At 38.8% G+C, this 114,359-nt stretch overlaps 2 protein-coding genes across 7 annotated transcripts; both read left to right on the plus strand.

Moving 5' to 3' along the window:
- Positions 1 to 11,037: 11,037 nt before the first annotated feature.
- Positions 11,038 to 30,942, plus strand: TTLL1 (TTL family tubulin polyglutamylase complex subunit L1). The gene is made up of 10 exons (XM_050915893.1): positions 11,038 to 11,085; positions 15,878 to 16,010; positions 17,819 to 18,027; positions 19,831 to 20,011; positions 21,135 to 21,269; positions 21,438 to 21,546; positions 24,828 to 24,971; positions 26,747 to 26,833; positions 28,002 to 28,165; positions 29,703 to 30,942. The coding sequence occupies exons 2-10, from the start codon at positions 15,898 to 15,900 to the stop codon at positions 29,830 to 29,832; spliced, it is 1,272 nt and encodes a 423-aa protein (XP_050771850.1). The 5' UTR covers positions 11,038 to 11,085; positions 15,878 to 15,897; the 3' UTR covers positions 29,833 to 30,942.
- Positions 30,943 to 39,952: 9,010 nt separating this feature from the next.
- Positions 39,953 to 104,783, plus strand: PACSIN2 (protein kinase C and casein kinase substrate in neurons 2). Of its 6 annotated transcripts, none has more exons than XM_050915841.1 (12): positions 39,953 to 40,045; positions 45,481 to 45,558; positions 74,706 to 74,816; positions 88,097 to 88,253; positions 89,006 to 89,241; positions 89,923 to 90,078; positions 91,184 to 91,359; positions 94,162 to 94,282; positions 96,442 to 96,566; positions 97,251 to 97,367; positions 98,337 to 98,533; positions 102,951 to 104,783. In XM_050915841.1, exons 3-12 carry the CDS (start codon positions 74,757 to 74,759, stop codon positions 103,061 to 103,063), a joined length of 1,458 nt encoding a protein of 485 aa, XP_050771798.1. In that variant the 5' UTR covers positions 39,953 to 40,045; positions 45,481 to 45,558; positions 74,706 to 74,756; the 3' UTR covers positions 103,064 to 104,783. The 6 variants fall into 6 exon arrangements, with proteins under 6 accessions (XP_050771798.1, XP_050771828.1, XP_050771791.1 ...); XM_050915871.1 differs by lacking the exon at positions 45,481 to 45,558 and adding an exon at positions 95,300 to 95,305; XM_050915834.1 differs by lacking the exon at positions 45,481 to 45,558.
- The last annotated feature ends 9,576 nt before the right edge of the window (positions 104,784 to 114,359 follow it).

The following is a 114,359-nucleotide window of genomic DNA, read 5'->3' on the forward strand; positions in this document are numbered from 1 at the left end:
GTAGTTTAGCAGTGACAAAGAAGAGCTGAATTTTATTGCGACCACTATGAGGGAGTTGTGTGACCTGACTCTGTTTCTGAGGGGAAATACCACAGTCCTTTCTTCCAAAGGGGCACCTATGGATTTGTACGTAAGAGCGGCAGAATCTGAACATATGTTACAGGTGAGTTAAAAGGCTTAATCTTTTTAAAAGAGAGAGAGAGCGAGCCGTTTCAGGTGCTATATTTGCTTCAAGAGATGCCCTGTCCTGTTTTAAACACTTCCTTTACGTGTTGCTGTATGTCTCTCTCCCCAGTCCAAACAAAAATCATGAAAAAAAGGGTACTGTCCATAGAGGGACTTTGGGCATTCCAGCACCATACCTGATTTCCAGATACACAGTCACCCCAAGGACTCTGTAGCTCTGAATCGGGTGCCAAGGCTCCATATGTACCCTACAGTGAAGCTGTATCACTTTAAATAAATCCATATTCACTGGAGCAGGTACTTGAACAGACCCTTCCATCTCCCAGGGAGACACCTAGACCAGTGGGTTACTGGGTGTAGTGGTGGTCAACAGCCGATCACGTTCCCACAAGTGCATCCCTGTCCATTTTTTGTGCAAGGTCCGATGTGACACATACGCTATTGCAGTATGGACGGGATGACCCAGGGCAGCTCCTGGTTTCAGAACTCCACCAGAGCTCAGGCAGGAGCTCCAAGGGGTCCTGAAGATCCACGAATGAGAAACTGGGAATGGCTGAGCAAGGTATGGAGGATCCCAGGGATGCTGAAGTACTCGCTTGGACATCCAAAGTGTCAGTTCTCTGGATGCAGTTAGTCTCAGTGGACTGCACAGAGAAACAGTCAAAGCACACAGTGTTGGACTTCTCAAGGTTAAACAACCCAACGGTATGCTCACCCGTACAAAGTAAACATCTAGGTATGTAGTGGTGTATTCCTGTAGCCTGTGGGTACCACAGGGAGATTCAAACAAATGGCAACGTGTTAATCGTGTTTCTTCACAGCTTATAAGGTCGTTAAAGGTTTCTAGTAAAACAAGTACTATAGTGGATAAAATGTATTAAAACCCAGCATAAAAAGTCAGCTGTCTATTGCACATGTATACTAACTATTCTTAGCCTTTACAACCGTGCATTGTGAAAAAAATCTAAAAAAAGGTATTTTCTTTTTCTCTCGGGGTTTTTTTTTTCCATTTCTAGACTAGATGCTAGTTTCACATTTACGGGGCCACACAATGGGAATGTCTATATCTGTGAGAGATGAAAACTGTGTTCTGAAAAAGACCTATAATAAGTCAACGCACTACAGAACTCAGACATGTAAACAAACCATACAATACCACAACAAAAGCCCAAAGCGCAACATATGCTACCTCACACCTGTTATGATAATACCTTCCTCCCACAGGCTAAAAAAGAAACTGTTGTAGCTGTTGGGTCATGCTCTCCACAACTCAGCTGCAGCCTGGTATGCTGGCTTTGCCCACCAATTTGTCTCAATGCAAGGGCAATCCAACAAAGAGGGGATTTATAATGTATTTTACGGGACGGACAGTGTCGAGGCAAAGGCAGTCTGGTAGGCCTGCTGTCTTGAAGATGTACGAGGTGGATCTAATTTCGTTTCAAAGCAAAGCTTAGCAATTGCCTTCTTGGCAAGGAGGGAACAAATTGAGGCCATTTACTTTTTTTTTCTGTCTTTTTTTTAAATCTAGGTATGCAGGTACATATAGACATGCAGATGAAAGCTAAATTAATATGGACCTGTTTCATTCCTCAAGTTTGGGTCCGTACAGAGCTGGGCAAGAGGAGCGTATATCACACTCGACAGGCCCTCCTGGTTCTCCAAAGCAGGATGTGTTGACCTTCCACCACCCATCTCACGCTTTCCTTCCTTCTCTCATTTATACAGAAAAGGCAAAATGATTTTGGCTTACAGAAACCAAGAGGTCGTATGTGTGCGTGTGTAATGGCTTGTCATTTAGAGAGCAGTGACCACAACCAAGTCCTCACAATGCCTCTGAGGAAGCGGCAGCAGGATCCCATGCCAACAACATCATTTCCAAACTAGCAACCGGATCAAAAAGCTCATGCTTCTCTGTAAGGCTTTGACTGAGCAAGCTAAAAGCTTAGTTTCAATGGTGAAATGCCTTCAGCAGAATAAATAATGTATTTCAAGTTAAATACATACTTAATGTTTTGCTGAATAGAGGCCTAGATCCAAATTTTAAAAACCAGCCCTCTAAATGCCTAATTATATGATGGAAATTATGGCTTTTTATGAACACTATTATGACTGAATAATGAAGCATCTTCGGTAGAAGGAGTATGTTGACGCTGTCTTTACTTTGCATAGTCAGTTTTTTCTATTTGTGGTTTTTTTACCTAGCAAAAGGGAACAGAAAATCTTCTTGAAAAAGGAATGTGTTGGTAAACCAAGTATGCCGGCAGGTGAGTTGGGGAATTAGATTTGCTGTGATAATATTTTTTAAGAAGACAGGCACAATGATACTTCAGTATAATGCACTGAATGCATTAATTATAGTTTATGTATTATCTTTATGTATTTTATGACTTTCCTATAGTGTAATTTATGTGCACTTTATGTCTTACACATACAATCTTATGTATTTTATGCAGACATGACATGGTAAAGCTATTAATAATTCCAATATGCGATTTAGGATGTTTTAAAGCTGGTTATGAAAGTAGAAAACTACTACCGATAGTCTAAGTCCAATGTTCGGGCTCAAAATTCCCAGCACCTACCTACATAAATATGGATTGCGGGATAGGACCCTTATCCTTTACCCCCGAGGTATCAAAGCATATCTCAAACTGTTTCAGATTCTACCAGCTGCCCATGCAAACTAAATTTAAATAAAAAACAAATAGAGGCTTGGTTGTTTGCATATAGATCTCCAATCCATAGCCAACTCTTTCAAAACATGACATCATCCTCGCTGTTGCAAATACAAATCTCTGTGCCATTTTACAAGGACAAGTCTTTGATAAGATGACTGAAGATTAAGAACTAGTTAAGGTTTCAGAGAAACAGGAATATTGGACACCCAGGGTGCCATAGTGAGGAAGAATACACTCTTTAAAATCCCAGGCAGTTTTTTGTTTTGTTTTCTTTAAGTTCTGGGCTCTCCTATGACCCCTGTCAGATTAGGAGCGATTGCCCTCGGCTGTTGACCCTCCTCCCTTGCAAGTCAGAAGCCGTAAGCCGTGGGCAGCACACAGGCGGTGGGAACCGCAGCCGAGGCTACAGGATATCTCTGCCCCTTCCCTCGTAGAGACACCTGGGTTTCCACAGGCCTGCCTCCTGCACCACCACAGCTCATGGCAAAGCATTGCAAGGTAGCCATGAGCAACCTCAGCTTCTCTTAGAAAGATGAGAGGTTAATTCATCGTTAGTCATTTTTGAATAATGCAGGTTAGTTAACCCAGGTTGCTGGATTAACTCTTAAATCGGTATCAGGTCAAGGAACAAAGATAAATTAATTCTTTGTCTCATACTGTGTTCCCAGTCAGCTTAACATCAATGACCTTGGTAACTGTTTATGCATAAACACTTCTTAATATTGCTTCAAACAGCTATTAAAGGCACGCTTCTGTAAATCTAAAAAATACATGCTCTACTTCTTACATTTTATTTATGTTTTTATGCTCAGTAAGTCAGTATGAGAACATGCCTTCATTGGGAATTTAACACAGGCTGTCTTACCTCAAAACAGGATAGGTATGAAGCGTTTTATTATATTTAAAAATAAAAATGTATTCCTTAAGCAAGTCCTGTGACCTTGGTAGTGAAAGAAATGCATACAGCAGACTTTAAATGGAGGAAACCTTTTGAAGTAAAGAGCTCGCACAGGTATTTTCTATTTCAGTCTCTGCTGAAAATGTTTAAGGAGCCCCAACTGAAATTCTGAGTCAAGACTTCGAGAATCTCTCAAGATTTTTATGCATCATCAGCATTTGCATGTTGTCTGTTAGAACACTCAGAGAGCACCAGTCCTTACTGTGACATTTAATATATGACTGTAGAGAACAAGAGGTTTCCACCTTAAAAAGTATATAGCACAGTTATGTCCGTATTAAAAAGCCATGATTTGATAAGCCTACAAAGTATCATTTTCCTTGAAGAGTCTACCGATTCCTTCAGTGCTCACAAGCCTATTTCAACGGCCTCTAAATACTCAGAGAAATGAGGGGGGGCTGGTTTTATTAAAAGGAAAACATTAAATTCCCAAGAAGTGTTATAGGAAGAACTAGAACATTGAAGAGAAAAATATATTGATACCAAACTGAAACTAACCATTTCTATTTTTAAAAAAACTAACATTTTTTCTGCCACACTCAGATTTTTGTTTTGTGACAGCAGCACGTCTCTCAGGGATGTCGCCTTTGTTCTACTTGTTCACAAAGAGTTAAGGTTTAGATTAAGTCAGAAAGCTTCTGCTCTAACATTTACATATCCTTTTCAAAACATCTTCTGCCCTTTGCACTTCTCAGTCTCACAAAAAGGTCAAGATTCTTTTATAATAAATAAGAATTTGTTTAAAATTGTTACTTGAATTGCATGGCCAAGTTGTAGGAGGTAAGTATGACAATGTATATAGGTCAGTAATCCATGAATGAACCATAAAGCTATGGAAAATGTTTCTTTGTTCATATTTATTCTAAAATTTTGTATCTTAGATTTTTTTGGTTTTGAAGGCTCCTAAAATAAGTGATGCAGATAGAAAAGTTGTTATTGGTAGTCAGAAAAGTTTGTGCAATGCTCATAATTATTAATACAGTTACATAATAAAATTGGAATACTTCAATCTAACATTAACATCTGTTCAATCAAATTGAAAAAAAAAAAAAGCAATATACTTAAGAGACTTTGTTCTACCATCCCATCAACTTGAAGGGTGAAGTACCTGCAACAAGCCTGCTGGCATCCTCAGCAAGCAGATTACGGAATTCATGCCTTGATATTAAATTCAGGATTAAAGGATGCTGATCACCAAGGTCATAATCTATAAAAATACTTAGGCAGATGCTTAGCTTCAACGGACCAAATAATACTGTTAATTTAAACATGATCGTTCATATTCTTAAAAAGCTGGCACATTTGGGATAGCTATGGGCTGCCGTTTTCCCTCACCTGGTCCCCCTTAGTACTGCGCAGCATGGCACATGCGCTGTCATGTATTGCCACCTCGCACCTGCATCCTGTCCTGTTTAACAGGGACACTTTATTGGACTTGTAGTCAGAAAACTCAGCATCTTCTGTGACCTTTGGTGGTCTTCTCCTTCAGGTGCCTCCGAGATCCCACTTACTGCTGCCAGATTGGGAAGATGAGAGAAACTGTTGATTTGCAGGTACAGTGTAACTGTAAGTCTAAGAACTCAAATTTAACTCTCTATTTATGCTGTCTTTCTTGTTCTGCACATCAGTATAAAGAATTAAAATGCCATGCTGTTCTCAGTTTTACTTAGGCTTCCTGTATTGGTAAAATGCTGATAGCAACAGTGTTACAAACACTGCAATAAAATGACCACGACTTAAAATCTAGTTCAACTACAATATTTGAAGTTGTATTTTTACATAATAAAATTACCAAGTTGCCATTGGTAAGGTATACTCCACACATCTTGCAGACAGTGTAACCAACAATAAAAATAGGATGTCTTATTAAATAGATCGAATGTATAAAACCGACTGTGAAAAGCAAACAAAGAAGGTTTTATGCACAGGAGTCATCTTGCCCTGATACAGCACTGTATTTCTTCAAATGCAATGTGTCCTTCACTCATTTTCCTTTTGTAGATTTGTAGCCCTCACTCATATAAAATTTTGATTTCAGTATTTGGCTTCCTAGTTTAATTTCAGATCCATACTGCATTAGGAGGGGTTTTACTCCTGGAGAACTGCAGGATCACACTCACAGTTAGTATCCTACTCCCATCAGCTCTTGCTTTGGCTAGCAGGCTGTTAACCTGCAGAAGCCGAGTACATTCAATTTTTCTTAGTACTCTCTAAATGGTCTTATGGTCAATGGCCTATTGATATAAAAATCCTTAAAAAGAACTACCACAGACACCTACCAACCAGGTGAAGCAGGTAATTTTCTTAAATTTCTCCTTTCAGAGGGACAAGGTCTCAACAGCGGTGATGTTTTGACATCAGAAGAGATCAAATACCTTGAACAAACATTCATTTTCTTCTTTATTATACTCGGTCCTAACGCCCATTCAACTGACATGCATTAAATGGCAAAAAAAAAAAAAAAAAAAAAAAAAATCACATACCCACAATACGTTAAGTCAAAATAACTTTGTCCATGTACCTGTGAGAAAAAATTATAATGGAGACCATTCTATCTTCTTGTTATACATACCTCTTTCTGCTATGGCCTAGAGAAGCAGACGCAGGCTAATACTCACTTTGCAATTTAAACACCTAGAAACGTGCTTAATCACAGAACTCACCACACTCCTGTAATCACTCCTTGTGAAATGACTTAAATGTTACTGAGTATTTACTGCCATACAGATTTCTTTATCCTTCTCTGCTGTCGCACATCATTCCTGTTATCAGTAGCACTGTTCTAAGCGTACACAGATATAGAAAACGAGTTCTTCAGGAACACTTAAAAATGTTTATCAGTGGCACATTTTGCTATACATCTTAGACTTATTTTGAGGGCTTATTTCCTGCTTTGCTAAGAGTGAAAGTACACGTACTCCGCTCCTCATTTGCTTAGATGATAGCAGTGGAGTACAAAGCACAGAGGTCCCCGCAGCATCATTTGGAAGGGCACACACGTCCCTCCCGGAGGCTGAGCAGCCGCGACAGGTCGCTCCTTGCCGACGCGCAACTCAGCGCCGCGGCGCCTCCCGCCCCGGGCCTCGGCCGTGCCCACCGCCCGCGGGCACGGCGCTGCCTACAACCGGTGGCTCCGGCCGCTCCCTCCGCTCCCGCTGCTCACCCCCGCCCGGCGTCTTTTTTAAACGGCATCGATCCTCCCTCCCGACCCCAAAGATGCTGCGGCGCCAGATCCGGCGGAGGTGCACGGGAGCGGGCTGCCTGTGGAAACGTGCCGGGACCCACCCCCCGGCGCCGGGATATCCCCCCCGGGGCCGAGCGCGCAGGTGAGGCGGCGGGTCCCGGGACTGCCGGTCTCCCGCAACCCTCCGCACCGCCCCGGGGCCGCGGTCTGGGTCTGCCCGGGAGAGCCCGGCCGGTTTCCCCTCCGCTCCTCCCCGCCCGCCTCAAGGAAAGGCGCCACCGCGCCGCCCCTCTCCCGCCGGGACCCCGCCGCTCACCTCGGCTCGGCTCCGCTCGGCGCCCCGCGCTGGAAGCCACCGCCGCCCTGCGGGCACACAGGCAGGCGTCAGGAGAGGGGGGGGTCCCCGCGCCCCCCGCCCCGCCCCGCCCCGGCCCCACCGCGGCACCGCGCCGGCCACTCACCGCGGCGTCACTCGCAGACTGCCCCTATTGTCCGCCCGCTGCCCCGCCCCGCTCCGCGCCCCGCACCGCCCCGCCGGGGAGACCCACCGCCCCCGCTGGGTCGGGCCCGGTGGCCCGGGCGGCCGCTGCCGGCGGGAGGAGAAGCGCCTCCGGGGGGGAGGCGGGGCCGGGCCGCCCCCCCGGGGCCGGACTGGCGCCGCTGTCCGCGCCGAGGCCGGGCTGGCCCCCAGGGTGGGACACCAGCCCACGGTGTCCACCCCGCGGTGGGACACCAGCCACCATGGTGGGATGGCCACTGCCATGGTGATGGGAGGTGACGGGACTCTGGCCACCACGGCAGGAGCTTTGCGCTCGCACCGGCAGAGATGCCAAGTGGCACAACCAGGCCCTGCGGTCCCCTTTTGCCAAAGGACCCCTTTTCCAAGTGGCTTCGCTTGTCTCTAAGTGGGCCCATGTGTTTTTTTCAGTACCCTGAGCATGCTGGAGCCCACACTGGTCATGGGCTTCAGCGTGGTTTTGGTTTTGGTGGCAGAGATCAGTGCTGCTCAAGAATCCCTTTGGGCTTCAATATGTATTTCGTAATTTAAAGATAGTCTTTAAAATGTTGGAAATGTTGTAGTATAGTTCGCTTTTGAACAGGGAGGAGCAGGTTTTCCTCTTAGTGTGTTCAGCTCAGCAGAAGCAACTGAGGTACGCATGCATCCCTGACTGTCCTGAGGGTACCTGAGGAAGAAGGGTGTGGGGCAGAAAGCAGGAGAAGCCCTGGCAGTACAGCCAGGGCAGAGCTACTGAGGGGTTAAAGAGAGAGAATCTACTGAAACCCTACTGACCTCTTGCCGAAAAGGTTTAGTGAGGTCATGGGACTTCCAGTGTTTTTCTCTTGTGCTGTTGATAACAGTGTGGTGACTGATTCAGTCAGTATCACCCATCACTAGAGAGCACAGTTTACTGCAGAACAGCTTTGAAGAACCAAAACCCCCTGTTGCCCCACACTTTATTGTCATGTCAAACAGGAGACTTTACCGGGTAATGCTTGAGAGTGGACTTTGCCCTCTATTTATAGTATGATTTCATCTCTGTGTGAGTGAAGGTAAACACCGGGAGAAGCAGAACAGTGGCATAGATACAGCACTCCACCTGAAACTGGGATGTCCGTAGACTTTCCTGGCTAAGTTTTTAAATGTAGAAAAGCATTTGTGTGTGTGCGTAGATACACTTACGCAAACCACTACTTTTTGCGCTACGCGTAATAATCCTCCTTGTAACATGGATGTTTTTCTGTCATCTTCCGAGCTCCGTACAGGAGGTTTACTCATCTGTGAAATGAACATGACAATGCTTATCTTGCAACTCATGCCAAGGACCGTGTTGTGAGGATGGTGTTTACATTTACACATGCAATAGGCTAGATGAAAATTGCCTCGAAAGTACAATATAATAAACGGGAAATTAGCCTCAGTAATATCACTTCTTGCCAAGACTTTGTCCTATTTGCTAGTTCTTATACTTCAATTTTCGTATTTACTTTGCTTCAAATCAATAATAGTTCCCCTCCCGAAACCAGGCTTAATTTTGCATATACAGGTAATCTTGCTTAATTCAGTGAGTTGACTCAAGCTTAAAATAAAATATGCAAATGTCATCGTAGGAGTGATTTCTGTCGCAAAGATAGCACGCCGATGCTGCTACAGCATTTCCTGATACAATAATAGTAAGCATTATTGAGTTGCTCTCAAATTCTCCCTGACTTCCCTTGTTGGAACAATAATGTTACAAAGTGGAGATGCATTAATATTAAAAACTAGAGCATCTATTATTAGCTGTGATGTAATATAATTTTCAGAGAGACAGCAAAACAACAGCTTTTTACACCATGGAACTATAGCTTTGATTAAGGACTGCTGAATTAAGCTAAAAGACTCTTACATAAAAAAACCCAAACAACTGTTTCTGTCCTTAATGAATTATTTAATACATTTAAAAAGTAGTACTTTTTCAGCTTTCCCCTGAGGTATGATGGATGCAGGGACAAAAAAGGATTGATAGCAAGGAGAAAATTCAGCTTCACTTTTCTTACTGCCAGCTGTCACAGCAGACGTACCTTCTTGGTTGAAAGAAGGCTGTGAAGGCTGCTCCACGCTCCCTTCTGCTGCCAAAGGTATTGTGGTGCCAGGAAATTTCCACTGCATGTGACCGAAGGAAGATACACTGCATTTTGTGGCTGCTTTCATAGTTAAACTAGGGAATATTTAATGGCTCCAGTTATATTAATTATTAAAGTTAACTGTTTCTTTGTAGTTGCATCCTTGAAACTGAGCCTATTACCATAGGATGATATGGTAAATCATAGAGCATATTTATTATATTCAGATTATTTGGGTAATTAAGGCTCTTAGGGAATATAGATTCATATCAGAGTTACTTGCTGTACGCCAACACACTGCGAACTGCTTATTTCAGCTACTGTCTTGATGGATCCATTTTTTAGTAAGTAATTTGTCTTATAGAATGAATAATTTATGTCACCTTTATTTTTTTCTGAGAGACTCTTGATATCTCTGGAGCTCATTATGTAATACCTTATTGGTTTGTATTGAGCCTATCACAAAATGTCAGTAACCTTCATGTATGTCAAGTGTCTTAATCTCTCATTTTGGAAGGAATTTTGCATGCATGTATCAGGCTTCTCTACACAGGCATTAATGCCATAACTTCTTAGGTACTATTTCTCTCACCCAGTTTTCACTGCCAGTTATAGTTGTTGGTCATTTTCGGGAAAATTCGCACACTTCCTCAGAACAGTATCATCAACACAAAAAGATATTCCTACAGCCATATGGTGATGAACCTCTTAGCACCTGATGTGCTCCAACAGGTACTTGAGCTTTGGCATCTGAGTGACTAGGGATTTTTTAGGTATTCTGGGAACATCTAGGCATGTTTTATCATGCTATGACCTTCCACAAACCTCCGTTTACTCATGATCAGATGTTTGTCAGGGACTTTTTTTCTGACAATGGGACAGGCCCAGGCCGCAGCAGCTTAAGATCAAAATGGCCCCAGGCACAGTGGGTAATGGCGAGAGGGTCGGGCAGGTTTCAGGGCCCTCCTGTCAGGCTCAAACCATGCGGAGGCTGACGGAAAAGGGCAGGCGCCGCCGGAGCCTGGCATAGGCCCCAAAGGGAACGCCCCTTCCCTTCAGGGCCTGCGCCGGGCCCCGGCCTCGCCAGGCACCCTCCGCACCCCTCCTCCCTCGCAGCGCGGCTACCGAGAGTTTGGGCTGACGTGGTTCTCACTCCGGAGCAGCGAAAGGCACCGCAGGTCTCCCCGTTACGGAGACAAGATGGCCGCCGGCCGCGCCGGGCTGCGCAGCCCCTCGCGTTCGCGGGGCGGGGCCGCTGTGCGTCACCCTGGCAACTGAGCTCCTCCCTGCCACCGCCTCCGCTCCGGAAGTCCCGCCCGCGGCGCGTCGCGGTTGCTAGGGAGCGGCGCCGGAAGGGGCGGGGAGGGGGGGGGCTGGCCGCGGCCGCGCAGCGGAGCCGCCGGCGGGGCGATGGGAGCAGCCGGCGGGGACGGCTGGGCGTGAGGGGGAGCCGCGGCCGCCTCTCCCGTCGGCAGGTGAGCGCGGGGGCGCGGGTTGCGTCGTCCCACACACACACACGGTGCGGGCTGCAACCACCCGCCGTCGGGGGAGGCGGTTGGCCTCCCTTCCCCCCGGGACTGTCGCGACAGCTGAAGATCCCTGTGGGATCGCGACCCATCCTGGGAGATGGAGGGGGGAGGTAATCGTCTCGCCCAGGTTCCCCTGCGGGCCCACTCTCGGAGGGTGCCTGGGAGAGACGGGGGCAAAGCCAGCCGGAGTCAGCCTCTTCGTGCGGCTGTCGCGACATGGCGCGTCGCGCCGCGGGTGAGGCGTTGGTGGAGGCCCGAGCCCGGCTGCCTCCGCTGCGGTCCCCTGCGGGAGGGAACGCGTGGCGTGCACGCGTCTGGTTCTGGGGCGTTTGGTGGTCTCCTGCTCCCCCGGGCTCGCCGTTTCCGACAGCTCAGCGACGCGGCTGTTTCGGTCTTCGGCTCCTTTTTTATCCCTGAGATTTTGGGAGTCGCTGTGGCAGGCCCTCCCGGTCTCCTCTGATGGCACAACCACATCAGCCGAACTGGATTTTCCAGTAATAAACTTAATAATGAACCACAGTTATGTTTTCAACTGTTAGAAGCAACTAGAGCTTGCTAGATCAGGTGCCGCAGGCACCGGCACCGCTTGCTTACACTTATTTTGCAGTGTGAAAAGATGGTCTGCGGTCAGCATGAGTAGCTTCCGTAGTGGCAGTTATGATGACGTCCGGGATGCGTTTGGATCTCACCGTCACCTCATGAATTTGTGCCAGGGCAAGAGGCCCTTGCCTTGGATTAGGCTGCTGCTAGGCTTCTTTACATTTACTTGCTGCCCCAGGGACCAGCCTGGGCAGTAAAGGCAGTGCTTTGGCAAGGTGTCAGGCCTGCTGTGCCTGTATTCTATACTTCTTGTCCCCTGAGTAGGAGGTCTGGTGCTCTGCAAAGGATTTGACTTACTGTACCGTTACCCTACTATATGCGGGCTAGGGCTGTGTTATACAGCTCTTTGACGTTTACGGAAGATAAGGATCTCAGTTGACCAGAAGTTTGCATGCTTGCAACCATGAATGCATGGTTCTCTCATGCAATCTCATCAGGTTATCTAGAATACCTAATTGCGGATTAGAGGATTCCTGTAGAAAATTATATTGTATTAAAATTATATTATTGAAAATAAAGGTTTTGGTACAACTTAGTATAAGTTATTTTTTATGCCCCCTTGTTTGTGGGTTTCAGTAATCAAATCAGAAGATTTTATTTACAGGCCAGTTAAACATCATCTGACATGATCACACTGTCCACATAAACCAAGGACTAATTTTCAGTCTGCTGTTGTATTGCTATGCTTTCAATCCTCCTGTAGCGGGATGGATCTATAAGACCTAAAGTTCCCAAAACAGGAAAAGAATGACACTCTTGTCATTTTTCTCTTTATTTGTGGTGTAAGTTATCTTCAATTTTTAGCTTTGGTTTCGTTTTAACTCACATTCCTGTGGTGAGTCTTCTGTTGAATTTTCTCTGGCTTCTGAAATCAACCAGTGCAGACTCTGGGAGTCAGATAGTATAACTAGTCATGGAGCAGTCCCACCTGCTACCAAAAAATCCACTTGCTGGATCAGTACGCACAATCTTTCAGGGTTCCTTGCCATAGGACGTGTAGCATGTGTTGAAAACTCTTCATAAAGAATCCTATAGAAAGGATACTGTGACAGCTGTTGCATCCCAGGGTAGAAATGAGGTTGCAGCATTAGAAATGTTGGCAAAGTAGCCCTGCTTGTGGCAGCGCACCCGGTCTCTTAATCTTTGCCAGGCGGCAGCTACGTGCTTCTGTAAAGACAGAGGCGCAGACAGCTACATTTATCTGATACAGCGTTTCTGGAGGAACAAGCCCTGAGGGTAGTTGTAGCTTATGTACTAAGGATGCTGGAGTAAGACACACTTGGGAAGTAGGGAGCAAGATGAGGGAGTCAAGTGACAGAGAAACCTCATGGGGTAGCTTGGAGATGCGGAGGATGCGTTTTAAGGCCTTTTGAAAATTTTACGTGGTGTGTGGTTAATGCTGTCGTAGCATTTAACACATTTCCTTTTGAAGGGACAATTCTATTCCAAGCTGACTAATCCCTGAACTTTTAAAACCACAACAAGATGGTGTGTGGTACTAGTGAGTCACTGATTGTGAATCATACATACTTCAGTACAAATAAATGGATCCCTTTGTGTCATTTATTTTTGTTTTGGTAGTATCTGGAAGGCCCAGAGAAAGATCATGACCTTGTAGAACTAGGTGTTGTATAAGCATACACAAAAAGACAGACCCTGAGCCTTCATATACTCTTTTCATCTGTCTATTTAAGCTTGATTTCAACTTGTTTTACCAATGTGAATAAAAAATAAGTGTGTCTAAAATTCTTTAAAATCAAAGTCTAATAGTAAACATTTCTGCCTTGTGGAATTTGGCAATTTAAATAGTCTAGGAAGGAAAAGGTGGGAGCACTATATAATGGGCTATGCCTCCCAGGAAGAGAGAAACCGTAGGGGTGTTAGCTTGCTGGCAAGTTTACATCTCCATATCTAGTCCTGAAAACTGAACACCCCTTGAATTCCAGTCCAATATCTTAGTTGCAAAAATTGTATTAACTACATTCATTACTTACTTGCGTTAATTACAGTACTACATTAGTAAAGGTGATTTGAAGTTTTAAGTTACTTTTCAATGGAAAATTATATGTAGAGGGAGCGATAGATGATGTTACGTGCGTGTGTAACTCCGCTCTCTCCCACTCCCTTGTGTGGCAGTTTTTATTCTTGGGAGAGGCATGTGCCAAATAATCTGCTTTGGGCTCAAAGAGATTTTCTTCTGAATTAGTACTTCTGTGCAGTTGATTTCTGTGAAACATAACTATGAAAATTCACTAGGCTGCAATTGTAAAACTGATTTGTGGAATGAACTGCGGAAAGACTAAACAGCAACGTTGAAACTGCTTATGAGAGCTGTCTACCCTTGACTTTGTCAGTCATTATCATTTGCTCACGAATATATGTTAGCTTGCTTAATAGTTGTGTACTAATCAGGCCTAGATCCTGGGAGGCTGGGCTTCATCACTTACTTAGAGATGGGGTAAATATGTTGTTCGTTGTATAAAGTTTAGTGTTCTGTGCACATCCACTGGACTGTAGGCTTTTGGCTCTAGACTATGTATGCACAAAGGATGACATGCTTCAATTCATGTTTCTTTGCCCCCATCCTCATTGGTATTACATTAATGCACGATATGAGACACTGTGTGAAGGCGATCTCGCCTAACAGCCCTTGTAAAGGGGAGTGCAAGTGGGTGAGTGCCTGCTGCTGTCAGAAAGCTTCAGCCTGCACTTCAGAGAGGCAGCAATTGTGGGTGCTGCGCTTGTCATCACTCCTTCTTCAGTGCATTTGTTGTGCGTTCCCACCTTGCTAGACTTGGCTGTCTTTCTCAAACAAAAAGGGCAAGGATGTAACATGATTATACCAGAGGATTGACAAAAGTAACTTGAGCCCCCCCAGAACAAGACAGACATCAATAAACTGGACTGATTTGAGCGGAGGGTTACCAAGATGGTCACAGGGCTGAAGCACTTGTCTGGTGAGGAGAAGCTGGGGCAACTGTGTTTCTTCAGCCTGGAGAAGAGGTGGCTCTGGGGTCACCTAATAGCAGCCTGCCTGTACCTATGAGGTTATCAAAAAGACAGATCCAGGCTCTTTAGCGTGGTGAAGGGTGGGAAGATGAGAGACAACAGACATAAGCTGAAAGAAGAGAGGTTCAGAATATATGGAAAAATATATGGAAAAAAAACTTTTCCCCATGAGGCCAGTCAAGCAGTGAGACAGGATACCCAGAGAAGCTGTGCTATCTTCATCTTCAGAGGTTTTCAAAATGTGGCTGGATAAAGCTCTGAGCAACCTGGTCTGACCTCATAGCTAATCCTGCATTGAGCAGGAGGCTGGACAAGAGACCTCCTGAGGTCCCTTCCAGCCGGAATGATCGCATGATCCTGACAGAAAAGGCTGGTCTGGACAAGTGAGAGATCTAATGTAGAAAGTGACACCTAGGTGTCATGAATTGAAATGCAGCTTATAAGCACTGTTCTAACCACCTTAGGTTTGGGGAAATCCTGCTGTCAAGGGTTTAATGATATCAGCTTATCCATTTCCCCCCAGCTAGAGCAGAAGGCAAAATCATGGCTGCATGAAATACAGAGAAGACAACACAAAGTTGGTAACATTACTTTGGTTCCCTTCCTTGCGGTATAGTAAATCGTGATTCTTGATAGAGCATGTAAGGGATTTCTCTTGGAATCGTTCTCTTTTCTTCTACAGTCACTAAGTGATCCATATGAACTCTCCTACTTCAAAACAAAGCAAAAAAGTATATGTGTGTAAGTCTTGGTTAGAAATAATAAAATGCCTGTGTTCTACGCTTGGTTCTGTAAACATTACCCAGTAAGTGTACGATAGTGATTTCTGTCATTACTGTATTTGAGGGGAGACATGAGCTGTGTGCCCATTCATAAAAGGTGGATTGGCTGGGCAGTGTGAAAGGTCCTTGTAACTAGTGTCCTTGTTTGCAGTTGTCCAGTTGACAAATGCAGGGTTTCAGTCTGAACCTAAGATGTTATTTTCCTTGATTTTTAAATTAATTTACTACTTCTGTCTTACTTATGTTAAAGTGCTTTCTAGATGCCACTTTTCTTCCGCTTTGACTTTCCTGGTTTGTATTCTCCCCTGTTTTCAACTTGACATCTTTAAACTCTTCTTTACTAACAGGTTGATTCTGCTTTAGGATAATGGCAGGAAAAGTAAAGTGGGTAACTGACATAGAAAAATCTGTTCTAATAAACAATTTTGAAAAAAGAGGCTGGATTCAGGTGGCAGAAAATGAAGACTGGAATTTTTATTGGTAAGTACATTAAAAATACCAATTTCTAAATTTGTGAAGCATTTTAATAGCTTATGTTAATACCGTTAATAATAGAACAAAATGCATGTTGAAAAATGAAAGATGCAGAAATTATTATTGAATTACTGCAGTGCTCCTGAGAGTGTAACATTGTTTTGTTGCTTCTGTAATTTCTTCGGCTATTGCTGATCTTCTGTTCAGATTTGCATTGGTAGATTCCTGTATCTATGCAGGCCTGCTAAAGTCATTGGTGTTCCTCAGGGTAGAAGGTCCCATCTGCATGGATCCATTACCATGCTACTGATCTCATGTATCTTTGCAGTTTGCCAAAGGTTTTGTCAGGGAGTGGAAAGTCAGTGACCTAGCAAGATATCGATCACTTCTGGGAATACCAGTTGTAAAAAGACCAGGGGAAAGGCTGTGCTCAGTGTTTTTTATTTTGAAGTGTGATACCTGATTTTATTTGATTTTTTTTGAATGTAGTAAGCAGAATTTTTCCTTTACTGTTGGAAGGGATTTGTGGCCTGAGGGGAATCTTTGAAGGTATCTTTTCCCAAAATTTTCTGACAACACAACATAAGCGAAATAATCCAAGAGTACACGGTTCCAATATATGATAAAATATTCTTTTATCAATGTAACGGAGGCTTGCCCTGTTACCAGAGTCCAGGCTCCTGTAATAAAGGCCTTGAGAACTGTACTTGCCTTTTCCTTCATGATAATGATTTATATGCAGACTAATTATTCAATATTTCAATACTGAGAGTGAATGTGAAATTAAATCAAGATAATGGTGAAAGGAGGAGAGTAAATAATCTAGCTTCTTATTTGGCATTTGTCTAATATAAGACTGTGAAATGCTGTCCTAGAATGCAGTAATCTATTAATTGGAAGAAACAATACTCTTTAAGCAAACCAAACAATTTATATTGTCCCTTTCAAATACGACAGAATGGCGGTTTGTGCTGCCAAATGTACCCTTTGTGAACCACTTATTTGAATGGGTAGGAATCTAGTAATCTGCTCATGCTTTTGGAATGCAGTTGGGGGGGAGTGGGGGAACAGGGCACTCATGGAAACTGTTGTGTGACTGGTTGTTTTGTTTTGGGTTGGGTTTTATTTTCTTCCTGAAATGATAACGCAGCAGATTGATGGCATTCAGGAAATATTCTTAAATTTCCAATGTGAGACATCTAATACAGAAAATTCTTTGTATCTATGACCCTGCTCTTATCTTCTGTGAAAAATTAAGTAGATAACTAATTTGATGACTTGTCACTGCAGCCCTCTGATCTGGCATTTATGGGTGGTTTTAGCAAGATCTCTGAATCACTGTTTTCAGTTCATATGCTTGATTCCTTTACAATCCGAATAGCAAGGTAGTCAGTAGGAGGTTGTTTTTGTGGCTTTTTTTGAGAGGAAAGCTGAGTTTCCAGAGAGTGAAGTAACAGATTTAGAAAGATGCTTCTATAGCATTAGGATGCGCATCAGTCATTTTTAGGCCCTGCTGGGGGTTGACCAAACTATCAACAAGCCAGTATCCAGTAGGGCCAAGTTGTCATCTTCCTTTCCTCACTTTCTGTGCCAATTTCTGTAGTAGTAGAGGGATCGATAAAACCGGCAGGATTTCTTTGGTTTTGCTAATAGAAGTTCAGGATATGTTGGATTGTCACTGCAGCAAAAAATTATACTATAAAGAGAAATGAGAGAGAGAAAAGATGAAGTGAATGTAACAAAAAAATTTCGACTTTGTCCTCCTGAATTGTGTTTCTTGGGAGAAATCATTTGGTATCTGTCTTTGCTTTCAGGATGAGCGTACAAACAATCAGAAATGTTTTCAGTGTGGAAACTGGTTACCGCCTCTCTGATGACCAAATTGTCAATCATTTCCCAAACCACTATGAACTGACCAGAAAAGATTTGATGGTAAAGAATATCAAGCGATATAGGAAAGAACTTGAGAAAGAAGGAAGTCCTCTTGCAGAAAAGGATGAAAATGGGAAATATATTTATTTGGGTATGTGGTTCTCATTATCGGCTTTTATCTTTTTTCCTACGTAGTCAATAACCTGGAATTGAGCTGGCTTTTCTGTGCATAAAGCACTGAACCTCTGAAGTGTTAGAACATTAAAGTGACTATCTTGAAATGCTCTGTCCCTGTCAATTAAGTAAAGTGCACTTTATCCTAAAATAGTTTGCTGCATTCTGCAAACCTAACCGCCTTCTCTCTCTGTCTTCTCCTCCTTTTCCCTCCCCTCAAATCTGCCATTAGAGCATAACGAAACACAAGAATAGGGAAAGTGATAAAAACAGTAGTAGTGAATATTTCATATGAAATACTATCTTTTCAAAGCTTTTCACAAACCTTGTTTTGAAGGATAATGGCTAATATTTTACAAATTGAGAGGAACAGAGGGGATGCTACTCATTCAGGATCTGTGTTGAAATTAGAGACAAAGCAGGAATAAAAGATTGAACATTTCTGTTTCCCTGTCATATTACCACAGCACTAAGGCCCAATTCCTCCACTGTGTACCTGCTAGTATTCAGCAGTATTCAAGGAGGAGCACAAATCCAGTTTATGTGCACAGAAGTTGTATTTAGACTTAGTTTTGTAAGTAGTAAGGTCCTTAAAGACTGAACTTAACAGTGCAGCATTAGCTGAAGCAACATTGGATGAAATGATAATGAAATTCCTATTTTTAAATGTAAGGGTACAGAAATAGTTTTGTAACTAGGCTTTTTGTGGTTGGGGGGTCTGAGGGAGGGGTTGTTTGGTTGGGGTTTTGTTGTTTTTGTTTTGTTTTGTTTTTTTAAGTTATTTTGAAGAGGGAAAATTGTGGAATTAAGGTACTTTGCAATAAGATTAGTGGTGAAACCAAAGGGCTCTGGAACTTCATGTGAGACAGGGTTGGAGTTTCTTTAATTCAAAAGTAAAAAAACATTATCTGAAAATCTTATACTGGAGCAAAAACTAAAATAAACTTTTGCAGAAAGGCTCTGGACAGAACTGAACGAACAAACTCTTCAGAGGAGAAATTTGGGGGAAGTTGGAGAACAAGTAGTGACTGCTAGAAAATAAAATTAAAACCAAAACAAAACCCGAAAAAAACAAAACCAAGCCAGCAGTAGATCAGGAATGAGGAGATTAAAGTTGTTTTGGAGGTCAGAAAGCATTGGAGTGAAACAGAGATGGGGATATGTTGAGTTGATTTACATCTTGGGAAAGTGAAATGAAAGCGCTGTTCATCTGTGTAAGAAAGAAGCAGTTCTGTATGGATGGAAGTGAAGATAATCTAATAGCAAAAAGCGAGAAATGCTTTTCTTTAGATTTCAGTAAGCATGGTAATACTGATTGTGGGAGCAAATAAGAATGACTAATGAGAGTTACATGGAAATAAATATTACCACATCCAAAGGGGAAGCAACATCAACATTCACATTTTTGCATGCACAGAGGATGATAAGGTGTTTAGCAGAATGGTAAAAGCTGACATAGGAAACTGAGAAAGTTTGATGAAGTTAAGTTGGAATGGTATATAATACTCTAATTTCACAGCATATAAACAGAAGAAGAAAATTGATTCATGTGAATTAAAATTATTAATCTGAAGTTAGCAGCATGCAATATTTTGCAATTGTTTGTTTAAGTAAAAACTAGAATTTAAATGAGATAAAAAGCAACATGAGTCTTAATGAAGGTGGATCATGCCAGACTGGAAGACTGAAAAGACAGCAGTTTTTTTTAGTCTGTATGTGTCAATAGCCTTATCAGATGTAGTGTCCTTAATTGTGCACCTTTTTTTTCCCCTTAACTCAGATTTTGTTCCTGTTACTTTTATGCTTCCTGCCGATTATAATCTCTTTGTTGAAGAATTCAGAAAAAATCCCTCCAGCACTTGGATTATGAAACCTTGTGGCAAAGCTCAAGGAAAAGGAATATTTCTAATCAATAAACTCTCCCAAATTAAAAAATGGTCTCGAGATAGCAAAACATCTTCGTAAGTTCTTAAAACCCAAACCCTTTATTGTACTTTCTGTAATCAGGTGAACCACATCAACGTGCTAATTGTCTGATGCATGGGAAAAGTATTCCATTATTATTGCTTTGTCATTATATAGTTAGTTTTGTATTTAATCTCAGTTTTTATCTGACTTCCTCCTTCAAGCAGGTTTTAATACGATTTGTTTTGGTATGAGGAGGTACAAAGAACTGTTCAATTAACTATTCTTTATGAAAATGCTTTCAGTGTTGTTGGGGAAAAAATTGCACAAAAATAAATTGTTCTGCTTCATAGTATTAAATAACAGGAAGCAACGAAAGATCTTTCCCTAAGCAATTTCAAGAATTATTTTATTTACTATATCTATTAAATCACTTTTTAAATTAGTACAAAGGAAGAATGCATTTATATTAAATAAATACATTATCCATTTGGAGCACAAAATAATACACCTCATGTTGGTGATCTACTTCCAAATGGATGAAACAGGTTAGCAGTCTATGTTTTTCTCTGACTAGTAAAAGTTTTGATCACACAACTAATGTTAATTTTTTTCCTGTTATAAAGTGACTGGCTGAATATCACTTGAGTCTCCCCCCCCCCCCCCCCCCCCCCCCCCCCCCCCGCCCCTTCCTGTTTGACTTGGAATCTGAAGAATGTCACAATCTGAAAATTATCTTAGCTTTTCACAATTGTTTGCAATTACACACCAAGCATAAATACAAATATTCTAGGAGTATAAGATCTTAACTAATGAAGGTAATGTAATATGTACTCTTTGCTTGTCTGAACCATGCCAAGCTCTAAATACTCTCCAAGGAAAAGACTGGCTTGTAGAGCTGCATTCTGAATGGCTCGATCAGCTACCCTGTTATCTTCAAAACTGAGTTTAAATGGTTAATTGATCTTGGTCATCTGTTTAGTATTTTTAACTTTTTTTGGTATATAATGCCTGATGCCAAGTGTGTATTATTAACCACTACAACTTTATACATTGTCTGGCAAAAGATGCAAGATTTCAGTCAATCCAAAATTTACAGACTGCTTCTAAAGAAGAAGACGACTTATCAGATTATATCGTTGCAATGTCACATTCTGAAACGTGATTTGTGTTTTTCAGGTTTGTATCTCAGTCTTCCAAAGAAGCCTATGTGATTTCTCTCTATATCAACAATCCATTACTTATTGGTGGAAAGAAATTTGATCTTCGTCTGTATGTTTTAGTATCTACGTATCGTCCACTGAGATGTTACATGTAAGATTGTATGTATTTGTATTTTGTTTTGAGAGAATGTTTAATGTAGTCAAAATAATGTTGCGCTTGTTGCACAAAGAAGTTTAATGTGTACATAGTATCCTAGGATGCTCTTTTCCTTATTTCTTATTGGGGTGTAACACATTTTAATGACTTTTTGCATTTAAGGTATAAACTCGGATTTTGCCGGTTTTGCACAGTAAAATATACACCAAGTACAAGTGAATTGGATAACATGTTTGTACACCTTACAAATGTTGCCATTCAGAAACATGGGGTAAGTGTACTGAGTTCTTAGGTGCTCTTTTGTAGCAAGACTGATTTTCTTAAATTGTCCCAAAAACTTGGAATAGAAAGGTTTTATTTGTCATATTCTTCATCATCTTGCAATTAAAATAGTTCAACTGAACGTAGAAATAAATAAATTTTAGAAGACTGCAGATCAAAAGTATGTAAGGTAATGAGTTGCAGCTCTGTAATAGACGGTCATATCTTCAGTATTGACTTGCAGTAGTTTAAAACAGGGGTTTTCTTCAAGTCTCCTATCATTTAAATGCTAATATGCTCACTTAGCAATTGATTCTGTGAGCAATGGAATTAATGAAGCCTGGTTCCTGTGGATTTGTATTTTATAATAGCACTTCAATATCGCCTTCCTGATCTCTCCTTCCCTCTCTCTCTCTCCCATGCAGTTAATTCAGCTTTCCTATTTCCAGCACTTACTCATCACAGTACTTTCCAGCTTCTTCCTATGTTCCCCCCCCCCCCGCTGCCCCCACCTTCCTTCTCTGGGTAAGAAAGGGAATGTGCAGTTGTGAGCTTGGAGATAAATGTTTGCTGCCTGGCCAGCTGGTGGCTTCCTCTTGAACGGACAAAGATGGAGTTCTGCCTGCAGAACAGTTCTGTCCTGTAATTTGCCATTGGCATTCATAAAACATGTGGAAAGCTGATAGCTTTGACAGCACTTCCCTATGTCAAAATAGGCTGAAATTCACCAGTGGGAGGAAAGGCTAGTGGGTCAGGGGTGACATGAACAGATGGGCATACGCTATCACTGCACAAGCCTTGTTTCTTCAGGGAATCCACTTGATGATGATGACTGTCCCTTTTGCGTTTTTAGCGGATGTCTGTGATTTATAAACCATGCCTCTGTTACAGTAATTAAAACTCTATTGTCGCACTTCCTAATTTCATAGGTTTTATTTTAAGAGTATGGAAAATAAACGTGTATGTACATACACGCATGCATACACTCGTATATATATCCATATATATATTCACATACGCTCACACACAAGATACATTATATGTATCTTAAATTGCGACCTTGCTAAATGTGCCTTGTCTATTATTGTTCTGTAAGATGTGCAGCATACCAGAACTGTTTTTATCTGGATATTCCTGTAACAACAATGTAAATTATAATGTCACTTATGGTGGTAGTTATAAGCCAGGGTGTCAAAATGTGGCATTTTTCAGTACTACAAGCATTTTCTTGCTCAGGTGCTGATTTGTGAAGTGCTTCAAACACATTATGGTTTGACAGGGCACACTGAGAATTAGTTGTGGTGAAAGCAGATCCCATACAACTTAGAGCATAAATCATGGTGCTGTTGCCAGCAGCAGTGGAGAGGCATGTGATATGTTGCCTGTCCCGTTATTGTGCACCCTTTCATCTTCTCTACCAGTTAAAGAATAGCCTTCAAGATTTCTCCTAAATAAAAGTAGAAATGAAAGTAGTGGTGAGGTCACTTTGAGAGAGGAAAGGCCAACAGAAATGGGTATAGAAGTAGCAGCTTAAAAATGTGGAGTCATTACTAGAGTATTTGAAAAACTTTTTTAAAATTCTGAACCACTAATATCTGTTGAGTTTTGCAGAAAGAAGTGAGAGAAGTTTAATGTAAAGCCACTCTATCCATCCTATCTGTCCTGTTTTAAATGTGTCTGTAACTTTGGAGGCTCTTAGGCTGTACAGTTTTAGAAGAAGAACCTAATTTGAATTGTCAAGTAATTTATCAGAATTATGATGAGGTCTGGAAAAACTCTTTAAGTGCTAGCTGTTATCTCTACTCTAAGCCCTACATGAACCGTAGAGTTCCAGTGTGTTCGTACCCTACAAACTCAGGGGAAAACATCCCTAATTTGAAAAGTGTACAAGTCAATATCAGGGAGAGGGAAAGAGTAAAATGAAGGAAGGAGGGTAAGTCAGTATACCCATTGTAATGTTTGTGCTGGAAAACACAGTTCTAAGTCATTGTTCACTGCATGTGTAATACAAACAAAACAACAGTAATTCTTCTACTTAATTATTTTCAGTTAGTGATCTTCTATGTAGCCTGCAATATTCTACTTTGTTTTAATATTTTTAATTAAACAGCTGTGATTGTGTAAAGCTCTACCCAGTTGAAATCTATTTTGATTTGAGTGCTTGTTCTGAAATGCAAAGAGAGTTGAAACTTTGATCTCTGTTCCCTTGCTGGAATCTGGTCTCAAGACATTTTTTCCATGCAGCAAGTCCTGAGAACCATGTTTCAGATCTTTATTTGTACAGTCCAATTTTCCAGATTTACTAAGGGGGGAGCTGTAGAAAAAGCCTAAAAATAGAGGCTTCTCTGACCTCGTCTTAGAGGACGACAGATTTCGTTCCTCTCAGAACTTTTTTCTGCTCTATGCATTCTGTGTTTTATAATTTAGCAGGCATACAATCATGCATTCTTAGAAATGCTCTGAGGAGAACCTTTATAAAGGGACAAAGCATTTGTCCTGAGTGTTATTCAAGGGCTGAACGTGTGTCTTTCCATCAGTAAGAATACCCTCAGTTTGCTCTTGTCTTTCCGTTTAAAGAGAATATAGTGCAGAGACTTGATAGCCTCTGAAAAGGCAGATGTAAGGTAACCTCCTTTTTCCCCATTCTGTTTCAGTAGCACTTAGTGTTTTTTCTATATCAAAGTACTGAATTACTTGAAAAATTAACCTTTAAAAATAATTCAGGTGTCATTTCACTGTCTTCTTGAATGTAACTGTTGTCAGTAGCACCATTAAGAAGATACCGTGTTTGCCTTTTGGGAAACAGACAAGTCGCATTTTAAATGAATAAACACAGACAAGCACTTTCAAGTGCTGCATTTTAAAACAGCTAACTTCAGTGAAATTTAGCTATTGCTCACTTAATTATTTCTCCTTTATCCCCAGAGGAGGAAAAAGTTCAATTCTTTCCTTTCACATTTTAAAACTTATATTTCCAAATCATAATTTATGTTTTACTATAAAACTGTCAACGTACCAGTGGTTTTTTTCTTCTAAGAAAGATTTATTACTTGATTTGCAATGTGTGATATAAACATATACATGTATAATAAAAACAGTAGTTTATGTAGAGGGCAGTTCAAAGTAAAGGTGAAGTCTTCATAAAGCTGTAAAATAGAGTAAAACCAATTGGCTGAGTTTGTTTTTAGAGCAATACTTGTATGTAAGTATAAGTGGGCTTTTTGTGTGAAGGAAACAAAACTGCTGAACAACTGCAAAATCTTAGACTCAATTAACTCCTTAACTCTTCAGGATGATTACAATCATATCCATGGAGGCAAGTGGACAGTGAGTAACTTACGCCTGTATCTGGAGAGCACCCGTGGAAAGGAAGTCACAAACAAATTATTTGATGAAATTCACTGGATAATTGTGCAGTCACTGAAGGCTGTTGCGGTGAGTACTGTTCCTGGAATGCTGCCAGCAATAGCATTACGGCTGCAGGCTTATCATAACTGTGAAAGTGAGTTTGCCATCAAAACCCCTAAAATCTATTTCCTGCTATTTGAGTGATGGTGCTGATGCTGATTTCTGCAACTCTGTTATCTCGTGATTTCTCTGAGCTGAGTGAACTTGAATCTTGGGTGGGTGGGTGAGCTATCTGTGCATATTGACGAAGTGAATGAATCTCTTTCCTTGAGGGCTCTGTGAACTATTTAATATGACTTGATACTGCCCTTGTGAATAGTATGAAGGTCTGCCAAGGCGCGTGACGTCATTTCAGCAATAACAAATGTGTCAAAGAAAAAATAGCTCTGGAGGACAATTTATCAAAGAAAACGTAAGGCTATTAGTTCAGCAGAGTTACATAACTTAGTTTCACCTCTTTTATACACGAGTCACATAGTTATCACGAACTCTTATTTAAAAAAAAAAAAGTAGCAACCAATCCTTTGCTTGAGTGACGTTCTAGTGTTTGGGTAATATCCCATGATTACATTAGAGAGCAAGTATTGCTCTGTGGGTCAGCTGGGGTAACTGAAGAGCTCACTGGTGCCAAGGACTGTCCTGTTCCCAAGTGCCTGGTCCTGTCATCTCTTTTGGGTTGGTCCTGGCACCATCGTGATCTGAATCAGCTCACTCACCCAACTGACAATTACTATCTTGCTTTATTGATGGGTTAGTATTCTGCCAGTGTAATAAGCTGAATCACCTCACTGAAGGACCAGATGAACACCAGAATCAGCACGAGAAAGAGGGACACAAGGTCGTGAAGCTAGGATCAGTGGGAGGTGGGGAAGCATGGCTCAACTCAGCCTCTGCTGTGCAATCATATTTGAAACCAGATGTGAGAAGAGAAGGGATTTAATCCAAATGTTAGCAGAACCTTAGAAGAGAAAAGGTGTCGAGAATTACTGAGCATGAAATGTTTTGGTCCTCTGTCTTTCTGACAATGGCAAATGTAATAAGAGATGCTTGTTCCTCCTTCCCCCTTTCACTCCCCGAAGAACTGAAAAGCTTTCATTATTAGTCTAGGGGAAAACATCTCACTAACCTGTTACAAAGGTTTCTTTAAAAGATCTGATGAGATTTGCATAGAAGAAAAGTCTTACCGTGCATCCTGCAAATGTTTAGCAGATGCTGGAAAACTACTGATTCTCTAGAGGATGTGCATCTAAGCACAACTTGGTCCTTGGTCTCTCTTGGCTTTCAGGATCATAGTTGACTTGAGCTAATTATAATTTTAAAATGTATCTTGTAATTGTTTGACCTCAAATTTGTGCATAGTTACAGCAGCATAATAAAAGAAGTGTCTTTGAATAAGTCTCCTTTTTCTGAAGTTTAAAGAATTCACAATTATGTGAAGCTGTGTTATGTAAATTTTAAAACTTCTGATTTCTCCTGATGCATGCAGGCTTTTGTTATTACTTTTGCAAAATATGAAAACACTTATTTTCACGCTGGAAACTTAATGGAAAATTAATGTAACTTAGTCCTTGGTATTAATGCAATCATTAATATTGAAATATTTACTTACAGCTTGGAAAAAAGAGGCAATCCTGAACTTACTAGTTAGCAAACTTATATTAGAGTTACAATACTGAAAACTGTTGTAGGAGATTCATAATATAATCGTATGTGATTTCTAGCAAACAAAGTGTGTAATTGGGTTACTTACTGAATTGTTGATTTTAATACATATTGTTGTCTTTTTTTTTTTTTTTTTTTAGCCTGTAATGAATAATGATAAACACTGCTTTGAGTGTTATGGATATGACATTATAATTGATGACAAACTTAAACCATGGCTAATTGAGGTAAAGTTACATAAAATACAGGAAAAAAACTTCCTTCTCATTTCACAGAATAAAACTAAGTAGATTTCAATGTAGTCTTTTCTCTTTTGAAACAATATCTTTTGTTCCTCAGGTAAGTGGATTAACAAAAATGTTGGAAAGTAGAATAGGGCATGTGATGACCAAGCTAGCATGTGCTTTTGTTTCCCGTTTGTTTGGTGTTTCTATTTGTTTGTAGCTTTCTGTTTTGTCTTTTAAATCCAGTGCATCCATACAATTGGACATCAGAGGTAGTCTGAATATTACCAGCCCTATTAGATACTGTATCAGTAGCTGGAAAATTGGCATTGGCTCGATAGAGCATAACATCAAACTTAAGTTGTATATGCTGTCATGGCCTTAATGTTGCAGATTGAGAGGAAAGAAAAGGGGCACACAAAGGATAATTGGGATGTTTGGAAGGCTTTTTTTCCCCCACATGAATTTCTCTTTAGTGTATTAACTTTGGATCTGTATGTTCAACATATATTTTATCCAGCCCTCTTCTTTCTCAGTCTAATTGAAAGCGAAAGATCAAAGGTAAATGGACTTTATTTAAAAAAAAAAATTAAAAATCTGTTTATTGTTCTGATACCACTTCTTCATAATAAATGTGGAACACAGAGATACGTTAAATGAAGCCCAGTTTTAATTAAAACAAGATGCAATGTAGTGCTTTGAATTGAGAGCATGTATGTGTTTCTCCAGCTCACAATTTAACAGGGGAGAACTCAGATTAAGAACATAAATAAAAGCTGTTTACCTAGAAGAAACCCACACATTCCTGTATAGAACAGCTGTTGGAGTGAACCAGGCAAATTGTAAGCATTAAAGTTTATGGGTTTTGTATCCATGTAGGCTTAGAAAATTAAACAAAAATCTATGTCTTGTCTGATTAACCCTGGTGAATCTAGTCTCAACAAAAAGTTTCAGGCTGACACTGCAGACGCTTAGTGGTGTGGTGCTTTTGTTTTTAAGTAAAAAGAAAAATGCCCAGTGGGGGATTCCTTCCAGTGTCTGAGGAACTGAAAGATGTGTTTTGAGATGTTGAGTCTTAATTTCCCAAATAGTACATGTAGTCATCACACATGCTGTTTGGAGAACTATATACCACTCAAAAAATTGATGCTGACATTTTTTTCTTTTGTAGGTTAATGCTTCCCCTTCTCTTACTTCCAGTACTGCTAACGATCGCATCTTGAAATATAATCTTATTAATGACACACTTAACATTGCTGTGCCTAATGGGGAAATTCCAGACTGTAAATGGAATAAATCTCCACCAAAAGAGGTTCTTGGCAATTATGAAGTCTTGTAAGTTTTATCAATGTTTTATATAAATGCAAATGTTTTTCAGTCACCTCACTTTTCTAATGTGTAACATAGACCACAGAGATAAGGTGAACTCCATTGTGATGTGAAAAATGGGCACAAAGTACCACTTCATTTTTTTGGAGCTGCAATAGCAACGTTGGAGGTGGGAGTGCATTAAAGCAGAGTTGCCTCACTTCAGTTCCAGAGGGAATGTTACTTGTTTGATAAGCCCCTGCCTGCACCTTCTGAGCTTCCAGCAGCTAGGTTTGAGGGATAGAGGCAAAGAGAGTGTTTGTCTTCTACGTGTAGAACTTTAATTGTATTGACTCTAATATATAGATGGTAGTTAAATAGATATAAAAGTTATTTGATACAAATTTTCTCTCAGTTCATAGAAATGATGCCCCTTGACTCGTGTAATTCATGGATGTGATAATAATGAGTTGTCAGACATTTTTAAAATTCCACGATCTGTAATACAAAGAGAGAAATGAAGGAGACAGATCTTTATATTGGAGTGTCTGAAGGATTTATCTAGGATTGATTGGTCTTATGCAGAGGAACACTGATTTAGATACCATATTGGTGATACAGTTTCTTGTATTTTTTGAGAAAATGTTCAGATAGGTTCTCTAGCACTGGTGGTACAATTGTTCAGTATGTCAGGAATGCGGTTATGTACCTAGTTGATCCACTAGTTCATACTGATCTTAAATACTCTTTCTATATGCTAGTAAAGACAGTTCAGTATAAGTGTTGGCTGCATTATGATATAAGTTTTAATAATGTTATATACATGGTAGCTGTGAATACCTATACGATAGTGTAACTAAGTATATATAATGACTGTTCTACAAAATATTGTAGTATTATCTTTTGATAATTATAATTATGCATCTATAGCCAATTTCTGCTTGGAATTTGCGTAGCAGCTGAGACGTAAGTATATACTGAGGTTATCTGAGGCCATAATGGGCTTAGATATTTAAAGAACTACTTGTCACTGTGGTTAAGTGTTACAAAATACATGTCATCAAATGCATTTAATTTAAGCACACTGTTGTTTGTTCACCTCATTCTTTCCCTACTCGCTCTCTGATGCAACAGTGGAGTTTTTTAACACTGCAGCTAACAATCCTCTGTTTGAAGCAATAGCTTAAGACTTTATTAAACTGCCAGCAGTCTGATGTTCCTGCTTAACCACAGACCTACGTAGTGAGGAAAAATACAGAAGTACGTGGGAAATTTCACAAGCATAAAATTTCACAAACTTGGGAGTTTAACCAAAGCTGCCAGATTATTTGTTTCTTTCAAAAAGTAGCTGAAGATATTTCAGTTGATCTGTCTTGTATCATGTGGTAGTATATTTCCTTGAGTAATAGCTGCATATCAAACTATGCATGTGTAAACCTGTGTGTAGAACAGCTTGTATTAAATTTCAGTGCTAGATATTAAGCCAAATAGAATATAGAGGACCCACTCTTGTTTGTGTAGTGAATAGCAGGACAAGGCATTGAACGGGTTATCTTATTTGCAGATACGACGAAGAGATGGCGCAAAGTGATGGGCCTGATCGTGACTTGCGAAGTCGTTCTGGGCAATCCACTGGAGTAAAAGGAAATCGTGCAAGAGATTCAGGAAAGCCTGTACTAACCACCTGGAAGTGATAACTGAAAAAACAGCTGCAGTCTTGGTAGGAAGACATCATGAACAAAAATGCAGTTTTTGAACAGATTCCTCTGTTTTGCTACATTGCATGTGGGAAATATTAAAAGAGGACAATACAGCCTTTGAAAAGAAGTGAAATGAACACTCTAAAACCAGGAACTGTACTAGACATACACTGACTTGATGATTATTACAATAATATATATATTATGTATGTATATATAATTTTACATATATATACTTTGTATAAACTAATATTCTCTCAGTAATGATTAAGAACTTTCTTTATAAAGATGACAACTCAAAATATGCATTCTGAAAGAAACCCCTTGCTGTTCTGGATATAATTTATCTCCTATAGTAGCCTATCCCTACCTCCCTATAATAAATGAGCTGTCAATTCTGTAAAAGGGTGGTAGTGGTGAGTGTTAATATTGTCACAATGATGGTTCAGATTCTTGCTAGTAAAAGAAGAGCAACTAGAGAAAAAATAGCAATACATGGACTTGAGTCTATTGTCAGTTAATGTAGCTAATGATTTATAACCAGTATTAAGAAATTGAAAAGCAACTCTTTATACGATGAGGGTTTTTGTTGTGTTTTTTTTAATTTCCTTTAAGTGTTTTGAGCTGCTAACTCTTTAAAGGTAGAAAGTTTCATGGACTGAGGGAGTGTTTCAAATGGTATACTGAAGCATTGTTTCACAAGGCATTAACTTTTTATTTCAAGATAATGCATGTCCATGGAAAAACAAACAGAACAACTACATACTGTAATAAATCTCATTGCTTGAAGCCAATGATAAATCCTTATTTGCACCAGAATCTCTTCTTGTATTTATGCATGTATATAAGTACAATATCTGTATATTTTTGTATATTTTATGTGCACTGTAACAAAAATACTATTGCGCATGGTAAGCTATTTCTGGTAGCTCTGATAACAAAAGTTGTGATGATTAGCTACCAAAATGTATAGAGCAAAAGTTAAAAATAGGTATTTCAGTCTTCTAACAGCATAGCATATAAATAATCTAGTTGGGTCTGTGATTGGCTGTTGCTTCCACTTGCATTTTCACCAGTTATTGGGTGGTTATTTATAAACATCAATGTGCAGTTCTGGTTGTCTTTATTCTCCTTCCCCTCCTCCCCCCCCCCTTTTTTTTTGATGGTGGAGTATTGTGGAGAGAAAGACGAAGGAGGCTGAAAGTTGCAAATGTCCATGTAACCATAATACACTCTAATCTGGATGCCACTAGTGCAGTGATACTCAATCTGTCTGCCACAGCAGGCTACATGCTTTGCCCTCCTATGTGGCAGGCCACTAAAGTGCATGCAAAGTAAACTTAACCTCTCCCAAAAGTTTTGAGTTTCTTGAACACATAAAACAGACCACCTGCACCACAGAAAATGTCAGTCCTTTTCCTGCTTTTGAAGGTCCTCCTAGAAGAGGGCAGCTGCTCACAAACTGCAGTCTTTGGGACAGTTGGTGCTGATGACTCTCAGTTGGAACACAATCCGGCAAGAGCAGTTTGGGCTGGGAAGGGAGGGCAGGTGTGGGCTGGGCTGACCAATACCCTTACACATGATCTGGGATTCATCATTGCAATAAAAAATGAAATATGTAGACTGAATGAGTCACTCCAAGTGTAATCCTCATCTTGATTAATCTTGTATATCCCATTAAAATAAAGACCAAAATCCAACTGATTCTCAAGTCATCAGACTTGAATCTTCTCACTGGCCTCTACAAAAGCATATTCAACTTGGCTCTCGAGATAAGGCTAAGAAAAGATGATTACTGCAGGATAGTAAAGCTCATCTAAATGCCAGGTCTGATAGTTTTTGGGGTTGGGGTTTTGTGTTTGGTTTGGTTTTGGTTTTTTTTTTAGTTCCTAAGTGTGAGTCTTGCTTGTATATTTGAACTTTGACAGGTAAGCTACTCCTAAGTAGATGTGTGGTCAGATATTAAGTGTTATTTTAATGATGTGATATTTAGTGGGCAGATGTTTCTGGCTTTACCCCCAACATGCAGTTGGGGGTAAAGTAGGAAGTAGTGACAGCCTTAGGAACTATAAGACTGTAGTAAATAGTACTTTGTAGTATGGTTATATTCCTTACAGACAGGCAACACAACAAGGATACTCTGATAGAAGGAAAATGGAGCTTTCTCTCACTTTCTTTTCCACTGCTTGTAATTTATTTCTTTAGTAGCTTGGACAAAAGATGATGTTGTAGTCTTGTTTTATCGTAACAGTAGCAGTAGCAAGGATGGCTACAATAGAATGATTACTCCTTCCCTTTATCTTCTTCCCTGTAGCCTACACTGGTGGAACTTTATAGGGAAGAGGCATGTTGAGAAATGCAGATTCTGGTAAAAAAGTCAACTTCCCACTGTTAGTTTTTGAGTATGTAGAAGTCATAACATACTAACTGAGCTGCAGTGACTTTCAGTCTCCCTTTTGGGAAGGCTTAATGTGAAAGCAAAACCAGGTCTGGGTTATTAGGATTTACTGCTGTAGAAGGCTTTGGAGACTTAATCCAGGGGATACTTTTTAGCTGTAATTTCACAATGAACCAAAACTGATGGTAGCATCTAAATAATCTTGTTCTTCCAAACTTGTTTGTAGGTAGTACTCTGTGTTGGCAATGGTGTCTTTACAGCTAGGCAGCAAGTTGAATCAGGGCCTCCAGAACACAGACATTGACAAGACAGAATAGGAATGGCACTACCTATAATATTACTAATACTGAATATTCTTATTTAATTGTTTGGGGGTTTTTTAATGGCTTGGAAAGGGTCAACTCATTTGAGCTTGCACTCTTATTACTCAGTATAATAATGCATCTCTTCCACTCCTGACTTCTGAAAAATTGTCATCCTGTTAAATCAGTGGAAGTCTTACTATTGCTTTCAAAGAATAAGGATTTCTGTCCCAGTGTGTAGCAGATATATTTCATTCACATATAGTATTTGCAGACCAGTAGTTTTTTTGTAGCAGAGCTATCAATTTGGAACAAGCAAATCCTTCTCTCTGGCCACTGTAGTATTGGGAAAGCATATTTCAAACACTTTACTTGAGGATGCAATACCTCTGTAAAATATCTAGTAAATTATCATTGCTACCTCAAAATCAAAACATTAAAGTATTACTAATTGGGGAAAAAAAAAGAAAAAAAGCTCCAATAGGAATCTTTGACGATGTAGTACTTAATCTCAGAACTAGAATTTAGATTTCAAATGTTGATGTCACATTTTACAGTTATATCTCCAACCAATGTATTGCTAGTAATTTATCCTGCTGACCCAAACATGAAGTCAGTAGTGCAATGTTCTTCTTTAAAGAGTAAGAAGTCAAAGAGACTGCAGATACAGTGACCCTCTCTTCCTGATCTCATTCCACTTTCTTTTTAAAAACAATAGACTAGTGATTAGATACATCAGACTGCTTTCTCCTCATTTCCTTTTCCAACAGGCTTTTTGCAGAGGTTGAAGTTTGAAGGCCTAACTATATTTTCACTTCTAATCCATGAAAAACCTATGTATGCAAAGGGAGTTTTAAGGAACAAAACTGAAATAACATTAAATTCTAGATGACTAAGATTGGCTTTCTGATTATCAGTAACAAACAAACCCCCAAAAAACTGTAAGCAAGCAGGAAATCTTCCTTTTCTATGAAGAACTTGAGGCCTCATGTACGTAAGTAAAATGTTCTTGAGAAACTCAAAATTAGGAACCTCCATTGCTACATAATATCTATTTTTTCCACTTAAGACCTGTTGAAAAATACAATGGTTCTCTGAAGGAACTTGGATAAGGAAAGGGTCATGTTCTGTGTTAGCTGGAATGAGAGTTTGCTCTGTGCATGAAGCAGCTTGTCTGCAGACTCAGAAACAGGAGGATGACAAGGAAACAAAAGCAGTCATAGCTAATAGTTCTGGGGGAGGAGGAGGAGGAGGGTAAAATGTGGATATCACCCTCTGAGATGCTTGTTTGTACATGGCCTTGAAAGGTAAAGGTGAAAATCTGGTAAGGAGGAAGAGAAACTGGAAATGAAAACTTTAATTGCCTACTCGGGGATAAAATCTTAAACTTTTCACTCCTGCGTCCTTAACTAAATCTATTGCTGTAGTAGGACAGAACTAATGGTACAAAGTAGTGTACAAACTGATAACAGCCTGGGGCATGCTGTGCTATCAGCTGGAACTGAGGTGATTAGGGAGATGTGTACGCCACTTGGGGCACGTGTCTACTATAGGAGTTAAGGGGAATTGACTAAAGGTGTGATGCTAACATGTATAATAAAAGATATTAAACCTCGCGTGGATGCTCTCATAGAAAGGTAAGGTAGCTCTTTTTGCCAGAGCCTAATTCTCCAAAAGATTAAAGACCGTTTTACCTCTGACTGAGAGGGCTTAAGTGGGCTTAAATCTGAGTGACTGCAAGCAGACAAGCTCTTAGTTCTGAGTAACTAACCATGGCCCTAGGCCAGTCATCCTCCAAATGTATCTAACTGTAGGATAAAGAAACTGTTTTCGCTTTCAGTGCAGCAAAATAAATCAGAAATAACAGTTCTCAAAAGTTCTGACTTTGGCTAGTGTAAAAACTTGCCAGGCAGAGCTAAAATAAATGTGCATCTCAGTCCTAAAATACTGTTCTTCATATGCTCAAGCGATCACTGGCATAATGACAGTATTGTATGAAGAATTAAATAGACAAGCTCTAAACAGCTACGGGAATTGTTATAATTACATCAGCGTAGAAGGAACTTATTGCTAGAGTTGAATAGGGGGGCTTGCTTCCTGGGCACTAACCTTTCTCCCTATTAATTCTTTGACATGGAAGGAATTAATAAGATTCCCACAGAATAGCTTCTTTATATGGCTTTAGGAACTTAATTAGAATAAAAGAAACAGTACTATCTCTAAAGCTACTTTGTTGCTGTTGGCTTTACAATAGAACTTCTGCCTCAAATGTCCCCGTCTCCTGATTCACTTCCTGCTGTAAACTTAGCAAAACAATAGACATTTCACAGAAGATATACAGTCCTGCATTTCAGCAGCAGAACATGTCAGGCAGAGCTCGTTTATCTGTAGTAAAGGAAGGGCTTTACTCTGTCATTATAAACTAGTGCTGTTTCTGAAGTAGTTACTGTTCAGTTTACTTATGTGGAAAAAACAGAAGGCAACTTACGTTTCGTGCCTGCTTTATTAAAATAGCTCACTCAAGCCTTCAGGTCAGTGGGAAGGACTCCGTGCCATCTGGTGCGTAGGTATCAAAATATAACACTGGTGTCCATAGCTAGGTATGCTAACCTGTAGGGTTCCTTAGCAAAAACAAACAAAAACTTTATTCCTGTATTCTCTGCAGAAAATAAATTAAATGTGTATAGCTGGGAAAAGCTGACTTTAGCCACAATTTTGTTAAAAATTGGATTATTAAGAGGAAATAGGAACATAAATTAGTGTCTTGGAAAAACGGATTGTTTTTACTGAATAGTAGGAAGTTGGTTGTGCTAGACTGTATTTTTTTTTTCACTTTTTTTAAGTTGCCATCAAAGCTTAGGCAAGCTTAAAGAAACTCTGCATACTTGAAGCAGTCCATAGCCAGAACTTTCGCAAATGTTATGATGACATAGAGATATCTTTACCATTGACAGAGAGTCTTCTATGCCTTAATTATTCTCAAATTTTGTACCTATTAAAAGCATATCATTCACATCTGAGATAATCATAGACACTTGTTGTGAAATAGAAAAGTTTGGGTAGTATGAAACACTAATTAAAAACATTAATGTGAAAAACAAGGAGATAATAAAGAATATTTCAGACAAGAACATGTCTTATATGTGAAAAGTTCTTTACAGGGAAAGCTGGGCAGTGAAACAGTGGAATTGATTGATTTGAGTGGAATTAAATTTAATATTCTGAAATTCTGTGTCATTGGTTGGCATATATAATCACTAAGGGCATTACATTTGCAATCAAAATATGGTTCAGGATTTAAATTTAGATTTAAAGTGTAAATAAATAAATATATATAACATCTGGGCTTTCTTAGTTAGAGAGAAACATTCCGAAGAGAATGCTGAAATGTTATTGCAAGAGTCAAGAAACACCAATAAAATTTGCACTGAGTCAAGCCAAGAGACAGAATTTCTTTACTAAGCACTTAAGCACTAATGTGCTTAAAAGAACACATGGAATTTGTGAGGACAGCAGAAGACACAAGAAACATATTTAAAAATAGATTGTGTTAAAAGTAAAAATAACCGTGGGATACTTATCTAAAATGAGAGGAATTTTTTTCCCCCCCCCGAAACTTCCTGTCCTGTTCCTAACAGTCTAAATCAAATGCTCACCAGCAGCGCTGCATAGACTGTTATCCTTTCTTCTAAGAAAAAAGATTGAGATAATCTCTCCCAGGATGTCACATTCTGAATATAACTGAAAATGTTGAGAGAACAACTGAACTTTAATATTTAGGAAAAAAATACCAAAATACTAAAATCAAAATTATTAATGTGTTAAAGTATGATTCACTATATCAGTAAATTATTTATGGCATCATAATAGTGTCATCACGCTGGGAGGTTGCATGACTGATGATTAGACCACTAATCTCTTTTAATTCACTACAAGAAAAACTTAGTGTTTGAATATGCATAAAGATAATTTACATTTTATAAATGGAAAAAAATAGTACTTTATTAACCACTGAGGTATATTTCCCCAAGCAGTTTTTCAAGTACATGTATGTATTTATTCAGTGCATGTGGCCTCAAGCCTGTATATATTCATACATACATTAAACCATGTTGCTGTAAGTAATGAAGTCAAATTACTGCACCAGCATGTGTATTAACCCCAATGCAGACAAATTCTGCTTTCGTGTATAGAGGTCATTCACAGGAAGATCAATAGTGTTGATCCAAAAAGTAGACTAAGATGACTCTAATAATGTTGCTTCCGAATTTTTTCAAATGGTACACTTGGAAAAGGGGAAAAACTTTACAATTAAAAATGTATTTTTAAAATTCTGATAGCTGTTATTGTCTTATTGGCTTCCAAAGGTGTCTAAGCATTTTTCGTCTAAATGTAACAAGCATACGAACATCTTGCAACCAGAAGAGAATATTCAGCCGCTTGAAAATACTATTCCCTAAAGTGGTGCCTCAAGAAACTTCCAAATATTAAATTAAAATGTTCATATAAATTGTCTTTTGGTGAACTTTCTTTTTTCCAATTAATAGTCCTGCCTTTACCTTTTTATCTTTAAAATTATAATTTCATAGCATTTGTAAAGATGTTTCATAGCATTTATAAAGATGTTAATAGATTTATAAAGATGCTTAAGTGAAAAGTTGGAAAACACAACTGTTATTTCTCAAGTTGTATTAAAATCTGAATCCAGTTGTTAGTACAAAAATGTTGTGTAAATTACTCATTTCTGATCACCCTCCATTCCCTTGGAAGGCAGAAACAGTTCAAGTTCCATATGAAGAGGACTCCCAAAACAATGGCACTGCCTTTGCACTATGACATGAGGGCTAAATTTACAGTACCTATATGCAAATATATATATTTTTAAAAATATATAGTTAATATATATGTAAATACAGTAAATATGTATATATAGTAAAATATATACAATGTATATATACATATTATAATGTAACATATATAATAATAAGATGTATATATTTTATATATATAAAATGTATAAGCAATACAGAGGCCTAGCAAAGTCCATGCATGGGAACAGTTGATTTGAAGAACAAGGCCCTATTTCCCTCCTTGTTAAGAGACTGATAGTTTTTGCAACCAGACTCAGGGCCTGAATATACATCTCTTGCTCCGTTTACAGTCATTGCCCCCATACTGGCCTAATATAAGAAAGTGAGCCCTGCTTTTCACAGGTGGTAGCATATATGTGATTGGCACTGTTTTTGTGCACAGTGAAGTGATTTTTGGGGCACAAGGTGGTATTCAATCAATTCTGTGTGGAATAGTTGGGGTTTTTTTGTGTCAGTCCACCACCAGCTACAGGTTGAACTTCTGTCCTCTACTGAAATGGAATTCCCTTTCATCACAATATGAACTTGGTTCTACCAGGGAGCACTATGATTTACAGCGAATTCCTGTTCTGTTTCTTCAATCTTTGAACAAGTTTGAGCATTATTTGACCATACAAAGACATGAATGACTGTTTTGATGTTGAGGTTGAAGAAAGTCTAAGTGTTCTGGCAGGGAGGATTTCCAGCTTTGACAATGCTCTAGGCAAAACGGAAGCTTGATTCGTGTCCATACAGAAAGAGCTGTATTTACGATTATATGTATCATTTGTAATCTCCTGTAAAGAGAGCTGGTTTATGCAAAGCTTGATCTCATATTTAATGAGACAGACTGTGTGGAAAACTAAAGCACATCTGTGGTCAGAAGTGAGAGAAGAAACAATAAATTTCAAGGTTCCTCCTCTCAAATGTGAACTTTTACCTTTCAACTTTCAACACAGGAGAGAGAAGAAAAGGAGATTAGGGAATGGAGAAATCATGTTAAATCTTAGAAAGCTTACCAACCTGACCAAATTTCACAGTAACGTTTATCGCAATTAATTCAAATCAATTTTTTAAGGACATTTCTTCAGAAGGTAAGATTTATCCCAGTGCTATGGTCTCACAGTCCTACTGAGCTAATCTAAATTCCCAGTGAACTTAAAACTCCTTAAGTTAATGAGTCACGCACTTAGTGAAAGAGTACAGGAAGACTTGGCGTCTATGCTGATTATATGCAGACTTGCATAAGAAACATGGCCAAGAGGAAAGTAATCTTAGGACTGTTTTGCAGCCCTACCCAATGATCCAGAGCTCTCGCTGTCCTCAAACCAGGCTGTCCCCTGGGACAATGCTGGAGGCAGATCAGTGATGAGAAGGGCAGATGGGAGGGAAATGCTGAAATTGGTGGAGGAGAAGGCAAAGGCTGAAGGGACGAAATAAGGTTACCGTGATGGCTGCTGCTTGGAACTTGAAATAATCCTCTGTCTAAAACAAATAAGTCTGAAAGATAGGCAAGGGCTGGAATAACAGTTCCGCCTGTGATATTATTCAAGTATCGCGTACCTTCGCGCACAGAGGTTTAACCAAATCAGCAATGTTATTTTAAAGGTGCCTCTGTCCTTGAGCCACCTCTCTCTCAAATGCAGCTGACAGACAAGCCCGCGAAGTCCTGCGCTGTCTCCCCCAGCAAGACGCGGCTTCAGCTGACAGACAGGAGCCAGAGGAGAAGTGTAATAAATGCAGCACCATCGTTGCCGCATTGTGGTGTTAGAGGGCACTGCGTTACACGGCGGGACTGCCGCGGGATCAGAAGGGAAATTAAAGCCTTCAACACTTTCGGGCGTGAAAAAGTCCCTCTCACTTTTCGGGATCTATCGGCTCGGTCAAATTCCGCTTCGGGAAATAAAATCTTCTGCTCGTTCACGCACCCCCGCAGTGGAAGCGGGACATAGACGCAATGTTTTTATTCACGTCGCGCCCTGCCACGTTCCGCAGCGTTAGTGTCAGCGGTTTCCGACCACGTATATACCTATCTATCCGTACACAGCGGCTGCCCTCTCGGCAAGCCGGTCGGGGCGGGCAGGCTGCCCGGCAGGCGCAGGGTAGCAGCCGCTGGCCCCGCCGGGCGCAGAGGCGTACCCCGCCGCGCCGCAGCGGCGAGAACCCCCTCCTGAGGCGCCCCCCGAGCCGGGGGCTCGGCCCGCAGGACCGGCGCGGGGACGGGCCGCGGGCCACCCCGAGGCGCACTCGGCAGTAACGGCCTCCGACAGCCGTTGGAGACCTCGCGCCGGCCCGAAGCACGGACGCACACCGCCACCGCCCTCGCCGCCCGCCAGCTACCTTTGCCCCCGCCGCCCCTGCCAGCCATCGACTAGGAAGCGGCGTTAATTGGCAGTCGCGGAGAGCCAATGGGCAGCGGCGGGGCGGGAGCCTGCCCTTCACCCTCGCCCAATCGGGAGGCGCCTGGGCGTCCGCCAATCGGAGGGGCAGGGGAGGCGGGCGGACGCAGGCGGGCGCGGGGGGCGGCAGTCGGTGCGGTGGGGAGCGGAGCGGTGAGGTTTGTCTCGCGTTCCTCCGCGCTCTCTCGCCGTCTCGTCAGCCCCCTCCCTCCTTCGCCGCCGGCGGGCACAGGAGACGGGCAGTTCCCGGCATTTCAGGTGAGGGCGGTGCCGTCGTCTTGGGCCCTGCCCTCAGGGAGAGGCTTGAGGCGGAGGCCGGAGTTTAGATCCCCGTCGGAGCCTTTTGGGGGGTGGGGTGCGAAATGGCGGGCGGCGGGGTCCCACCGGCGGGCGCGGGGAGGGCGGTTGGTTCAGCCGTCGCGCCTGGGCCGGCGGCAGCGGCCGGCGCTGCCCGTGCCCCGTGGCAGGGTCAGGCCGCGTGGGGCGGGGCGGGGCGGGTGGCGTGCCGTGAAGGCCCCGTTGGGTGCCGGCGGGGGCTCGGTGCCCCTGCGGTGAGGCGGGGGGGGGGGGGTGGGGGGGGTTGCGGACGGCGGACGGGAGTGACAGTGCCGAGGCGCGACGGCGGCGCGGAGGAGCAGCGAGCGCGCGGGGAGCGTGCGCTTCGGGGAGGGAACGGGGGGGGCAGGGGGGGTGCAGGCCCGCGAGCCCCGCGGTGGTGTCGGGGCTTCCTCTCCGGCGGGCGCGGGGAAGGTGAAGCTCTCCTTGCACGGCGCTTGGCGGGGAAGGGCAGGGCTGGGGCTTGCGAGGGATGACGACACTGGCTGTGGGGAGGCTCGGTTCCTGTAGGAGGGAAGAGCAGCTGGCTGGTCGGGGAAGTTTAGTGACCCACTCGGTGGTGGTGACGGCTTTGGGTTTGGGAGGGGAGGAAAAGAGAGCGAGGAGAGAGACCTAAAATTGAGCCATTGGGTTTTTCCTCCCGGCTTTGAAATCCTGGCGTCCTGGATGATGGCAGGTAACGATGCTGATTTGGTGGGAGGAGGTGTTTCAATGGGGGAGAGTGAGGTTTTAAACGGCTCACAGCCTCCTGAGTACCGGTAATGACCCACCTAAGTCAGGCTTCTTGGTCTTGCCGTTGCCTTCTTCTTTCTTGACTTTCCCTTTTTTGGCTGGTGGAAAGAATCTCCTCATCTCTCAGAGCGAAACGTCTGTGTGAGAGACAGAAGTCTCTTTATGTGCATTGAGGCTACCTGGTTAGAGAAAGACTGGGTATCTACAGTGTCTGCCTGGCTTGCTGTATTCATCTTTCCCAGCTGCTTGGCTGGGAAAAGTCTGGTTGGAGTGACTCAGAAGCTGATAAACTCAGTCTTCTGAGGCTTCATCCTTTTGCCCTAGTAGTAAAGGAAGCCAGAAGGGTGCGAGTGACATGCTGTCCTTTGTAAACTGAATGTTTGAAAACTAAATGTAATGTTGCAGTTTTAAATTTCCAGTTTTCTTGGTAGCCATTCTGGATTAAAACCATAGATTAGTTAGGATAATTTAAAACAAGTACACACCACTGCTCACATTTCCTGTACCTATTTCAGTAAGTTTGATCATTTGTACTTGACCCAGACTGGGGTAGAAGATGAGCCTTTGCATGTGCTGGATGCTTTTGTTTTCTTCTGTTGCATGCCACGATCTCATAACAGACTGCTTGAAAGGTTCCCATAAGGCTGTTTTTTCTTGCTACAGGGGGAGTTTTTTCCCTTTTGCTACTTTGGATTTAATTCCAGAATTTGTTCAGCCCTTCTCTAAAGACAAAACCTTTCCACTACTTTGAAAAGGTAAAAACATTAACAGTGCATTATTATAATAGTAATAGTGAAGACTGCATTATGTAAGCAACTGAGTTTTCATTCTGGTTTTAGTGCAGCAAAAAGATCATTCTCGTATGTCTGTGATGAGACCAATAGAAAAACATTGCTTCATTGCTTTCTTGGGAGGGGGGGGCGGGGCGGAGCAGAGCGGAGAAGACTTGTATTTCTCCTTAAAGGTGAGAGGTAACTAGAACAGTTTGCCAACTGTATTTCAGATGGGCAAAACTTCTTAATTGTGTTTTTAACTATTAAGATTATTAGCACCAAGGGCTAATGTACTTGCTCTTTCATACCTGCACCTGCTTGAAATTGTATTTTGTCAAACTTGCAATTTGCCTTCAAAGATAGTAGAGTTATATTCTGCCAGTTATGACTGAATGAGCTTAAATAGTAGCATGTATTAGTGCATGGGGCATGTCTAATTAGGACAATGCAGCATCATTTTAGAGATCTCTGATCATACTATACCACAGCTTAGGTATGGTAAGCAGGAGAGGAGTGCAGGTGCTACCTCGTCCTCTGTAGTGTTAACCTTGGCATGGCTGTTCAGTGTTCAAGTGCTCCAAACTCCCCTTGGTGTGCATAGTTTACAGTTCTAGAGTCAGTTTCTTTGGCTCAGGGTCTATGTGTTGTGCAGTGCCATACTAGAATAAACATTAAAAACTGCCCTGGGGGTTAAACTGCATACCACACATCAAGCAACAATATCTGTTAAAATGAAGATACATAGCACAGTTGTAGTTAGTGATGAAATAGTTTATTAATGGTTGATAGGCAAAATTGTTTGGAATTTTTTTTTTACTGAATGTTTTTTTCTCTCATCTTGAAGAGGGTGTGCCGCAAGTGGATGCAGTAGTTAATATCGAGCTGACAAATTAGATGGCATTTATGATTGCTGGGCTTGATGTTAGCCGTATGCATCTTTGTGGATGGTCTTAAGTGCTTTTTAACTTTTTTTTTTTAACTCTCATAAGTTTACGAGAGAGTTTCTATATTCCACAAGTCATCTCTGTAACAAAACATTCATTTTACTTTGTAGTGTGTATATTTAATTGTATTTTTCTAATTTTTCTTTTTTATTCCTTTAGTGCTTGAAATACCATTATAGTAATGTCGCTTTCTGACTGTGCAGTGATATTCTGGGCAACATTTTGATCTATGAATGTTTGTAAGTAATACTTTCAGAAAATACCTAGATGATATATTTTTCTAATGGGTAGATGTCTGCTTTCTTTTGTTGTATCAGGGCACTTGAACATTGGTCTGAAAATCAGTATTGTGAACCTGTTATTTTTACCAGGTGACATGTTTGGATGATTTAGTGTTAGGCATGAGAAGTTTTGTGCTCATGGTCTGTTTATACAGCATATGGGTACCTTTTCCTTCTCTAGAGCTGAGCGAGCTACTTGATGTTGCCATAAGATGTCCTTATGGCAATTCTGTGCTTCCCTGATTGTGGTTAAAATGAGCCAAAAGGTTACTGTGACTTGAATTTGTAGCCTGTAAATGCAGGACAAGAGACTTCTGTGCTTGTCACAGGAATGGCAAAGGATAAAATGCTTAGCGGTGCTGCTAGTCAAGAATTGCCCGTGCTTGTGTCAATCTGTGGGAGTAAAAAATTAGCTAAAAGGTAACTTTCTGCTTCTGAGATGGTGCATGGTTTTCTCAATATGGGAGTAGCAGGTCCTGGAAAAAGTTGCATCTTCTCATACAATAAGCCAGGAGAACGGTAGATGCAGATTGAAGTTTTTTTTAATAGACTTGTTTAAACATGCATGTAAACTAATACACTGGAGTAGTGTTTTGTTCATTCTTGGGATCTCTGCTTTTTAAAAGAAATTCTAAGATTTAATGACTTACTCGTTGCCTGAGACCTGGAATGAAGTCTCTAATGCTTAAATTGAACACTAATCTGTGAGATGAACAACTTTTCTGTAACATAGGAATTAATTCAAATTCTGTCTTAATCCAGAAAACTTCACGAAGTGGCATTGTTCCTTTCAACTAAACCTAGTTACTGATTTTTGGCTTGACTTAATATAATGATGAATTGTTCTCAGGACATGAAAAGGAAGAAAGCAGGAAGTAACAGTGATGTAACTGTACTGAGATGAACCGAGCTAAGTATTCTGAGTCTGTGGTTGAATAGAATGGTGTACTTAATATGAATGTTACCTGGCTAGTTGACTCACTGGGGTTGGGAAGAATAACCTGAAGTCGACAGTAAAAAGGCTGTTGTATTCCAAGGTTGGTTCCCAGTCTACAGTCATAGTCGAATTTGTCACGAGGCTTGAATGTCATTCCTTTATGTGCTATCCTGCAAGGTACCTTCCTTGGGGGAAGGGAACAGTCAAAATTTCTCTAATGGTGTTGGTCTAGAATCTGCATTGATGTGTGCTCCTTGGAGTGTGAGTGATTCTGCTTGAGCCACTGTGAACTGGTGTGCATTGGTAGACGCCGGTGAATCTTGGTGGACAGGATATGTCAATATTTGAGAGAGTAACCAGTCCTAATTAGTAAATAGGGATAGAGCTAGCATGGATATTGTAACACTGGACAGTAATGAGCTCTGAAGCAAAAAGAAAATGTCTCTAAGGCTTTAAGTGATGTTCAACTTTTGTTTGTTTGGTTCAACTTTTTAGAATATGCAAATATTTTAAAACTGTTCTGGCTTACACAACATGTTGTAAATATTTTTACAGTGTTGGAAACCAGTATCTTGCAGTGTTTGGTTTTGGGCCAATGCATGTTACTAACCCTTTTTGCTTCTGTAGGACTCTGCTTTAAGTTAAGAATTTCAAGGCATCTACAGACCAAAAATTTTAAACAAGCTTCTTTGCCTTTTATCATATGCTCTAGACCAGTGAATAACAAACCAGACTACAATATAACAGCAAATATGGTCAGAATAAGAGCAGTCTGTCAAATCATGTTATTAAATATTTGTTTCAAACAGTTTTACTGAAACCAAAAAGGCTGGGTTTTATGTAATCTTTTGACATAAACTTATAGATGTGACATAGTAGATGCCCTGAGAATGGGTACCACGCAGGTTTTAAGTGACACTGTGAACTTGGAGTTCACAAGTATGTGTTTTAAATATCTTCTCATGCCTGTTGTGATTTATGTGTCACAGAATCATGATGTACTTGCAAACTCTTAGCTTTTGATTATAAAGTAGTGGGTTGTTTACTAATATTAAAATTGGATGACTGTGGTGTTCCTGTAATCTTCATTGTGAAGTGTCATTTTGCAGAAGTGTGATATTCTTTCTGTCTTGTTGTTATTATTATTGTGTACATGAGTAGCACAAATAGGACTCATAAATCTGATTTTTATGTATGAGAATGTTAATCTCCCCCACATATTGGGCTGATGCATGGCCAGCTGGTGATTGTAACAACAAAAAGTGTGTATTGACTGAGCTCTGAAGGGACTAGCAGAGTTCCCATATCTAGCATCTCAAACTCTGCTTTCTGAACATAGCCAAGGGTTCTGGGTTCCAAAAACACCTTGCACAGAACTTCTTACTTAGCATTGTAATGGTAGGTGAATATTGAAATAAGAATTTTATTTGTTCTCAATAGCAGATGCACAGCCATACTTCACTATTCTTTTAAGCTTATGTGTTTGGGTTTTTTTTTTCATTTCTGACTTAACAGGTCAAATAAAGGGTGCGGGGTGAATATGCTTAATGTGTCCTTAAACGGGGTAATGTGAAGTACTGATTTCAATAAATAATCTGCCACGAGTCACAGGACAGACGGGACATCTTTTTAGTTTGACTTATGCCTCTGATTCTCTCCCTTAATAGAGGCTTTCTTGGCAAATTGACAGATACCTGGATCACTGCTGAGTGGAACAACGCTGCTTTCTTGTCAGGAAAAATGATAAATCTACAGCAAACAGGTCTAGGTATGTTAAAGCAACTCTTTATGTTTAATGGAACCACATGTATACATCAACTTGTAGGCATGCTTACTTCCACAGTCCTTGAATAACATTTTTAAAAGCATTTTTTTCCAAAGTCCTCGGGTTCTCTCTGTCCCTTAATAGTTACAGAAAAAAGCTTCAAAACTTTTTTTGTTTTGTCATTTACCTGAAATAATGTAACCAATCTAAGTAATCTAATATCTGGGCAACATACAATTGTGCTTAACTTGAAGGAGCCATTGAACAGCTTGGTTAAGCTCTAGGGTGAACTTAACTGAATGGAATTATTCCCAAGTTCTTGCTGAGTTGAGGTGATGGTTCCATTCCAAAGTGTGAGCACTCTGTTTTACGTGTGAGAACTGAAATTGGATAACTGTTTCCTTTAAACAACTTTTCTTTAATCTTTGTGTGTTAGGAGAGAACTTCATGTAAAGAATGCTGTCAGTCCTGTATCATTCAAATACAGTGAGAAATAAATTGAGTGGTTAGCTGGTCCTCTTTTGGGCAATTAAATTTCTTAGAAACTCTTATGCCCACAGCTGGAACTGTTGCCATCTCATTGATTATTTGTATTGGTCTACTATTATGGTAGGCCACTAGTGTTTCCACTGGTTTACACCAAGTTGAATATATTTTACTGCCATTCTGCTTTCTACTAGTGGGTTTTTTTGGCCCAGAGAACTTCTAGGGCTGCGAGTCATTCTTGCTTTGAGTTGAGGTTTTTGTCTTTTTTGAAAGCTGGGTCAATTGAAAGTAGGAACAACCAGCACATATAGATAAAGTATGATCAACCAATAACCTGTGATTCATAGTGCCACTTCCTAAAGCAAACTTTCATGCTGTCTTAGTGAACTGAGTCCTAAATGGAAAGAGAAGTGAAACAAGTTGTATAATGTGACTGTATCATTGATGGCCTATGCTGGGTTGATCTTGGCTGGATGCCAGGTGCCCACCAAGTCACTCTATCACCCCCCCCCCCTCAAGTGGACAGAGGAGAGAAAATATAACAAAAGGCTCGTGGGTTGAGATAAGGATAGGGAGGGATCACTCACCAATTACCATCATGGGCAAAACAGACTCGACTTGGGGAAATTAATTTATTTCCAATCAAATCAGAGTAGGTTAATGAGAAATAAACCCAAATCTTAAACCACCTTCCTCCGGCCCCTTCCTTCTTCCTGGGATCAACTTCACTCCCGATTTTTCTCTACCTCCTCCCCCTGAGCAGTGCAGGGGGATGGGCAATGGGGGTTGCAGTCAGTTATCACATGATATCTCTGCTGCTCCTTCCTCCTCAGGGGGAGGACTCCTCACACTCTTCCCCTGCTCCAGCATGGGGTCCCTCCCACAGGAGACAGTCCTGCACGAACTTCTCTAATGTGAGTCCTTCCCGCGGGCTGCAGTTCTTCACAAACTGCTCCAGTGTGGGTCCCTTCCATGGGGTGCAGTCCTTCAGGAACAGACTGCTCCAGCATGGGTCCCCCGCGGGGTCACAAGCCCTGCCAGCAAACCTGCTCCAGTGTGCGCTCCTCCCTCCACGGGTCCACAGGTCCTGCCAGGAGCCTGCTCCAGCACAGGCTTCCCACGGGGTCACAGCCTCCTTCAGGCATCCACCTGCTCTGAAGTGGGGTCCTCCATGGGCTGCAGGTGGATATCTGCTCCACCATGAACCTCCATGGGCTGCAGGGGGACAGCCTGCCTCACCATGGTCTTCACCAGGGGCTGCAGGGGAATCTCTGCTCCGGCGCCTGGAGCACCTCCTCCCCCTCCTTCTTCACTGACCTTGGTGTCTGCAGGGTTGTTTCTCTCACATATTCTGGCTCCTCTCTCCCAACTGCTGTTGTGCAGCAGTTTTTTTTCCCCCTTCTTAAATATGTTATCACAGAGGCACTACCACCACTGCTGATGGGCTCAGCCTTGGCCAGCAGTGGGTCCATCTTGGAGCTGGCTGGCATTGGCTCTGTCAGACAGGGGAAGCGTCTAGCAGCTTCTCACAGAAGCCACCCCTGTAGCCCCCCCGCTACCAAAACCTGGCCACACAAGCCCAATACAGGGCCTAACAATGAATTTGATAGCAGTTGTATTATGCCACAAGTTATGCCTTTTCATTTAATACATGCAATGATTTGATGCAGATTTTTTTTTAAGGTGTTGTAATGAGATGTACCCTACTCATGGTGTCTGCAGGATAGGTAAACTTATTTGCAAATTTAGAATTAACTTCCTATTCTTCTGTTTCTTGCTTATCATCTTTTCTTGCAATTTTGGCTATATCCTCAGGAGCATGTTTTGGAGATGGCTCTAATGAATAGGCACTTTTTAATCTGTGGATCATGCATTGACATTCTATAGACATCTAAAGAGATGATCTTTTGTATAAACAGATTTTAATTGCTGCTGCTCTTAAAATGTTAAAGTAGTTTGATTATCCAGTTGCTAACAGTACACAGTACAAATGCAAAAGAATGATTAATAGATTTTAATGCAGGAAGGAACCATTTGTAATCATCTGGTCTTATCTGAAAAAGACAAGCCATAGGACTTCTGTGAATGAATCCCTGTTGCAATTTGATGTAGCCACAAAGAAAACTTCCCATTTAGAAAGAATGGATGTAGAGTCCACCACAGCCCTGTTAGTTGCCCAGTTGGCTGATTAGTCCTGCTGTCTGAAACAGGGTAGTCTCTCTGATGTGTAGTGAGATAATATATCCTTCTAGCTGCCTACCTGACAGCACTTTGTTTATATCCTACAATTCATTGAGCACATTTAACTGAGGATTCCTCTCCATTTCAGAATTCTTCAACCTTGATGCTTAGGCCATCTTTATGAGATAGGAAAATTAAACTTTGTCTTGGTACAGCCCAATGTGAATTCCAAATTAGCATCCTTAGCTTGTGCTCATTTTGGCAAACAATCCAAATAGGTTTATCAGCACTGTATTCTCTGTTATTTACTATTTCCCTAGGCTGTTTCTTAAATCGGCTGTGCAGTAGATCAGTCATGATTCCTGATCTTTTTTTGAGGTTACTGATAATAATGGTAAATACTTAGTGGTAGCTTGGTGGACACATCCTGCTTCATAATATTTCTTGACTCTGTATTTTGAGAGCTTAAAATAAATGTAATATCAGACTGAGCTTGTATCATTCTGTATCTTAATCAGATTACCTTGTGGTAGCAAGTTGAATGCTGTGTTGAAACTTAATGTCCTCGGCATAGTCATTATCACTCAGGATGGTGACCTCACAAAAAGACGATGCTGTTAAGAAGGTGGTTGTATTGATTTTTCTTTTTACCTATGTAATAATAATTATTGACTTGTTATGCTCAAGTGGAATCTTATTTGTTCCATTTTGATTGACTTGTCTTTACTAAACTATGTCCCTTTTAAAATGCTTATGTGACAATAGTTTTTCATTAGTCTTCTGGAACTTCCCCATTATTCAGAACTTTTTAGAAGTTCATGACTTACAGCCTCCCAAATAATACTTTAAAATTCTTGAACAAAAGCTAATTTGGACATGCTTGTTTGGACTCCTAAGCCCTTTTGATTTCTAATTTTAGAGCTAATAATCATATCACTCAGAGATGATTATTTGTTGGCATTTATAGATCCTCTGACTGTTACTACATTAAAATGTTGATACCTTATGAATGATAGCATTGTTGCTAAAGTTGTTCTACAGTAAAGGAGCTTTAAGTATATTTGATGTCTACCGCTACAACTACCTCTGTTCTTTCTGCTGTCTTTCATCATTCCTAGCTTTTGTTACATGTTACCATGAACTTCCCGTCTTTTCCACTTCATGTATAGCTCTTCCTGTAGCTACTTTGTTTTCTTCTTCTAATGTGGCTTTGGGGACAGCTATTAAAAAAATCTTGTGTGATTCCCTATGATTCTTCTGTGATAAAGTAATATTATTTTATCAGATTGCCAAATCTGAGTCTTCTCAGTTGAAGGTGGAAATGGTCTGAGTCAACTCAGGACTGGTGTGCAGGTAGTCACTTCTAGTTCTGTCATCCATTCTCTTTTGAGGTACAGTATACATGGAGTTCCTTTGTGTTGGATGCAACGTGCTCTTTGAGTTAGGACATTGTTACCTATAACATATGTTAAATTCCATGCCGATTTTAGAATTGGGAAAGTGAAACATGGAACATATGTCAGTGGGACCATAGGGCCCCATGGTAATGCGGCATTCTCCTTCACACAGCAGCTCGCTGCAGAAGGAGCTGACTCTGCTGTGTTGTTTAGTGTGCTTTAGTGGTCTCTGGTAGATACCGGTTAGTGCCCATGTGGTGCATGAGCTATTGGAAGACATTCCAGAATGTCTGTGGAGTGTTAGTGTTCTTTAAAGTTGTTAATAATTCAAACGAGTAATGAATATTATTGCAGAAGTGTCACCACTCCTTTCTTGACCACTTAATCCTCTTTACCTACATTATAACCACTTACAAACTGTTCAGTGATGTGACTTGTACAGTGAGGTTTCAGTGCTATTAAATGGGCTTGATTTATGTTCCCAAATGCAAAAATCTAATCTCTTGTGTGCCTACCACTTACACGTAAACAATGAAAATATCTTTTTGTCTGTCTTTCAGTGTATCAGACTTTCTGAGGAGTATCTTTTGTGTTGTATGTGTACTTGCTTATTCCTTTTGTTAGCATAACATCTTGTAACTCATTAAACTAGCTCAGAAGCTTGTTGCCACTTCTACTCACAGTGATAAGGCAAGTAACTTCAAAACCAGTGACAGTCTGTGTTGCTACTAAAACGGGAAATCAGGTTCTTTCCCTGGTGCCCAGCTATTTGTTCTCAGTATGTGCTCTGTTGGCTCTATTTATGTGGCTGTGCTGTGACCGGAGTTGGTTCCCTGGTCCAGCAAGAAACTTTATTTTTGGCAGAGTAATTTTCAGCTGGATAAAGCTTAGCACCTGGCTTCCTGAATAGAATCGATGGCATAGGAATGAGTCATGAGGAGTGACTGGAGACGTGGGAGAAAACTGGATCAGTCTTTGTCAGCGGAACAAATTTATACCATAATAAAGTGATCAGGCTAGGTATTGAGATGAGCAGTACAGTGAATAATTTTTATGAAGTTGAGCTGTAAAGTGAATGTTGGATGTAAACAAGTCTTTGTATAGTGCTTTTATAATCCCTTGTATGCCAAAGATGGTCAGTAAAGTAAGGAAAATGGAGTGTATATGAATGCAACAGTGTTGCTCATCCTAGCAGCTGAAGCTGTGCTACATGAGCTGCTGAAATACAACTAAGAAAGATTTAAGACTTATTGCCTAGAGACTGTACCCTTAAACTCTTTATAGTTAAGGCAATTGAAGATGTGCTTAAACTTATGTTTCTTGATTTTTACCAATTTTAAATGCATGGCTGAATACATAATAAGTATCAAATGATCTTGAATTCATAAATTTAAAGGTAAACTTGCTGGTTTTTTCTTGAATTTTGCTTAAAATATTTTAGTATGGAAGGACCAGAAGACAGAATTGAAATACTTTTCAAAGTTGAACAAGTTCCAAGTAGAAAGGAGCTGAAAGTCTTTGCCTTTTGACTTCTAGAATACTCACTTGTAAGTAACTTAGATGTTTCTAATGTGTAATGCTGATATATATTCTTATGTAATGAAATACTGTATTTATAAAAAAAAGTGAATGCTAAATAATTTTTTGAAACTCCTGGCTGAAGATTTAAATTAATCTGTTAACACTTTATTGTTAAACTAGGTTTTCAAGAACTAGCTCTGAATTCCAACTCAATATTTAATTTCCAAAATTGAGGCAATCTTGTGGAAAGAATCAAGTGGGTTTTTTTAGAATGTTAGTCTTTTTTTTTTTTTTTTTTTTTAAACAGGGAAAAATCTAGGTATACACAAAAACCATGCCAGCTCTCTTATTTCCTAGACTGGAAAAACTGCTTCCCTACCTTATTGTAACCTGTCTGGGTTTTTTGTTTTTTCTTTTTTTTCCTCCCACAAAAATAATTGAATAGAGTTGGATCCTCCTGTTACTTTTGTTCTATGACACTGCTCAGTCTGCTTTCTTGACTATTCTCAGCAAAGCACTGTTCCACCTGATGTTTTTTTTGAAGAAGGTGCACAGATTGGCTAGCAGAGAACATCTTTCCAAGAAAGCAAACTGAGCAGTATTGCAGAACACTTTGTCCTTTTCTTTGTTTAATTGTTCTCTGCACTGGGAAAAGTGACAGTTCATTCACTGGATATCATGAATGGCTTGTCTGTTCATTGAGGTAGGACCAAATCCATTATTTATATTCCTAAACACAAAATTGAGGAGATTAAAGGACAATCCATATAATTTTAAAGGATCTATAGGTGAACCTTAAAATTGATTTGAAATGAGAGTTGATCTTAAAATTGGTTTGAATTTGGCTAAGAAATCCTTTTTCTGAAGTAGCATATAAGTAGCTTTGGCTTGTAGTATCCCTGTGGCAGAGAACAATATGTGGTTCTGGTCTGTATCTAATTACTGTATTTTTAGCACTTGGTTTAGATCAAGCTATTACATAGTTCCTCGTAGAATGTACATCCTGTGAGTTGTATGGGTATCATGAATAAAATCTGTGCTGTGCAATTTTAATCATTGTCAAGTCAATAACAAGCAGTTCAGTAACTGATACATGCAAATAGATAAAACAAAGATCATACATTAATTCTGGATTTTGGGTTATGCAAGACAATCTATAGCTTCTTTGCTTTAGACTTTGATCAGTCTAATAAAATATGATGCAGTCTCACTTTCTCCAAAGATCCAGTTAGCTGGGTTTTTTTACTAGCCCTGTAGAGAAACTAAAACTGCAGTTGGAGATCTTTGATATTTCTGCCCTTTTTCCCTCCTCCCCTTTCTTGCAAAAGAGGCTAGATAGGAAGCACTTTTGCTTCTACATGTTATTAGGTATTGCAGAAACACTTTCCTTTGTCTAATTAAGGACAAACTGTGCTAAATTTAGCATGTAATGCCTACCAATGTATTGCTGAACAAAATTACTAGTTTTATAGTAATTTTAGCAGTTTTTATGCTCTTTCCAAGAGATCTTACTGCATAGCAAGGAAATATGGCAAGAGTTGAACAGGTTTTGATGTTTTCAAGTACATGTAAAGGTATTTTCATTGCACACATTTTATGTATTTTTTGCGTTTGCAGTGTTTATTTCACATTTTATACATATGGGTAAAATACTACATTTTTTGAATGAATGCTGTCCCAGTATCACATCTTTTGAGATTGAGTTGTGAATGACGTTAGTAGTTCAGCTGTGAAGTTTATAAAGTTTCTATGAGATTTTTAATTTTCAGGGATGTGTAAAGTATCTAATTTGGCTAGCATACTCACTGGAATGCAATTTATTAGGTAGGAAAAATACTGTGAAAAGCTATTGTACAAATTGGCTCTTTAAAGCTGAAGATTTTATAAACATGCTTCTCTAAAAATGTGTTTTGAATTTGTCATGGAAAAATGTATCACATGAATCAATTTTTATTGCAGTGAACAGTTAAGAGAACAAAGTTATGTAATCTCATTTCAGAAAAGCTTTTATAAAAATCTTCTGAAACACTCTTTATAATGCAATAGCAATTGACTTGGGCAGTGTTTAGCCCTGCAAATGAGGAGAAATAAGCAATGTAAAACAGCTATTGTTAAATTGTTTTGTCACTGTTGTGATGGCTCTCCCAGTTTGGGGTTTTTTTTTGTTGGTGGTGTGTTGTTGTTTTTTTTTTTGTTGGGTTTTTTGTTTTGGTTTTGTTTGGGTTTTTTTTTTGTTAGTATTAGACAACTGATATGGGGCTGCTGATGGTTTGGGGGTGTGTCTGTGAATGAGGTTGTGGTTGACTCTTCACCCTCCTCCCCCCATAATATAAGTAGTATTAAGGCTGTATCCATTATTTACCAATAGCCTAAGATTTCTGAACAGGGAGCACTGCCTCATACCGGTTGAGGGTTAGTTGCTGCCTGTCCTATTCATTTATATAATAAGAGGATACATGTGTCTGAATTTGTTTTAAAATAATTACGGTCCTCTAGGAATCTCTGTGTTGTTCTTCAGAGCATGGGTCTGTCTTCCAGAATGAATTAAATTTGAGCTACTTTCTCTAGTTATGCAGTTGTGTTGGCTCATGAGAATTATTGGAATGTGCAAAGAATAGCATGTTGCACCAAGGCATTTACATCAGAGTCAGCGTGCATGTTTAAATTTGGAGTACTGTGAAAAATCTCAATCTGGCTGTAGTATCTGCCCTAAAAGAGGAAGGAATGCAAGTCATGTCTTCTGTGTATTTCACCATCGCCCAGTTTCAACTGCTTAACTGCTTTATGTAGCTGTGAATACTAAAAGGGATCTAACTACATAAGCTTAAAAAGACATTTTTAAATCTTGTTTCCCAGTTGGCTAACTTTCTTTGTGAATGTTTTTCTGTTTTAAGGAAAAAAACCAAAATCATCATCTTGGGTGAAAGACAAGTGCAAGTAGGGATTTGGCATATATATGTCAAATGCATAAAATGAAAATGGAACAACTTAGTTTTGTTTAAAGCTAGCCTACTGAAACTTAAATATTGAAGCAAGCGAGAAGTTACCTACTTGAAAATCCACTTAATTTGTTATTGTATTTCTTCTGATTTTGTCTAGAATTTAAAACTTGATATAGAATTACTGGTTATCTGTGTTAAGCTGAATGAATTCAGATGGTAACTTGCATCCAGATCCTGAAATTGTTGAATAAATTCTTGGGCTATTACTATTGAAATACCCTAACTAGAGGACTGTAAAAGATAAGTTTAGAGACTTTCAGAATTTGGATAAGCTTTCAGTGCCTTTATCTTACAGGCAAAAGTGCTGGATTCGTACTTGACCTTGAGCCAGAAGTTTTTCGCATAGCTAAAAGAACCCTTTCTACAGCATTGTATTCTGATTACTTTGTGTCAGTGACATTAGTATGACTTTTTTCCTTCTTTCTACCTGTCCTACTTATATTGGTGCTAGCTTCTATTGACTCTTACCTTTCACAGACACTAGAAAACAGACAGTGGTGTTGCATGTTGATTTCTGTCTGTCAGTTGGAACCATGTGGAGTTAGTAAAAGTAATTTCAATGTTAATTTTGCTAGGACTTAGTCAAAGCTATGTCATCACTAAATCTGTTCAAATGGCCTTCTTTGCTGCATTGTTTTTAGGTTGAAAAGGCTATCTTTAGAAACTTCTTTATTTGATGAATTCTGTAGGGATATAGTTCATATATTCTCATACAAGCAACGAGGGAGAAGTTAGAAAAACCCTTAGGACTCTTCTGGTATCACATAACACTTCTTATGTTGCAATTCTGAATTGTTCCAGTTAGTACCAGGCATTGTTATTCGGAGCCTCAGAATGAAGACCAACAGAAGATTTGTGTGTCAACTACTGTAGCTTCTTTTACAAAAAGCTCTCAAAGCTGAACTACAGGTGGATACTATATTCTAACAAAATGTTGGCTAGACTTAGACTGGTTTGGTGTCATTAGAATTCTTCAATTTGTGTAAACATAACAATAAACACATAAACATTTCTGAAAGAATAGTTGCCTTCCTTTGAAAGGAGTTTTAGGTGCCAGTGGTAGAAATGCAAGACTGAAATATTTTGATTTAGAGCTTTATCTTTTTTGGGGAATGTAGTTGAGCATTGATCGTTACTGACTCTCTCCACAATCTTGTGACTTGTGTTGAGAATTGTAATATTGGATTGCCTATGCTCTCAGAGCAGCATTAAGCACAAGATCAGATAATTGAATGTTTAATAATTGTGTGAGGGTAATATGAGATACAATGCAAATACTGGGGGGGAGGGGGGCTATAAAGAGAACAAACCTCATGCCAATGGATGTTACAATAGAAGTATATTGATATGATAAGAAACAGTTATACCAGAATGTAACAAGCCCAGGACAAAGACTACTTTGTTTAGTACGTGTGTAACAAATTAATGTTCTTTCAATCTGTTAGTTACTTGTGTATTTGCAATTTACGTTATGCAAAATGGACTGTAATGGAAAACCTATATCATTACATGAATTAGATATAGCCTAAATTTTCTGTGTTGTACCAGAAAAATGTTATGTTACCATGAAATTTTTCTCCAGGTATTAGAATTTGTAGTTAAAGGATTAGTTAATGGCTTTGGCTGCAAGATTCAACTGTGTAGCCTTCTATTTAGCATAAGAAAAAAAGAAAAATGGACTACAATTGGACTCAATGTGTGTGTGCAGGAGGTAAACAAACAAATGAAATGTAACTGGCTGTGAGAATGGTGCTTTTATGATTGTGATCTAGTTCTCATCTTTTGGAAGTTGAATGATTGAAGATGTCTTGTGAATTGATAGATACCAATTGGAGAGTCTCCATCACTGGAGGTTTTCAAGATGCGACTGGACAGGGTGCTAGATAATCTCATCTAGGCTCCCTTTCCCACAAAAGGTTGGACTAGATGATCTTTCGAAGTCCCTTCCAACCTGGGCTGTTCTGTGATTCTGTGATCATTATAAATTGACAAATACTCAGCCAAGGTATTTCTTATGGGATCTGACTACTGTAGCAAAGTGTGGCTATTGAACACTCTTTGAAGACCTACTTGACATATTGAGTAGTCCAGCCTCATCAACTCCAAGGACTTGGTCTTGTTTTCAGAATCCCTGTGACCTTCACTATAATCCTCATTTTTTGCCAATCTAATAAATTATTGCATTGACTTCCCATAAAATCTAGCATTAAAAATGTGAATAGATCTTACCTTTATTTTCTGGGAAGCTGAAAGGAAAGGGATTTCTTTCCTGTTGAAAACAAAGTCTGGTAGACTGTCCTCTGTCATAGTTAACTAGTTCATTAATTGTCTGAGTCAAATGGAGCAAAGTGTTTCCAATGCTGAAGTGTTACCAGTCCGTGAAGGGATCAATAAACATTAGCCTTCTTTGTTTTCAAATTGGCATTTTGGGTTAGAATTACAGCTACAGGCTTTTTAAGATAGTGTGGCAAATGTAAACTAAGTAATAAAGCTGTTTCTCTTCCTATGAAACATACTCAATATTCATTTTCTTTGTAGCAGTTATGAGGCGAAAAGGTAGGCAATTTGTTTGAAGGTGTTAGAGTTGGACATAATTTCATTTTCAGTTTCATAAATTGCAAGGTACAGAATAAATACACCTAAGGAATGTCTAAGGACATCAACTTAAGGTTATTAATCTCTTGAATATATAGCACATTCTTTACTAACGCTGTTTTTTTGATGTGGTAAAATACAATTATGTTTTAAGTATCATACCTGTTTTTCTTTTTTTTGGGTGGCTCTGCATCAAATATACAGATATTTTGCCTCAGTGAAGCAAAAAAGTAAGCAGCTTGCTTTTTCTAATGCTGTTTATATCAGATGATTACATTAAGGCTTTAAGGCTTCAGAACCAGAAGTGGAAAATGCCTGTACCGAAGTTTCACAGGTGTTCTCAGCCGAAATGTTCTTGACTTGACCTGTGACATTAAAAAGTATGATTATGAAAAAGATCATTATATGTTACGTGTAAATATTATAAATAATATATTTTGTATATCAGTTTTTGTCACACTTTCTTTGTTGTCTTTATTTGTCTAAGCTTTTTTTGCAGTATTTTAAAATCTTATATACCTCTTTTATTCTTCCCACTACCATATGGTAAAGATAGTTAAATGCAAAGTTTATTATTCATTGAGTAAGCATATGGCTTGGTTTTCTTATTCTTGGGGAATATTTGGTCAAATAGAAATCTTATTTTCAGTGACACCTTTAAGGCATTTCTGCATAATTGAAGCTTGCAATTTGCAGCTGTTTCAGCTGTTGAACCAGTCAATCTTTTTCTTTTTTGATTCCTTTGCTGCCCAGCCTCTTAACTGATGAGCCATATGGAGTCATATATAGACAGGTGACTCATTTCAGTAACCACAAACTATTCTAGAACTTTGGCTGAGATATTAGTCTGACCAGTGACAGAGCCCTGCCTTTATAGTGTCACGGTGCAGTTCTGTCTGTACATCGTTGTCCCCCCGCCCCCCTACTTGGAAATAAGCATGGTGATACCATCCTAGCTGTCAGCTCGAATACAGTGCGTTCAAATCTTGGAAGACAAATCCAGCACTTCACAGGGAAATATGGTGTGTAATCTATTCAGACATTCAAGCTGAATTCATAAGCAAAAATCACTAGCTAGTTAGTAAAATCTTGAGTTGAAGGTGGACCCTGGTAGCACCTTTTATAAGATTGCTGAAAATTTCCAGTGTGTTAAACATAGCTTTAGGCTAATGGCACAAAACATCTGTAGTACTGAGGAGAATATTTCCATCCCTGGCTGTTTTTGTGTGTGTGTGCATATAAGCCATATATATGGTTTATGCACAAAGTACATTTTAGAAATCTGGCTTAAGCCATTCCTTTTGATTATGTGCAAGTTTGATATTTTAATTCCAGAATGATTTTATTCCATGATATTAACCTTTTCTGTTCTGATTACTTCATGTTACTATACATCATGCAAAAATACCAGTTGAATTCTGTTTTAATTTAAAATGGGATGTTGCATTTGAATGTAATGACACCAGACTTTCTGGAGTCTAATGTTACGCAGTTTTTCAGTTTGATGACAATGTATAGAATGATTTGCAGTAAACTAAATAACTTATGAAATTTGATCACTTTATTCTGAAGCTATTTGTGCCTGCTTTTCTCAGCTGTTACAACTGTCATACCGCTAGTTTGAGTGTAGAGGTTACGGACATACAAATTTAGATTAAGTTAGTTCATAAAGCAAAAAAGGTGTATAATTCTACCTTTAGTAGCAATTGATTCTGTTTTTGAGAATCATTGTGGAACCATTTAAAATGCTGAAGTTAGCAGCATGTATGACGAAAAAAGTTGTGTATTATGTGCTTTTACTAAGACTTTGCTTCAACACTTTGATCCACTTTGGATCTGGACCATATATATTTTAAAAAGTAGTCTTGCATACTTGAATTTTCAACACTAGGGTTTCTCAGACTCTAATCTTGAGAGAGCACTAAACTGAACTTTGTATTATTTACCTCTATTCTTTCTGTCTTTTAATTGTTGCTGAGATGCAGGTTAAAGGCTGCTCTTTAAATGCTCCATAGTCAGTGATGGCACAACCGTATTAAATGAAAAAACACAATGGTAATTGCAAGTACAAGAATGGGTAGGTAATGGGGCCTCTTGTCCCAGTTTCCTTGAACTTCAGTCCAATTTAGATTGTAGAGTAGATGGCTGACCTACTTGTACTTCAGTCAAGCATTAATTGAAAACGGCATAAAAAGCTTTCCTTTTCCTGAAAAGCAGGAGAAGGGTAGAAAAGACTAGTCTTTCAGAGATTAGTTGACCAAATTAAGCATTCATTTCACATTATTGCATTTAGGGATTCTACATTTGAGTGATTTGTGTGTTTGAGACTATATAAGGTCAAGTAATGTGTAACTAGATCTCTGAAAAATCATAAGGAAGACTGGCTACTCTGGTTGTTTTTTTTTTTCTAAACCCTTAATAAGATTAGTAAAACCTTGAGAACTAAAGAAAAACTTCCACCTTCTTTTTTGCCTAACCTTGATCTCATATGCCTGTTTTAAAGCAGCACCTTGTTTTGCACACTGAAAACTTTAGATTTCCAATTGCGTTAGGGTTAAAGTAGGTTTAAGTGTACTGTATGTGATTTAAAAACAAACAAACAAAAAACCCCCACCACACACACAAAAATAATGAACTTCTGCCTTAGCTTGTCAAATTATGTGTACAAGGAAGGCCATAAAATGTGATCTGTGACCTTGATACTTGAGTGATACTTCCAGGTAGCTTAGACCAATGAGTTTAGTACATGGTAAGGAGCCAGTTTGTTATATTTATTTAAAAAAAAAAGTTAAGTCTTTTTATGGAATATTTAATTCTATTAGGTCAGCAGCACATGTTGCGTAGATTACTAAGTGGTAAGTAAAGGTCTTCTGTCCTTGTTGCAGTAATTACCATTTCAGGACCAGAAAATTAAATTGCCTAGAAACATGAGGAGTCCTGGCTAAGTTTACCTCAGATTCACTGAGCTGAAAATCTGAGCTTCTTTTTTCAGTGGCCTTGTTAATGAAACTAAGTATTAAGCAACCTTCTCCCCCACCTTAACACAAGCAAATGATTTAAATGCTCGTAACTGTTCTTTAGAAGCTGGGTTCAGTTTGCTTTAAAATCTGAATTAATCTTATTTGATCTGAAATATGAAATACTGTCACATGGTCTTTTGTACTGTTACAGTATAGCATTGATTTTGAAACACTTGAACAGATCTTTTATTGTTCCTAAGAGAGTAATTGGTTATTTAACTTACTGGAAAGAAGGATAGTCAAAGCTAAGTGTGCCTGTTGTTTTCTTTCTACATTTATGAATTGCATTCTGCAGAGGTCTATAAATTCTGTATCAGTTCCAGAAATGACACTGCTGAAGTGATGTATAAAGTTTATCTGACAGTGATCACAGCTGAAAATGTTGCTTTTAAGTTGTAAGGCTATCTTCATTATCAATTTTTACATTGATAGTGTTTTCCCCAAATACTAAACTACCCTTGAATGTATTTTGAGAATTGAGGAACGTTGCATGATGATTTGACCCACTTTTTGTCAGCAGGGCTATGACAGTGAGGGGATAATGGGTGCAGAATGAATTGGTAATAATTGAAACTGCTGTTTAGAGCTGTTTCACAGCTCTGAACTAAGCCAACAATTACGGGGTGGTTATTTCACTTCTGCTTTAGCAAGGGTCCTAGGGTACAGTTCTATACTAGCTTACGCTGGTCCCTTGAACAAAAGCTATACTAGCAAAACATTTCTGATGGTATAGGATATTTCTGTTACTGTATGTGTGTTTAGTAGCTATCCTAGAAAGCTGATGTTTTTGTCTAGTAGAGAATAATCCGTTCAGCCCGAAGGAGTTCTGCGTGGAAACATGATGCCTCTGCACTGTTTTAAATTAAGTATAATATGAGCGCATTGTGGTCTGAGAAACTGAGTTATTTTACTAGGTCTTGGAGTCTTTTCCTCTATCATCTTCAGTAATGTCCTTTCGAGACTATATAGGAAGGCCTATTTTTGTTTGTGCTTTCTCTTACCTTCTCCATGGTAAGAAAACCATCACTTCCTATTTTCCTTTTTTCTTGATTTTATTTACATCTCAAAAAAGTGACAGAAGAGTTAACTAATACTTGAAGAGTGCACAGGTTCGTCTGGGTCCACCTGTGCAACTAGCTTCCCCTGCCTCAATCAGTCTTACTAGTTTCTGCCAAGCATAATCATCTGTACCTGTCTAAGAATAACAGAAGGTAGAGTATGCTGATATGTTGTTAATGCACATATTTACTGTTTCTAACAGTGCTTTAGTCTTTGGAAACAAATATCTGTTAGAGACAGTCTCAGGGCTAGATTTGCTTCGAATGAGGTCTCTGAATTGGTTCTCTCCTGAAGTAAAGAACAGTAGCTCCTTAATGTAACCTTCAGATTCAGGAAGACTCGCTTGTTTCACCTTAATTTAAGGGTTTATATATGCTTCTATTCAATGCACGTCAGTATTTCATTAATTAGTATTACAGCCCCGTATTTCCTGAGATGGAAAAATACAGCTTTTGACTGTGAAACACCAAAAAAACACAGCTGCTTCCTAAGTGACGCATCTGCAAAAAGTGCCTACAGGTTTCACTGAGGTATTTAAAAACACTGTTCTCCACTGAAGCCAGTTGTATGATTGAAAATACCTTCCTTTAATATGGGCTACCTGTGGTCTTTCCTAAAGATTATAGTAAACACGAATATTCAACTTTACGACTATACAGAACCATTAGAAATGTGTGTGACTGAAAACCCTGTGTTGGTTTGTGTGCTGCAGTGTGGGGGGAAAAAAAAAATGACCTTAGTTTGAGCTACATGGTTTTCATCAGCCCACAGAAAATGATGAAGTACGCTCTGATGAGAAAATTCTGTTTGTGGAAATGGAGGTCAGGCAAAGCTGTGCAGGTACTGCAGCTATCTGTGCAGTTATGTTGCTGAACTCCATATTTGGAAAAAATGCAAGTGAATTAAGGCATGTGTTTTAAGGGAAGTATTTTGCAAACAGTATATTGAATGACTTGCCATACAACTCTCATAGCTGCCTTTTTCCTACCAAAAATTTACTATACAGTGTCATAGCTGATATGAAAGTATTTTTGGCCAAGTGAATGTGGTATTTTGCAATGTTTGTTTGAATGTAAGAGAGTGTGTTTGATCATGTTTGAAAAGATGGTTCTGGGCTCAAACAGTCTGCTGTCTAAAACACATCTCTTTCTAGAATGGTTATTGTATTACTTTTTATGTACTTCTCTGGAGTTTTCTGTTTTCAAGTACAGCAGTGTTCATGTTTTGTGGTACTTGTGTGGTCAGATAAGTAGCGTGGCACCTTTTATCTTCAGAAAGTTTTGATGTCTGAGGCAGTGCTTCTTGTAATGTTCTATTTTGCTTCTTAATTATATGCCATTTTTAGGACAGTTGTATACATGTCACTTTTCTCTGCAGCTACTTTGTCAGTGCAGCTGTAAATGCTGTTTCATGTTTTCTCTGCTGGAGAATACATCAGTACTATTCCTCTGCACTATGCTTCTTTTTGCACCATTGTAAAATTCTACTTAAACTAAATACTAAGCGTGTATGCTTTAGGTATTTGCCTTGAGATTTTGCTAAAATAAGTTTTCATTATGAATGTGTATAACTAGCCATCTAATTCCACTAACTAAAGGGTTGGTTATTTATTTATTTTTGAAGTATCTGGGCACTTTAAAGATTTCTTGCTAACTAAATGCTTACCAAGTGTAATTTGCAAGTTGGAGGTACGTGGTCTTGTGCCCTCTTCTTGCTTCTTTGAAACAAACCTAAAGACATATTTATCTCAATTTTATTTATTTGGGGAGGATGCCAAAATATTAAGGTTAATTTCATTTTAGGAGACTTTGACAGGATATGTGAATTAGTGGGCGATGTCACAGGCACTACAAAAATGAACATTAGAAAAGGGTGAACGCTTCTAATTAAATTGAAGTTTTTCCTGCACTTTAACATTTTAATCACTCAAATCTTAATAATGGAAGCCTCTGATTTGACTTAGCAGACCAAAGAGTATTTTTTTATTTTAATTGCCAAATGGTCTTGAGTTGTTCAGGTGGTTTTCTGGCAAAACTTACTCAAAGCCAATTTTGATGTGCTTTTTTTCTGCAGTGAAGAAAATGTTAATGTAGATTTTTCCTTGATCAGAAAGACCTGAGGCTCTTAAAGAAACAAGTTTTAAAGATTCTTTATTTAGACGATGACCACTTAATATTATACTAGGTAGCATAATACCTAGGTCTTATGGCTCTAGGTACCTTACAGTCCTTTCCTGGATTGAAAATTCAAGAAGTATGTCTTTAGAATGGGAAATTTCTTCTATAATAAAAAACAGTGTTGCAGGGTTTAAAATCTAAAACACAAGTGTTTTGTGACCAAAAAGTCTACTGTGAAATTGTTCTCTTATGTTGCTTCTCTTTTGTGCATCTCAACAGAAATGGGAGAATGTTTTACGTGTTTTGTTTTATGGTTAGATTCTGTACCCAATGTCAGTGAAGGATACTATTCAAGTGTATTTTGTCCTGTATTTTCCCTTGTTACCTGAAGAATCTGCAGGTAGTACTCAGTACTCAACAGGACAGCACACCTCCAAAGTTTGTTTCAAAAATTAGATATTGCTTAAAGCCAGGATCAGTTAGTCTGTGTGCAGAACAATTTAATACAATCTTCATCTTATTCATTATAAAACAATCTTGTGAGATGCTTTTTTAAAAGTTGTTTTTTTAGCCTAGTTACAGTACTTTAAAATTCCATTATTTTACAATTTCTCCTTTTATGTTTCTAAGAACAGTCAATATAGAAATCGGTCTGAAAATTTGGAGAGAGAATTTGGGGAACAGTTATCTCCCTTCAATGGTTACGGATTAATATACAATGAGTTTGTGATAAGATACATATTCTACAACTTACAGAATTAAAACATAATGCTTATGGTTTGGGGCTTTTCATGTGATTTAGCTTGGCATTGGTGTTTGTTTTTCTTAACACAAAATTAAAGCTGACCTCTACAATAGAAAAATACTTTTAAAATGGTATCTCTATCCTTTGAGAGCTTGAGAGTGTGTTTTTAAAAAGCTACATTTCAGTAGCTTTTTAGCAGACATATTTTTGAATTCTTAACTATGGTGGTCTTTTGGTCTCTTTTTCTGGATGTAAAAACTAACACTATCGAGCTTTAAAAAATTGTTGAAACTGGAGTTGCTTTGTGTGAGATGAAACACTTAAGCATTATAATTTCAAAATTCAAATATTAGGCAAAATCATCAAAGTTTATCCTAAATGAATATCTGAAGTTTTTGAAAGTACTGGGAATACGATACATTTCATAGAACCTTCATTTTGTATTACATATTCTTCTCATACTTTTGACAGAATTTGTGGCAACTGTATGCACACAATCATAATTATTTTGTTATATTTGTCACACTTTTCTAACACTGTGTACACATTTGAGTTTACACTGATTTTTCAAGTCTGTAAAAGCTAGAATGCTCTCTGACACTGCTTGTTTTAAAGGAGCTCTAAAAATGTAAGTGAGAACTAGATTTTACAGTAGATTCTGAAGGACGGGAAATGATCTGAGAAGGTGTTTGAGAGAGACTTCCAGATCTTGTAGGCAGTCTATTTAACTTCTTTTCTAATTATATTTCTTGCTCTGACAGCCCCCAATCCAAGGTCTCTGTATTCAGAAACCTATTTGAGGAAATTGGATATCCTCAAATGATAATCCTCAGATTATCATGCCCTTTCTCTTCATTAACTTCTTGTTTACATTTCCTTTCTTAATACAGGATGGTGTTCAAAAATGTTACAGGCTCCATTTTTGAAGAGTATAAAATAGCATGGATGAAACTTATTATATTTAACCTTTCCATCATTTAAAACTTGTAATGAAATTTAACTATGCTCCTGTATTAGAGAACTGCTTAATATACATCTTTTCTGTCTTTATCCATGTTGAAGGCCCTGTTTTGGCCTTTGGCATAGGCCTAACAAAGTGATGTAGGAGGAAGTACCTTGCAGTGTACTAAGTAATTTAAGAGATGTATTCCCTACTTAAGGACACAGTAATTATCACTTTGTATTCAGACAGTATCTTGTATTTGAAATGAAGAGCTCTGTCTTCCAAAAAGTAAAAGAAAATGCACAATTTTTAGTTAAGAATATATGTGAAAGTGTGTCCTTGTTGAAACACTTTCAGTAGTAATGTACTTTCCTTTTAATGACAGTTAAATTCATGGAGCTATTCTTTAGCAACAAGCGTGACTTCAATACCAGGTTGGAAAGGTAAAAGATGACTCCTTGCCTCTGCTTAGCACTCCATGTAATCTCTACAGGCATTTTTCTGTAACTTGTATGATGCTTAGTGCTCCATAACCTAAAGTTCATTGATCGTTACAGAGAAGAGGGGATGCAGGAAAAAAACCCCCAAAACAGTACTTCAGAAATTCTGGCATGGAAAAATTTTGGCTTAGGGAAATTTAAGTCTTATTATTATTAAATGCTCATACTGTTGAGTCTGTAGTTTGAAATATCTCCTGCAGTACCTAGCCACTTGTGGAACTAAATTTGCAAAGCTAGAGGTTTTGCTCAGTGGTAGGCTGCTGGAGTTGAAAACTGTTTTTAATGAAAAATAGAAACTAGTGCACACTTTTTTTTTGTCACTGAAATAATAATTTGAAGAGCTCTGAACTTAATCTTCACAAGTCTGCCTGAATGAAGCTGAAGATAGCCATTTGCATTTTTCTTGATATGAATCATAATTGCTCAAACTTCTCTGTAATTGATTTTTCCTTTGACTTTCAAGGCACAGAAAAAATTGTATCAGAACACTTTCATGGGAATCAACTTCAAATTTAACCACTTAACGTTGTGTAGTGGTGGTCATTTGCAAAAAATAAATCAAACTTTCTTGATCAAATACAACAGAAGCATGTTAAAAAATGAAATCTTTTATCAGTTTTGGATATTTTAAAACTAAAGCCTACTGATGAGGTAATTTCCATGTAGATTGGCACTAGGGATTAAAAGTAAAAACCTTCAATGTTGGCATGCCCTGGGTCATATATTTGATTGGCGTACAGCAGGAGCATTTTAACAATGCTATCTAGCTTTGAGCAGTGTTGTAAATGCAAGTGCAGTTTGTATCTGCAGAACTGGATATTTTCTTTTCCTCTCATGGTTTATTCTGGTTACTGCACCATCCCTTATACATCCAGCTAAGCAAAAAGTATAATCTGAGTATGTTAAGGTTTGTTTTAAATATATCCAAATATTTTAAAGCTCTCCACACAGCTGTGTATCAACTTTGTGTCCTTAGCTGGTATAGCTATGCCATTTAAAGCTTGTAGTTTGCAGTGTTAATAATTTCCTGTGGTCAGTGTCCATTTAACTTAAAATCAGAAACCTCTGCAAAGCCTCTGAAGGCGATTAATAACTTTACTGGTTAAAACAAAAAAATGGACAATTAAAATAATACACCTACACAGAGTGGCTTGTCAGGCAGAGAATAAAAACTTATTTTTCCCCGAAGTCGGTATTTTGCTATTTAAGGCATCTCCTGGTTAGTTGGAAAAATGCAGAGAGAGGTTATGCTGGCAGCATGTAGGAGCTTGTAAGGATGGCTAGGTCTTGAATCTGCAAAAAAACAGCATATCTAATAGCAAATTAAGGGGAAGAAGGATAGGAGATGAGAGCTAGTTCTCTGATAACTACATTGTTCTGCCATTGCTGCTCACGCCTGCAGTAAAGGCATGCAATTCCAAGAGAGAATTCCCTGAGAGGCTTGAAGGGTTCAGTTATATTGTCTTTGAATATAAAACCAGACAGAAACAGTGGCTCGTAACTTAGGCCTGTCTTCTCTGGCGTGTGAAAGTCAGATAATACTTGTACATATATGAAACATAATGTGCAGGCTAAGAGTCTGTTTGACAATGTTTGGGTCGTTGTCTCACATTTCAGAGATGCATTTCTGTGCTGTGTGTGTTATTCAAAGATCATCAAGCTTAATCAGTAATTTTAAGTTTCATTTGTTTAATAAAATATTCAAACTGTGCTTAATAAAATGTAATGATTAAAATAGCTGTTCTTATTCCTTATATTATGCATTGTGAAATTTATACGTTGCAAAATTTCAGTCACACAGAGTTGATGTGCCTGGAAAGTTTAATTTGAGATACTGTCTTCTCACTATAGTTGTGTGGGTTTTTTTACACGTGGTAAATATCAAGGAAATTTTAGCTGCTTTAGTGATCTTCTGATGTGTGCTAGTACGATGGCTTGAATGTGTGTTCATTGCTTGCATATTTAGGGAGTGAATTAATACTACTTGCAGTGGTTTTCTATTGCATGTTACACATACAGCATTTAACAAACATGGGCATGGGTGAATATAATCCAGTAGCGAGGAAGTTATTGGGAACCAAGCAGCCTTGACTCAGGGGGTTTACTTAATTGGCATTTAAAACCAGCTTCTGATTGCTGAATGGAGCATGGGGAGGGGCATGACCCAGAAGCAATTGCACACCTGCAGAAGCCCCTTCTCTCTGCTGTTTTCTCCGGCCGGGCTGAAGCCAGGTGGTTCCCCCCTCCCTGCTCCTGCCACTGTCCCTCCTTCCCTGGTGGCTCATACGCCCTCCCTCCTGGTTCCTATCAGCTTCTGGCTGCTTCTTGCTCCTTTTCCTGCTGCCTGCGGGCCACAGAAGTGCAAGGAATCTCTTGTTCCCTTACGGTTATGAATGACTAGCAGCTTCTTGCTATTTAATGTCATTTTATGTTATTTGTTAACTGAAAAATGTCTAGGTGGCAAAATACTCAGGTATTCAAACTAGAAGATATAAGAATAAATATTGCTCCCAGTCTCAGAGGAGCGTGCATAATAGGAAATACGCTTACACAGTTTGTAACGGCATGTATTTCCTAGATTCCTTCCTTTAGTGCTCAGGATATAGGGTTCACCAAGTGGGTTGCTGTCAACTTCTTTCAAAAAATCATTTGGTGTGTGGCTCTGCTAACTTTAACATACAGGCTGAATTCCCCAGGAAGCAGTGATTGAATTTCCTTTTACGGACTTTTCTCTGGTATTTGTTGATATAACTGTTTTCTTGGCGGAGACTGAGGGGTTTTCTTAAATCTCTGTGAAAGAGGGTGCTATTCTCCCTATTTTATAGATTGAAGAATAAGAATTAGGCCAAAGTCATTGATCTGAGACTCTACCTTTCAAAGTCTAAGGTCTGACTTCTATTAAAAACATGCACTCATGTCTACTGATTGCACTTAGAAGAGTTCGCAGCACTAAGTAGTAGTGAATAATCGTGGTTTGATGTATTTGTTCCCTGCACGCAGGGGCTAGAATTCCTTGGAGTCACTTGAATGTGTAAACCAAAGCGACCTTTTTTCCTATAGTTACTCGTCCTATTAATTTATGGACTTTTCAGTGTCAATAGCTGTGATTCTTAACAGGTTTTGGCACATGATTTCACAATATCGCTAAAGACGTTATGTCACTTTTTTCTCTCCATGTAAACAGTAAGCAAATTGCAACCCTGAAGAAACTGGGAATTCTTACAGAGGAAGTTCTTTGGACAGCATAGAAAAGGAAGCAATGTCTAAATTGCTTTATGTAACCAGGGAATATGAGATACAGCATATTCATGGTAACTACACTTGGTAGCAAACCACAATAGTTTGCACTTAAAGCACAGGATATGTTTGTTTCTGTACAATGAAGTCTCATTTCCTTGCTATTCTGTGTGGAACAAAACCTGAGACTTCGGTGAGTAATAAGGAAAAATACTATAGCTGAAAGTCTTTATGAGCAGCTAATCCAAGTTGAGTGGTGTCCTTATACATAAGTATTTCACTCGCTAGTCATGAAACTTGGAATCTTGCTGAGTCAGATCCATAGTGACAAGTCCTGTCATTCCAAAAATAAGTTTAAAAGGTAATGTGACTAGGTGCTTTTCTCTTCTAGAGGCTGGTAGACTGTATTTGTCTGAGCTTGTTCTGATAGAGTCCTTAGAGACAACACAAGAATAATAGTAATAGCTGAAGAGACCATTTGGTTTTCTAAGTATGGATTAATTTATTTTCTTCTGTCTCTCATTAAGGACAGTTAAACACTGAAATAGGTTGCACAGAGAAGTGCAGTCTCCATCCCTAGAGGTTTTGAAGACCTGACTGTATAAAGCCCTGAGCAACCTGGGCTGACCCTGCTTGAATAATTCTGTCATTCTGTGATTCTGATATTTTTCTCTGTTGTGGACCAGTTTGCCACCTAGAGCCATAGTACTAGTGATTGCCTTGCTTTAAAGCAGCCTATTGTACATGAGAGAATAATTGGAAGAGGTAAGTATTATGTTGTGTTGACACTGAGAACTTCTGTCAGTTCTTTCTGTTCTAGAAACTGTGAAGCTCTGGAAGTAAGGCATGAGGAGTCACGTCTCCTGTTTGTCATCTGGATTGCACATACTGGGAAATGTTGATCAGGTCTGCAGGACAAGGCTGTGTGGTATTGCCTTCAGGTTTCAAGTATTTGAAATAGTGTTTTGACTGCAGGCATTCTTTGTGTTGGAATATCAGGCTCAGAATCTATTCTTTCTCATCGTAGGATTCAGTAAGCAGCACTGAGACCTTAATTAGATTTTTTTTTCTTTTCAATGCTATCTTTTTGAATTATAGTGAAGTATCTAATCAAAATAAACATCATCTTCCAAGGGGGTTCAGAATGTTAAAACCTATCTTTCAACAAACAACCCTACCTGTTTCACAGTAAGAGTTCATCGAGCAAATTAATCTATTATTCGGGGCTGGGGGGGATAAACTGAAGGGTTTCTTTAAATGTTTTTTTCCCCTCTTCCTGTTGGAAAACACCTTAAGAGAAGCTTTGGGATTCATTGGATTATTTTAGCATCTTAGAAGTCTGCGTTTGTTGCACAGATTTTTGCAAGTTGTGTGTTGTGCTAATCTCTACCACCTCACACATGAAGGAAGAGAGAGTAAAAAAAAAAAAATATTTCAACATGAATGAAGCAAGGATTTTTGTAAATTGCTTTCAAGGTAACAGCATCAAAACCAACTTCTTGAGAGCAGAAGCAGCATATTCTATTCAGATGTTTTTGTGTGCAGTATCTGAAGGTTTGCTTGCTCATTATTAATATTTTCTAAAATTGTCATGTGTTAAGCCTTCAGGATATTTATAGCAATTCTTTTCACGTTGTAGGGCACTAGCAGTAGAGAAGAAATTCAAGGTCTTTAGCATATAGTATTGCTAGAATGTTCCCTAAGAGGAAGTTTTAAAAGTATCTCATTTATTGGTCAGTTTCCCTGTGTCCCAGATCAATGTATCCTGATTTACAAGAATTGCGTAAAAATCACTGTCAAGAAATTTGAGCCTTGCTTGTTTGCACGATTTGTGTAGCTATTAGAGTATGTCCTATTTAGTATATAGTTACTTTTTTCAGTTGGACTTTGTGGTTTATTTTTAGCCGATAAAAGTTCTCTTAGCTAATGTGTGCTGGGACCTTTTATGACGAAAGGCAACAAGGGCCCTGAACTGGTAAGGCTTTCTCTGTGCTGCTTCACATTTGGTGGTTTATGTGCCTGTGGTGACACGGGTAAAAACTTTTTTTAAGACCTTTGGACTTGATTAATAAAATATTGAGATTTTGGTTTTTAATGGATATTCCAAAGTTCTTTGACACAGGGGAAGAAAATATCCTGAGAAGTACGAAAGTTATGAGATTTCATTTGTGTTGGACAAGAGCATGCTGAGGAAAAGGCACAGAGCATGATCCAGAGGTGGTTTCTATTCAGTGAAGATCTTTAATCTGCCTTCTGAGGAAAAGGAGGCTTACGCCTTTGCCTTCTCTAACTTCCTGCTTCCATAATTTTTGAATCAATTGGTCAGTTTCAGACAAATGTTAAAGAGCAGCACAAATAAAGATACGTGTTTCTTATCAGTGTTGTGAAAAATGGCAGAATGGGAGAAACCTAAACCTGATGTATCTGTTCAAGAAAATCTTAATGTGAGCTCAGTAATAATCTGTCCTGTTTGGTGAGCTGGTTTACCAGTCAGTGTGAAGGTGGGTGGAAACTGCTAGAGCACTGTGCTACTGCTTGCTCAGCAAGTAGCTGACGGACAAGAAAAAGGCAGTGTAGTTACTCCTAAAGAGTTGAGCCTGGAGTCATGAAATGTGAAGACAAAGGGCAGAGTGGATGAAGCCAAACTGTTGTGAGAATATAGGAACTGGGTGTGTGCACCGTGCTTTCCTATGGAGTTATTGGTTCTGCTGCAATCTAGCTGACCAAAGAACCCCCAGCTTTGTGAGATGCAGGTGATCATTTGTGGTGAATCTGTGCGGAACTCATCTCTCTTGTCGTCTTGATCTAAGTTTCCCAGATTTTATGCTGACAGCCTTAGTTGTTCATAGGTTTACTTTTTATAGTGAAATGGAAGACCCTGCAAATCTAAGTGCAATGACCTTTCATTGTGAAACCTCTGCAAATTCACTTGAAGGATGGGAGAACCAAACCCTAACAAAAAATGTGCTAAAGGACTGGCTGCTGTAATAATTCTATTTCATGAGGGTAGCATGACTCATACCGCTTAATGTTCCTATCGCAGTATTCAGTTTATTTTTAAGTAGTGCTGTACAAATAGTGTTTTTGTATGCCAGTTGTTGCTATGACTTCATAATATTTCCCTAAATACGCTTGCTCATACTTTCTCACAGCATAGTATTTGGCGTATAAACCTTAAATCCATCAGAATTTCCTGAGTGCTGATCATTTTCATGCTTTTATGGAAAAAAGGATAGCTCTGTGTATTATGTAGCTTTAGTTGGGGAGGAATAAAAGTTTAAAAAAAAGTCCCCACAACCTGTTCCCTCATTTAAGAAAATGTTCCTCTGTTTCAGCTTTTCCAATTTTTCCATGTAGCTTTTCAGATTAAATTTCCAGCACTGGTATAGTTTAGGCTATTTTGTTAAAGGTAAGTGGACACTGTATTATTACTTCAGAACACTTTCACCGTCTTTTCTTTTTGTAACTGGAGGGGAAAAAATACTTCTTGTGTGGTTTGGGGGGGTGGGATGGGTGACTTGTTGAAACTTTCCTTTAGGTTTATGCTTTTGCGTAAGGGTTTCTTTTTCCAAGATGCTGAACTCTACAGTTGTCTGCCTGATCTCTTCCAAATGGCAGTAAACACTTTGGTTGAAAGATCTTGGTGTACTATAGAAAAACAACTATAACCCTTCCTGAGAACCTTTGGAATCTTGTTCCTTCCCTTGTTCTGCATGGCATGCCTGGGTCACACGCTTGCTTCAATCACTTGGTTTCAGAGTAATGTGAGTGTTGGTGCTGCCTTAATGGGAAAAAGGCAAGAGGACACAAAGAGGTAACAGAATCTAGCTAGCAATGTTTATTGATCTAACAAGTTGTCTTTAAACTCTAGGTCTGCCTTTGATCAGATAAAATAATACCAGAAATTATGCTTAAAGATACCACTGCATAACCTTATATTTTTGTGAAAACTTCAAAACAAACAAACTCTTAGAAAAAGCTGTTTAATGTCAAACTATTACTAGCTGCAAGTTTACTGCACTTTTGTTTCCTCCTTGTGCTGCTTATGGCTATCTAAGAAGGGCTATCAGAAAATATAAATGCTTACAAATGTGATCTTTGCTTATCTTGATGTATTGTAAGAATTGCAAGGGCCACAATTTATCTGGAAAGAACACCTTCCATGTAAAGGTGTGCTGCTAAGAAAATGACAATTGAATAGTGTTTTAATGCACTTCTCCCTCTTCATTCTATAAAAGCACAGGTGGAAAAGTGGCTTTTTTGGCAATTACTACTAACATAACAAATTGAAGATTGTTACACTAACATGTAAAAATACTTTGTCTCAATATAGCATCTTCCTTTCTAATTGTTGCCGTTTTGCAGAACCCTTCCTCTATTTTTGGCTATCTTTTAAAAATAAAAACCTAACAATTGATGTTTCTGTTGTCATTTTCAGTTCTGTATTCAGTGTTGAGGTTATTTAAGCTTTCTGTGAATTGGGTTATGGAAATGAATTGGATGAAAAACTGTTCAGGAGAAACAGCTTGTCTTCCCAGCCAGAGCAGTTTTGTTCTGCTTGTGCTGTACCTGTCCAAACAACTATTTTGTTTCAGTAGCTAGTCTTTGTTACAAACAAGTGGTGCATGCCTACCCTGATGGCACAGTTATTTTCAGAGTATCCAAAAAATGTGAAGTTAGTGTTGAGTTCTCCTTGGCCTTGGAGGCTTTCAATTCCATTTCTCTCGGCAGCATGTCATAACCACTAGGTTGCAAGGTAGGCCAGGTTTGTCGGCATTTTCTGCTCTTCCTTTTGAAGTGGCCCTCTTGCATTAAGGGAAGCAAGATTCATAGGGCAAAAGAGAGAGGGAGCTTCACCTTATAGTCTACTGATAAAGGTATTCATCCCAGAAGGGGTAGTAAAATCTGTTTACCCATATGTAGCCCTGGCAGTAGTTGTAGGCAAACTTGATAGGAGAAATCTAAACAGGAGAACTTGATGAAGTATCTGTAGAGATTAGGCAGGGATTTGCATGTGTGTGTTGTGGGAGGGAGCTGTTTCCTTCCTCTCCTACCTCTTGGTCTCCATCCCGCAAACCGCATTTGTGGATGTAAGTGCCTGAATTTTTGCCTCAGTACTGTTTTTGATACTTACCTTAAATGTTAGCTTAGCATAACCCTAATTTTTTTTATACACAGTGCTTTATGAATAGTCGTCTCCTTTGATGAGGATAGATCATGTTTTTCTTCCGTGCAGCTGTGTCTATATAAGCGAGAAAGCCTGAATTGTTAAAGTAATGACTTTTAATAAAGATCAGAATTTGGAGTTGATTTTTTTCTGTTTGTTTTTCTAAAAGAAAACAATGAAATAGTATGGTAACATGTCACAAAATGCAGTAAAACTAGGTGTGGGAGTTTCAACTTCTAGGGAAAGTAATTATCAGCTTCAAGGAGACCTTCTGCCATGGAGCCTATAACCTTTTACTTGGTATATGTGGAACAGTAGATACGTGCATCGTACCATCATTTAGAATCTATTATCTGCTTTAAAATGCACAAGAGTGGTGGCAAGAAAATAACAAGTAGCTCAGGTAGTTACTAGCCCAGTAAGAGACCTAGTTGTAGCTGGCTGGGTGAGATAACTCTGGCTGTCTGAATATCATAAACTGTACTAAGACTTTCAGGAAGGAGGTTGGTCTTGTCTCCTGCATTTGACTTGCATAGCTGCAATGCTCTTCACATTGTTTTTGCTTTACATTGTTGCTGAGGAAGCTGTTTTGCATTTGTGGATGCCTTTAGCTTTCAAGTAGATGATTTGAATCTAAAATTCTTACAGAAATAAAACTTTTTCCTTCTGAAAAGATTTATTTTTCTTTAAATCAGCAAGTGGTTTTGGTCTTAAATATTTCCAGTGGGTTTCATTATATAATACAGATTTCCAGTGAAAAAGGAATAGGAAGCAATGCAGGTTATTGTATCAGTAGCAAAGGTCAGTTGATTGTCTCTTGGAATGCTTTGAAGTGAAATACTTACTGAGTAAGCATCACGCTGCTCAATCTTTTCTTTTGGTTGTAACAGGAAATTTTATAATAAAATAAATTTAAGAGTTTGGTGAAATTTGATATAGGCAGATGGACTGAACATTTTCTGGATAACAAATGTCATGATAAAAGCCAAGAACTTTGTGTTGTAGACTAGTGTTCTGTTGCGAAACACGCTTATTTACATGCCATGTGTGGTTACGTCTTGTTTTTATTTGGCATCCCTAGATATCAAAGAATTGAAGGATGCTACCTAACTTCATTTCTCTTTTGATAACTGTTTTTCATTAATAATGCTTGTAAATAATTTTTTGTATCTTTTTACAGATTCTGAAGGTGTTTAAGCTCTGAATACTTACAAGCTCTTCATACATAAAAATGTCTGGCTCATACGATGATTCCGTTGGAGTAGAAGTTTCTAGTGATAGCTTCTGGGAGGTAACCTGAATCTTTTATCACAATATTTTGATTTTATTTCTTACTCTTACTATAGAAAATCTGATTTTTGTACATTGTAAACTGTGGAGAGAGCTGCAATACAAGACGCCTTTGATTATTGTGATCTGCAGAAATAGCCTTCAGGGTAGAAATGACCTTTTAGATTTTGGCCTAATTCTGTGAAGGGTTTTTAACTGGCACAAACTTGAGGATCATCCATTTGGGTAGGATATGCAATTCAGAATTGAACCTTTGTCAATTTTTATTGCCGAAGAGGGGTGTGGGTGGGTAGCTTTTAAAATTACCAAGGGGGTTGAGTGATCAATGTTAAATCTAAAGTGACTGGTTAAAGGCTACTGTAAGTGTACATAAATTACAGGTGTAAGAAAGTGTGTGAATGTACTGCATGTCTCCTGTTTGTGTCTAGATATAAGTATAAACTTTTTTGAGAGAAGTTATCTTATGCTTGTCTCGGTGTAAGAGCATACATGCAGAAAGCTAATACAGAGCACGCTATAATATCAGTAATTTGTACTGCCCAAATCTGAAGAAGGCTTTCAGATGTTATGACAACTTGATGAAGCTTTAAAGAGAGTAAATTTCATAAAGCAGAAAGCATTTTACAAAAAAGTTTCTTGCAAGAAAAAGAAAGGTTTGACAGTGTCAATACTGACATAATTGGAGGTAAGTATGCTGTCCGGATGAACTGTATTCAGTGGGGCAAATTTCTACAATGTGACTGGGAGCTCTTTTGAGTTTGAACTATAGCAAATATGAAAATGGCCAGGGGGAAAATGTCTGAATATTTCTGTTACCAGAGACTGTGTAAGACAGCTTGGTTTTGGTGAACTAACATTGTGCTTCCTTTTAAATGAAAGCTTTTCTAGACCACTAATGTGTAGTGGTGGTGAGGGCATATTGCATTTTGATGCAGATGTCTCATTATTTCTTGATACATTATCTAAAAGACCTAATGCCAGTGAGGTTCTTGTTTAGTAGACAGCTATCATTTTTTGAGGAGACATATTTACTATTATGTTAAATATGTCTATCCTATCTTATGTCTATTCAGTTTTAAAATTACTGGATTCTAAGTCTTAACCCCTTCTGTTGTAGGGGTACTCTGTAGTATGACTGCAGAGAGGATGTGGGACCTCTGCTCTCGGAGGTGTCTGACTCAACTGGACATGGTCCTGAGCAATCTAATCTATCAGACCTGCTTTGAGCAGGGGATTGGACTAGATGATCTCCAGAGGTTCCTTCCAACCTCAGTTATTCTGTGTTTTTTATGCTGAGGCAACTTTCTGGGCAGGCTTCCTTGGTAGAAGTGTTTCAAAATAAAATAAAGAGGCAATCAGGAAAAAAGAATCCTGGACCAAAGGGGATTTTTTTGATGTGTGTTGGGCATCCTATACTTGGCAGGAGAACATGACTTAGGGCTGGCTATTCTGTACCAAGTTGTTGTCTTCCATCAAGTAATCGTGTCTGGAAGCATAAAAGATGAATGAATGAGAATGGGAATTCTGTAACCTAGTATGATTGTTTGCACAAATGTGAACTCAAGTATTTAATATTAAAGGATGATAGATGATCAGAAATAGCAATTAGCCTAAGCTAGGACCTTTACGAAGCATAGCTTAAATGTATTTGACGCTTATTATAGGTGGGTTGAAGGTGTTCTTTGTGTTTGTGCTATTGGTGACTTTATATCATTTTGTAAACACTACTTCTTAATCCATTTCTTTGGACTTTTCTATGTATTCTCCAAAAGGTCAGAACTGCGGTCTGTTTCATAAGCAATGTCGGTAGGCTAATGTGTAATGCATGAGTATATCTTTATCCTTGGATAAAAAAAAGTTAGACTTCAATATTGCAATCAGTTTCTTTCCTTTATAGGATTAATTCTTTTCTCTGTTCTTTCTCTTTTTTGATGTATAACCGCAAAGGTTGTTATGTTAAAACGGTCAAGAGGAAAAATTTCAGATTGAATAATTAGGGTTTTTTTTTCTGAAACTTTGAGTACATCAGGCTGGAAAAGTAATATGTTTTGAGAGTTGACAAATGCTGACTAGAACAGGTATGCAAGGTGTTCAAAGGGGAAAACTAGCATTGTTTAGATCATTTTAACTAATAATATGCTAAAATCAGTTAAAAGTAATCTCCAAAATTGAAGATGCAATTATATTCTCATGGAATGGGTTCAGTTCATTAAAAATTCCAGAGACCATCTTCACACTCATTCTTCAGGGAGTGAAACAAAGGTTTGGCTTCAGTAAAAAATGAATCCCAATGATAAGTCAATGGCTTTGTTACTGAAGTGACTTTAAGGCTGTTCAAAGTATTAACAGTTTTTCTGAAAGCAAAATTGGACTTTCCATGCAATTGACCATATTAAAAAAAAAAAAAAATCCTTTATGTCCTTGTACTAAGCTTTTGACAGTTTAGCAATATAAAAGGGAATATTTCACTGAATTTCGGAGTTTTGAGTATTGAATTATGTAAGAAACACTATTTGTTTTGCTGTTCCTGTGCTTTGTGGTGTTTGATTCTTAGGACAAACAAACAAGTTTGGGGGTTTTGTGATTACAAATGCTGATTCTTTAAAAAAACATTAATAGAGATGTTGTGTTCTTACTATAGATGTAAAGGCTTTGTCATTATTTTAGCAAAGTGACTAAAGGCTTGAAATTTCAATATGTTGAAACTAAGTGGTATTTGAGTGAAACAGAGGGGAGGCTGTAAAAGTTTTATAGTTGGTTGGTGCTTAAAATATCACCACTGACATTTGTGGTTAACAAAAAGAAAAGCAAAAAACAACAAAGAATAGGTTAAAGAGTTCAAAAGATATAGCACGCTATCATGAAGTGCTGTATGTATAGCTGAAAGACTGTAGTAGGTATGCCTAAGTGTTTATATAACTGCATGGAGAGCTGAAAAATGTGTGGTATGACATCCCTGGCATTCTGCAGAGATGGAGCTTTTATGGATACACTAAGATACTTTGAACTAAATATGAAAAAGAGTACTCTGATATAAATGATAAATGATTTCATAGTAATGCTGAACTATTAACAGGAAGGATTGACATGGTAGCGAATTTTGACCTTCATGCATGCTGTGCTTGGTAAATTTACAGAGTCTGTGTAGTTTGAGAGAATAAACATGTTTATAAAGCTGTCTTAAAGAAAACATGTATATAAACTCTTCTCCCAGTGGAAATAGTTGAGAGAATATATTAAGCAAAGAAATTGCTGTTTCTTTGCACTGTGATACTGATCATAGGATGACTCCTTATTACTGGGTATTAAACTATTCAGAAGACTGCTAGTCTTGGCAATAGCCTATTACAGTGAGAAATGTGAATAATGTGGAACTTCTGTTTTGGTTGGCAGCCTTTATAGTTGCATGTAGCATCATGTGGCAGGGAAGGTGGGGTTTTTTTATCCTGACACTGAACAAAATGCTTGGACTAAAGCACAACATAAGGAAAAGTGGTAAAGTACCTAAAGCTGTGCTGTCCACTGTAGTGTAGCCTTTATATAGGATATTTTGAGTGATTGCTTTCATCCAGTAATAGTTTTCTTGTGACCTCTGCACTCTACTTCTGTGCATTTCTGTGAGGGTAACTGCATTTTGACATGCATGCCTGATACTAGCCTGGAATGTATTTTGGTTTGTATATACTTCTGATTACTTGTTTGAGTGAATAATTAAGGTATCCAGCAGTTTGCTTAGGCCAAGCAATGCCTTGGAAGAAGGTACCATTTGACTTCAAACCTTGCCTTTCTACAGAGAAGCCTGACAAAGCAATAAGACAGGAATTATCCTTCAGATCAAGAATTAAGAGGGGGAGGTTTGCCAGGCTTCTGCTGTTGGTAGAACGTGAACCTAAAGTAAAGGAAGTCCTGTGCAAGTCTTAATAAATTTAACTTAAGAATAACTCTTCAGTGTTAAGTGACATGCAGAAACTAACAGCAAGTCTGTCAAACTTAATTACCAAACTCTTGTTTAAGTACTTCTGTTTTGGAGCCATCTTTCCAAACTACATTTGACTGAATTTAGGCTAAAACTTGTACTTTTTCCATGTGTTCTGAATTGGTTATTTTGTTCGCGAAGATTGTAACTTTTAATTCTAGTCTTAATCTTTCTCAAAATGGATAACTAAACTGCTTTGATCAATTTGTTTTGTCTGACTTGATTAGAAAAGATGCAGTGTCTCTGGAATGTCAGTCTCAGTACTTCATGCCTCAGGTAACAAAAAGTAAAGAACTCTTAATCAATTTGGAAGTTGTATCATTACTGCAGATTTTGTCATTTGCACCCTTTCATTAGAGGCTTTTAAGATATTTGACACGATAGGTTTTTTCTTTGTTTTTAAAGACAACCTGCAGTTTGTTAAAAGCCACCTTGCTATGTTTTACTGCCACAGCTGAAAGCAGTGAAAGTATTTAAACTTGGCCATGGCACAGAAGAGACAGTCTGGCAGGGTAAGCTTTTGAGTTTATTCCCTCACACTCCAAAATAGTTCAGATTTATTTACCTTTGGAGTGTGCTGTGAAGCCCATCTTTTTCTTGAAAGACGTTTAGGAAAGAGTGAGGTGGCAGGGTGTGGGCCCTATCTGAAGAACTTACTGTGAAAACTGTTTTTTTGCTCACTGCTTGTCTTTGAAACTAAACCATTTTTATTTCTTGAATATTGATGTTCTGTTGAGCTGATAATAAGAACTGTACTTAATAAAATGTTGATAAACCAACTTCAAAGTTTTTGCCATTGCTGTTGACAGAAATTTCATACAATGTTGTCTTTAGGAAATAAAATGCTTGGTTCTTAATCAGTTTTCTGGCTCTAGAAGTGTTTGCTTTCTTTTGGAGTTGTCACTGCCTTTGCTAGGGTTCTTTATTACAAAGATAATTATTAGCAGTTTGATCACATTTAAAAATGTGAATCTATAGTATATGGTGGCATGGTACTAAACTTACTGCTTGTTGTGGTTTAACCCCAGTCAGCAGCTGAGCACCACGCAGCTGCTTCCCCCTCCCCCCTCCCAGTGGGGTGAGGAGGAGGAAAGGGAAAAAAAAAAGTAAAACTCGTGGGTTGAGATAAGAACAGTTTAATAACTAAAGTAAAATACTAACAATAGTAATAATGAAATATAATAATAATAATAGTAATGAAAAGGAATCTAACAAAAGGGGGGGGAAGGGGAAAAAAAACAAAACCAGTGATGCACAATGCAGTTGCTCACCACCTGCTGACTGATGCCAGAGCTGTGATCCGCCCCTCCCAGCCAACTCCCCCCTGTTTATATACTGGGCATGACGTTCCATGGTATGGAATACCCCTTTGGCTAGTTCAGGTCAGCTGCCCTGGCTATGCTCCCTCCCAGCTTCTTGCACACCTGCTTGCTGGCAGAGCACGGGGAACTGAAAAGTCCTTGGCTTAAGATAAGCACTACTTAGCAACAACTAAAACATCAGAGTGTTATCAACATTATTCTCACACTAAATCCAAAACACAGCACTGTACCAGCTACTAAGAAGAGAGTTAACTCTGTCCCAGCCGAAACCAGGACACTGCTCTAACCTTGTCTGGTTGCATATGCTCAGACTGTCCGTGGACTGATTCAGTGCAGGTTACTTCATCTATGAAGCTTTTTTTATTAGGTTGCTATTTCAATACTGTGCATGGAAACTTCCAGTTTTAGCATTGAGAGTCAAGCTCAATGCTTGAAATCAATACGAATAGTAATTTGTTTCCTTTAAAGACTAGTATTTTTTATTACTACGTAGATATTGTTATCAGGTTCAGATTTGTGGTTGGGAAATAGTTGTCTTGTTGAAAGGGAACTGGAGAAGTTGCTGTTTGGACTTGTGTTGTTGGTGTTGACTTACTGTAGATATATCAGTCAAAAAATGTGGGTAGGACAAGGCTTAGGCATAGGTAGTATCTTGTATCACAACTGCTGATATAACTGAAAAAATTAGGCTTTCAGAAATACACATCTTTCTTTAGCATGAAACAGAAATAGCAGCAGCTTTCACAATTAAATTGAGGAATTTTTTCAGTATCTAGTTAACCCAAGCTACTACTAAAAGTTTTTTGTCTTCTAGCAGGATGATAAAGCCTTTCCAGAAGAACAAATCTTTTATTTTTCCTCTAATTTGTCCATGTGTTCATCAAATAGAAGTACTTAGGAGACAGAGAATTTTGCACATGTTTTCATCTAAGCTTGCTTAGAGAGCAAGGAATTGCAAAATAATAAGAAAAGACATTCTGAAAGATAATTGTCACAGTAACAGTGAAGGATTACATCAAAGTTTCAGTTGTAGTAATGCCTTAATTTACATAAGAAATGGAAGCTTCTTTTTCATTCTTCATCTTTCTAACAAGCTGCAGTGTACCTTGATGTATCTGGTTAAGTTTATGGCTCTCTCTGGGTGCAGAAATTTTTTAAGACCGAGGAACCTTGTTGATATGCTCCAAGAAGGAATTCCTTCATCTGTGTTACTTAGCTGACAAGGGTGGCATGCTTTGGGTAATCAAAGGTTATTGCTGATAACCTGGAGCAGGATGGGAGTAACTTTTCCAAGGGGAAGTGGAAAATTTGGAACCCAACATGCAATTTGAAACCCTTTGTATTTCTTTCTCATCTGTCACATGGACTCTGAGCATTTGCATGAATGCTGTAAATACATCTCAGTTTGTCATAATCATTCATGCCACTTTCTTCCATCCAAAAACAGACTGTGGCAAAACTGGTTGGTTCCAACATTGTACTGCTTTAGTAAAACACAAGAAATGAACAAATCCTATTGGCCGTGTTCTACTGAAGTAGTTTTGAAATGTATGTGAAAGAATTTGGTATATTAATAATAAATGGAAGGCCAATTTTTGTGATGCATTTTGTTAATTAAAGTCCGGCCTTATGCTTGCTAATTGCTATTATGGTCATATTAAAAGAAAAATGCCTTGAGCAAGCTGAGACCAATCCTATTGTTCACTTAGACACCTGTGAAAGTAAGAAAGGAGATGAGTAAGGGTTCCTGGAGATCAAAGTAGAATTGTATGCATATCTTGCAAGGTAAGACATCAAAAGGAACAGCTACCCTGCCTATGGAAGCATTTATTTTTAATGAGCCATGGGTACCTCACAGGCTGTGTGCCACTTATACCCTAGATGTGAGTCCTTACTCTCCCTTATTTTCTGCTGGCATCAGCAATATGGAGGTCTCTCCATTCATTGCAGGGGTGTTTAACTGCCCTGTGAAAACACCTACTTATCCAAACAAAAAGTCATTCTGAACAGCTGCTAAACCAGCAACTGGCATTAGCTCTATGAACTTAGCCTGTGACTGATTCCCTGGGAGGACAGGATCTGGTGTATATTTTGAGGTGCTGAGCACATGGCTTTCATTGCATTCTGAAGTATTTGCTGAGATATCCACTAGCAAGATAAGGTTTTCAGCTTATTCAGAAAGGGGGAGTTGGTCCCCTATGTACTATGGGTGAATCAAATTTGGCCACCATATGCATTCCCATTCTCCCCCCCAAAAAAACAACCCCAAAGCAAGGCCCAAACCCAACACTCTGGATAGCAGAGGCAGCTGATCTGGGACATGCCTCCCACGAACCGCATTGTAAGCTCTCTGCTCAGATGGTCTTGGTCCTGCCCATTTGGTACTCCTGATACCTGTGCTTCATGCTCTCCTGGTTTCGGCTGGGACAGAGTTAACTCTCTTCTTAGTAGCTGGTACAGTGCTGTGTTTTGGATTTAGTGTGAGAATGATGTTGATAACATGCTGATGTTTTAGTTGTTGCTAAGTAGTGCTTATCCTAAGTTAAGGATTTTTTTTCAGTTTCCCATGCTCTGCCAGCAAGCAGGTGTGCAAGAAGCTGGGAGGGAGCACGGCCAGGGCAGCTGACCTGAACTAGCCAAAGGGATACTCCATACCATGGAACGTCATGCCCAGTATATAAACAGGGGGGAGTTGGCCGGGAGGGGCAGATTGCTACTCAGGCATCAGTCAGCGGGTGGTGAGCAACTGCATTGTGCATCACTTTTTTTTTTTCCTTTTTTCCCCTCTTTTTTTTTTTTTGTTATATTCCTTTTCATTATTACTATTATTATATTTCATTATTATTGTTGTTGTTAGTATTATATTTTACTTTAGTTATTAAACTGTTCTTATCTCAACCCACAAGTTCTGCCTTCTTTCCTGATTCTCCTCCCCATCCCACTGGGAGCAGGGGCCGGGAGAAGTGAGGGAGTGGCTGCGTGGTGCTTGGCTGCTGACTGGGGTTAAACCATGACACATGCCTACTACTGTCAGCCAACATCTACATGGGCTATCTATTGAGGGGGTGTGCGTTGGATGCAGGGAATTTAAGAGGGAGAAGCTCCCAAAACTCACTCTTGAATATTGAGAAGGTGTTCCTATGTTGAGGGATTTCGGTTACTTGTCAATGAATGCTTTTTGCTGATGAAGCAGACTGTTGTTTTGCTTTTTCATTTTAAAAATATTTGGACTCTGCAATAGTAGATTCCTGTCATATGTCCTATATGCATTTTTTTTCCTCCTTCTGACATTGAGCAACATAATGTTCTCCATTTATGTTGCCAGGTGTTTGCTTACTGGTATGTTTGGCTTTAGATTTTGTGGGTTTAAGAGCTTCCTCAGGATTTTTCTTGCAACCAGTGGTGAATTTATATGGGAAAACTTACAAAACTTACGCAGAGCTAGTGCTCATAGGTACTTGGACTATGTATGTGCTAATTATGCACCAAGATATTTCTTTTTATTTACAAAAACCCCACAGTATTATAGATGTTAATGCTGGTTGAAATGTTTGGAAACTTCCTGTTTGACGTAGCTGGAAAGAAATTGTACTCATGGTTAAATGGAATGCTGGAAATAGTAAGTGTGTCCCCATATTGGCCATCAGTATGTGTGGGTTTGACTATGAGCATTCAAAGCGCATTATTGTGTTTCCTGCCTATGAATATTTGCCCATAAAAAAACCCTTGTTGTATGCTATGGTGAGTGTCTGTCTTTCAAATGGTTCCAGTTCATAAAGGCTGACTAGTTACGAATAAGCTAGGCAAGCTTGGAAAAAGAGTTGACATCAAATCTTACTTCAGGCATTTGAAACTCCTGAAATACTTGTGGTTATAGCAATTACCATGATATACTGGAATTAACTGGCTGGAGTTTAGCAATAGCTGAACATTTGCCACCTTCTGGGCTGCTAACAAATTAAAATACCCTTATTTTTCATTCAGTGTACCAGAAAAACCTGCTAAGTGTGTTTAACTCTTTATAGGCTTTTATCCTGCTCTATGAATATGCTAAAAAAAGAAAAAAAGTCTATTAGTTGAGGTAAAGGAGCCTAGATAATTTAAGACTCTCCCTTTGTGTTTAGTGCTGTGAAATTGTAAAATAATGAGGTTGTAAGCTCTTAAATATTCCCACTAAAGATCGTATCAGCGATGGTGCTTGGCTACATTAGTACCCTGGTGGTCACAAAGGAGAGATGACGGGACTGCGAACTATACAGTGCTAAATGCCTCATCGCAGTGTGCTTGTGTGTTTTTCTCTGGTTATTACAGATTCCCTAAATCTTAGATTTGACAAAGGATTTGCGGTGACATTGCTGTGTTCATGCATGAGAGGAAATATCAAAATGAGAAGGAATGTTTTCTTGACTAAGCAAAATGGAGATCTGAAGGCATCTATAATGCCTGTAAGAGATAAATGGGGCAAAATAGCATCAAACTGAGCTTTACTACTAATAAGCCTCAGATTTTTTTCAGTGGAAAAGGGGAAACTGGTGGTTAACTCAACTTAGAAAAGTGTTGGGGGGCGGGGGGGATGGGGACACAAAACTGTGAATCACAATTTTCACAGAATTCACTGATTGCATCAAGAAAGTGACCATTATAGTGGTATTTTGAAGAAATAAACTCTTGGAGTTACTTCCTTTTGAAGTGTTTCTGGCAACTAAGGGTAAACAGCAGCTGAATTTGGTATCACGTAATAAAATGTCTCTTTCAGATGGGTGAAGCGTTGATGCTAAAATGAAAGCTGGATATAGTTTTTAAATACCTCTCATTCTTCTTGAAACCCTAAGAAAGTTTATAATCTTACAATCTACCTTCCTGAAACAAATGTTTCATTTGTAGGACAAGGAAACTAATAACTTCATGTCTTAGTTATCTGCTGTCTATTTAACTGGCAATAGCCCAATGCTCAGAATGATCAGAAAGTTATTCTAAGTAGCAAAATCATATGTTCATGTACTGAACAGTGCTAATCGAGAAATCTGAAAATTGCAAGGCATTATGTAAATGTGGCTCTGACTGAAACAAAGAAACACAGGATTTTTTTTTTTCCCCGGTCAGTTGCTACAAATAAAAGAATTAGTCATTTTTGTTTTAGCTCAAATACTTATTGTGAAGGGGAAGGGGGAAGTCTTGCAGAATGTTTGCAGTCTACCTCAGGAATTGGAGAAAATAGTCTTGAATAAAACAATGTATTAAGTCATGTTTTTCTTCTCCAGAATTCAGGGTGTCTTTAGTGTGTTTATAGGTTTTTAATTTAATTGTTTTAACTTATCTACAGTTAACCTAGTAGTACCTTGGCTGCATAAAGACTAGAGTTCTTTTCCCTTTACTTGGCTCTGTGGTCTAAATACCTTGTGCTCTCGTAGCTGCGAGTCTGCCTCCTACAGTGGCAGGCTGCACATTCCATTTCTCAAAAAAAAAAATTGTCATTGCGGTGTCTGTAACTTAAAATGCAAAGTTTTTAATAAACCACTAGGTTTTTAAAATGTTAAATGCCACGTATATAACTTATGTTGTCTGTCATGAAACACAGAAAAATGCTGTATTTCCAAAATTCTAGCGTTCCTCATCGGGCATGAAATTTGAATGTGATATCTAACATACTTTAAACCACTGTTTCATAAATCAAGTGAACTTTTTTTTTCTTGAAAATATTAGTATAAAAGGCTTTCTTTGGAATACAAGGTTGTTTTCTAGTATTGTAGGCCTGGGTCGTCTTTATACTGGTTCTAAACTATGATGCTAGTTCCTTCAGTCCTCCTGTGGAGAAAGAGGTAGCGTGGGTGAATTATTTGTGGTCTGCATGCAGCTCTTTAAAGGTGGCCTTATGGGATAATAGTGAGTGGACCATAATAGGTAAGCTAAATTCAGTTCTGTGAATGCCTGCCTGAGATTTGGCAACTGCTAGATATTACCATGAGGTTAGAATTTGCTCAGACAACACAAAATGAAAGCATTAAAAATACCATGAGGCAGCCAGCTCCCATTCAATATTAGCATTTAAAATGCTAATTTAATAGTGAAAATTTATGAAAGGAAATGTTCGTGCTAGAGACATAAATCCCTGGGCACATAACTGGAGACACAAATCAATGCTAATATAAGGCCTCAGTAATTGTGCCAAGCTAGCAGAACCTGTTTTAACAGTCTGCTTGGCTGTGAACCTACAGCTGGAGTAATTTTGAGCAGATGAATGATTTGCCCTTCCATTACAAAGGCTTTAGAAAGTATTCTTTGAGGTACTTAATTTTCTTAATGCTTTGATTACATATATATATTATATTTGTTAGTGTACAGTGTTAGTTTGAAACTGCCTACTTCTCAATTTCCATTTATCCTGAAAATGAGACGTTATTTTTCATACTTTCTTGTTAATAGATTAAATCTGTTTTGACATGGATGCATTGACTATCTTGATTTTTGGTGTCAGCTTCTTCGTGATGCTGGTAGCTTCTTACCTTCAATTATATTGTAAATTATGTTTAAAGGCGGGAGGTGTGTGTGCTTTTTTTTACATGATTTAGACAAATCAGTGACTGCTAACTAATGCTTTTCTTAGATGCTACCTAAATTTCTTTGATCTGTTGAAATGGATCTAGTCCAAAACCAAAAACATGCCCAAATGAATGCTTTGAGGCCACTGTCTAAAGGAATTGGTTTTGTCCTGTCACTTATGGTTCCATTTTTTTTTTCCCCCAACTTTGAGGAGTCCTAACATATGTCTGTATTTATCAGCATAGTCACTTATTTTTCTAGCACTTAATATAGTTTTTTTTCCCCCTTTTAAGAGTACTTCCCTATATGCTTTGAGGAGTTTTTCCTCAAGCAGATGGCTTGCATGTACATCTGCTGACAGAATTCTGAATAAATGTGAACCTAAAAATTGGGTGGTTTCCTGTATTTAAGATGTGAATTGGATATGATTCAAATGTAAAAATTACGAACATGCTTTAAGTATTTGAATGTTTAATCTACTGCCTTACTGCTAATCTTTATTTTTCAGTCAGGTGGTTAGGGCAGATAAGAAACTAACTGTGATATTTAATAGGCTGTGCAAATTCTGTTAACCGAGTTCTTATGTTTTGTTTAATGTTTACAAAAGCCAACCTGAGTGACCTTGAAATCAGTGGAAATATTACTCTGGGAACAGTATCAGGCTCTTTTTTCCCTTCAGTCATCTAGATTGGTGATTCCATGTTGGTGTGTACACAAAAATTAAAGAGGGCTGTTAATTATATAACGGATTTTCATTATATAGTGTGCATTTTTCTCCATATCCTCATCCTTTTGTAGCTTGTACATTGAGCAACTATGTTTTTTTCTTTAGAATTCGCAAGTTAATTCTAGGTATGGGAACTCCATGTCATTGCTGTCAGTATCTTCCCACATTAAATTCTACAGTATACTTTTGAAATAGTTGCTATCTAGTTTGTCAGCAGTGAAGCACAGCTGTAACAAAGGGCACATCCAGTCTCTGCCGTATATATAGTGGTTGTGCTTTTTCCATACTGCCTTAAACAAAAACTATTATGCTTGATAGAGATGTTGCAATACTCCTTTGCGTGTCTTTGCAGTTTTATTAACCCTGAAAGATTAAACACAGCATAAAATTAAGGCATTAGGTACTTAATAATAAGCATGGAAGAGGGAAATAGTGTATTTGTGTTAAATATCTTGATTATCTAAAACATTACCAAGCAATAATAATGCAGAACAATTGTGAACACTGCCCATAATTACATTGCAGGACTAATAAAACATAATAAAGCTTTCACTTTTAAAATTAATAACTTTTTTACAGGAGAACTTGTGGCCTTTGTGGTGGTGTTGCAGTTAGGTTTTAAGATTAGTTGAAAAATATCTTATGCTATAATTGATTAATTCCTGCTAGTAGATTATCTTGCTCCTAGGAATTGTTAAGTATTTGTCTCTTTATAGGTTGGAAATTACAAGCGGACAGTAAAACGAATTGATGATGGTCACAGACTTTGCAATGATCTTATGAATTGTATTCATGAACGGGCACGAATAGAGAAGGTCTATGCTCAGCAGCTTACCGAATGGGCAAAAAGGTGGAAACAGCTTGTGGAAAAAGGTAATGCATTCTGATTTTGAACTCTGAAAACTTTCTCAAATGGAAAAAAATGTTTCTGTATATCTTTGTATTGGTAAGTACAAAGTAGAAATTTTGTACTTTTTAGCCTATAATGAAGCCTTTGCAGAAGGCTCAGTAATGTAACAAATGATCAAGCTTTTCTTGATTAAAAACAAACAAAGCCCTGCTCCTTTGCTAGTTTGCTTGTTTCTTACTGAAGCAGATGAATCTTGCTTCCAGTGTTGAGGTATCCAAATAGATTCAGTTCTAGAGAACTGGCTGTTTCTAGGTAACTAATGGTATAGAACACAGTTTGAAAAGTGTATCTGAATAATAAGGGGGCAGTGGTTGTGGGGGAAAGACTAGTAATAAAAGAGCTAGGCATTGCTCTAATGGAAGGCTGATCTGATACCATTTTAATATATTCTGAAATAGGTTGTCCTTTCCTGGTTATCCATGCTTCAAAAAGTGTGTTGAGAAATTGAAGGCAGTTCAAAGAAGAGCTAATAGGTGGAATACTGAGAATCATGGTACAGGGAGAAGGAGGCCAGACTAAATGAATATTATTTCTTCTGGTGTAAAAATTTGTAATATTCTAAATTTATCTGAAAAGAAACTGTTCCCTTTTCTAGGTTTGCATCAATATTGCTGTTTACAAGTGAATATAAGTCAATAGCTTCAGCTAGTTTCTTGGGAATATAAGTTCCATGTGGGTGATGGTTACTGAGAATGACACTTTCTGTTGTGTTTAGGCCCACAGTATGGAACAGTAGAAAGGGCTTGGTGTGCTTTTATGTCAGAAGCTGAAAAAGTGAGTGAACTACATCTAGAAGTAAAAGGTTCACTGATGAATGAAGACTTTGAAAAAATCAAGAACTGGCAGAAGGAAGCCTTTCATAAGCAAATGATGGGAGGATTTAAGGAAACCAAAGAAGCAGAAGATGGATTTAGGAAAGCTCAGAAACCCTGGGCAAAAAAGCTGAAAGAGGTACAGCAGTAGATTATGTATTAGATATCCTATGTTACAATATATTAATGTCTCAAATCTCTATAAGGGAGTAAACTCCCTACTCTCTCTGCTGGACCCTCCTTTCTCAAAAAGATCTCTTGCTTTCTGTCCTCTTCTGAAAATAAGTATTTTTCTCTTGGTCTCTACTAATCTTGATGACTTCAGTGAAAATCTGGAAAAAGTGGAATTTAAACTATCATTTTAACAGTATCTGATTTCATGCATTTGAAAGTTACGAATTGCTCAAAGAAATGAGCAGGGGAAAAGTGTTTGTGGGTTTTTTCCTTGTCATGCAACTTTATTCTTAAATAACAGGCTTGTAGAAGAAGGGGAGCAGGAGAACATGGGCATGAGGAAAAAATGTTCTATTGGGCACTTTCTGTAAACCTTTTCTTAAGTCTGTTCCACACTTCTCTAAGCTGTATGAGTGACATCTTGTATGGTGAGAGAATGCTGATTCATAAGTACTACAATAATTTCCTTACTTTGATTCTTGTGTATTGTTCATTCCTTGGCCTAAATGAAAAAAAAATCCAAAAAAAGAACATCCTGAAACAAAACCTGACACTTTCTTCATTGCAACATGATTATAACGCTAAACAATTCAGTTGATGGTTGTATAAACTGTCCCAGATGCAAAGATTCAAATCTACTTTGTAGGTCGAAGCTGCAAAGAAAGCATACCATGCGGCCTGCAAAGAGGAGAAACTGGCTATATCCAGAGAAACAAACAGCAAAGCTGATCCAGCACTAAATCCTGAACAACTTAAGAAATTACAAGATAAAGTGGAGAGAAGCAAACAAGATGTACTAAAGGTATACTGTATGCTAACATACTGTTCATATGCAGTATTTTTAACCTATAGCTTGTGTATATTTAAGCTTTTTTTTTCTTCCTCAATGTGCTGTGTACTGCAGTGCAGCTCACTTGCAGTTATGGTCCTACACCCAAACTTAGTTTTCTCCAAAGCATACATCATTGCCAAGTTCTTCTGTGAAGAACGGATAATGTATTGCTTCTATTTCACGTAAGTACGTTCAGCACGGAAGGAAGCAGAATAAGACAGGAAGTTCTAGGACAGAGTTCTACTCATTTAGTAGTGAGGGTTGAGTTATTTCACTTGAGAGGCTGAGATAAGTGCTTTAGGTGCTTGAAGCTTGCTGACAGCATCTAAACTTGTAGTCATTCTTGACTGCAGAATGTTTTTTTTAAGAAAGCAAGCTGATATAATCCATTTAAATAAAAGTAAATACAATTGTGGAAATGCCATTCTATTGCCCAGTTTGGTTTATCTCTTTAGCGGGCTGATACCAAAAGGCTTTTCTTGTGTGACTTTCTTCAAAGGCTTCTTTTCCCTTTGAGAATGCTGTTCTGTGATCTGGAAGGCTGATGTTACATTGGATGGGATCTTTTAATTCCTGTCTGTGGACTACTTCTGTAAATTAGTGTAGAGTCTGAGGTTCTATCTGTTAACTGAGCTCACAGCATATGCAATTTATGTTCACAGGGATGTATACAACGTTTGGTTTTTTGGTCATAACTCAGTGGCCTACATAAATTACTGAAGGGGAAAAGACAACACTTTGAAATTATTTGGAGATCTTTAAATAAGAGACCTGTAACTTGAAAGACTGCCTGCTCTGGTTTACTCTGTGGCTCCTTTGGTTTTTATCTTTAATATTAAATTAACATTTGTCATGGTTTCTGTTAAAAAGCCAGAGAAGAGGCTTAGAACTTTATTGTAACTATTCTGCAGTTTTGTTAGATAACTCATTGTGACCTAACATAGGTACTGTGGTCATGAAAAGAGAATGCAGTTTGGGAACTTCTGGTCTAAATCTTGGCCATTACTACATTGATAAGTCTGTTATATAGGGTAGTAATAAAATATATTGCTAATTGTTTGTTTTTCCACCCCAGACAAAAGAAAAGTATGAAAAATCACTGAAAGAATTAGATAATGTCACTCCTCAATATATGGAAAACATGGAGCAGGTATTTGAACAGTGTCAGCAGTTTGAGGAAAAACGCTTACGTTTCTTTCGAGAAGTGTTACTGGAAGTACAAAAACACCTTGACTTGTCTAATGTTGCAAGGTAAAACTGTGTAAGACTTCAAAATTAATGCTTAATACTTTTCAGTGAAAAGTAATCCATACTTCAAGTAGATCAGAGTTTGGAATCTGATTTGTTTCTAATGTGTTGCTTCAATTTGTTTAAAGTGTAAGTGAAAGAGCTTAATTCTTTGTTTTGTCTAAGATCAGATTAGCATCTATCCCTAACATTTGCTAGCTTTATTTAACACAGTGTTAAATGAACCAAGAAACCTTCATTCTTGTTGTATTTTTATAATCAAATGTGTGCCAATTAGAAAGGATTCAGAGCTTAGAATCAAAAAATGCTGGATCAAAGATTGGGAAAGGAGGGGTTTGGTGTATTATGTATCTTGCATGTTTATTGGAGAACAAGCTAGAATTTATTAGTGTAAGACAACATTAACTTTGTAGCATAAACACATCTATTGTTAAAATATGACAGCTCAGTCTAAAGGAATTACCTTAACTAGGGGATAAATGTTAAAGATCCATTGGTTGACTGTCGTTGAACTCTTGTCCATCTTAATTTTAAAGCCTGCTCTTTACACTGTAGTATGTATAAAGCATGTCTTGTACTTTGTTTTTTCTGCCTAGACCCTCCTCACTATATGCCAAGAAATCTAAACTTCTGCTAGGGAACTCAAACCAGAGCTCATACAGCTTATTTTGTCAGACCATGTGGCATGTCATAAACTACTACAGGCCATTTTGATACTAAGCTACTTTGGTATGTGAGCAAGACAGTGGTTATAATATTTTTGTTTTCTTTTGCATTTGAGAAGACAGACACTGGAATACTTGCAGCAAATGCTGTAACACTAGTGGAATTTTACATCCCACTTGTACCAGCAGAGTTTCATGTGTGCTCTGGTTGTCACTTCAATTAAAAGGAGAAAAGTGTGCTCCTGGCTGGCTGCTCATTTCTGTTCCCTCTTCTGCTAGTGACAAAACTCTTATGGTAGTCCAACCAGTGGAGTTAAGGAGCTGATGAAGGTAACCTAGGGCAAGAAGAATCTAGCTTGGAACACTGATCAGGGTTAAAACCAAATTGACTTGCTATGCAGTCACACGAATGTTAGTGCTGGCATAAGAAAAGGGGGTGACATAGGGGCAAGAACAAATACAGAGCAAGCAGTAGGTAAGGGCAAGATCACTTATTTTTGCATCATTATCATTTTGGGTTCCTTCAAAGTTCTTATGGAACTGCTGTGGAAGACGGGTTCTTTTTACTCTGAGTAGATAGATAGTTAGGATTGCTGCCCATTTGAATTCAGTTTAATCACGTTGAAAGAAACTACAGAACAGAAATAAATGAGAAATAGTTGACTTAAAGGGCAAGATTGGGGGAAGACTACAGAAGATGACCAAGTGGAGAGGCAATGATTTCCTTTTAAGATACTTAGGAGGTTCAGGATTGGTGTCTTACGATATGTTAATAAGGTGCAAACAAAGAAAAGAACGATTAGGATAAAACTAGAGATAAAGCAACTGTAACTGTTTATCTATTTCCTTATCTCTGCCTCTTTGAATACACAGAGATAAAAAGTGTAGAATAAACCCCCAAAAGGAAGTCTGATTTTTAACTTTAAGACCAATAATGCTGAAGAGCACAGTCCAGAAAATAGCCCTGACCCTGTTTTCTACAGATGTAGACCTCCAGTTTATCACTGAATTAACCGATCGCTAGTGAGTCATCCAAAACTATTTTTTTCCTTTTCTCAAAATACATGCCTTTCTATTGCTTAAATACATTCAAAGAACCACTGATGTAGAAAAAAACCATACCGCATACATGTTAAAGCAGTCAAGTATAATATATAGAAATTGAGAAATTTGGAAGTACATTTTGAGAAAGTTTGACTCCTTGACAATGTAGCACTAATGAATTCTAGTTCTAAATTTTGTGTGACTTGATCTGGAAGGATTTCCCCAAATTCTCTCTAGCTTGAATACAGACTAGCAGTTCTGTCTCTCTTATTTTAAGCCTTGTGGCTGTTGTGTTAAGACCTCTTTATACTCCTTCTTTGTATAAAAGAATTGTATTTGTAGTGACAGTCTGTACAGCAAATACATCATGTGCATGGTCTAGGATAGGGGGATCAAAGTTGTATCTGCAACATGACTTCTGTAAAATACTTTATACTTATGAGAACTCAACTTTAACAAAAAACAATTAGACTAAGAGGTAAATAAAAGTAGTAAGGTTCTTTTTTATAGTATTTGATATTTTGTATAAATAGTACAGTTAGTAAAATCATAGTGTACCTAAAACAATAAAAGCAGTTAACAGATATTACACCTGCATAGGAAAATGTTTAACCCATTTAACTCTGCTTCAGGTTTGAGATTTTTATTTTTATAATGACTTAATTCTCATTGGATTAAGACAGGAGTTTTCACAGAATGCTATGGACTTATCACAACAACAGTTTCTACTGTCTTGTGGACAACCTTTTAAATTAAGAAACTTCAAGATTGGCATTCAGTAATTTAAATACATTCCTATGTGAATCCTACATTTAATGACAGCCAATTAAGTTACTTTACACAAGAGTCATAATTCTAAAATCTGGCAAATAAGGATTTTATGTTTTTGTGAACTTTCAGCAAGCTTACTTATTGGACTACTCTTCCTTTTTTACAGGCAGTTAATAGGTCTGTCAGTTTTAAAAAGTCTGTGTTGCTGTAAGTTTTTTCAGTAGTATTGTGAACTTTGAAATATTCTTTTTATTTTAAATCTGACTAGGGTATTTTCCCTGTTTCTAAATGTTATACTAAATTTGAAGACAAATCTGTTTTGCAGTTACAAAAATATCTACCGTGAACTGGAACAGAATATTAAAACAGCAGATGCTGTTGAAGACTTGCGGTGGTTTAGAGCTAATCAAGGTCCAGGGATGTCAATGAATTGGCCTCAGTTTGAGGTAAGGTCAGAGTACTTAAAACCCAGATTTGTTTTGTCTATTTTTCCTCTTTGCTTTTTGTCATATTCCTTTCTGGTGTAACTCTTAAATTCAGGCTTCTAGCAGTGAAATTTTTTTTGTTTTAGAAGTCATAGTAGTTTTCTTTTCTTGATTTCCATTGGGCTCTCCTCATTCTCCAACTTTTGGAGGTGATTATATCAGGCACCTATTTAAAGAGAAAAGGGGTAAACCAGAAAACTCTATAGTGATTTTTTTTTTTTAAGCTAAAGTCATTACTGAAGTCATTAGTAAGCCATGGTTTAGTCAATACACCTCTGACACCTGTATATGTTATCCTATATGTTTTACTTCTACCCTTTGGTGTCAGACTTCAATTTGAATCTCCTTGCTGTTAGCAGGTAATTATAGTGTAGGCAGCAAAGACTTTGAAAAAGTTTGAACTAAATACTTCAATCAGTCCTGAAAATTGGTATTTATAAGTCTTAATAAGTTTTTTCAATACTGTTATATTAAAAAAAGTTCCACCTTTAACCAGTTGGTAATTTTATTGCTGAATGCCATCTTCAAAAGACAGGAGTTTCTTTTTAAGTAGCGTTCTGCTAACATAGCTTACAAGAAACAAGTACCAAAATGTATCAGTGCAGATCATACTATCAGAGTATCAAGTGGCTGGAACTGAGATGAGTTTGTCTGACCAGAATCGTGGGTTTAGTTGATATAATTTCTAGGCATTAAATTAATGGAGTGGAAGCATCCGCTCTGGAGTGTTCACTGCTCCCTTATTAACCATAATGGAAAATATAATTTGTTTTAAAAATATTGAGTAACTTTAGATTAGAAGATTTGAGGAAGAAAACTCATAATAGTACTGCAGAATTTCTTTGCCGGAAATGTTGAACTACAGTTACTTCTGTGCGGGGAAATTACCATCCTTTTTCATAAGCATTATAATTAACAGATTAAATACTGTTTTTACTATTTTTCTAATCAAGTTTTTTCTCATTTACATGCTACAAGGATGATGTAAGTAAAAAAAAAAAAGTCATGATCAAATGAATATGAAATTGCATTATAAACTGCAAATATGCTTAGGTCAGTGGTCTTTAAACTGTGATAACTCAGAAATCCAATATGTATTTGTACAAGGTTAAAATAATGAGGTATCTCTGAAAAGTTGGCCAGAAATCACTTAAGACTGACTGACTGTGCTACATGTATAAACCAGTAGTAATAGCAACTTGCAAAATCTTTGTTTCCTGTTAAAAATACTTCTCTCACTTTGCTATACAAAAGATAGCATTTATCTCCTGACTTTTTTTTAACCTTTAAGGCTTCTGAGATGAAACATGTCTCAGCATAGGATATTTGCTTGCATCCAGTTTGTTCTCTGTTGGTTCCTGCTTTATATCAGTATGCAGCTTAGTTTGACTTGATAGGTAGAAGTTGTGTTTAGGTCTCATCGTGCCTGTCTGTCTGCCTTCTGAAACATCTGGTTCAAAACGTCAAGGAGGGGATACTTTACAAATGGTATCATGAGTCTTGTCAACAGTTGTGTTGATTTGAGCCTTAACTTATGGATGGCTTTTAAGGACAATAAATTTCACTAAATCTAGAGTGAAGTACCTTAAGGGCTCAAATCTTAGGGACATGAGAAGTGTTATACGATGAGTTTAAAAATGAGCTTCTTTGTAGGTCATTCTTGGAGCACTTCTTGAGAAGTAAGTCCTGTCTTAAATTAGATTATAATACCTTTTTAAATTAAATGTAAGGTTTACCTTTTAAAGCCAGATGTCTTGGCATTATTTGAAAGTGAGCCCTCTCAGTACAACTTTTGAAGAGCTGCACTGGCCAACTTCTTTGATTTCTCCTGTTGTATGCCAGATATCTGGTATTTTAAGTCTTTTCAAGGTGTTCAGAATACTAAGCAGGGAAGTACAGGTAACCTTGGGATTTTGCGAGTAGCACAGGTATCTGTTTGCATTGCTAGGGTAGGAACTAGATGAGAACTATAACTAAAACATTTAGAGTAACTTATCTTTTTAATAATTATTTGTACTGTTGTATGTATAAATATATGTTCCATAACTCAATCTGAAAATTAAATGTGATAATTACTTTTTCAATTAAATTTCTCAATCACATTTTGCATTCATTGACAGGAGTGGTCTGCAGATCTGAATCGCACTCTCAGTAGAAGAGAGAAGAAGAAGGCTTCTGATGGAGTGACTCTGACTGGTATTAATCAGACGGGAGATCAAGTTTCGCAGCCTAACAAACATAGCAGGTATTTTTTTTTATGCCTAAAAAGACTAATTGGAAAGGATTGTTATCTTCAAGTACACTAAGCTCTATAGGATCAAAAAGTCACTGTCCAACCAAATGTTAATTATCTGTGAGCATTTTTAGTGATGTTTTTCTGCAGCTCACAAAATATTTTGGGAATTATTCTCCATTTTACAGTTCTCTTTCGATTGGGAATTAAAAGAAACCAAACTTCATGAGAAGCTGAACTTTCTGTAGCTAATCTGGTAGTTAGTCTGTTGCTATCTTCCCATTTCTAGAAATGATAATTATAGTTTGAAATCTTAGCTTGCAAAATGTTTAGTCACTTCAGAATTCTGGATGTGATTAATACAAAACTGTTAACATCAGCTGCTTTAGAAAGGAATGAAACTGGGTAGAAAAATTGCACTGCCTTTTACTGCAGGCAGTAAGAAAAAGAAATTATGGTCCACGAAGGCTATTCTAATTCTGGAGGAATGTATCGTATGTGAGACTTTCCAAACTTTCTTGGGGTCTTATGCTACATTTGATAGATGTTTGATTTTTTTTGTTTGGTGGGGTGTTTTTTTTGGTTTTTTTGGCTCGAGAAGAGGTCTGCTAAGAAACTACTTAGTGGGACACCAATGACAGTGTTTTACTCTTAAACAGATAGGGTCGCCATAATGCTCTTTCTTTTCCAAATTAGCAGTCTTAGTGTCCAGAGTAACACAGTGCAGTCAGTACAATCAAGTTACAATCCCTTTGAAGATGAAGAAGATACTGGGAGTACTGTCAGTGAAAAGGAGGACAGTAAGATCAAAAAGTTGGTGAAATGTTGTTTTTTAATTATTTTCACACTTGCACTTTCTCTGTCCAGGGTTTTCTATTTTTGGTTTCTGTAACACTGTGCCAGTCAGTGCATGAAGTCCTTTTGAGCGGTTATGTAAGCAACACTGTAACTTAACTTGTCTTTCCTAACAGATGCCCTATCTGTTGCCTTGGTCTTTGGTTTGAAACAACTGGGGTTATTGGCAGTTGCTAACAGAACTGCTGTTGCTTTTTTCCTTCCTTTACCAATCCTATAAAATGTTAAAACTGACAGGTTTTTCTAGTGAAACTGCTTCTGGAGCTTTACTGCTCTGTGTGTTCTCGCTGAATAAATCTGCTTTTACGATTGCTTTCTTTTTATTTAGGACCTTCTCAAACAGCTGCCTGTTGCTTCAGTATGCACACCTAGGGATGTCATACCACTCTTAAATGGCATGTGCATGCTCAACAGTGAACTCTTCTTTAAATGATCAAGTTGTTGCGGTATAATGAAGTTTCTTTATCAGTGAATTGCAACATACAAAAAGTGTTAAAAGCTATTGTAGAGGTGCATAGAGATTTGGGAGGAAGGTTCTGCAAAGCAATTTAAATGTCTTATCCTAAACTAGATAATTCCTCTCATCTACTACCTGCACACCTTTTACCTTTCTAGAGTAAATAATCCCATGGATTATATAGATTTCCTGATAGAGAAGTTTTTGGAGTTTGTGGGGAGGTTGTCTTTGATATCTTTTTTCTTTTGCCTTTTTCTAACTTTGTAAATGTATTTCAATAATGCTGCTTTTTTTTTTTTTTTTGAATGAGGCATTGTCAGCTAAAGATAGGTGAGAAGATACCAGAAATAAAGTTTCAAAACTGGGCTGTAGAGTGCAGTTTAAGCTTAATTAGGGGAACTGATATCGTAGTGGTATTTCTAGTCTCCTATTTTAAGAGCAGAAAAGAATAATTTAAAAATTGTTTTCAGTGTTAGCAGCTATGAAAAAAACCAAAGCTACCCTACAGATTGGTCTGATGAAGAGTCGAACAATCCCTTCTCTTCCACTGATGCAAATGGAGACACCAATCCGTTTGATGAAGATACCTCTCCTGCAATGGAGGTGAGAGTACGTGCACTCTATGACTACGAGGGCCAAGAGCAAGATGAGCTCAGCTTTAAAGCTGGTAAGTTTACAGTATTCACTTTAAAATATTTGTCAAAAGGAGAAAGCGGGGGAGGAGTTTTTCTCTTCAGCTTTTATTTTCTGTCTCTGAATGTACAACTCCACTTACAGGATCCTATCCAACCCTCACCCCTCCTGATAGCACTTCTTAGTATCCCCTGTTTGGAAGCACTGGCTTCTAATCTGTTTGGAATGTGTTGGGATGCATCTGTTTGGGATGTTCCTTTCTTATCATCTTGTGTTAAACAAAATGAGCTGCAGAATTGATAATCCTATCTCCTCCTTTTTCTTAGCTGGTGACAGTAACAGCTGCTTCTTTTAGCTGTCTAGAAATACCAACCCTACAAAGTTTGGTTTTTAGAGGAAAAGACTACAGCAGCTAATCTTAAAACAATATCTAATCAAGTGGTATTTTTTCTGTTTAAACTGGAAGCATCGCTTTTTTTGGCCTCCAGTTTCCTACAGTGCTAACTTTTTAAGGTTGAAAAGCTAGCCACGGACAGGTAATTTTTCTCTCTCTTTCCATCCCCCTTCAGTGTATGTTAAGCACACTAGCTGTCTTTTCCTGGTTTTTCATCTTACATTATGTTACGGTACACTGACTATACATCTCCCTTCTTAGGATGTTGTATTTCCCTTGAGCTGTTTTTACCTTTTTTTACATTTTAACTCACTGCTATAGGATTTAAGAGAACAGAATAGAGGCTACTGACAGGAGAGACCCATGCCACCGTATGTTTCCACACATACAAAGTTGGCACAAGGGTATGATGGCTGCACGCCATGGATGCTGCTGCCACCAGATTGTCTGGGCTAGTTCTACCAGCCGTTGTGTGCTGAGCGAGTGCCTGGGCATCCTAGTCAGCCCCTGAAGTAGGAGACTTCAAGTTTTTCATAATGTGGCCAGCCCGGAGGCAGCACCCTCTAGTGATGAAAGGTGAAATCTATACCCTGTCTGTACTTCTTTGAGCTCTAATTTCAGCCAATTGTTCTACTGTCTTGCCCAGAATTGCACATGAAAAGTTTACTAACTAGGAATTTCAGAACAAGATTGCATGAGTAGTTTAGCAAAAGCAAACAGAACTTCAGTTTGTGAAAATGAGATAGGCAATCTCATTGATCTTGTCTCTTTTCCTGTTTGCTTGTCATTTACTCCCTTCTCCTGTAATGACTGACTTAATTTAGAGGAAAAACAGGATTCAAGTCTTGAAAGAAAGTTTGAGAGAACTTTTGGTTCTGCTTCCCTTTCAGCTGGGGTTTGTAAGAAGTATGCTACTTCTACACCACCTACTATGGGTCTTAGGTGGATGTTATGGCTGAAAGTTAATACAGTAAACAAGTCAATGATGTAGCTAATCAGTGAACTGCTAGACTTCCATTCTGCTTATGGAGAAGGGTGGTGCTCAGAGCAGTGTAGTTCCAGGTCATATTCTAAATGTAGTTTGTGTTTTTTAAACCCAGAAGCCCCACAACTCTGGTGGTGGTGCTCCCACCTTTCACTTGCCTCTCTCCTTTTTCAGTAGTGAAACTCTATACATCTGATTTTTCTTCTTTGTAGACAAGTACTGTAGGCTTCCAGAGAGGAGGAATGGGTTGGTTTGTCCATTAACTTCGCTGAATTGTGCTCTGACAGAAGGACAGTAGTAACAAAACATCTGGAGCTTTCTCTGGAATGCACAGCAGCTAAAATTATTCTTCATTCTGTAGACTTTAACTGCTCCTTTTTTCTCAGCAGGGGATGGAAGTATGCTAATCCTCTTGAAATATATGTATTGTGCCTGTGAAGCAACAGGGTGGCATTCCAAGGGTTTACAGTAATGACCCTTTCAGTGGTAGAAGTATGCAATGTTTATACACACAGATGTAATGGTTAAATAAAAAGTTAGGTATTCTGTGCTTTAGTACCAGCTGTGTGACTTGCATTAAACTTTTTGAAGTTTGAGTGGTTCTCAGTGTAAGGTCTGCAGAAATAAAGTACAGGAAGTGTGAACTGAGATGTACACAGGCTTAACTTAAAAATAGCTTAATACCTTTAAAGGAAGAGCATTAAAGTACGTTATAACACCAAATTACATGATTGTATCAATCGTAGGAAAGGAATGACATGCTAGACTATGAATCCCCTTACAGAAGCTGAATTATAGAATGGCTACAGTCAAACTTAGTTTTCAGGCAGAAGTATTAGTGTGACTAGGTTTACACTGAACATACAAAAGACTAAGGAAAAAAATTCACCAGGTCATGCAGGAGCCAATTTAAAATGTACTCACTCCTGTGCTCCTATGTAGACTATGCGTAGACTCCTAAGCAGCTGTCAACAGAGGATTAATGCATTTTAGGGATTAGTTTAAATGTACGCGGATATTCTCAGATGGGATTTCCTTGGGTATTCAAAGAATTTGCCTACAAAGCTTTTGTGATCACTTCTAGGTACACGCTGTAGAATATATGCTCTGCATAGTGTCCATTAAATGTACTTTAATACATGAAACTCCTTTTTATTAGTGGAATACTTTATACATCTGGTAGGGTTTTTTCTTGGCAAACAACTGTGGGAGGCTTCCAAAGAGGAAGAATAACTTTGTTTATTCATATCTTATGAGAGGTTTTATAATCGTGTAAAAGGATGGGACATAACCATCTACCATATGTATATCTCACCCTACTATGTCTCTGCACTGGCTGAGAATAAATAGCTACAGTAAATGTAGACCATGTAATGTTGTCAAAACATGTTATTGTATATGCTGTCTTTATCACAGTTGTTAAACTGTTTTTGTTGTAACTGTTGTGCAGATGACACTTAAGTGGTAATATTTTCATAGACCTCCAAGATCACTGAGTTTCCAAGTCCTAGCTGTTAATACAAGTGCAACTGCATTTGGGCTTACTGTTAATGCAGTGTGGCTTTTTGATAGTCATTGTTTTCACTCTTTATTAACATACACTTCATAGAAGTGGCAGGAAGGCTTGGAATTGTACACTCTCTCATTCTGCAGCACTAGAAATGGTGGAAAACATTGTAAAATATCCCCATAAGCCAAGTACAGTCTGCAGTGCCAAACATTTGTTCATAGTGTTCTTTTATTAGTTATCTGGTAAACTTACAAACTAGAAGAGATGAGGCTTTAACCTTTTTTATCTAACAGAGGAGCCATAGAAGATAGATATCTTGCAAAGGTTGAATATGAAGCTTGTCCATTTCTACCAAAGAATTTATAGTCCTTAGGCTAGTTCATGTTCTCCTCAATGATACCAAGACTCTGTATATTTATAGCCATTTGGGACTGTATTAAGTGGTTAATATCTTCAGCATCTATTTCCTATTGCCAACTAAGATGAAACACAAATCAGTTTTATCTAGGTAAATAATTTGACACAAATAAGTTGTACATGAGGAAATAATTGTTACTCAGTGTGGCCTTTTTTGCCTGGCTGAGGTGGACAATCATTTGCTCATATACAGCATCTTGCAGTCTGCAGACTCTCTAATGCCAAAGTATTTCCTGAGGATGTAGAAGATTAGATGTGCATGATAGTCAAAATGAGGTTATGTTATAGTTCATAAGTGTCTGAATAGATAATCGGTGTCAGCTTTTGCTGTGTAAGTTAAGAAGCAAATTCTGAGTTACTTTTTCTGCAGCTACAACTGTACATCAGCTTCCAACAATATAAAGCTAGAGCAGTAAAAGGGGAAGTTAAATCCCAATCCTTGTATTTCTTAAAAAGATGAGGAAAGGAGAGAGAGAGATGTAACAAAGTGTAAGGTAGAAGATTCCTTTAAATCTTTCTGCATCACAACATAGTAGTGGTATACTGAAAAGCTGCAAGTATAATTCAAGAGAATTTTACTGCCATGTCTTAATTTCTGTGTTCCAGAAGTTAAGTTCATGTTCCACAAACTCTTAGAAGAGTATATAGTGACAGTATATATATTTGACAGTAAGCCTAACGAAACATTTATTTCACTTGTACTGAGATTTTGTTGAGGGACATAAATGTAGGATTATTCTGCTTGTTTAGAGGCAGTTGTACTATCTGCAACTATCTTTGACTGTTCACACCCTTTAGATATAAGGGACTCTTTGATCCTATAGTGAAATAACACTGTGTATAACTTCAAAAGTTTGCATTCTTTATTGTGCTTTGAAAAATGCTATGACCTTTTTGAAATGCCAGTGTTTTAGTTTCAAAGTAGCTTGCTTCTTCCTATCTTCTTGAAATTGGGAGCCTTTCATCCCATATGCAAATCTGTAAGTGGTATTCTTAGTATCAAAAGCATGAAGAGCAAAGAAGGGAGGATTTCTACTGGAGCCTGGGGTGGGGAAGAAAAGTGGGCATGTAGGTAACTGTCATATTATCTTCCTGGTGTTGCTTAAAAGGTTACAGTTTGTTAACAATGTTCCTTCTTTTTTCAGGGGATGAGTTAACTAAAATGGAGAATGAAGATGAGCAGGGCTGGTGCAAAGGACGTCTGGACAATGGACAAGTTGGCTTATACCCAGCAAACTATGTAGAACCAATCCAGTGACAAAGGACAAAGCTAATACAGAAGTGTTACAAAAGCTCTGTGGGCCTGTACAGTATATATTTAAAGTGAGATGAAGCTGAATGATGTATAGAGTGTATATATTTTAATGAAAAGGCGAGAGCTTGATACTGAAATCGTGGTGATTTAAAGACGAAAGTTTGAACTAATAATTTGACATTGTTTTCACAACTTGTGCACAATGCAAAGGAAAGGGGCTACATTGAAAAAATAGTATGATAGGAAAAATACTTTGTAAGCTTTTTCTTCCCACACGGTCTGTTATTGTGAATCCTAAACATTTTTGCATTTTCTATGCTTGTGCCTCATCCTACCCTAGGTATTTGGCTTACGCTCACTTTTCTTTAATCAGTTATTTTAAGTGACCTTCAGTAAATCGCAACTTGAATTTTAAAGATTATTATAGTTAATTTTCTATTTGTTCTTAGCGACGTCTGAAAGATACAGTATTTTTTTATTTAAATGCTATGTAGTTAAGCACCTTTTTGTATGCTTGGATTTATCAATACTTAAATTATGACATAGATTTAGTCACCAGTTGACTGAATGAAAACTCTTTCCATGTTGTAGTAATCTTTCTATGTTGTCAGCATGGCTTGAAGTTGTAAAACAAATACTGTATTTAATAAATATCTGTTACAGAAGGTTATTTGTAGCAGAGATACCTGCAGGTGTCATGGGTTAGGGTTCTATTATGAATGTTGTTTATGTGGTTTGACACTTAAACTAAGAGTTTTCCATCTAGATCTTAAATGGCACCCAAAAGAAAGATAAATTACGCATAAGCCCCAGAATAGTAGCTATTTCCAGCACATGTCTGCAGGGAAAAAAAAATTATCTCCTTTAAACTACTAATGATTTTGGGGTGATTTGAAATGTTAAATCTGTGAAGGCTGATTTTTTTGAACAGAGAAGACTGTAAAATAGACTAAATGCTTTTTATTAAGAGCATATCTATGTTGTGTATATGTACATATAATTTGATATTCCAAAATATAAAGAGCATGGCTATTAGTTATCAAGCCTCTTGATGTCAATAAGATTTAGACTATTTTAAGAGTTTAAATTATAGGTATATTTAAATCTGCTTTCCTGCCATATTCATTACTGTACCATAGACAAAGTATTCTGTGATTAGATTTTCAGAAGTACAGTAAATACACTAAAATACTCAAAATCAGTATTTGTGGATAAATTTGTGGGTCAAAATATAAACTAGTTTTAGTCCTTACATGGATTATTGTAGCAGAACACTGTAAAATCTACATTTGTTTGCAGTTACAACTTGGCCATCTGTAATCGTGTCAAATAGTATGCATTTGTGACATTTAAAACTGGGTTGTAAAATTACAGCAGATTTGTGTTTAAAAAACCCTAAGTTTCAGGTAAGTAGATATGCTGTGTTAAGAAGCTACACTGTAATGAAGCTAACAAATCTACTTTGAGGTAACTATAAAACACTGTTGATAGTCTTGGACTTAATCGTTTGCTTTTTGAGCTTATAGATATATTTAGTCATCATTTTCAATGAATCAAAACGTGCAAGCTTAGAAAGTGGATGTATGTATGTGTCTGTCAAGGAAAACTTACCAACGTAATTGTTCATCCACAAGATGGTTACTCAAATTGTCAGGAATTACTGGTTTGGGTCTCTGTATTGTAAAATATTTTAGAAAACAATAAAATCTGTTAATCTCTTAAATACACAGAATGCACCTCTTACTATTTCAATGTATGTGAAAATAGTCTTATGAAGCAAATAATCTGTGCATTTCATTGCAACTGAAGGTGACAAAATCTGCATTGTCTACAAGAGTCATAAAGAAGAGTAAGACATCAGTGGCACTGTGCTGTTAACAAAAAAGGGGAGGTGCAGTGCACAGGGGCTCTTGGCAAGACATTCCAGCAAAATGTTTATGGAAGAGGAGGAGACCATGTCTTTTATAGGTATGCAGAATCTACTGTGATGCTGCTTTCTGTGGTATGGTCCAGTCTGATATAGCTTGGGTGAGCAGCTAAGCTATTTTTTAATAATATCTGAATCTTTTCTGCCTTTTGTGAGAGTTTGCTTGTTGACTGGCAGTGATTAGCCAGATGTAGTAGCATTTGTGATAGCTAGCTGAAAGTTTTATCTCGTCTCCCCCACCAATACTGCATCTTTTAATCTAAATAAAGTACTAGTTCTTCATGCTGGATGTCCAGTTTGGTGAAGGCACCATAGAATCCAAGTGGAAGGGACCAAAGGACATCTCTAGTCCAGTGTCCTATTTAAAGCACACTCAACTCTGCATTCAGACCGGGTTGCTCAGACCTTTGAGCTAGTCTGGAAAATGTCCAAAGACTGGTTTCATAACCTCTCTGTTCAAACTGTTACAATGCTTAATTATAATATTTTTTTCCCCATTTTATTTGTGGTTAGAACCTGCTCTATAGCAATTTATAACCATTGTGTGTCGTTCTGCTGTGCTTGGATGGAGCCTGGCTCTGTCATTTTGATAGCCTCCTTGTACGTGCTGGGAGGCTGGTGCTGGGACCCCCAGGCTAATCTCTTCTCCAGGCTGAACAAGCCCTGTTCCCTCAGCCTCTCCTCATACAGCAAGTGCTCCATCCCCCGACGTCCCTCCACTGTACTTGCGCAAGCTTATCAGGATCTCGTACTGAGTGCGGGTGGGGAGGGTGTCCAAAACTGGACAAAGTCTTCCATAATACTGGGTAGCAGAAGCTAATGGCAAACTTACTTATCAAACATTTAAAAAATAATAAAGCATTTTTAAGAAGTTATTTGATTGCTAACAAATATAAACAGTAGGCCATCTTAAGTGCTTCAAACTCTTAATTTCAGTGAGAACTTTGGGAAACAGACTTGGATTCGGTCAAATGAAAATGACTAGTTTCATCCTCATTTTGAATGGACAGCTATTTATCTTGCACAGATTAATTCAGTTGAGAATTTTGCTTTAAGAACATGGATCTTATCTCATTATCTAGTATATAGAGTTTGAATATACTCATCATAGCCAAATTTAGAATGGGAATGCAAGGACTTCTGGAGGCTACCTAGCCCAGCCAGGGGACCTCAAAGGAGGTCCAGTTAGAGCAGGTTGTTCAGGGCTGGTCCAGCTGAGTCTTGAACACCTCCAAGGATGAAGAGTCCACCACCTCTCTGAGCAACCTGTTTTAGTGGTTCATCACTTTCACGGTGAGGAATTTTTTTCCTTATATGTGTCAATTTCTCATGTTTCCTCTTGCACTTTGCTTGTGCACCTTTAAGAGTCTGGCACCATCTTCTCTCTACACTTTTCCATTAGGTAGCTTTAGCCTGCTGGCCTAGACTCTTGCTAATATAGCCCAGTGTGCTGAGGGCCGCCTTTGCTGCAAGGACATGCTGCTGATTCATGTTGTTCACTCAGATACCCAGGTCTTTTTCTGCAGAGCTTCTTTTTATCCTGTCAGCGTCCAGCCTGTCCTGTTGAGATGGAGTAACTCTGTGCAGGTACAAGATGCTGCGTTTGCCTTTGGTGTTGCAAGGTTCCTGTCAGCCTATTTCTCAAGAGTTGAGCTCCCTCTGAGCAGTGGCCCTCTATAATCTCTCTAATTTTGTATCATCTGCAGGCTTGTTGAGTGTGTTCTGTCCCATCATCCAGGTTATAAAGGCATTGAGTAATATTGGCCCTAGTATCCATCCCTCAGGGTGTCAGCTGGGTTTTGTATGCCCAAGTACAACCCTTTGAGCCTGACAGTCCAATTTTCTATCCAGTCTAGTCGCCAGTTTGGCTGTAAGGATACTACGGGAGCCTTGCTACAGTTAGTAAGTAATGAAGCCTGTTGAGCAACAGTAGAGAAATTTTCCTTGTAAGTTTATCCTGGGTTTAAGCAGCTATACCTCACTTTCACAGGATTAAATTTACAAGGTGTAAAAGGAGAATATGATGCTCAGAATGTAATTTTTCCCCATCCTGTCCCTTCTGTTTCCTTTAAAATTCTGAAGGGAAATAGTATGTTTCAAAACTTACTGGTGTATATTCGCTTGTACTGATTGAGCTATCTGAACATTGCTGTAACCTTGAGCATGTTTCAACCTTACAGCATGAAAATACTTGCCATTTGCATAGCATTACTTGAATGCTTTGAAAACATATAGTGCCTTGTTTCACAAAAGCTGTTGACTTCTTAATCTGGATATTTGCAGTGATCGCTTAAGAAATTAGGTGCTTTGTCTTTTTTAGGGTAATATTGGTATTTATTTCCAGTAATTGATAACACATGAATTCATCTAGTTAAGATGGAATATCAAGAGAATCTTTTCAGGAAAATAACAGGCTATTTCATTAGAGAAGGTGCAGAGGTAAGCAGTTCCTGATGCACAATACAAAGTAGTATTAAAATTCCTCTTAAGTTGTTGTTCTGAGGCTGAAAGCTTGGCACCAAAATTTTGAATACACTTTCCCCAAACTGCCTCTTAATTTACTTGTAAGCTATAATATGAACATATATATATGATATTTGCCATGCACATACAAGATGTCAAAAGTAAAGCTATACCCTCAGTGTAATAAACCAATCCATTGCTATTATCTCGAGATGTCTGTGAAGTTCGTCTGATGTACTAATACTGTTCTTTTCATGGCTGAGCTGATGTTTTTTTGTTCCAATCTTTTTTCTTCCAATTATGTCTTTATTCATAACACTTGCAAAGCAAAAATTAAGGCAGACTTCACAATTGGAGATAAATAGAAATACTGAGGCTTCCAGTGGGAAGTCAGAGTAGACAATAAATGAGATGGTTTTGTACTAATCTGATATGATTTGGGTGGTTTTTAAAATAACACTTGTTAGCTGTATATTATTGTAAAACAAAGAAGAAAAGGGATAGAATAGAGAATGGTATACTGGATATCCAGCAGCAATACCTCCTGTTCTCCTAAGTTGCATCTGATTTAAAAAATAACTTTAAGATTACATAATCTTTCTCCAGCCTTTCTGGTTTGGCAGAAAGTTGTTCATTCACCTCAGAACAACAGGGAGCTTGCTAATTGTGGCTGAAAGCATACCTAGTGGTCAATTTGAAGAGCTGCAGATTCTGTTTCTGAAATGAGAGAATACAAGATAATCCCAGTTTTACTGGAATGCTTTTACTTCCTCATTTTGTTTGAACTAAAACATAAACAGCAATTTCAGAACCTAAGAAGGTTTGTGTGGTAATTACTGCAGTAGACAATACCTTCAGTGTGTTTGACACCTAGCAGTTTAGCTCCTAATGCTCAGTACGTATCATCAGCCTGCTTTACTTGCTTTCTCCTGTTAGAAATTCAGATTCCTGTGTGATACTATATTAATCCTTTAGCACAAAATTTCAAAAATACTTTAGGTGCTTCTTGAACCTTCTATTCGGGGAGAGTACCTACGTACATCTGAAAGTTTTACTGTGCACCTGTCTACATTTCAAAAGATGTAACCTCTTCTCTAAGAATGACTATAGTAGGTCAGAGGAGGTCTGTGCCAGCAGTATGTAGTTGGTGCCTTGGGAAGAGTGTAGGAACAGGATGACACATAGTGATGCTTCAGCCATATTATTTTTGGCTTTCAACAATCTGTGTCTTTGGTCCTATGAAATAAGAAAAAATTAATTCTTTCCTCATTAATTTTGAAAATTCAGTTCACTGCTTTGGCAACAACTGAACACCACACTATTGTTCATACAGATCTAAATGAAGTAGTACAGAAAAGACAACCTGTAATCAGTTCCTGAAAGAGAGCCAGTAATGCTTTTTCTTAGTAGTTGCTAGTTCTGACCCCATTAGAGAGGTTCAGACTGTATTTTTATTTTGCATTTGACTTTGAAATTCCCTTGTTGCTTTATCTGGTCAATCAGCCCTGTACAAGATCCTTTTGCAGCTGTTTTCCACTTCTGTGATCGTAAGTAATTTAATATCAACAAACTGCCACCTTTCTACTCACCCTTTTCGTAGATAAATACTCAAATCTACGAGTCCAAGCGTGAATCCCTCGGGGGGGGGCGGGGACGGGACACTGGTAACCTCCCATTTTTTATTACTGTAGTCAGTAACTGATTTATTAAATGATCATGTCCTTTATTTCACGGCAGTTTACTTCAGCTTTTATGAGGGACATTAGCAAGAACTTTTGGAAAATCCAAGTCACCTATTACCTCAGCGAGGTCACTTTTCTGCATGACCCATGAAATCTCCAACCCTGTGAGGTAAACAACCATATCAACTGTGAGGTACTATGATGATAGATATTTCTAGAGTACCTATGCAGAAAACACTGAAACTTGATTGCCCTGGCATAGATGAAATGCTATCATGTGGCAAATGTAGGTGGGTTTTGCAATGGGATGCTACTTCTAGCTGTAGCTTTGCAAGTCCCTCGCATTGGTAATACAAACGGGCTTACCTAAGCGCAACTATTGAGTGTGCAGAGGGGTTGTCTGTAAATTACAGTATAGTAACTTTTTGGCTCTGTACTGGGCCACGTTGTTGAAATGTAGAGCACTTTCAAGAGTGGAAAACTCCAAGAAACCTCACCTGTTTGAAGTGGCTATGCTTCTTGATGTTATCAGTACAAACAATGCATTAGTACTAAATAAAAATGTATTACTGATGTGTTGAACTGGTTTCAACTGGTTTTTAATGTTGTTACTAAACTTCATTTCCACATTGTGGGAGTAGGCATTTGGATGCTTGATCTTTCTGTTCTAGAGAAGAGATTTTCTGTGTGGATTATCTGTACTGGAGTGATACATGTCTGGGACTATGTTGTGTCTTTGAGGGTATCATTTGCAGAGGGAAGCTGGCCTAAAACTTCTTGAGCTACAACTGTCACGAGGTAACATATTTTCATTATGCACAATATTGCTATGAGCAGTGACAAATTTTGCTCAGTGTGACCAAGTTTTCCAAAGGACATCAAGCACAATTCATACGTATCTTCAGGCTGTAAGGGAACCCATGGCACTGGGAGGGTAATGAAGATCTAGCTAGCATGACCTGGGACTATACCTATATGCCATCATTTCTCAGCAGCAATGTGAGGAGAAAGTGAACAACGGGAGGCTTGATTTATAACTGGAGAACAGCACTAATAAAATTTTACAGAACTAAAAGCTTTGAAGGTTGGGAATGGCAGCAAATATTTCAGAGCTGTGAGACAGTAGATGGCTACTGAACCTGTAATTCCACACAACTCCATGCAGATGCAAGTGCCTATCTCTGGCTATCAAATCAGCCAAAGACCTAGAGAACAGACAGTTCTCATGAGATTATCCTGAATGGTTATCCTTCTTTGTATTCATATGTCCTGGTGGGACCGTCCAGCAAGATCCAGGAGCCTGAGACTTTTGTTGCAGCAGTTGGATAGGTGAGAGCAGGAGAAAGCACTAGACCAGGTTGCTTTGCCTATGCCGTATCAGCTCACAGAGTAGCTCTGGCACCCAAAAATTGGGTGTCAACAAAGTATTACAGGGAGAACCCATCCATTTCAGGCCTAGCCTGGCTATGCAGAGAAGGGGGTATTAGCACAGAATCATTCAGGGAGGAGAGGCCTCAAAACATCTCCAGTCCAGTCTCCTGCTCAAAGTGGGGTCAACACTGAACTGGGAGCAGGTTGCTGAGGGCTTCATCTGTTTGGGTCCTGAAAACCTCCAAGGACAGAGTTTCCACAGTTGCTGTGGACAAACTGCTCCAATGTTTGATTCTCCTCCTCATGAAATCTTCTTCTCTTCATATCAAATTGGAACTGTATTCTGGGTTGTTAGAACAAGAGCCCTTGGTTTTTGATTTGTAAAACAGCAACACCCAGTGTCATACTTTGGCATGCTGGCTGTGAGTTGCTCTGCATTTGCACCTGATTAGAGGGCTTATAATACACACAGCCCTTCTAGGGAATGCTGTGCTTGCCAGGCATTTGTTTCTGAGGGTACACATATAGCAGTCTTCCTCCATGTGTATCTTTGTCAGACCAGCTGGCATTGAAGCAATTTTTAAATGGTTCTGTGTGCATATGGGAATACAAATACGTGTATTTTGGACATTCTTGGAAACCACTAGCAAGACATGATATTACTACACTGAGGCATAACTGGCAAAGCAGCAGTTGTGGTCCACTTTCCCACCACTGCTGCTATTCTCTCTCCATGCCTTCCCTCTTTCTGCAATCCACTCAAACCACAAACTTGCTGAAGAACAAGAGGCCCACCTCTATTCCCTGGAAACATTAATCACCTTTCAGGGCTTATTCTGATGGTTTTCATTATTTAGACTAGTTTGCTTCTCCCCTGGGGCTGGGCAAGGTCACCATTAGGGGGAGAAGAGGATACGGAGGCTATTTCCAAAATTTCTTGAGCAACTCAGCATTCTTTCTCATGGATAAAGAAAATGACAGCACACCATGCTGTGGATAATGGGACCAGGGAAGGAATCTGTGCTCCTTGGACAGTTTTTTGTCAAGATGAAGATCTGTTGAGGATTGAGGACATAAACCATGTCAGACCAGGGGAGTCAGTCTTGCTTACAGTGCTGGTCTACTACTAGGTCTGAGTAAGGACCTGCATTGCACATAACAGCTGCTCGCCAAAGTAGAGGACACTCCAGTGCCCAATCTACAGGCACCCTTGAAGGTAAGTTTTTTGGGTTTTGCTTTTTTTTTTTTTTATTTACTCAACGTGCAGAGCAGCCAGTGAATTACAAGCACTGTCTTTTCCCTGATGGAGATAGACCAGCTCATCCCTTCCTTCTACTGTTACCTCCATTCGCTACATTTCCTTTCTCCCACAACCTAGAGGCTGCTCTAAGATTGCCTCCAGGACCTCCCTCAGGTTCATAAGCATGTGCTAAATGCTTTTCTTCCATCTTGTCTAGAACTCATCTGTTAGCAATCAGCTGAGCTTGCAGTCTGCAACAGGAATCTGTCTAGCGTGCACATCCACATAGTTGAATTGCAAAGTATGGCCTTAGGATAGAGGCGCTGTGTGAGACCAGGTAGGGACAGTGCACCGTGTTTCTGAACACTATCAAGGGCTGATACACTTCTTACTTCCTGGATGGAGACTTGTGAGCTGTGTGCGCAAGGTGGCTCTGAACAGCTAGCAGCTTTTTGACATCCCAACTCGGGGGCAGAGAGGTACCACTTCCTGAAATAGGAGGCCAGCAGAAGACAGAAGAACCAGCCCCCCCTATGGTGTTACTTGCCTGTGCTTCCCAAAAATGCACTTTGGGTCTCTCAGGTTGCTGCAGTGGCAGGAGCTAGCTGCCTTTGTGTGCCGTTGCCTGGGGAGGCAGCAGCGCAGCTGGGGAAAGTATGGGACAATAAATACATCCTGTTCTAGGATCATGCCAGACAGATCAATCTTCAGGATGATGTTTTTCTGATGTTAATTGTTCCAATTAACTGGCAAGATTGTACCTCTTCTGCTTTTTTTTTTCTTTTTTAATAGTACTTACGAAGCTGATGTAATGGACTCTCCTTTGTGGAAATTTGGCAGCTCTTTCTCCTTGTGAGGCCAGCAGCTGTAGGCTGGGATGGCAATCCTCATGCAGTCAGATGGGATTTGGCAAGTATCTCTGGAGCGGAGTGCGCTGTAGGGAGCATCTATGACTACACGGGCAATGTCTTCCTGAAATGTAAACTTCACTTGTAAAGGGAGGTCTCTTGATAGGCATTCTTGATCCCAAGTGATTGTGAAAGGGGGTGATTGTATTTGTTGCTATGGAACAGGCAGCAACTTATGCTTCTACAGGCTCAGATATTTTAAGTCTAGTCCCCATGTTACTTGACTATACGTATACAGATGGATTTTTGGACAGCTATCCTATACTTTGATCAGGCCCCCTACCTGTGATAGTGCCACACTGAACAAAGTTAATCTGGAGTAAAGAGGTTGCTGGCCTGCTGTCAGCAAATGTCCACACTCTGAAAATAAAATGTTCATGCATTCAGCTGCCTGTCAGGATAACTAGCGACTGACTCCTGGTGATCAGCAAGGTGCTACAGGGTCAGGGCATGCCTCTGAGTCACAGTGCTGAGGGCCCAGCATGGGACAGCACGCAGCATACGCTCCAGCAGAAATCCCTGAACCAGTGGCTCAAGACTGTGCTCACCGTGTGACTGCCTCATGCAGCGTGGCCAGAACTGAGGCAGTAATGTGTCTCATCACCCTGAACGACTTCCCCGCTGACTGGTAACAACTGGGGGTTGTTAGCTTCTGTGGGAGACGGTGAACCTCTTGTACTTAAGGCACTGAAGGTGACGCAGGTTTGAGGCTGAGGGCTGAAGCTAGATTTTTCATGTAAAGCTGTGAACTTGACTATTTAGATAGCTAGATAGCTAGATAACTCAATCTCTGGCCCTGTTTTTAACAGAAGGTTTGAGCAGACAATCTCCAGAGATCCCTTCCAACCCAGAATTTTCCAAAAGAAAATGACAGAATTATAGAAATTTTGTCTAAACTCTGGTTTTTTTAATATATGGGTAACTATGCAGTCTTACCTGTCTGTCAGAAGAGTAACGGAGAAGGGGATACAGCCTTGTGAGCCTTGATGGTCTCTGACGAAGAAGAGTGTTAAGATACCAAGCTCTGAAGATCCTGTTATGGATCATCTTACCGCTGCCGAGTTCTGTAGAGCCACAAAGTTGCCTGTGCGCTGTTCTGCGAGGGCCACCCTTAAGGACTTTGTACCTTTAGTTCAGCGCTGGCCATGAGGGACCTGGAGTGGCTTCTGCAGGACCTGTGCAGCATCCTGGCCAGTGTTCCAGCAAAAGGGTTCATTAGTCTGGCATCTCTGCCTTTGCTGAGCTTCATGCGCCAAGTGATAATCCTCCTGTAAGTTGGAGCGTGAGGGAGAGCTGTGACGGAAGGTCTCTGCATGCAACCAAATTCAGTCCAGTGTGGCTCATCCAGGGATGCCAGTAAGTTAGACGCTTCCTGATTATATTTCTATTATTCTGTTTCCTATTCCGAGAGGCTTTATGATTTCAGATTTATGATCTGAACATGCTGCTTTCGAAAGCAATTAAAACCTGTAGTCTTTTTGTTCTGCTGGTTTGGCACTGACTTATTTGTCCCTGGCTGTGTACTTCAATGCTAGCGAAGAGAGGGAACGATGGTTTTAACTAAAATTTTTACAGAGCACTTGGAACCTACTTGTTGAGTCCAAGAGCAGAAACAGGTCTGGTCACAAGCATAACAATGTGCTTTATCACCTGTCTTGAGGGGAACGCGGCTGCTTCACTTTTTCCACATACAGTGAACGGCACAGGT

Source organism: Gymnogyps californianus, chromosome 1 (assembly GCF_018139145.2).
Source record: "Gymnogyps californianus isolate 813 chromosome 1, ASM1813914v2, whole genome shotgun sequence".
NCBI lineage: Eukaryota > Metazoa > Chordata > Aves > Accipitriformes > Cathartidae > Gymnogyps > Gymnogyps californianus.

Excerpts from the sequence above, each read along its gene's own strand:
- PACSIN2 (XM_050915871.1), top strand. The coding sequence starts at position 74,757 with ATGTCTGGCTCATACGATGATTCCGTTGGAGTAGAAGTTTCTAGTGAT. Across the intron at positions 90,079-91,183 it reads GCAAACAAGATGTACTAAAG|ACAAAAGAAAAGTATGAAAA; the intron begins GTATACTGTATG and ends TTTCCACCCCAG. Across the intron at positions 98,534-102,950 it reads TGAGCTCAGCTTTAAAGCTG|GGGATGAGTTAACTAAAATG; the intron begins GTAAGTTTACAG and ends TTCTTTTTTCAG.
- TTLL1 (XM_050915893.1), top strand. The coding sequence starts at position 15,898 with ATGGCAGGAAAAGTAAAGTGGGTAACTGACATAGAAAAATCTGTTCTA. Across the intron at positions 21,547-24,827 it reads TTGCCATTCAGAAACATGGG|GATGATTACAATCATATCCA; the intron begins GTAAGTGTACTG and ends TTAACTCTTCAG. Across the intron at positions 28,166-29,702 it reads CTTGGCAATTATGAAGTCTT|ATACGACGAAGAGATGGCGC; the intron begins GTAAGTTTTATC and ends TCTTATTTGCAG.